Source organism: Aythya ferina (genome assembly GCF_964211825.1).
Source record: "Aythya ferina genome assembly, chromosome: 4".
NCBI lineage: Eukaryota > Metazoa > Chordata > Aves > Anseriformes > Anatidae > Aythya > Aythya ferina.
Window position 1 is genome coordinate 45,447,451 of NC_140300.1, and position 144,179 is coordinate 45,591,629.

The 144,179-nt window shown below is 42.8% G+C and overlaps 2 protein-coding genes and 1 long non-coding RNA gene across 12 annotated transcripts in view; 1 reads left to right on the top strand and 2 right to left on the bottom strand.

Annotated features, from left to right (window-relative positions):
* Window positions 1–16,446: 16,446 nt before the first annotated feature.
* On the bottom strand, window positions 16,447–20,984 carry SFRP2 (secreted frizzled related protein 2). The gene is made up of 3 exons (XM_084518671.1): window positions 20,354–20,984; window positions 19,751–19,831; window positions 16,447–18,323 (listed from the first exon to the last, which is right to left on the bottom strand). The coding sequence occupies exons 1-3, from the start codon at window positions 20,844–20,846 to the stop codon at window positions 18,019–18,021; spliced, it is 879 nt and encodes a 292-aa protein (XP_084374797.1). The 5' UTR covers window positions 20,847–20,984; the 3' UTR covers window positions 16,447–18,018.
* Window positions 20,985–23,294: 2,310 nt separating this feature from the next.
* On the top strand, window positions 23,295–104,143 carry LOC311436374 (uncharacterized protein). 10 transcript variants are annotated; one of them, XR_014692782.1, is made up of 8 exons: window positions 23,376–23,476; window positions 55,964–56,036; window positions 57,539–57,682; window positions 58,971–59,034; window positions 61,386–61,488; window positions 62,422–62,533; window positions 73,923–74,071; window positions 78,078–78,114. XR_014692782.1 is itself a non-coding variant. In XM_084518491.1 (7 exons), the coding sequence occupies exons 1-6, from the start codon at window positions 23,474–23,476 to the stop codon at window positions 62,509–62,511; spliced, it is 477 nt and encodes a 158-aa protein (XP_084374617.1). In that variant the 5' UTR covers window positions 23,376–23,473; the 3' UTR covers window positions 62,512–62,533; window positions 103,916–104,143. The 10 variants fall into 10 exon arrangements, 6 of the variants coding, with proteins under 6 accessions (XP_084374617.1, XP_084374616.1, XP_084374615.1 ...); XM_084518491.1 differs by lacking the exons at window positions 73,923–74,071; window positions 78,078–78,114 and adding an exon at window positions 103,916–104,143; XM_084518490.1 differs by lacking the exons at window positions 73,923–74,071; window positions 78,078–78,114 and adding an exon at window positions 84,360–85,150.
* Window positions 104,144–136,766: 32,623 nt separating this feature from the next.
* LOC311436633 overlaps window positions 136,767–144,179 on the bottom strand; it is a 14,254-nt gene continuing 6,841 nt past the window's right edge. The window contains exons 5-6 of the long non-coding RNA XR_014692981.1: window positions 138,277–138,472; window positions 136,767–137,812 (exon numbers count right to left, since the gene is read on the bottom strand). This is a non-coding gene — a long non-coding RNA (uncharacterized lncRNA). The remainder of the gene's footprint in view (window positions 137,813–138,276; window positions 138,473–144,179) is intronic.

Below are 144,179 nucleotides of genomic sequence, written 5' to 3' on the forward strand. Positions count from 1 at the left end.
ATGCACCTTTATAAATGTAGTGGACCATGTATCTGCAAACTCTGATCTCATTATAGGTGAATTAAACTGCAACGATTACATTACATAGCTCAGACTAGAAATGAATTGCAATTTACACTGCATTATTTATTTGTTTACCAGTTAACAAGTTGCTGAGAGTCTGAAAAAATATTTGTATCTTGATAATCAAATCTGATTTCTGCTGTCACTCTGTAATAAAACTGGAGATACACTTAGGATGCTTCATATCTCACTTTTCCCAACATTGCTCACAGTAACACTTAGCAGTGAGCTGTGCTGCACTTAAGAGGAAGGATAGTGGGACTTAAAATTAGTTTTATTTATTTATTTCAAAGATGGCAGACCATTTGCCAGTATTTCATCATACTGTATTAGCATACTTCTTTCCAACTTCTTAAAGTGGAAGAACATCCACAAAATACCGGTATATTTTTCCAAAACATGCTGATAATGGCACTTCAAGTATCAGCTTATCTGTGTTAGAATTTGTATATGGTAGCAGCTAAAAAGTGAAAACAAAATTACAGAGTAAAAAATGTTTTTAACTTCATTTTGGATAATGCCAAACAAATGTCATCTCCAGACTTCCCTTTTTAACCTCTGATCACTCTCATCCTACCCTACGCAGGTGTCAATGGCTTGGTGTTGGAGGCTGCCTGTATTATGAGTGAGAATGTGCTATGTGAGGGAAACACCAGAGCAGCAGGTGAAGGCTTGTCATAGCAGAGTGACTAGGAAGGTCCAAGGTCCATAGGGTGAAGGACTGGACAGGAGGGAGTAAGAAAAGTGCCATGAAATCCTGGGTTCAGTGACTTGTGGCACAGGTGTTGGGAGAACGAACAAAATGATGTATGTGAGGAAGCACAGTGTAATATTTTGATGGTGGCCATGGAGAAGTATTATGGGTACAGGCAAATGCTACACAGCATCATGGAGCACTGAAGACAGAGTGATGCTGTGTGTGCAGTTACCCTGTCTGTGAAGGCTGGGTGTGTGCCATGGGGGTGGCTGCATGGCAAGGGAGCGTATAGTGGATGATGGCAGCTGAGAAAGGTCAGTGAAGCCCTGTTCTGGTGTACAGACAGCTGAAAGTTTTATTTGGCCCCCAGGAAAAGGACAACTGAAGGTTTGTGGCCCAGATAGCAACTAAAAAGACAGGGAGGACAGAGAATCCAGTTTCTTATTATAGAGGAAATTATTACAATATTTTTAATGCCTCACATCTGGCTCTATGATGTTTGTTGTAATGCTTTCTGAACTTAGTGCTTGCAAACAGCTTCAAGGTCTTGGGACGTACTGTGATAACACAAACACACAAAACATACAAAGAGTAGGTGGATAGACTTTTTTTTTTTTTTCCTTCCCCCTCTTTTTCTTCCAAGTTACTGGAAGTGTGGAGGATCATGCCTTTATACATTGCTTTTCCCAACCTCCTCCATTACCAGATTTGTGCCTTTGGAGCAGTCCTCCTTGCTTGGCTCAGCACCACGTAGGTCCCCTCCGATGGCCTCTTCCTTTTCAGTTTGGTGGTGTGAGGTGCCTTAGGCTAGGAGGCAGGCAGCAGCAGTGTGTGGAGACTTGGGTTTGTCCTTCTCCCTTCCTGTGGAGATGTAGTGAGTTCCTGGGTGTCCCCCAAGGCCTGCATGCCCTCACAACCAGCAGTGTGACAGGGCTGAAGAGGCAGCTACTTGTCACACAGCCCACACCAACAGCACCTCTTACACACCTGTATCTATACAGTCTGTGTACGTACACACATGGCTGCAGCCAGCCGCCCCTCGCACAGCACTAGCCCCTCTCCAGCCACCTCTTCCTCCTGCCCCTGGCCCTGCTGCTGCTGAGCCTCCAGCACCCACACCATGGCCATGGCAACGGCCATGCCCTCAGCTATGGCTGTGATGGTTGCTGTGGACCCCCAGCAGCCATGCTGGTGAGCAGCCATTTGGTGGTGGCACAGCAGGGGCTGTGCAGAGCCCCAAGATGGAGGCGCTGGGGGTTGGTCTTGGATGGCTGGCAAAGTTGCTGGTCAGCAGAGGCTGCTTCCCTGGCAAAGGTCTGGGCAGGACAAGGATTTGCTTCCTTCCTGCCCTCTCACCCAGGGAGTTGATGGCCCTGGAGACAAGGGGGCACCTTGCTCCATCCACCCTCACCCTTGGCTGTGTGTGTGCAGTCTAGGCCACTGCTGTGGGTCATCTCCCATGAGATGACCTTTAAATATAAGGACATGTGTCTTTTATTGTCCTTCCTATTAGACCTCCCCAAGTGGCAGGCTGCATGAAGCCTTCCTGTGGCAGACTGAGCAGGGAATGGGAGCTGCTTAGGAAAAATGCAGTGGGAGAGGGATAGATGCAATAAAGTAGACATGTATTTTTCTCCCCTACACTTGCCCCACCAAAAGTCCAAGAACCAGAATTTTGGCAAGGTTTTTTAATAGTACCTAGGTTGGTACCTCCTCAGTGGCAGCTACCAGACCTTGGTGGTGGTCACAGCCATGGCTGGTGTGTGTTTGGCAGTGAGGACTGAAAAAGACTTCTCTCTCTCATCTAAACCTTGTTGTGCCAGGTGTATTTTTAAAACACATTTTTTAAAGTTTATAATAAGATCTTTGAGCTGTTGATGTAACTGTATAGCTGTTTGGTGGTACTAGATTATTTTCTGTGACAAGAGACTCCAAAATGGAGGTCGTCTGTGGTCTCCTGGCCCTTCCTGAGTCTGGTATCAAGGATCCTATAGAGATGGATCCATGCAAGTACCGAAATGGCTGTGAAGTGTTATTGTGTATCTATGTGATTCTGTGTGATTCTTAGCCAGAAAATTACAGGGGGCTTGCACGTGGTCCTTCCATTTTTGTGTGATGGGGGAGGAGGCTTTTTAGGACGGCTATGTTGTATGGGGAGAGAAATATGAGTAGTTATTTTGTACGTGCAGTTGACATCAGCCCTGATTTGAAGGGAAGCAGCAAGCTGAGTCTGGTCATGGGACATCCCCTGAAGACACCCAACATTGGCCCAATTATGTATTTGTACAAAGCAGTTTGGGTTTGAGCTTTCAGCTGAGCATTGTTCTGGCATGGCAGCCTAACAGATTGGTCCCTGATAGCTGGCTGCCGCCCCAGCTGGAGGGTAGAGCATAACCAAAAAATTGTGTGTTTGTCTCCTTGTGTTGTGATATTGGATGGGCTAAGTGTCAGTATACTGGTGACTCTGACCTTATGTAGTCACTTTACTCTGTTTAAAACTCATGTTTCAAGTGTGCCCTCATTGTTTTCACTTCATTCCTTCTTTAGGTTTTTGACCCCAGGGGCAAGTGCTGTTTGATACCCAAACTAAATCCTGCTAGTAAGACTTGTGCAATGTTTGCCACAAACTTCTCAGTACATTGCAGAGCTGTGCACCCCCTAGTATGTAAGAGCTACAATAATAAAAGTAATATCAGCCGCTGGTGGGAGGGAAAAGCCTTATCTGGGAAAGGTGGTGGTATCTGATTTTCCTATAAGTATATATGTGCATATATATAATTTTTATATATGTAAATACAGTGAGTTGTATATCGCAATAGTATGTAATTTCCTTGTATAGTTTCCATACTGGCCATTTAACCCAGAATATGCATCGAAACCCTCACAGTCAACCTAAGTCACTAAAAATTGTTCCCTTATAATAGTAGTAGCTTTGCATTTCTAAGTGCTCTTTAAAATGCACCAGTGGCATCTCTTTTTGCAAAAGTTGGAAGCCTAATCAGCATTTATTTCTGACAAAGCAGAAATATTCACATGAAAATGTGTATATATTTTCATCCTACTTTTTCCCTTTCTTTGTTTTAACAAGTGGGGCTAAGCAGCCAGAAATAAGAGTAGGTAACAGAAGAATGTTTCTGCAGGAACTAATAGTGCCCGTGTTCAATATTCACATACTATTCCTTTATAACATTTATCAGCAAAGAGGCTCAGAGTGCTTGACAGAAATCTAATGAAAGCCAAGCAGCTGTGTAAGATAACATAAACTGAATCATAGCAATTTACGTGACACGTCCAATTAACATTTGGGGCCCTGCCTTTCAATCTCAGTCTCCTGATGACCAGACAGCACTGTTGGTTGTTAGTTTTATCATACCATTCAACAGAACACAACGAACTCTTTAAATTTTATTCTTTGAGTTCCCCCCTAAAGACTGCTTTACTGGATTCGGCTGTGTTTTCATAAACTTGATATGCTTAAAAGACTTGCTTTGGCCTTAGAAAGAAACAACTCTTTCTGGCTGACTAGGCTGGATTCTGTGACTCCCGGGAACCAAAAAATAATGGATTTTTTTTTCTTTCTTTTAACTTTTGTGGGAATGTCAGAACTGCTGAAGCTCCAGAGCAGGTCTGTCAGATAACTTTGGCAAATTCTCAATGTGATAACTACAATACAATGCTGTACTGGAAAGGAAAAACCATTAGGAAAATAATAGTAACTAGCATACTTTTTTATATCTGATGATGCACGCAATTTACCAAGAAAGTAAAATAACATAAAAATATTGGAAACATTTATGATCAAAGAATAAAGCAAGATGGACATCAGCTGGTTTCACTAGAAGCTTGAATCACTGAAAATTGTTCCCCTATACAGGCAGTAAAATTTTGTATTTCTAAATACCCTGTAAAATGCAACGATGTGAACAATTCTTCAACTTCTTGCAGAAGTTGAAAGGCTATTGCTTTTAATTGTCATTTGAACTGAATAAAATTAAAAGTGCAAATTTCTATGCACTGAAATATGCATGCACATGCTGTGCTCTGTAGAGTGTCTATTTTATGTCCAGCCTCTGGATACTGTCATATAAAAGAGGAAAATTTTTATTTTGTGAGGGAGGTGCTCTTAAAAATCAGCAAAGCACAGCAGACAAGGGAGAAGTAGTAAGTTAATCTGCTGTAAAGCGAGATATGAAAATGTGTTTCTCCTCATATCTGCAAAAGTTAGTGCAGTAAACATCTTTACTTCAAATAATGGAAATTCAAGAGCTGATCCCCTACTTCTCTTAGTGACGTGACTCATTTATGAAAAGGAAATTTCAACAGTAACATTACATTTTTTCTTAGTCTCTTAATTTTTTAGCAATTAGCTTTCTCTTTTTCATTTTTTTTTCTCAAAAAAAAAAAAAAAAGTCTAAAAATATGCATTTTACAAAATGAAAGCAGTGAGACCTTTGTAATCCCAGGACTCCAGAATTTGGGGACCAATAAAAAGTTTTGAAAGACTTGCAGTGGAATTGTGGTAAAAGCAACACATGGAACTGTCACAGCAGTGATACATGGCAGTGGTATCTAGCATTGGTTCTACTGTAGAAGTGGGAAATAATTATTACAGAGAAAACAGCATTACTTTTTCCTCTGGTGGTGTTTATCTTGTCTAAGGTGTCACTGCTTCAGAGGATAGAACAGAGTGGGAAGGCTCTAGGAAGGCTGATGGGCACCATGTCCGGTGAGAGCAGAGTGCCACATATTTACAAATTTAAAATGTGGCAACCTAAGTAGCATGGAGGTGCCTTTCAGGGAAGCTCAGAAAGAGGTAGGGTAGCTGAGGGATGGAGATGAAGCTGAAGCTGAGACACAAGGTGCTGCACTAAGAAAAGATGATAATGTGGCAGGGGGATAACTGCTGTATTCCAGTAAGAGTGCAGCAAGATATAAGTGATGTTCATATATCCTTGGTGGAGTTCCTGTATGGGGTAGGAAGTCTGTCTGTGAATGGAGCAGAGTTCACTGAAGCCAAGCTCTTTATGCCTGCTCAGCTTGCAGTTCTACATATTGTGCCTTTCACTTTGTCATCTAAAGCCTTGGTCTTGCTAAAGCTCTCTGAAATGCAGGGTGCTACTTCCACTGAAGTCAGTGGGATGGATCACCAGAGCAAAGTGGTGAGACTGCAAAAGCCCTTGCAGCACCGGCAGGGAGCAGGCGGGCCCATGGTGTATGGAGAGGCAGCTGCTGCCAGCATGGTGCGTATGCAAAGCAGCTTCTGGGGCTAAAACCTGACAACTGAATTCACTGCAGGGCCCGCAGACCGCTGCCATACATTTTACGTCCTGGATCACACGCTGACATCCATACCCCAGAGCAGTTGCGCGTGTGCTTGAGCCTTGCTGGCCAAAAGGAATTAAACGAGTCTTCAAAGTTCTTCTTGTGCTCCGGTGTTTTACTGGGCATGGGTGAGCCACTGGGCTGGTGCTGGTGTCTGGGAGGCACATGGTCTTTGTGCTTTCCAGATGCAGGGAGGTGAATTTCTGTCTCAAAAAATAGCTTTGAGACAGAAGCAATTGAGTCAAATGCTCTCAACACTTGCTTTTGCATTTCAGCTATATTCAAAAGAGAGCACATTCCAACTTGGTGCTTGCTCGGTTCTGCGCCTCTGAGCAGACTGCCCCAAAGCTCCCAAATTTTCAAAGAGTTACATGGGGATTTATCCAGCCAAATCCCATTATAATCAATGGGAGCCGGGTGAATAATTACACTGCAGTTCTTTGTAAGTGACAGGGAAGGTTGCCGGTTGTTGCTGATTATGGTGCTGGCTTTTTGTAGATATAGATACACGTGTCTCTTGGGAACCGAACTTAGACCACCAGGTTACTTCACGTATCGGTGTAGTTTCCATGTTTACTGTGCGTATCACTTCAAAGAACAGAGGGCGATGACTTCTGGTCTACTGTGTTAGCGGTCCGTCTCCTCTCCATCTCCTGTTGTTTCCTTTCACAATCCGAGTAACAAAAAATGGTGGTGTAAATAGAGCTCCAACAAAGAGGTCTGTTGAGCCTGTAATGCTCCCCTGAAAGGAGGCTGTCTAGGGGATGAATGGGGCGGCCTCAGCCAAGCAGTAGCGGGGAAATAGATGACTTGGCATTGGACAGTAGCAGCCAGCAGGGTGCATATGCCTAGTGTAGGGACAAATAATGGTTAAGCTAGTCAGTTGAAGGACTAAATGAGAGTACATTGTCTAACCCTGTAACCGTAACTAAATTGTAACCTGAAAAGAGTTTATAAACATCTGGCTGCTGGCCCATCTCTAAAGCTTAATAGCTAAATCTGAGGTGCAGATTTTTTTTTTAAGGCTGCAATTTAAATTATTACTTGGAAGTATTACAGTCTTAAGCAGATTAATTGCATTTCAGAGTTAGAGTGTATTAAATTGTGGTTTGAGCACCTCTGCTGACCTTTCCTGTTAAATTAGTTTTCCTAAGATCAACATTTATGACTGACACTATTTCCATTTGGAAACAGACACTCATTTGGAAACTCGTTTTGGTTTCACAGCATCTTGCTGCTGATCTGATAGATCTGTTCATTATTTCACACAGAATTCTAGCTCAGTGATATTCCTTAACTTCACTAATTATTATATTCATGTCTTTATTCAGATGCTCACCTGTTTAAGCTCAAATGGACTGACACATCTGTACATTTTGATTTCTCACAAATTTAGCAGTGGAAGCACGCATCTCCCTGTTTGCTCGTATTTTATTTTAATCTTGTAGTTCAGTGACAATGAAAAGGATACATCAGATTAATAAGCATGTGACCTCCTCTGCAGACTAGCTTTTCAATCTTTTTATAGCTCCCATTATTAATAGGACAGCATCTATGCGCTCCGCATTTGTTTTGCAAATACTTACAATAGTTGGAATCATTTTCTAATTACTTAAACAATGCACTGTAGCAGCACCAATTGAAATTCCTGTAGGCTACAGGCTTGCTAATTGTTTCCTTTAGTAAACCTAATTTATAGGGCTGTGCAAATAGTTGCGGGGTTTAAAGTATTTTGGCAGCTGAACTGAAAAAAATTGTTATGGACTGAATGGAAACTTCATTTCTTTAGAATTGTCAGCACATCACCAAGGATTGGTTTGGGGTTATAGAAACATTTTTTAACACCTGGCAAACTGTTTCATTTGGTTTTCAGGTACGTTTAATAAAAGCAAAGGATTAGATCATAAACATGAGAGGGAAGTAGTCCCAGCTCTCCTGTTTTATCCACTAGTTGAGTGGCTAAGGCAATTTACCTGGGATGTTAATAACTTAAATTTAAGACTCTGAAGCACTTCAAGATTTTAGTTAGTTTCACCTAACACTCATGTGAAGGCCTTACCACTGGAAAGGAAGTATGCTGGAACAGAGCTCTGTTTCTTTCATAGGATGCCTAGATTAAAAAATATCCCCAACAGATCAACCAAGCAAAATCAGAACACATGGATCAAGTTTCTTATGCTGAATTTCCCCTGATTATGAGTCTGACATGGGGCCGTGGCACACGTCTACAGGGTCAAGAGAGGCTGAGGATCAGAGGTGGTCTCTAACCCCCCTACTTCACGCTCTCTCACTGCTGTGCGAGTTGAGTAACCTAGTCATTAGGCCATAGGCTTATTCTTTCTCTATCTGATTTCTTCTATAATTTCATACAATTTGGAAAAGCTTCAGTAGCAAAGGTCAAGAATAAAACACCCAGCATACTCTCCAGTAAAGTGTGTAGCTGGCAATTCCTCTGGTTAGTGGTTGAGCTCTTGATTTAAACTGGGACGCAGAGCACAAAAGGGAGGAGAGGACAGGTCTAAACCCAGTCCTCCCACAGCCTGGACAACTGTCTGCCATCTTATCCCGCGTATCTCTTTGAGCATGTATGAGTATAGGTAATGCCAGCGATTACTGTGCAAATCTGCTACCAAAATTGGAATTTTTAATTTCAGAAATGTCAACCCACAGCCTTGGAAGTGGAAAATAAATTTATTACACAAATTTCTTGAATTTATTTGTGTCATCCAAACCAATAAACAATTTAATGAAAATAAGTTCAGCAAGCTGTGCTTGGCTAAAGGAACTTTTCATAGTGTGAAGAATGACCAAGACAGACCTTGGGTTTTCAATTTACCTGAAACCCCTATCAATGCTATAACTCTTATAACATTTTTTTTTTTTTTTTTCCAAGAGATTCTTGCTCTGGGAAATCTCCAAGCAATATTGTACATTTGGGGAAACTTGTTCAGAAATAGAAAGTAGTCTTTTACAAGTTTTTATTTTATTTTATTTTATTTAGAATTTTTACTGACTCTGGAGTAAAAGCAGCTGCTAACAAGGTCTCATTTTTAACTTTTTCTGAAGACTATGCATTTTTTATAGCCCCCAGGTTTTCCTCCTGCATTTTAGAAATCTCAGCTAATAACTTCTATTTTTCCCCCTCTATTTTTTCCAGGACCAGATAGGACTGATGTAAAGACATATCTGCTGTCTTTGTTGTTGTACTCAGAATGCTTTGAGAGGCAAGTAGGATACAAGAAGAGGACACTTTGTCAGGTGCAGACCTAAGCACATGCAAACTTTTTGGTCACTCAGGTTCTCAAGGCCATGCCCAGCAAATCTGACTCTTCCCAAAGATATTTTCTTCTCCCCTATCTGCAACCTCCCTGCTAGCTGTAGTATTTATATCGTAACACAGAGAATGAACACGAAACATCAAACTAACGATTCCATTCTGGGGTTAAGGTGGCAGCAGATGACTTAAGGACTGTGCAAGCCGCTGCCTCAAACTGGGGGTTCAGCGTGACCTGTTGTATCCCTATCTCTAAAGATAAATGTGAAGAACCAGCCCTCCTCTGCAGTCCCAGAGATCTGCACTCTTATCTCTAGTCGTTGCTCACCAACACTTTTATCTGTCAAAACCCTCTCCGCTGCCCTAGCAACAAGCATCCAGGCTCTTTTCCAGCTGACATAAGCTTCCTGCCACCTCCTGATGACAAGTGCTTCCAACATTTCCAGCTGTCAGACTTTCAGCATCTGCTCCACATGTCACCAGGCTGACTTTGCCGAACCTCAGGCAGCGCTGCACTCAGACATTGCCTGATGCTATATGGTGACAGTGACCGCATCCTGACCACAGCCTGTTGTCTACCTCTGTGTGCTGAAGCAGTGACAGTCAGGGTTGCTCTTTTTTCTTCCCTATAGCTTCTGTTGTTTTATTTATGTGCAGGTACATGTTTTATTCAGTCGTAGTCAGCTATGGCATCAACACTATTTTATAACAGTGGCTTCAGTAGCGATCTATTCAAAATGTTTCTCTTCTCATTGGATTTTGAGCAGGAGTGCCTCTTCTAATTTGTTAATGTTCTTAATTTGTGTATAACATGACATTTGGAAATTAAATACTGTTCCTCTTGAAGAGTCAGACTCTTCAATAGTCAATACTGGACTTTACTTCTATTACCACGTGTAGGATTTTACCGCTGATTTCCAGCTCTAGGCCATCATTTCACACTTCATAAAGTCTACCTAGAAAGTGTGTTGGTACCAAATTCCCTGGCAAATCTTGTTCTCTTTCTTTGTTTCTTTGTTCTTTAAGCTTTGTTTCTGCACTGTCCTTTCAGTCGTGTGTCAGAAATGGAATACATCAGCCAGCTGAGAATCTCCCATTGAAGTAGATTATGCCATTATGGTATTCACCAACACCTTCTTCTTATCTCTTTTTCGAGTGCTGCTGTATGTAAAGTTTTCCACAAGCTCTCCTAGATCCTTTTTCTCCTTGAGAGGATCAAAGATAGAATGAGTGTGGGAGACAGGCAAGCAGGAGGAGCCCAGTTTGCAAATGCAGCAGGCTTGGGCCTCAGCGCTCGGCCTTATCAAGATTACCATAAAGCCAAAAAGGTATATTCTTCATGTCCAAGATACAAGCATACTGAGCCCTGCCCACGGATAGTCTGATAGTAAAATGTCATCAGAAGGCCTCCTGTTGAGTCCAGTTGTTAGGATGCTCTCGGTGCGACCTACCTGCATCTCATGGTGCAACCATGGGACTGCGTGGTGGCAGCTGCTGAAATGGCCACTCACCATATTTAGTTGCATTTATTCAGGGCTGACTTGGGGTTGGGTAAAAGAGCTGAGCTGACGCACAATCTGCATTGTCTGATCACTGCATCTGCCCTGAGGAAGGTAGGTGGAGCACGCAGTGGGAGGGGAGGGCAGCGAAATGGAGCCTGTATGGAGCAGCTCACAGTTAGGTGCAATATGTGCACATTAAGTGTAGTTACTGGTAGGTGAACTTCACCCTAAGCTAGGTTGTACCAGCACAGGAGACGTGCTGCATTGCAATCCATATTCTTGATGTCTCCCCTGATCCTTTGGAGTTTCATATGGGAGAAAATGCAGTGTCTGTTCCATCTTCCATTTTGAGAAATCTCACTAAATAACAGACCTTTTATTAATCATAGTAGTATTTCTGACTTCTATATTCCTTCTTCTTGCTGTATGCTAGTTAATTGCAGCTGTTACCAAACAAATCCCATCAATGAATGTAATTTCCTACTGTGTTGTGCTGTAGGAAGCAGCTTTTCAAACAAATCTTTTCTTGAACCTCTCCTTGATGATGAGGACCCAGTATGCAGTTGAGAAGGATAATAACCTTCCGGAAAGACTTCTAAAGCTCAGTTCTGGATCAAGGAAATGACTTCAATGCAGCATTTTCTCATGTGCTAGTTTTGGAATTCTGATCTTATGAATATCTGAAGCCTGCTTCCATGGAGCAGCCAGGGCATCCTATTTCAGCTCTCCCAGGGTGTCATACATTCTAGTGAAATGATGGAGCAGAAGCATTAAGGTAATTTTAACCTTCCACACTTGTGGATCAGATTATGATACTTCTATTTGCTCACATCTCCAACAGTCTAGACCCTGTTTCCAAAAACCCTGGTTGACATATACACTAAACTCTTTGGGGACATATGTGATGCAGCCAAGTTTTTAAATATATATGTATATGTCAAGCAGTGGATAAACATCTGTAAACACCTAATGGCATTTTACATAACATTTCTTATGCTGCTTCCAACAAAATTGATTTTTGGTCCTTTCATTGTCTAACTTACTTTAAAATCAAACCTAGGAATGCTTTGGAAATGGAGCTTATGCTTCAGTTTTGTAAACTCTATTTCAAAAATCCCCATTGTGTGAAAAAGCACAGTGAACACCACTGCGATGATTGCAGTGTCACAGATCACAGAATGTGAGAGTATTGAAAATCTTTCTCTATTGAAGAGTCCAGCACCTGAAGGAAACAAAGAGGCTGTGTGAGGCTATAAGATTCTCTCCAAAATCATTTGCTTCTCTTGTTCAAAGCAAATTAATACCGCTGCCACCCCCTTCTTAAATTACAGTGTGTTTTCTTCTCTTGCTGATTTTTTTTGGTTGCTCTAGTTCCTGAAACTCTGCCTCTCAAAAGTCTTTTGCTTTACCTATTACAATTAAGGTATTGTTTTGCTTAGTAAAGTGGCCTAACTTAATTCAGGTTTATGCCTCAGAGTAAACTGAAATGATTAATAGCTCAGTGTGTGCCTAATGATGTGAGCTCTACAGCCACTAAAGCACCTGTCTCAGTGTGTAACCAGCCAGGGTTCACTATTGTGCATGGCTGGAGATTCACATAACAAAAAAAGGCAATTAGACAGCACTAGGGATTTGAAGCAAGCTAACAATGCAGGGAAACTGTCAGGGACGGATTAGTTATCTCTTGCCTAATAAAAGCAGGTATCAATGGAAAACTCTAAATTGTCCTTCCACAGTGGTTCCATATGGAAAGTTTAATGTCTAATGAAGACTGCCAGGGGTTAACCTCTGGAAACAAAGACCTGGAAAGTTGAAAGCATTTGTGCTTAAATGAGCATTTCTGCTACCTTTTCAGATCTTTCCCAAGAGTTGTTGCAAGTTTTGGTTGTGACTCTAATGGAACCCTAAAAAATGTGTCCAAACAGAAAATACGCCATGGTTTTAGCATCACCTTTGTGGATTGAAAATTATTGCAAAATGATGATCTGAGTCATTTAGGTTTTGAAAGAGCTGCATTGATATCATTGTCCTATCATGGTTTTTAATAAGCACATGTGCTCTTCCTTGAGTCTGGTCTGCAAGACACGGAGCACGCCTCCTAACCTGTGCTGGTCTTTCTTACGGGACAGCTTTTCTGTGCATGCGGTAATCGAAGTTTGCTCCATCAGCTGCGTTGCTGTGCAGCTTTCTGTGTAGGTTGGTTATTTTGATCGGCCGTGAGAACGATGGGCTGGCTGGCTGATTGCTGAGGTGTTCCTCCTGGCTGGGTGACAGCCTTGCTGGCTGACCTCCGCCAACCACCTCTTACTCGGGGGGGAGGAGAGCTGCTAATATTTTCCGAGGCATCTAGGTGATTTAGGAGCCCACAGCTCACCCTGAAGGGGGTTGATGCATTTGGAAAATGTTACCCTATTAAACTTACCCCGGAGGGATACAGCGTGGTCTAATTTATGTTTGTGAGGCAGCTTGAGGTCTTGGATTCCTATGATGTGAATGTCTTGCACTCTTCTCTTCATCCGGAGGCAAACAAGATCCATTCCTGTGGTTGTTTCATCAGACAGTCAGGCAGTACTGAATCTACATTTGCTGATAAGAAGGCAACTCATAGATAAATCATAGAGGCATATCTCTGAAGCCTAGAAATGAGAGCTTCTGGCTCCAGAACCAAAAGCTTGGGCTGCCCGACCTGAAGGAGGCCGCCTACTGCTCTGGTAGCAATCAATCCATCGCTCTTCTCTGGTGTTGCCAGCAGTGGACACGTCACAGGGGTTCACAGGGCTGGTAGTGTGGTGAGGGTGGCAGCAGAAGAAGCAACCAAAGGGCTGCCCTGCCACTTTTAAGGAGGTATCTCGTGATCTAGCAGGCACTGGGGGACGATGTGGTGGGGTCATGGTGGCTCTGCTCTTGGCCGGTGCCTTGTATGACCACAGAGAGGTAGCGAGACATCAGGAAGAGGGCTGGGATAGGTGCACCGTGGTCCCGGTGAGACAACAAGGGTTATAACAGCAGGGCTGAGGTGTGGGAGACCTGGCTGCACAAGGGGAGGTGTACTTTATCTGTATGTTCTTTATGCAGTCTATATTATTTAAAAACCTGTTGCAGAATAAGGCTAGTGGCTGTGCCTGCGGTGACTGCTACATGTCTGTGGCGGTCCTTGTGGCATCTAACCGCCCTGCTGTCCTTGCAGAGAATCATTAATTAAATGTAAATGTCTCTTGCTGGATTTCCCACATGGGTCTTCTCATGGCTTAAGCTGGTCATTAGGATTTTTGTGGCTTGTGCGTAGTTATGCCGCATGAGTCCTTTAATAAAACATACTGGGGGAGAAAGTGTCTGCATGAAAGGGGGTGAGAGAGAGAGGCTGAGTGGCTTCTCTGTGGGTATCTGAAGTGAACGAGAAGTGGGGGAGAAAGGAAAGGACTAAAGTAATTAAAGGATAGAGAGGATGATAAATAAGGAAGAAAGGGAAAGACTGCAAGCAACATTGCTCATGGGTTTTAAATTCGGATTTAGGCAGTCATTTTTTTATACACTTGGGGGGCAGGAAGAAGTTGGAGGGAGCCTTGAATACTATTATGACTTCAAATTATGATCTTAGTGCAGCCTTGATTATATACCATTCTGATTGCTGTGGTCTAGTGATTAGAGCGTAAAACTTGGAATCAAAAAATACACTTCTTTTCATGACTGCAAAGGACTTGCTGGGTGGTTTTGAGTGAGTTGCTTCACCTCGATGTGCCTCATTTTCCTGATCTGCAAAATTGGGATATTAATGCCTATTTTTGTGAAGGCAGTCTGAGAAACTTAAATGGAAACTTCTGTATAAATGTCAAGTATCATTATTATTGTTCTTAAACTAATTCATTGTAGTCAACTGCTTTTATAGTTTTTATGAAAGCAAATACAATGGAGCTACATAATTGGCTGCCTAACAATGTTTTTTTAATTAGAGGAAGACAAAAAGTGTCTGAAAAATGCAACAGTGTGTTGCCTGTTTTCATCAATTGCAAACAAATTTCTGCTGAACCATACTGAACCATACCATACCAGGTAATGAAGCAACTCCAAAATAAGTGCCAAGCTCTGATCAGAAGTAACAGGTCTAGATAATTTTTTGTTTTGTGTTTTGTTCACTCTTTGCCTGACACAAAGATTTTCAGTTATTGTTGGGTGAATAAAAATATGAAAAATGTCTGGGTTTGTTTCTTTACCAGTAGATGTGAGATGAAGCTTCCTCAGGCTGTGACTTTGAATTTCTGATTTTTGGTTGAATAGTTTGCAGTGTCTGGTTTGTACAACTTTGGAAATGGATTGTATAACACCACCCCTGATACTCCCTCTCCTTGGCAAGGAGGAGTGTTACCCGTCTTTTACCACGATGCTGTTAGAACAATATAATGCAACTTAACTGGGAAAACGCGACTCCATTACTCCTGACATTTGCCTAAATCCTGCTTATCTGAAAGGTAATCCCACTGCTGCCAGTTCACCCTGGGGGCGGATAGTCCCAGTGAGTCAGTCCAGGGCCTCCGTGGAAGGCTTTATCAGCTGGGGTATGCTGCATGGGAGAATGCTCCTAATCCTGGACACTGATAGTACTCGTGAAATTGAACGTTTGCTGGTCTAGTGTATTCTTGTTCTCCTGAATTTGTCCTGACAGGAACAGGATTTTGCTGGTGTAGCGGTGTTTATTTTGTGGTGTAGGAAAGGGAATGTTTTTCTAAGATGGAGCGATGTTGGTCATAGATAATGTCTTTTCATACATCCAAGCCATTTGGCAAAATTCTGTTATGTAGACTTGGCCTCAGTATGACCCCAGAGTGAGTAACTTGTGACCTGTCTGTCCTCATCAGCGTCAGTACTGCTGCCTTCTAGGACAGCCCAATTAAGATAATTTTATGGTTGCTGCAGGAGGACTTAGTGCAGGGCAGGCTGAGTTGAGCAGTCCTGGTTGTTCATTTTCGGTCCCCAAAGTGTGCGTTGCAACTGCTGCCTCTTCAAAGTGCTTTCCTCTACCAGGCAGCACAATCTTATTTTCTGCAGGCTCGTCTTCAGACAGCTCCCCTTTCTCTGTGAGCTTGTTCCCTCTGAAATATCCAGGACCCATTCAGTGACAGATATTATGTGCCGAGTGAGGTGGGTAGAGCTATGTGACATCTGGATGACGATGAACATGGTACTGATATTAAAATTGTTACTCCCTGGTGTGAAAAGATTCAAATCTGTTTCCCAAGAGGCCAGGTCCATTCAGAAGAAAAGTTGTAAAGACATTTCAGCAACGCACTGGCCTTTAAATAGAGATAGCGTTTCACAAAAGAATAAAGAACCACTTTGGAATGGGGCTTTTTATTATTATTATTGTTGTTGGTACTTTATTTCTGAGGACATTTGTGAGGGCTGATCTTGTCTTGCTTGTTCACAGAGCCCTACCATTGTTTGTGTTGGGTGTAGTGACTGTATGAAGACATTGTAAAAGGGAAAATGAGACTTTTTTTCTAAAACAGATTTAACATGGTGTATCTTTAGATTTTATCTTCTTGTTCTAAAAAGTGGAAAAAAAAAAAACAAAAAACAACACACCAAATATATGAAATTAGTATGGCATTTTACTTTTAAAAAATCTAGGGTTGGATTTGCATTCAGTCTTCAGTTAGCATAAGACATTGTTCTTGGAAATACTGAGCTTCTCATTCTCTCAGTGAGGGTAAGAGGAATTTTACATGTGTGACAGCACTGGGAAGCAAGACTTTTCTAGGGTAAATACAATAACGTTCTAGCACATAATGCTCTTCCACAGACAACATGCTGAAAGACATTGCTCTGGTTACGGTATTAGGTAGTGCAAATGATGTTTTATTTTCTAAGAATAGTGAGTGTACATACACACAAAACATGCCTTGTTCCTACCATTTAAATTATTGTGAATTGTTAGTAGCAAATGAGATTTTTCACTCTACTCCTTAACTTCTCGATATGACTATTTCAAGTGTAAGGAACAGATAAATGGATTTGATTTGTAAACAACTGATCTCATTGTCATTCCTCTTCAGCAAAGAGCAGGGTCTTCTGAGAAGATGGGATGAAACTGCAGGCAGTCAAACAAAGAAACCACAGAAAACACTTAGTGTTGAAGAGCTCAACAGAAATACATTAAGATGAGGTAACTGAACCCCAAGTCCCATGTCTCAGGGGTTGGTCTTCAGGGAAATGAGGTCCAATTTTTTTTAATTTTTTTTTTTGATTGCAGCACTAGTGGTTTCACCGTGCTTCTCTGTTGGTGATTTGGGGTGGAAGGGCAAATAGTGCTTTGCCATGACAAAGCCCAGTTGGTCAGCTTTCTCCCAAAATATATTGAAGTGAACTCATTCCAAAACAGACCAAGACAATGGGTAAACTATGATGTAAAGTTTATATACAAGAATATAACATTTATCTGGAATATTTACAAGGTTAATTAAAGCAATATTTTACAACTCTTTCAGGTTAACCACTAGGTATATTACAGTTAGGCTACAGATGGTTTAATTTGCAAATAATAAGAAAAAAAAAAGTTGCATTCAGATGAACCAGCTCCAGAACCTGTTCATTTTTTTTTCCTCTGAGAGAAGGGCTCAGACTTGTGGAAAATAAAACATGAGAATGGTTAATATACTCTTATTGATGCCTATGTATCACATGCAAGAGTCATAACATGACCTTTATAGTGTTAATATAGATGGCAAGCCATTTCACTTCAGTGAAAGAGTCGTACCCCCTGTGACACGCCAGTTGCACACGTGACTGTCTTCTCTGCGTCTCCTACTTCTGCACAACAGATATGCTTGTATACAGAGAAGCAGCAATATAAACGAACCAGCATTACCAAAATGAAGAGGGAAAACCTCAGACCAAAGTCACATTTGCAACCATAAAAAAAAAAGCTTTAAGTGAGATACTTTAATACTTCCCAAAAATAGTCATGATATTATTATTTTTTTTTTTTTATTATTACACTTTAACCTATGTACAGAAACAGAGGGCTCCCTCCCCTCTCGGAGAACGGTCGCTGCATCTCCTGCCCAGGGCATCTCGAGGCTCAGAGGAGCCGAAGCAAGAAGGTGCGGGAGGCCCGGAGAGCTCGGGACAGAGGAGGCTGCTGGAGGCGGCCAGAGCCGAAGCCACTAACACTGCAGTTTGCGGATGCTGCGGGAGAAGCGCTTAAAAGCCCGCTGCCCTTTCTGCCACCGCTTCAGCGAGGTGATCACCAGTTCCCCAGCTTGCTTTTGCCCCATCACCAAGTAGGGGACGTTGATGTCGTTCATCTCGTCGCAGGTACACTGGAGGCCACCTTTGAGCCAGAGCACGATCTTCCTCAGATCCCTTTCCGTCAGCCCATTCAGCTTGTAGATGGTCTTGCTCTTTGTTTCGGGGGTGATCTTGGTATCCCCATTGATGTAGGCAATCTCCTTCACTTTTATCTTCAAGGCTAATGGAGTGAGGGGAGGGGGGAGTGGGATGAGGGAGAGAGATTGAGAGTTTTTTTCCCATTAGTGCACATAAAGAGGACCTGGGGAGGGAGGTGCTCTATTGCTAATTAAACTGTCAGGGCTGACAGAAGAGGCAGCAGGTGGCTCCATTTCTAAAGCCACAAAGGGCATGCAAGTCATTTCAGTTTGAATCAACCTTAGGACTGAGGGTTTTTGGGCTTCTTTTCTCCTCTTCCCCCTCCCCCTCTTTTTCCTTCCTTTCTAAATTAATATTTTCTACAGCTTTTCTCCTGTTTGCAAACAGAGAGAGGGCAGCTTTGTTACGTTGAGCAGCGCTCTGTTGTTTTTGGTTTTTTTTGCTAGGACGGGACCGTCTTCCTGAAACCCTAGAATATGAAGGGGAGGTGGGGAGGCGAGTACCTAAACCTAATCTGAAACCTGATCTCTGCTGTGGCTGAAAACTTCTAAACTTAATTTATTAGGTTGGAGAGGATTTTAGGCAAACCTGCAAGGAAATGATATTTCACATGCATTGTTTTTTTGAAAGAATAGATCCAGCGGAGGGCAAATTGGTCCAACAGCTGCATTCGATTTGGTGAAATAACTAGGAGGGGGATACAAGGTTCTTTAAGAATCTGTGGGGCATGTTTAGCTTTAGGAGGATTTATCTGAGTGCAATTTGCCAGGTCAAAGCTATTGGTTGTTTTAGCAATTATGTCCCACAAGCAGGGTTCCTTTTTTTTTTTTTTTTTTTTTTAATATTTAAGAAAATCTTTTGAGTTATTGCAGATATTTATAGTACAAGTCTGTCTCCAGGTATAAACACTGACCTCTTATAAAAGGATTCCCCTCCCTATTCCCCTTTTCTCTTGAAATGCTAATGTGTGGATAATGTGCTGTTCAGTTGTCTGCTTGAAGGGGCTTTCTTGTCCTCTTCTAACCCCAGATCTTCACATTAAGTTTATATCCCCAATTGTCTGTGCATTACCTTCTCTGTCAAATGATATATAGAGCTTCATTCTTAATCTGTGGATAAACTTTCTTTCTCGCTACACGGTGAGATTGGTCATGCAGCTCTTTCTGATGTGTCTAAGGGAAGCTTTGCTGTACCTCTCCCCAGGCAATAGTCTAGATGAAAGATTCCTTTTTTTCATTTCACTTTCTATTCGTCTTGCCTGCAACATCCACATAAAAGAGCACTGCTTCGAAGCAGCGCACAGAAAAGGACTCTGACGGGGCCACTTTTATTTGGAGACGCAATTTTGCGTTTCATGACCGGAATGGTCGGACGCAACGGGACGGACGGGTCCATCTGCAGACGAGACAAAGCCCTGTCTTTATTCAGGCACTTCTCTCTGATTCAGCCGGGAGTTTTACCTGCTCCTAATCCCTCAACTTTTAACCGAGGGGCTCTGCTTCCACTTACCAAAGTCATTTTTGCAGAGGTTTTCCACGATGTCGTTATCGTCCTCGTTTTTGTTCTTGCAGGCGTCGCAGACCTTGGGTGCTGGAAACGCAAGGGACAGTGCTCGTCAGGCTCGGGGAGAAAGGAACAGCAGGTGGCGTTGGGGACCCTTGGGGGAAACCCTGGCGGCTTTTCCATCCCTCGATGGACGGACAGGCAGACAGGCTGCGCGCCTTCTCCCACCCTGCGCTGCCTTTCCACTTGGCCGCCCCTCACCTCGGCGGCAAGCCGCTGGAGGGGGGCGCACGGGCTGCTTTTAGGGTCACACCTAACCCTAAACTTCTGTTGTTTTTTTAAATGGGGAAAGATCCCAGCAGGGCGCTTGAGCGCCGATCTTTGCGGGAAGAGGACGCCCCCGTTACCGGCTTGGGGAGCTCGAGTGCGGGGTGGCAGAGCCGCTCCCTGGTTTGGGGACAGGCTAGGGGCTGCGGAGCGGTGCCAGCCTCAGCCCCACAGCCCCAACTCGGGGGATGGGGGCTCGGGCACCGCGGCGGAGCTGAGCGGGGCTCTCCCGGACCCCCGAGCGTGTGGGGCAGCGCGGGGAGGGCAGCAGGGGGCTCTTACCTTCCCTGGTGACCGGCAGGATGTGGTCGCTGCTGGCCAGCGGGATGCAGAGGTCGTTGTCCTTGGGGAAGCGGCTGCAGTCCAGCATGTCGGGCCAGGGGAAGCCGAAGGCGGACATGACCGGGGCGCAGCTCTCCTTCACCTCCTCGCAGAGCGAGTGGCACGGCTGGATGATCTCGTCCAGGTCGTCGATGCAGACGGGGGCGAAGAGGGAGCAGAGGAACTTCCTGGTGTCGGGGTGGCACTGCTTCTGCACCAGCGGGATCCAGGTGGAGGCCTGCTCCAGCACCTCCTGCACCGTCTCGTGCCCCAGCAGGTTGGGCAGCCGCATGCTCTGGTACTCGATGCCCCGGCACAGCAGCATCGGGGCGGGGATGGGCTTGCAGTTGGAGCGCTTGTAGGAGAAGTCGGGCTCCCCGAAGGGGAAGAGCCCGGCGGCCGAGCCCAGGCAGTGGGAGGCCAGCAGGAGCAGGGCGCAGAGGCGGCGCTGCATCGCGGGGCGCTGCCGGGGCTGCTCGGGGTGCCGGGGTGGCGAGGGGTCGGGGTGCCCGGGTATCGGGGTGCCGAGCGGGCCCCAGCCGGGGCTGCTGCCTGGCAGACGGGGACGGAGGCTCTGAGCGAGATGCGGGGGCAAACGGGAGTTTGCTGGATTTTTTGTATGCAAATGGCAGGGGGAGCGGGGGCTGGGAGGAGCCTGGTGACAGCCATCCAGAAAGGATTGGTCACTACTTTCTTGCTCTGCTTTTGCTCAGGGGGATTGTCTTTTGGCAGGAAATCCTTGCGAGAAACGGTGCCGGGCGCGCACGGGGAAAGGGGGGAGAGAGCCCCGCGAACAAAGAGCCACCAAAGCCCTCGGAGCCCCTCGGCCGGGCAGGGGGGCTGCTTTCGGGTGCCGGGTGCTTGGAGGTGAGCTTTGCAGTTAACCAGCCTGCCCTGCAGCCGCAGGACCCTCCTCTGCCCCCCGGCCCGCCGTGCCCACGCTTGGTCCCTTCTCCGGCGGTGATGCCGCTGGGGCCGCTTCCCCAAACCTGGGGCCGCTTCCCCAAACCTGGGGCCGAGCCAGCAGCTCCCCGGACCCCCGGGGGTGCTCGCAGGGCGGGCAGCGGCTGCGGGATGCCGGCTCTCTCGGCACCCCCCCGCCGTCGCAGCGCCCCTCTCCGCAAGCTGAACCGAGCCCCGGCTCCCCCCTGCAAGGAGCAGAGGGGTGCTGCTGGCAGAGCCGGGCGATCCCTGGAGCTGCAGCCCCTGGGTGGCCTCCACCACAAAAGGAGGTTTCCCCTGGGTGTGTGTCCAAGGGCTTTTGACATCCCATCACCTGGCACGTTCTTCAGGGGCCAAGAGCGTGGGACTGGCCCCGCGCCCGCAGGCACGTCCCTGCCCCTTCGCTCCTGTCTTCACCTAGAAACTCCCTCCAAGAGTTATGTTGGTGTTGATTTGCCTAAAAGGGAGAAACAACAGGCTAGCCACTGGGATCACAAAGCAGCTCCAGCGCAGTTTGGGTATTTCTGGGATTTTTAGTAAAATTATTTATGGGATTATTATTGAAGAGAGTAGGCCTGTGTAGTATCATTTTGTGGTAAGCCACATTCATTAATCAGCTACTGAATAGATCTTCTTATAGAGATGTTTTATGGGAAGCCAGCCTTCCTGCTGTGACTTCTGTAAATTGCACAATCCCTGTACATCCAGTGTCCAGCCTGGTTTGGTCACTGCTGGCAGCACAGGAAAGGGATGGGACCCGTGGCGTCCCCAGGGAGGGCAAGGGGCAGCTGTGCTGAGTGGCCACAGCATTGCCCCAGGCTGGCTGTTGGCACACGCCAAGGCCAGTGCACGCTGTTTCGGGGAATATTTCAGCATGCTTTCCTGCAGGGTGTGCTTACGGGTGTGATCTCCCTGCAGGCCAGCCTCTCTGTTACTTGAAGTTGTTCCAAACCTGGAAAATAAATACCCTGAGTATCTAACATCCCTTGTGGAAGTGCTTCAGAGTAGTCCGTTTCCTACAGCTCCACATATTTTTGCCATTTATTGTCTGCATTCAGTTAGTTCCTTTAAACAACATACCTGTAGCTCTCAGCCTCAGTTAGCATCCACGGCACTGAGCCCTACAGATGACTTAGGGTGCCCAATTTAAGCCCATTTTGCCAAGTCCTGAGTGCTGCCAGAGCTTGCATCTGTTGCCACTTGCAGGAGATGTCACCTCCAGCTCCTAGCCTTAGTCCTCAAACTCTTCTTCAGTGAAAGGAGACCTACCAGCACATTTACTTTTACCCTGAGTCGGGTCTCTGTAAATGGACTTTTTTTTTTTTTTTTTTCTCTCTCTCTCTCACCCTCTCACCTTTTTTTCACTGCTTCTGTCATTTTCTGGCATCCTTGACAGCTCATCAACTGGAGCTCAGCATGATCAGAAGACAGCTTGAGCCCTGCACACAACTTTGCACAGACCCAGCTGGCTGTGCAATGTGCAAGCAAGAGCCTAAGATCTGAAGAAACTGTTTAGGCTACAATAATAATAACAACTGTTTTCTATGCTGGAGGATGAGACATTTCTGACAGAAATCTGCTCACTTTATTTTCACCAGAAATGTTTGCTTTCTTGTTTGTTTCCCATCCACAGGAAATAAAGAGGAAAAAACACATTGCTTTTCCTGGATTAAGCTTTGATTTGAGATAAGGCTTTACGAGACCTTGCTATTTCCATTTTTAATCACCCTTGGCGAACTCATTGGCTATAAATCTGAAATGACCTGAGATTGTGTAAACACCACCAGCCCAAGCCTGCAGACCCAAGCCATCATTATTGCCCTTGCAGGGGAAAGCACGGGAGCAGGAGGCTGGGCTCTCCCCGCCCGAGAAACAGCCGCAGCTTGATGCTTAATTGGGAAGGAACACAAGCAGCTGCTCCACCCCAGGTGCCGCACCTCGGGGTGGGACGAGGTTCCCCTGGGACCCCCGCCCAGTGCCTGCTGAGCCCAGTTCTGTCCCGGTCCTGCCAGCAGGAGCAGGTAAGGGCATGGTGTGGTCCCGGCGTCCTCCTGGGTGAAGCCCTGCAGCCCCCTGGCTTGACCCAGGAGTGGGAAACAGGGGCCAGCAAAAGAGGCATCGCTCCTGAAGCACAGCGGTATGGTAAAGCTGCCTTTTTATTGTTTTAAGTGTAAGCTTTTAAGCTCCTGCAAGTTCATCAGGTGGCATAGGTGGTTAAGCTGTGTTAAACCCTGAAAGCGGTGTAAGTGTTTAAGCCACCTTAGCTGCTTAAAGGAATGTAAGCCTTTAATCCTGAAGTGTTTAAATCACCTTAAATCTTGGGAGTGAGCTGAGAGAATAAGCTGCCCAGAAAAAGGAGATTGGGGGCCCCTGAAACTAGGTAGGGATGCTGAAGTGAGCCCCACTGAGCTGGCTGTTGTCTCCTGAGATCCCACAGGACAGGATAGAGGATGGGACTGGTGGAGGCTGTGTGTAATGACTGGGTAGCCTGGGGCCAGCACAAGGTTTCCTCCAGCCCCCTCAAAAAATCCGTAAAAATTATCTGATGGGCGATGGTGAAAATTAATCAGGTCTTTGGTGCTTGTGAGATGTAACTGCTGCCTAAGGAGCGTGCATGGTCTGTGCTATCTACATTGAAGCCATGGTGCTGCTTTCTTTTTGTCTGAAGCCTTGGTGTGAGCTCAGATCTGCTACACCTCTTCTGGCCTGTCCTGGAAGCTGAGCAGTTGGCAGGGGGAGATGCATTGGTGCTTGCCTGTGTGGTAAAGAATGGCCAAGAAAGACTTGATTCAACACAGGCAGCAGTAAATATTATCAATTTGTTAATCTGTCCTTTGCATATTTTTCTGAATCTGTTGCCTTACCTGGCTGCATACGGTATGTGGGGGCCTTTGTATCTCTGGGTGCCCTACGGTTTGGCTTCCCACCAAGATGGGAGAGCAGGGTGGATGTGCATCCACGGAGGGCAGCCAAGCCCTCGCTAGCAAGAAGCACCCATGTTTGCCAAGCACCTGGGTGCTGCTTTCTCCTCCAAGGGGTGTCTGGAGCCACCATGAGCCACTGCAGCTCGCTGCTGGGGTAGCTTGGTCAGGCACCTTAGCGAGATCCTGACCTCAGGGGCTCTGTAAGCACAAGGCGGGGGCTATACCAATTACTCTTTGGTTAGCAGCGTTGTAGAGGAGTGGAAAAACTGTGGCTTTTTAGCTTGTTCTAATCAACCCATGGAATGGCAGTGGTGAGGACAAAACTGGCTTTCACTCCATGATGAAAAAAAAACTGATGAAAATGTCTGCTTACCTTTAAAAATGGTCTCTAGCGTCCCACTATCAGATTATTATTATTACTTGAATCTCACAATTGTGTTGGGGGGGGGGGCAGGGAAATAGGATTGCACAGGTTTTGATGGGAGGCAGGTCGGCAGCAGATCCCTGCTGCCTGTTTAGGTGGCTGATAAGGTGGGATTTAACATTTTCCAGATCCAGGACTGGGCAGCGGCCTTGTTTTCTCGTACCGCAACATTTCAAAGCTCCATTGTCAAAACCTGCTTGTGCTGTAGATACATCTTCCCCTTCACACCCTGTTCTGAGAGAAACCTTAAAAAAAAAAATAATAATAATCTAGCTTGTTTTGCTTCCCATGTGCAGTGCTCCCTGAAGAGGCAGCAGCCAATGCTTGGTGTAAGTGAGCAGCTTGCCCACAGGGTGCTGGGCGTGTGCCCAAGGGGCACAGGTTGTTGTGCAGAGGGTTGCAGGGGGAAATAATATTTTGGAATATGAAAGAAGAACCTCGTGGTGGCGCTTGTGCACACCACGTAGTTTTTTCTTTGCCCGGTGACACCAGGCATCGATCTTCAGCACGCCGTGTTTCTGCCCGCCGCTCCTCTCCAGCACCGCCGTGCTCGGGGACTGAAACTCTAGACCGCGTTTAATCAGGGTTTGATGTCACGAAGGGTAAGGATCAGGCTGAGGCTGATTGCTTTCAAATGGAAACAAAACCAAGTCACGGCAAGTTTCCTAGCGTTTCTATCTTTATTTTAGTGGTCATTCCCTCAATAGTTTCCTTGCATTTATCTTAAAATCTTCGGGCAAGTTTTTCCAATTTGGAATGTTTTCCATAGGAACATTAAAAAAAACAGAGGATTTGAATAATATTTGATAATGTTGCATGCTACTTTCTTCATCTTATATTAAATGGTAATTAAAGGTACTTGGATGCTGTACTACACACACACATGTATATAAATCTAGGTTTATTTGTATGCTAGTGCTGTAGCAAGTTATGATCTTTCAGATTTATCTGACATACATCTATATCTGGCTACAGTTTTTGTCATGGTGAGCATTTTTGCTCATGCAGAAGGTCTGTTTGTGATTACTGTTCCCTTTGTTATCTACCTAATCTAAGTGCTGGATGACAATTAAAGATAGCGGAGACCATGCCCTGGAGGACAACAATTGCGTGGTACCTGGTGTTCCTAGTGTATTACATTTAAAAAGCTATAATGTAATATCTTTCCTTTCATCCTCCCATTGTTTTTCCACCCCCGTCCTCCTGCAGCCTGGCAGTAGCTAGCACCTTTGGCAGAGAGTGGGGCCCCGCTGCGTGAGCCATACAGAGAGAGAGACAGAATGTGTGCCAAAGGGCTTGGGCTCCAGGTAGGGGATGGGTGCTGCAGGAGGGAAGAAGAATCATTGATTCCCCATGGGAAGGGTGGCACAGGGCAGGAATACTGCCCCTATTGTCCACAGCAGGGTTTTGCTGTCATTGCAAGTCAAGAGGGATCTAGCTCCAAATCACACTCCCCAAATCAGGACTTAGGCAGCCTTCAGTCATCTGCACCCTATGTCGAGCAGCTCTCCACTAGGCAGGTGTTTGTCTCCATCCCCTGCTCAGGGAGCACCCATGGGTGCTGGTGTGCGGGCATTTTAACAGCAGACCCATTTTCAAACTCAGTGGTGTGTGCCAGGTGCAAGTTGACTTTTGCTGATCTCTGCCTGCCCCATGGACACATACTAAGCTCTGGCTTTGGTCTGTGTGCTGGGGGCTCTCATAGTGCTGCAGGTGCATGGGGGAGAAAGCCATCTCTCTGCCAGAGAAAGCAGCTACAAATGAGTTTTGGAGTGAGGCAGGCATAGAAACTCATTTTCAGAACCAGTCCCATTTAGGGAAATGGTCAGGTTTGCAGTTAGTTTAATGGCCTCAAGGTTTGGGCATGTATTAGTTGTCCAGAGAAATAATTTTTAAATAATAACTTGCAATAAAACATTCTTAAACGAGTAAAATCAAGAGAGGCTGTTGCCCAAAGCTGTGCTGTTTAAGAATATTATTAAACCCAATTTAAAATAAAGCAATTAGATCAGTTGGACACCATGATGAAAACAACAAATTAGTCTGTGTTGAATTGTAGTTAAATTATGAGGCGATTTAAATCATCAATCCAGTAGGCACATACATTGGTAATTAAAGTATATTTGCAGACTGTAAAGTTGGTGTTTCCATATATTAAAAATAAAAATAAAAATCCAAGTCTTCGAGGCCAGTTCTGGAGAAGCTGACACGGGACCTGTTTGGGTGAAATGGCTCAAGATATCAGTAGTTTTCAGGAACTTCAGAAGTGATTGAAAAATCAACAATAGTCACTTGGCAGGTAGCCACCAGCAAGGAATACATTCAGACTTTTGGTCATCATCTCCAATTTCTTCTTTCCTCTACTATTCTCCTTGCAAAGGACAAATCTAGTTTCACCTTTCTGAACTTAATAAAGAAAAGTAAACCTGAAGGAGCTTGTAGGAAAAGCCATCTGAAATGCATTTTAAACACACTCTTCTTCCCCTTTTCTTTCTCAGTACATGCAGAGGCGTACAGGTAACTTAGGTAGAAGTAAGTTTTAGAACCACCTGGTACATTCATTATTGTTTACATGTATTTATTAAATATATTTTACCTATTATTTTGTTTCTGTTGTGCTTATTTTCAATACTCTCAGCTCTAAGTTACCCATTTGATTGTTCTATATCTCATCTTTCCTCTGCCCAAATGCAGACTTACAGCCAGTAGAGTGCTGAGCCCTGATGACTGCCCAAATAGTTCATAAGCTAAAACATAAGCCACAGTGCCTGGGACCATGGCTTGGCTTTTCTGCCTGCAGAAGAGACCGCTGTCCCACCCCAAAGCTTGTCCTGGCCTTGCAGAGGTAGAAATCCTGCTCCTGGCCAAAGGGGCACATCTGCATGAGTTAGTGGGGCTGTTCACACGCAGCAATTGTGCAGCAAGGGTGGTATGAGGTAGATGTTGGGGGAAAAAGTAAAACCTTCCAAGAACTGTGCTTCCTTTCACTAAAACTAATGAGAGAATGCCCCAGGAGAGTGTTGTGCCTCCATCAGGGAGATATGGGAGAGGCTGTGTGCCCACCCTTTGCTATTCTGCAAACTGTTCCCAGCTGAGGGTTGCTTACTCATTTGGAGGTGCTGGGCTGCTCAGTGTAAGTTTTCTTTGATGATCTGTGTGTTTCCTAAGTGCTTCTCATAAACAAACATGGTACAAGTGTTGTGCTTTTCTCCGACCTCATTACCTTAATTTCCTTCTTGAGAAATTGCAGTATGCTAGAACAGCAGCTTTGCTAGACAGAAATCTCACTTGCCAGTTTTTTTTCTTTTTTTTTTTTTTTTTTCAAACCTTTATTCAGATATTCATGTTTTTATGTGATGTAAAAATGCTGCAGGCTGAAATTTGACAGTGAATTAAAGCTAGCCAGAGGATCTGACCTTGGGATTCAAGTTGATTCTTGGTTTTCCGGTCTGGTTGAAACCGTGCTAGTTTTGAGGGAAGCTGTGACTTGCAGCCCATGTGCCCAAAAAGTGTGTAGCTGGTTTGATTGAATGCCCCCAGGGAAAACTAAGTTTTGTGTTTGGGGAAAAAAGTGAGAATGTAATTCTCTGGTTTACTTGTTTAATATATTTTTTTTTCCCCCATAAGGTTCCAGGGCAAACACGGTTTGTGTATTCCCTGTGAGTTGAGTTGCAACAGAGAGTATATTAGGGTCAGGTTAGAATTAATGTTTACATCTGTGAGCAAATGCTGAAATTGCCTTGTTTAGAGCAATGCTATAAACACTGAAAATACAAGTACCTTGGTTTACACACACGTATCCTTAGCTACTTAATAGTTACACTTTTGGAGCTTGAAAATGTCCTCACTGGAAAAAGGTGAATGAAGCTGAAACAAATCTACATTAATTTGGTTTGGCACAAGTTGTGTTTAAAAAGATGATTCAAATATCGGAATAAAACCATAAGAATGGTAATACTAGGTCAGGTCAGAGTTCCTCTTTACCCTGGATTTCTGCTATCTATATTTTGTTCTTTCTTTCTTTCTCTAAGGGCAATATGCCTCTGTGGTTGTGTGGGTTTCACCTGGCACTGTATTGTGTGGCCATCCAGAGTGTCTGGTTAATAAAAGCAGCTGATTTTGGGGTTGGGTCACTAGCCAAGCTGATTTAGGGCATCCTCTGTGGTGCAGACAGCTGCTGATCCTTCCTCCTAGCCCAGAGCACCAGCGCACACTGAGACCCTCCCTGCCCAGCACCCCCAGAGCATTTTCTGACACAAGTCCCTTTGCTGGCTGGGATGGCCCCAGACCCGAGGAGAGCTGTCCTTGGGTTATCAGCCTTCTCCACCACAGGGAAGGGCCGGCAGTGCCCCCAGAGCCTCCCCCCAGGGTGGTGGAGATGTCACACACAGGGGATGCAGGCCCTGTTAGCTGCGCTCCAGGCCCACATCCCATCCTAATCATTCCTGGCGGCGGGGTCAGCGGCCTTGCCCTGCTGTTACATCATCCCGCTGCCTGGCTTAATAGGGATGTTTCTCTTCTGCCTCCATCAGAAAGGACCCACTGACAGTTCCCAGGAAACCTTTGTCCCCTCCTCGGCGGCTCTTGCCCGCTGGGGGCCTCAGCTCGGCGATTCCTCCCTCTGCTTTGTGTCACTGGCTAGGCCACGGGCACTTTACAGCACCATTAACCTCCCACTGAGCATGGGCAGGAAGGTTCAAGGCAGTTTGCTTTGTTTTTTGCATTATTTTATTTTATTTTTCTTTCCCCCCTTCCCCCTCCTTTTACTATAGAAATATCATCTTCCAGCCTTGGCTACTAAAAACTGGCATACTCCAGCCCACATGGAAAAAGTGAGGAAGGGAATCTTAGGATGAGGCGTGGTATCGGGTAATGTTAGCCTTGGCTCGGCCGCTGCACAGCGTGTGCTTCGGCCCCGAAGATTATCTCGTTGCGGTTCGCCTGAGGTGTAATTAACCCGCTAAGTGATCTGGGAGACTCCAGGAATGTGTGAGATGTGCGTATCTGCATCTGGAGCTGCAGTTCCCATGTCTGGGCTGCCCAGGTCTGGGGATTGAAACGCACTTCTATGTGGAGAGCGGGGAAGAGCCTAATTCAAACAGAACATTGCTTTTGTTCTTTGGCCACATGCTATGTACGGAGAACATTTGACCGGTATTTGGTTGTGTGTTCCTCAGAATGGCTTTTGCACTGGAGCTGTGACACGCGGTGCACTTGTGCTGGTTATTTTAATATCCTTACTCATGCTCCGGGTGGGACGGGCAAGACCGAAAGGAATCCATTTAGCTCTTCAGACTGCGAAGCCAAAATAGTTGGGCTTTAAAAAGTAATCTCATTGGACGTACTCCTCTGTGCTCTTGAACTGTTTTGACAACAGATTTCCACCCTTTGCTATCTCCCAGGGTTTCAGCCACAACTGAACTCACTTCGGCTCGCCTGAAACCAGAGCGGGGCTGCACTACATATTTCATTGGGGGGAAGTCAGGGACTAGGTAAAAAAAAAAAAAAAAAAAAAGGAGAAATAAATATGCATTTTGGTGTTCAAAGCATTCTTTTTTTTTTTTTTTCCCCTTGAAGTATTTCTTAGACCAGTTATGTGAGAAATTCATTATATGTGAGGATTTTGTAATAGCAAAGTGAATTAGCTGTTTGCAGACCTGCTCCCCTCTGTAAATGGGAACATGCCATATGACAGTGGGCCAGATTTTACTGTTCTAGGCATCACTGATATAGCTGTTTATTCTCTGGGCCTGGAAGAGATCCAGCAGGATTTAGTTTTATGAGGTTTAATGTAAAGGTGTTGTATTTCATGAGATGAAATCATAACACAGTGGGTTTGCAAGAATTCTGAAAGATTATTTTTTCAGAGTGTTGGCAAGCACGATTCTCCTGTGAATTACGTGTCTAAAAGAGAAATATAGATCTTCTTTCATTGGGTTGAAATGATAACTAATCCTTAATCCTTCCTAGATGGCCTGTGTCATTAATGGCCGTGCACTTAAATGTGTGCAGGTAACAGCTTTAATTCTGTAATGCTGTGCAACGCGCAGCTGTGCCTATAGCCATAGGAGCTATCCACATATTTGAAACGCCTGCTGTTATTTTTGGGATGTGTCTCTGAAATCAGATTTTTGCTAGACCCCTTGAGTTTGTGAAGAAGGGAGAAAAACATCTGGCATCTCTGACCTATTTACAGTTATAGAAGACTTATTAATATTATTAACTGTATCTGCAATATGCCCGTGAATACTTATATTGTGATCAATCAGAAGATTTTCCTTTGACGATGTGATTGTGGAGAATGACTATTGAACAGTTAGTTGAGGTTTCCCTTCTTATGTTGCCTCATATATTAAGCAGATGAGATCTCACTGATTTAATGGTGGCAAATCCCAGCTACTTTTCTCTGCTTTATAGCAGGGTATGCACATGCTCCCTCTAAAACTTGCTTTGTTCTGGGAAAGTTGAAGAGTGGCTCCATGGGAGACACATGGCTGGAAAAAAATCTGGATTCTGTCTTCAACTTTGCTTAATTTAGTGTGATTTTGAAGAAATCATTGCATCTCTCTGTTTTGTTTTCTGTTAAAGGGGCTTATGAAAATCTGCTTGCCCCAGAGGGGCATTGTTAGAGTCAATTCACTAATACCCATCCTCAAGGCCTTTGATTCTCCTGCAGTACTGAGCTCTGGAACTTACCTTATTATTTAGCCCAGCATGGGGACACATTCAGCACTGTTATCAGTCTAGGCAAAGCTCTGTTTTGGCTGGACAAATGTTCACAGGTAAAACAAAAACCCTTAGCTGTGTTATTTTAGTACACTGTATATTCTGCCTATGAGGGAAGTTTCCACCCTGCTGCTTACAAATCACTATTTTTAATCATACTTTAGCTTTTGTATGGAGTACATATTTCATAAGGAAGGAGTGGATGCATCTCTCTACACAGGTCTGATTTTAGGAACTACTTCAGGAACATTAACACCATAACATATGTTTGATTCTAGGTCACTTACTGCAATATCATGCTGTTGGTATCACAGATGGTGAGAAGAGGCAGTGCATCAGTTATTTCCTTGATACTCATCAGTTACGTTACCCTTTTGTTCAGACTTGACTTGGAGGTGATATAAACATGTAGCTGTGTGTTCCTTTTTGGTTTAGATGTGCATAAATGAAAAAGGAGACCGACTTCTTGTGATAGAATGGCTGGGGCATTAACAAGAAACAGCTTTTTCCCATCTGTGGGCACCAGCTCCGGACTGACTTTTCACGAGTTATTCTCTTCTGTAGGTTGGTAGTTCATGATGGGTGATACCGTTATGTCATATATTATGATGATAATATAAAACCTGATGAAGGAATTAATGAGAGGAGATGCTCTGCTGGGCCTCACTCTTGCAAACATGAAGATTTTTTTAGGGATGTGAAGGTCAGAGGCAGCTTTGGCTGCGATGACTCAGAGGTGGAGGAATTCAGTATCCTGAGGAGGTAACAAAGCAAATAGCAAGAACACAATCCTGGGCTTCAGGAAAGAAGACTTTGGCCTGTTTAGGGCCTTACTTGGAAGAACCCCGTGGGAGACAGTCCTAGAAAGAAGAGGGGTCCAGGAGAGCTGGTAATTTTTTCCAAGGATCGCCTTGTCTAAGTTCAAGAATGGCTCATCCTGTTGAGTGGGATATCAAGCAAATGCTCAGTTCAGAAGCTGTCTGAACATGGTCTTGGACAACTGGCTCTAGGTGATCCCACTTGATCAGGGGTTGGACCAGGGGTCCCTCCCACCCCTCCTCAGCCATTCTGTGGCTCTGTGCGTTTTTAAGGCCACAAGGAGGATGGCTGAACGGGGCAGTTCCAGCCAGCAGTACCTTAGGAGAAACTGGTTCTCAGAAATCTAGAGTCACCATTCTTGAGTTTTATAATTGACTGTGGTTTTTGAGGTTTTGGAGCACCATGAATACACAGACTTGTATTCTGAGAGCACATAAAGCATAGCACTGAGCATCCCCTGGTAAAAATAAAACAATCAAACACAAAAAAGCCTGCCTGTCTCATAACAACAACATGACGAAACATGAAATGTTCTTTTTCCTTGAAATTCCAATTTTCTATGATTTATTTTGCCAGTCTGTAATCAGAAATAGCTGCTCCATCAGAGTAGGGAATGCAAATAGAGATGAGGTCAGAGTTCGACACAGAAGTGATGTATGAGCTGGAGTCAAGGAGGAATTCTGAGCTCCCAGAATAGAAAACATGCTGTAAATATTATATTTGCTTCAAGACAAGAGGAGTTGCAAATACTTCAAATTATGGGTTCTAGGGGAAAGTGAAAAGATGAATTCCAGAAGGTAGCCAGTGTCAGAGCCATCATTTATCCCTAGTGGGCATCTAGAATAGCACGTTAAAGTGGTGTCTGATTAGGTTTTTCAATTTTCCTTTTCCAGTACAAGAACAGAATTAGTAATGAAAATAAATTCAAATGAAAGGTGTTTTTTTTTTTTTTTTTTTTTCTCCAGTGGGCCTAAGAGGATAATTTGACTCTCAAAATACTGGGAGGACATAAATGTTTTCAGAAATTGGATTCCTCTCAAAAAATAATAATAATAGTAATAAAAAAAAAAAAAATAACATGGAAAAACACTGCAGTTTCGTCTGCTCTGGGGATGAAATATATAGGGTTTCAGAGGAGATGAAGCCCCCTGACTGTGCTGAATCCAGTCCTTCCCCTAACAAATCTTCAGGCCATTTGTTCATACTGCATGCTCCAGCCAAATCCCCCGGCTCCCTGGGGTAATGGCACCCTTTGGACACAGTCTGCCATTGGTTAAGTGCTTTGCTGTGAGGAGCCCTTTTTTATTACACTGAATTGCTCAAGCTTTGCTGGAAAGCCAAGGTTTTGTCTGTGTGCATGTGCATGGATCTACTTGCAATAATTCCTATGTTTAACTGTTCCCCTGTGTGTGTGTGAACGTATCGGTGTATGTGTGTGCATATATGTATCCTGATTGTGTGCATGCACACACAGAGGACAGGTTGAATGCAGAAAGTGTTTTCTTCCCATTTTATGCAGCCAGAGAAACAGAGAAAAAGCATCTTGATCACAGTGTATCTCCACAATAGTTTCCCTTTTATTTGTGGAGGGGAGGCGGGGGGAAATATGTGTTTGTGCAAAAGTGCAGAGACATCTGCCTGTAAGCAGTGTAACCAACTTTCCTACCAAGCACTCTGTCTCCTGCAGCAATCCCAGGCCCTGGAATTGCTTGGTGAGGCAGGAAGGTGTGCTGGTGTAGAACGAAGCTCTACAGCTTGCATGAAATACAGAGAACAGAGCTGTGTTATTGTTTACATTTTTTTTTCCCTTTTTTCCTTTTTTATTTTTTATTTTAAGACTTGTGTGTTTGTCCTTGCAATGATTCAAAGAAAATCAGGAGGTTAAATAAGTGGCATGTGTTCTTCTCCTGTAATTCATTAGTGTTTCTATTGCAAGAACATCCCATATTTTTGGAATCTATCTGTTTGGTTACTGTGAACCTGGGTTTCTCCATAACAATTCTCCCTGCGTGAGCAATACGCGTTGGAGTGATTGATGAGATCTCATCTTAACCATTCTCGTTCAGCCCAGGAAGAGCACAGCGCTGGGATAATTGGCCCATCATTTCAGAGCAGTGTGTAGAATGTCCGGCAGATAAAAAGATATTTGCATCTGATTATAATCACTTACAGCAATTTTTCTGCACTGACTGGAAGCTAGGTTTGTATGGGAATGTCTGTGAATTCAAAATCAGGCTCCTTTATTTTAGCTGACACAGAAGGAAGGGGGAAGTTGCTATAGACAGTCGACTCCTCAGTTTGGTAATGTTATCTTGAATAGTTGCTGTGGAATAAGGGAAGAGCGATAAACAATTAGATACTGAGCAGGAACCTTTATGCCCAAGGTTTAATACAGAAATCTTGTTGACTGTAGTCAATAAAATACTTAATTCCTAGTGTAATAGTCACATCAGAGAGACAGTGGCCAAAATGTGGTGTTCTGGTTATACTCTGTGTAAAAGAAGATGATGAAGAGCCAGCCCTTTGTCATCACCTACACTTTCCTGGTTGTATTATGCGAAATGTATTATCTACAGCGTTACATAAAGAAGAGCTCCCAGTCTGCTGTGATCTCAGGCCTTCATTAGGACTATCAGCTAGTCTGTTCCTGGTCATTCCTCCACAAACACCAGCTAAGAAAGCCCTGTTACTGAAAGAAGGTGTTAACACTCTGTGTAGAAGTTTGAGAGGTCCGCTTGTCTAATGTCCCAAAACTTGCATGGTGCCACAGAGGCTCCAGGTCTGCTATGTAGTCTAGGCAGTATCTGTCACAGTAGAGTGTTGGGTCCTGAATTCCAATATGTGGTTTGAAGTATTATACAAATAACCAGCTGGTGTGTGAAAATGCAATGGGAAACAAAGCATTTGTTCCCCCCCACTCCCAATTTAAACTCCAGTAGGATGTCACCAGCTACAGTACCTTAGCTAGCTCTGGCATACCCTAGATGACGACTCATTTCTAAGGATTTCAGGATGGGGCTGGCCATCATCTCCATCAGTTCTGTCTCCCACTTCCCAGGAGAAGTGGCCCTTCTGCTTGTCCAGCCCTACTGGCCATCCAAACCCATTTTAGAGCCTATGAAGGTTCATATTAGCTCTCCAAATCTGCTTGGTGAGGATCCCATACCTCTGCAGACCTGCGGTAGCAGCCAGAGGGGCTGCCTGTATTGATTTACTTGCAGGGCCGGGAGAGAGCTGCGGGAGCCGGTGAGAACCTCCGTGCAGTAATTTCTTGGACTCTGCAGGGGAATGTGAGCAAGTATCTGCCTGGAGGGAGAGGGAAAACCAGGGTTTTAAGAAAGATCACAATCTGACTTCTCTTCGATCTGTGAAACTAATACACTTCTTATGCAGAGCACCTCTAGCTGCGGGGTTTTTGCTTTCCGATTGCTTCCAGTGAAGAGATGTCTGGAGTGTTTTCTTTATGGTACAGTCTGTACAAGGTTCTGTTGATGGATTAGGTAATGTTCGAATTTTATATGAAAATTTGTGCAATTATCTCTAGGAGCTAAGGGGAAGGCCAACACGTCCATCTTTGATCAAATGCACATGGTTTCATTTTCCACTCCTCTGTACGCGCAAGCTTTAGTACTTTTTAAGTTGTGCTCATGTAGAGGCTGCTGTATGTGCCATGTGAGCTTTTCAGTAAATGAAACTATGTGATCCGGTGTTAATGCGCCACTGAAAACTTCTGCAGTTCCTGATATGGAGTCCAAGTGCAGAGACTTTGGAAGCCTGGTACGGCTGCGTGATTTTAGATTATAATTTCCAGAATGTGCTAATGGAAGAAACTAGTTCTAAATATCGGAGAAAACATATTCGGCTAGCAGAAATTGTTGAAACTGATTTCCCTTTGCAAACCACACACTAGTGATTCAGACTGAAGAATGCTTTAAGTCTTTTGTCTGTAAGGTACACGTCTTATGTAGGCTTCTGTTTTAATTTACTGCACTTGTATGCAGGTTTTTCAAACTAGTCACAGTGGTCTCTTATAAATCACAAGAAATAGTCCACCCTCAATACCCTTTCCAGCCCTACACAATGAGTCAAGGCTTGTCAAAGACCATTTTAGAAATCTTGAATAAATCTGACATTATGTTGAGACAGCTGTTAAATATATTTCTTTTTTTCCCCCCAGGTTTCCTTTCCCTCACTATGAACAATGCAATTGGTTTAGTGCTATTTTTAGCCTGACTTTTCATTTCAGTCATATGTATTCCTACCTTCCATGCACACTTAAGTTAATTTATTCTAACATGAAAAATACTGGGAAAATCTCTACCCCCCACAACAAGATTTTACAAGCTGAACTGAAGGCTGGCTGTTGCGCATACACACTCCAGATGCCCAAGCCCACCATTAAAGGAGTAAAATCGGATTTCAGGGTGCAGTCTGACTTTTACTCACCTCTTCCCTCAAAACAAATGTCTCTTCTAAACAAAAATGTCAGCAGATGTGGGTAAACTAGCCTGTGTGTCTGACAGTTTGCTCCAGTGTGCGGAAGGGACGGTGAAAGTCTGCTGATTTTCCTGCTTGTTTAATAGGCTTTCATCTAGCATGAGAGGGTAGTGATGTTTTTTGTTGTTGTTTCATTTTGAGCTTGCTTTTAAAAGAAAGATAGTGAAAATCAGAGGTGTCCTTCTGTCTGTCATTGATAACCCAGGCATATCTCTGACATCAGTGGCAGCTTCGGTGTTCCTCAGTGAGAGCATGGCTGGACCATGCTTAGGTTGGCAATGAGTTTTACCTTTCCTTTTAGACGTGCTCGTTTCTTCTCCTGGTTTTCACCCGTAGGCTGGCTGTGAGGTGAGAATTTCATGTTGGCTTGGCTCAGGCTCTTCATGGGAGATCAGATCACTTCTGCTTGAGGGCAAGGATCCAGGTATCGAGCTCAGATATTTGGGCAAAACACCCAGTTCTCAAGTGATGCTCTGGGTAATGGTGGCCACTCGTGAGTCAGGAAAGGGACAAATGCGGTGGGTCAACGTAACCCATCTGTGCTAGTAGCTAAATGTATGGTACGCTCTGCTTTGTGCTTCTGAGTGAAGGAATAACATCACTAGCTTGGAAAAAAAAAAAAAAAGAAAAAAAAGAAAAAAAAAAAAGAGAGAGAACTATAACTAAAACCTCTATTGTTGCTTTTCCAAAGGGGATTAAATGAGACAATAACTAATAAATAATATACAGAGCTTATGGGTCTGTCTTCAATTGGAGTTTAAACAAAGAGGTCTGGGCTTTTTAAGTGCCTCCTCTAATGTGCAGCTCTCTGGAAATGTTCTTTGCCAGAACTTCCCTGGCATCGCAACAGAGGGTGCTTCCTCCTGGGGCAGCGGCAGCCAGGGCGAGCGAGGCACCCTGCGGGGTGGTGGTGACCAACTGCGCCATCCCCACTGCGGCTCCGCGTGTGGCCAGCCCCGCCAGCGGGCTGCGAGTCCACGTGCCAAATCGCTGGGGCACCTGTGTGCCTTACCATCCTGCTGTGCCTGGGTGCGATAGGATGGGGGCTCAGTCTTTGTTTTTGGACACCGTAGTGGGGAGCTCACGTGCTCTGTGTTGGCCGTCACCCTGCTCTACGCGTCGCGGTGTGTGCCTTCTGCAAGACAGAAGCGAGAGTGGGAGATGCAGACATCAGTCGTGTTGTGTCTGTGGCCCTCCTGATTATAAACGTCATGAGATCAGAGGGAATGAACCCTTGCCAATTATGAGACCTTTTAATGTCAAATGGTGACTAATAAACATATGAACCGCAGATGTGGTGGTGGTGCAGTTGTACCTGTTGCCTTAAACCTTTTTTAGTATTAATTACTCTGAGAATTGCTGGTTGTGGTTGTGTGTTTTAACTATTTATGATGATAAAATAATGCACCTTCTCTTTGTTCCTTGTCCATTAACGGAGTGCAGAGATGTCAGCCCAGTTTAAAAAAAAAAAAAAAAAAAGGCAAACTTTTGCCCCATTTTAAGCCGTATGTTTACAACTGCAGACCAATGCCATTTGCCTACTGTATGCTTTTAGAGGTGTGTTTCTGCAGCCAGGAATACCAGAACCTAACATTTTGACCAAGAAAAACCTTAATGTCTGGGGAAAATGAAAAATAGAGCCCTAACAATGCACAAAACATAGCTTATACAGAACTCAGATGTTTTTGGATGCCAGTAGGTATCAAGATCAAGCATCGGTGCTCCTATAATAAAGTTCAAATTCATTATTTCTACTTCTAGAAACAGCTTTGGACACAAATAGAAACTTTGCAATCTGAGACTATCTGGCATCAGCTCAAACTTTAATGACTTGACATGTCTTTGTTCACACCAATGTCCCAGGGCAAAGCAGCCCCATATGAAGCACTTTTCACTCCAAATTCATATCTTAGTTTCATGCCTATGGTAATGACTGAAGTAGCTGATTAGTAATGGCCATCCCCTTTCTGTTTCCCCTGACCTTCATTCTCTCTTGACTATAGTTCATACATTTCCACCCCCCACCCCCCCTCCTCTGTTTGGCTTTAGAGTAGTACTGCATCAAATGTAACTCATAATCTTTTGTCCTAAGCATTTCAAATGCCTTTCATGGAGCCAGGACCTCCATGCTGTGAAACTCTGACCCCACTATGGTCTCATCTGCAATGTGGTTTGAGCTCCAGCAGCCTCTTGCTCGCATTTCCCCACTGCCCAGGTTTCAGGGGAGAGGTAGGGTGGGAGGGGTGAATAGGGATAAGAAGAATTGCTTGAAACCTGGCCTTTTCTCACTCTCTCTCTCTTTTCTCCTCATCACCTCCAAGCCCTGTTCATGCTGACTCCTTATCTGCAAAATTACCCAAAGGAATCCAGCACAGTATAACACCGCTTGTGAATTAAAAACCTCTTTATTAACATTAAGTCTTTCTCTTACTATGCTAATATCTGGAAAGTATTCTGTAGATAGGCCACAAATTGCTTTAGTATATTTTTCTTTGTGCTATTTTGCTCCCTTCCCCTGGATCAGCAAGAATATGGTTCAAATATTAATTTTATGGTGTGTCTCTCAAGAGTGGAATATAATGTTCAATTATGCATTCCATCTGCAAGGCTCTGGATGCACAATCCTGCATTAAATAAAGAAAACAATGTGTTTTAAAGAAGAAACAGAAAGAAAGGATATGGCACATAAAAGCAATGGAAGAAGAGCCTTCCATTATGCTTTGTGTAAAATCAGAGGGCGTTGTGTAAACCAGACAGAAGTCAACTGTCTTAAAAATGGAGTCAATACATGTCTTAGATTATGTCATGCTATTAAAACCTTCCCGCGAGATACAAGTTTAGAAGTAGAGCGATGCCTCAGATAGCTATAGCTGAGACCTTAATAAGCACACTTTTCATACACCCATTCCACACACCCGCATGTATATGTATGGCTGTTTGTCCTGCTTTGCTCCATAACTCCTTTAAAATCCTGCCTCTGGAGGGCATCTTCATCACGGGCCATGAGAAGTGCTCCAGTGGCTATAAGCTGTAAAGCTCCAGCTTTCTCCTGGTGCTTTTCCTCGTGGGCTGTAAGAGCCTGGTGGCTGTGGCTCTCCTTGCTGTGGGAGCACCTGGGGCCAGGACTGGGGCTTTATCTTGGGTAAAGAGGAGACCTGGTGAAAGCCCTGTGCTGAGCACTGGGGCTCTGAAATGCTGCTAATTGAGGCAAGGCAAACACAGGGCATTAATTAGCTTTAAATTCAGAGTGTGAAAATGTCTTCAAAGTGGGCCTGAGCACAAAGAGAGATGGCTGTTCTTCAAGGCAGATGCCTTGAACATTACTGAGAATGGGTGGGCAAGCTCTGGAGCAGGAGAAACCAGGAAGAGCCAGTTCCCCGTTCTCCCTTGGGAGACACCCAAGGTATTAGCAACCCTAGGTGTTTTCCTGGAGGGGCGCTTTGCCATCCAGGTTTACTAGAAGGAGCATTTCGAGTATTCCTCCCCGGCGTGTTTGCTGCTTTCAGGAAAGTGCAGTGATTCTTTCTTTGGCACCTTACCAAGTGCTCTTGGCAAAGCTGTCAAATGTGTCATTGCAATGGGAGGCCTCCTCGCCGCAGCTTCGGCAGTGGGAACTGGCTGGGAAGCGCGGGGCCAGGCCTCGGAGGACCAGTTGCAGAGTGCTCTCAGCGGAAATCCTTTGACTCTGGAGCTTGTTTGCTCTGGCAAACTCCCTGTGCCTGTCTGGACACAATGAGGGTTCAAGACACATGGCTTTTGTTTGGTTTTCCTGGAGGGAAGGCTTTGCTTTTCATTTGGCTGAATTTCTGGGTGGTAGAAAGAGCAAGAGAGCACTTCAGGCTGTGTCGGTCTTTGCCTCATGTGAGGGTGCTTTTTGGTGACCTTTCTTGGGTTGGTGACCTTTCTTTGGGCTTTCTGGGTTGGATGTTGGTACCACAGAGACAGGCTCTTCATCCTCCTTTGTAACAGGCAAATAGGGGCTTGGGTGCTTAAGGAAAATGCAGATTTTCCTCTCTCTGTGGTTGATGGGGATCAGATATTCTCACTCCTTATCTCCCAGTAGCCTCTAGTGTTTTTTCCACTACTGCTAAATATACCTCCATTTTGCGGCGGGTGGCTTTGACGTCCTTCTAGAAAGCTTGATTATTTATTGGTGAAACATTCCCACATGAGGTGGTGCTTGTGGTTGTAGAATAGTCCCGGGAAGACAAGACACAACACTTCTTTATCCATGGATCTATGAGAGATCCTATTTAAAAAAAAAAAAAAAAAAAAAAAGCCTTGAAACAACACTGTGTGAAGAATGAGAAGGTGAACAAGCCAGAATGCAGTTTAGCATCAGGTCTGATCATTTTGTCCCCTCGAATCAGGTCTGCCAGATCCCAGATCATTTCAGTATGCCTTAAAGAACACAATGCGAGGAAGATATTTAGTCATTGTAGAGGGCACAATAAAGTGATCTAGCAAGTCATCACAACCTCTACCAGCCTGGGATGTTGCAGAACATATATCACAAAGTGTGATTTCAGGAGCATTTCACATGAAAATTGGCTGAAGCTTTTCTATTCCAAGAAGGCTGCAAATGCACAGCACCTCAACACTGAGGAGAAGCAGGAGGAGTCCTAGAATTTGAGATTTATTTCCCCCCCCCCAAACCACTTTTATTCTCTGGAAAATAACTTACAGGGAACATCAACCCTGAACACTGGTGGACCTCTGAAATCGGCAGGGGATCTTTCACTGATTTTGTTCTGCTTCTAGCAGCACTCCTCCAAATTCTCAAAAGTCAGATAACAGCGTGCAATAATTATAACTTCCTCCATGTGATAGCTGGAGTGATTTCTAGCAAATTGCACAAGCTGCTTTAAGCACGCTTCTGTTTCTCTGAGCTACGCTATGGTTTTATTGGAAATTTGGATGTGATATTACAGTCCCATCTGAACCAAGTGGGTGCTACCAGTATGTTAGCTCTTCATCAGAAAACACAGAAATAACAGAAAAGGAGGAAGAGATTAAATGACACCAGAGAAAGATGCAAAGGAGCACCATGCACCCTGTAAAAATCGACCCAGGGAAAAGATAACAGCCACAGTAGTGTTAATGGAAGTCAAGTCATTAAAAGGGATTGCAAGTTGGGTGGTATAATGCCTGTAATCAGGCTTTGAAAGTGTGCTGAACACAACCCTCTTGACAGAAAGGAAACTATGGGAACTACGGGCATGTTTTCAAATAGGCTGTGGTTTGCTTAACTGTCTTCCCACGAATATGTGTCTGGGAAGTGCATTAGGTGTCTCCCTGCTGCTGTAATTAACTCTTTTCTCCTCTCACTGTGCTACTTTGCTCAGGTCTTCTTGGGCCAATGCCTCTTGGAAGGGCTGAGGTTCCCAGTTTGGGCACACTCAATCACTGGGTGAGCTGTAGGTGCTGCAGACTGGCTTGCCCCTGGTAAGCAGTGGGAGGTTGTCTTGACTGCTTGAAGTTTACCTCCCAGAGGCATTTTTAATTGCTACAATTAATTGTGATCTCCCCTGGACCTATGACATACTCCAGCATCCTGGCTCAGTTCAAACTCAGGTAATTGCACTCGCTTTTTTGCAAGTTCATCCTGCAGAAGCATATTCCTCTTTGGGAGCATATTATTTATTTCAAACATTAAATTGATGCCTCATGTATTAGAGCAGCTGCATCATTTCAGATCATTGGAAGGAGAATGATTTTTGCACATAAAACCCACCACAACGATCCAAATTTGCAAGGCAAATGAGCGTTACTCATTCCAACAGCAGCATCTTTGTGCAGCAAGCATCTTATATCCAGGAACCTCATGAAGTTCAGAAAGAAGTGCAAAGTCCTGCACTTGGGGAGGTACAACCCCATGCAATAGTACAGGCTGGGGGCCAACCAGCTGGAAAGCACCTTGCCAGAAAAGGACCTGGGGTCCTAGTGGACACCACGTTGAACAAATGCCGTGGGTGCGCCCTTGTAGGAAAGAAGGCTAACAGTGTTCTGGGCTGCATCAGGAAGAGTGCTGCCAACAGGTCGAGGGAAGTGATCCTTCCCTTCTACTCAGCACTGGTGAGGTCACAGCTGGAGTGCTGGGTCCAGTTCTGGGATTTCCAGCATAAGAGAGGCATGGAGCTACTGGAAGGAGTCCAGCGAAGGTGGAAACAAAGATGAGGGAGGGACTGGAGCATTTCTTCTGCAAGGAGAGTCTGAGAGAGCTGGGAGAAGAGAAAGCTCAGGGGATTATCTCATCAATGCGTAAAAATACCTGAAGGGAAGGTGCAAAGAAGTTGGAGCCAGGCTGTTTTCATTGGCTCATTTTTACTCTGAGCATCACAGAGCACTGACGCAGACTGCCCAGAGAGGCTGTGGGGTCTCCTCCTTGGAGATCTCCAAAAGCCCCCTGGACGTGGTCCTGGGGACCTTGCTCTGGGTGGTCCTGCAGGGGTTTGGACCAGATGGCCTCCAGAGGTCCCTTCCCACCTCAGCCATTCTGTGGTTTAGGATAAATCCTGGTTTTTAATATTTTCCTGATGTGCTTTGAAACAAAGCCATGTGAAGAATGTATGTGAACCCAACGAGGAGAGTGGTTTGGCATCAAATCTTTTTGTCTTCCATGTTTTGCCTCCCCAGGTGAGATTTGCCAAATACACTGTTCAGTCTTGACTTTAAGATCTTCCATAGCATCAGAGCAACAAGAAAACGGGTGCCAAATAACTAAGTGTGTGAGTTTGGCTGGCCTCTCCCTGGCATACTGCATAGCGGAGGCTGCAATGGTCTGTTCAGCCTTTGATAGAAAGCTGGTGAGCCCTGCAGTCTGCCTGCTCTCTTCACATTCATCTCCTCTGCCCAAGGCTGCCTGAATGTGCTTGATGGCATGTTCAGTCACCTGAGTGTTGATTAGTACTATGTAATGCTGTTGGGTGTGCTGGATGTGTGGTGGCCTTCTTACTATTGACAGTCCCTGTTGGCTGTGCCCGGGTCTTCATTGTGGTCTATATGGACACCAGATCTGATTCGGCTGTGCCCTCAGAGCTTCTGTGAGGACATTAAGGATAGAGGCAGTGCGTCCTGCAGTCTGTCATTTGCAGGGAGTAAATAAGGAGGCAGCCGAACAACAGACCCCACTTCAGGGACCACCAGGGCTATTCCAGCCTTCTTTTGGTGTAGGGCACCTAAGCAAGGAAAATAACTTCCTTCGTAACTTGGAAGCAGTGAAGACAAAAGCTTTCTGGTGACATGATTCTTTCCTGAAGCAAAGTGCTTTCAGAGCTGTACTGGACATATGGAGCTCTGCGCACGCAGCTTTCCATGAATATTGCATTAATCCATATTCCAAGTTATGAATTGCAATCAATCCATTCTTGTGCTAACCGAGCTGCAGCTGCTCCCAGCTGAAAAGTCTTTTGAACTCTGCCAGACGAAATATTCCAAGCCTCGTTCCAAGGTGCAGTAATTGTCATTGTGGTTCTCAGACTCTCATACATATTTAATTTAGGATACATATCGAAATGTGCATTCTGCTGATGCTGAGGCTGGTGCCAATGCTTGCAGTGATGTTGTCTGAAGACTAGGAAAAAGCCAAAATTGTTTCAATACATGGTAATACGTTGATTTCAGCTTCAGTACAGTTAATCTGTATTTGTAGTAAATCATTCAAAACCCAAAGAGAATTCACTGCATGATAAATTAAAGGAAAAGCATCAGCTGCAAAGTTTCAGGGTGAATCTGGGCTTCCTCTGGCTTTGTGGTCTCAAGAGCTAGGAGACAGCTTTCCTCTATTGTAAAGACAGGAATCGTTTGGAAGTGTGGGCACAAGAACTGGGATCCAAGTTTTTTTCTGATTCCAGTGTAGTCCAGTGGTGTCTTGGCTTGTTACAAGGAGAGAACATCCTTGCACTTTAGATGTAGGCTCCAGTGATCTCACAGACTGGAGGGAGCTTAAAACACTTATTTTAGTATGAGATCTGGCTTTTTTTTTTTTTTTTTTCTTTTTCCCTATCTTTAATATTAGTGGATTATATTCCAACTCTTTAAATTAATAATAATAATAAAAAAAAGCCTATTGATGACATAATGTGGGAATTCATTTCAATGCATGCACACAGTGTTATGTTATTCATATTGAATCCTCTTTTATGTTGTCTGGGACAGAAGGACATGATTTGTTCACTTTATGAGCTAAGGACCTTCATGTTTAGTGCTAAAGGCTGAGTACCCGACCTTTCCATTTTTAGGTCACTTCCTGGCATTGTCTGAGTGCTAGTTTTTTAAAATTATTTTGAAAAGAAATTATTAATGCCTTATGGTTGGTTACTAGTGAAGTTGTTCAGATTGTATCAGGTTTGAATGCTATTAAGCCTCAGTCATGTTTTGCCAGTAGCTCTAATTTCTCAGAAAATGGGACTGCAAAACAGTTTTCTTCTTTTTAACAGAACACAATTATTTAAAAAGGAGCAAATGGTGAATTTTATAGGGATTCAAAATGGGATATTTTCTCTCTGGTTCCTTCTTGTGTTTACATCCCTGTGTAGGTAGAATTTGGGGGATGTGTACATAAAAACATAAAATCAAATGGATTTCATCCTCAAATTTACAAACTGAAAATGGCCTGACCAGGAATTTAGACGGTGTTATTTCTGCGAGGTGTTGTCCATCACTGGGGGACAGATGCTGAGCAGCTCCTGTGGCCATGCCATGGCCCTCCTCCTCGTTGTGTGCAGAGGAGATGGGAGATGAAGGATGGGCACTGAGGCAGGGCAGAGGTGTGGTTGGGCCCCTGCCCTCTTTGCTGGCCCCGTGCTTTTGTTGCTGGTGGATTAGATGCTTTGAGGTCTGGATGCCCAGAAGGAGCTGATGGAGAGGGCTACAAAGGGAGTGTGACCAGCCAAGGGATGGGCGACAGAGGAGGCTTACTGTTTATCAAAAAAAATAAGAGATGGGGTCATTGCTGCTGTGTTTGTGTGCCTTGAATTCCTGTGGCTGCTCCCAGGAAGGACAGTCCATTTGATCTGAAAGGCCGAGACAACAAGTATTTTATATTTGCACATAAAATGACATTTCTAACCATATATTTGCAATTAAACCATTGTTTTTATTAGTCACAAGGGATAATTGCATCCAGAAATTCCTGAAGAAAATGTTATATTGGGCAAACAACATTACACTGATGTTTCAATTATATGAGTAATTTTCTAGCATAGATCAGCAATAAACTTCCCTGAATGGCCTATTAAACAGGAAGCAAGAAAACAGAGATGGGGCAGTTGCCAAGTGTCTAGCACTTGTGTGTCTGGTCGTGCCCTTGCTTCTTTTGTCTTTACGCATGTCAAGCAGTCAGTGAAATCCAGCAATGCCTGCAGACAGCAGGCATGTATGGGAGGGCTTTCTTTTGGAGATGTGGGCTTCTTGAGGCTGGGGGCTGGAAGGGAAGGGTTGATGCACACCAGGCAAAACTGCTGAGGTCTCCTTGGCATGGAAGCAAAGACATCCTGGCTTTGAAAGGGTTTTGGTCAGTGTTTGGAGGAAGACCCAAAATATCTGATTAAAATGCCACGCTGGTGGCAGACTCTTGGTGATAACAGGCAAAAGGGAAGGGATCAGATCAGCCCCACTGAACAGGGCACCCATGCTCCTGCAGACCCAAACCCTCTGACATGCTATCAGAGGAAGCAGACAGGAGCCAAGAGCTGCCTCACATACTTGTCAGGTGTAGCAAATGTGTTTTTTCCATTGTAGTTCTACTCTCAGCCACATTGCCAAACAAGCAAAAGCCCTAGCATAAATTTCCCTTATCCTGCCATAAAAGTGCTTTTATTGGTAATAGCTTATTTCACACACTGAGCTGTTATATGGTGTTCTGGCAAAATAAATAAATAAATAAATAAATAAAAAATAAAAACCACCAACCCACTAGGAGGATTTTCTGAGGAGGTCATGCTGGAAAAAAATGTCTCCAAACAGTCCCTAATGCAGAGACCGTCTGGAAAAAGGTCCCCAGTTACCCATTCCCCATGAGGTCCTTGCTGGTGTTTTCATGTTTAAGTGTGCAGTGTCCCATCTTTGCTCTTTAGTAAAGATCAGTAGCAAACTTTTCTAAAGGGCTGTGCAAGAAATCCAGGGTTGATTTATACAGACACACTCTGATGAACTTCTAGCTCCCCTTCCACTTTCTCTTTGGTTCCTCTCAAATTAGCTTCTAATTATCTCAGTTGTAATCACCCGGTGTGATAAAGTTGAAGTAATAATGATTCTTTTTGATAGCACAATGTTTTCTCTATGACTGTTGTAGCTAATAAAGACAGAATGCCAAGCTGCTTATAGGAAACACATTTTTACAGTTCCTAAACAAATGCCCTGAATAGTTCATGTACAGATAATAAAAGAACAAAGCAATCGTTCTAAGGAAAATTTGTATCTTGATTAAAAAAAAAATAAAATCAAAAACATAGAAGAAAACAACAAAAAAACTCTATCTGTATATTTATTTTCCAAATTATTAGTTTTAAAGGCCCAGAACCTAATGTCAGTACTCCATGTCCAGATTCCAGGGGACTGGAGATGGCTGCTCAGTGCTGTCAATCTGCTTAGGTTTCTGCACCTCTGGGCAGCTCTTGATGCCATGTCCCTTTGACGCCCAGGTAAGGTAACTTTTTTCCCTGTGGCATGGAGTCCAGCAGGTTTTAGGCATGCCTCCCACGTCACATCTTCCCAGGAGCATGGTGCTCTCAGGAGGGATAGCGATGCTCCTGTTCATGTTGGAGCCAAACTCTGTGACCACAGGGAAAAGGGCTGCCAGGGCATTGAGTGGGGAGAATTTCTGCACTCCAGGTACGCTCGGATAACATCAGCAATGTGATTTAAAAGAAAGGCTTGGGATGTCGAGCAATCAAATCTAGTGTGTAGACTCTTTTCTTGGCTTAAAGAGCACTTTCTGTGCATGAAGCATTTCATCCCTGCTGTTTTTTCATAACCCTATGTAAAGAGAGGCTGGTGAAATCTACATTAATATTTGTCAAGTGTTGCATGACCCGCTTGCTGTAACAGCGCCAGCATATTACTGGAAGTCTTTGGACAAATTCATTGTTAGCATCAATGGCTGCGATTAGTAACTGTGACTGTGTGGAAGCTTTGGGCTAGGCATGTGCTATGTATGGGTTATTTTACCTCTGCTCTACGTGGCTGTGGGGAGTTTTGAGGGCTGCAGTGAAATACCGCACCAAGAAAAATATGGAAGAGTGGACTCGGAACATTGGGGTCCATACTATGTAATTAGTCATATCATCTTAGTGTTATTGTCTGGGGTTTCTCCTTCTAGACCTTTGAATTTCTTTAAACCAGTGGGTACAATTTTATTTCATTTTAGAGCTCCCAGTTTTACAAATAACTATGTGATCTCTAACTAAAGTACAATCACTGCTACTCTAATGTTACAACATCAGTGATTAGAATGAATTTGTTCCTGACCACCTTCACAAATAGAATAATAAGCACGTCTGGTATCTTTTATTCTAACTGAGAGAAAATCTTTCCAGCTTAGCATCTAGGCAGAAAAATGAACCTAAACAGACCAAGTTTTATCAAGAGCAGAGAAGAGGAAAAGAATATTCTCACTTTTTTTCTTTCTTTTTTAAAGCATACAGTAATATCAAACTTGTAAGTTTTACATAAAGCGTTTAGGAAAGAAACAGCCATTATAACAAATGTGCTATTAGTTCTGCACTAATGTAACTAATTAGGCCCTCAGTTCCATGTGAGAAAAATGAATAAAGCACTGCAGTGTGCAGCTTTGTATTAGGCAGTCTTTTTCTGCTCTTGAGCAAACTTTTTCTGCGCGCCAAAGGCAAGAGCATTAATTGAATACAGAACCTGTTTATAAATCTAGCACAGCTTGCAGCTTGACGGGTGCCACTGCTGTTCATTCTCACCTTTCTGCTGTCCGTAATTAACCTTGCATAGCTTGAAATTCTCCATGAAGTGAAGGATGGGCTCTGGTTTTGGCTGGGTTGCTGTGACCTGAATTAAAGCTGCCAAACTCCTGCTGTTTCTTGTTGGCCTTACCTGGCCATAAAGGCCAGTGGGGTGTGAGCCAAATGGTCCTTCTAGTGATGTTGAAGGCAAGTGGAAGATAAGAGTCTTGTTGGGACTCTCAGTAGTTAAGTGATGCTTTTTCTTATAACAAATGTAGTGTAAGCCTTATTTCTCCCTAACCAAGGCATACAATACACCACAAGAGAGGTGGCTGGCTGCCAGAAAGAGTTATGCACGTAGATGTGCACCTACAAACATAGAACAAAGATGGGCAAAGATGAACGTGTTCCTCCCTTTCAATATGGGACTATTCAAGTACCCATTTTAGTTAGTGGGACCATCTCTGTTTAGCCAAATTGAACCCAGTGTCAAGCTAGGGAGCCGGAGCAGGGACCCTTTCACCAGCACCTCCTTTATGCCACTTGTACCTGGTGCTGCCTCTGGTACTCTCTGCCACTCACCAAAATTGCTAAACATAGGTAAAAGAGAAAAACAACCCCAAAGCAGCTATCTTGCATTGGTTTCTGCCTTCTAGTGAGTGGTGGTGGTGGAGGCAAGGAGCAGCAGGGCAAGGCTGGGTCTGGGGTAGCCGCAGAGAAATTGCGGGAAGGAGAGCAGCAGCCCTGCTGTGGTCAGTGAGCTTCTAGACAGCCTCAGCTGCATGGGAAACCACAGCCGAATTCCTCATGTCAATGTCTTCATTTTGGTTATTGTTTGAAGGAATCTCCTTATATCCAGTTTCCAATCAAAACATCATGTACTCCCTAAAATCTGAGCTTGACTATGAACATGTTGCACTACAGGGACTGAAGTCTACCAGTCGTGTAATGTGGATGAATGCCTTTGAAAAACAGATCCTTAATCGAAGTTACACTTCATTTGTTTTTTAAATTTCCATTTTCCATTTAAGTGGCTGTTTCATTGCTATGAGAAGCATTAAGAGCTATTCATGTTTTTCTTCTTGTGGCTCTTTTAAAACTGAACTTCCCTTGTTGTTCATGTCCTGGCAGTGGATATTCTCTCTTATCTGCTCTGTACTCATAGGTTAGGTCCAAGATTACCTGTGAAGGGTTTTAGTTTCTTCATGCAGAAATGTGTGTGTTGTTATTTTAACTATTAGAATGTTTTCATTGTAAAGCACCGTTTCTTTCTCATTATGTTGTTGTAATTGTATATTAAGTTAACTTTAGGCAGAAAAATTCTTTTTCTTCTGTTATGTCTTCTTGTCAACCTGAAGTTAATTCAATATTAGCATGTAAATATAACATGGAGGTTAAAGGAAGCAATAGATGCAGCTGTGCTGTAACTGTTTTTTACCCAGCCACTGAAAGAAAGCAAAACAAAGGTGCAAAATATAGACGGATCTAAATGGCCAATTTCAACATGAGATAGGAGAAAGAAATGCTTGTTCTAAGATACAGTGTGGATATTAATGAGCCATCAGTTTCTACACAGGTATGGTCTTCGGTCAAAAAGACTGAAGAGGGGACTTTCCTGCTCTGACTTTTTCCTTTTGAACTTTTAACCAAGGGCTCTTGGTAGGAAAACCACTGCTGCAAATTACCTCTTTATTATTATTATTAGATAGCTCTTCTGATGGAATACATCTTTCTTGCACTAAAGAATCACCATCTCAAATAAAAATGAACCCCCAGAATTATCAGATGACTGTCTTAAAACTTTGTAAGAAAAATGTTTTCATTCCAGGATAGGCTTCTTCCAAAACAACAACAACAAAAAAAAAATACTTGTGGAAAATCTAGGCTTCTTCAACACTTAAACTCCTGAAAATGTCAGTGATAGTTTGTTCTGAAATGATTATTGAAACATATTCAAAGCATGTTATCAAAATGTTTTGTCTAAAGAAAAAATCCACAGCCACTTCAGATAAAAGATTATTTCAAAGCAGGACTTCTCAAACACACAAACCTCAGACTTCAGAAAACAGGAAAAAGTTAACATTCCATTTTTTCCCAGTAAAGCCATTTAAAGAAATTTATCATCACTACCTATCAGCTCATTAATCTGGCCAACGAGGCAGGAAAAGGGCTATCTGTGGAAAGAAGTCCACCTCAACTATGTCTCTGGATTTGCTGATTACCTCTTGATATCACAAGTTTGAGGGCAACTCTGCCCGTTTCTGCTCTTCTGCAGCATTCACAGCTCCAGTGCACTCTCTGGTGTAACTTGGTTTCAGTGTCTCCAGCATTCAGGTGTGGATGTGACAAGTTCCTTGTCATCGTCATACTTCTTTCAGCAAGCCAAATATCAATCACCCAAAGTCATTTTATACACTCCTAGTCAAGTTTCTTACACGAGATTATGCTAAGTTCCCATGACAAATCGCTGTGGAAGCACGTTGAGTTATTTTGTCTTTTCCATTTTTTAAATTTTCCTTCTACACAAGCAAGAATTCACTGGTAGTCTAGCCTGTTTTTTAGAAGTTTAAAAAACAGAACTTAAAAGAAATAATGTTTCATAGTGCTCAGTCCATCCTCCCCAGAACCTGCTGGCTGCGTGGCTGTGTGCAGGACAATATTGATGCGTCTTCTCAGACAGACATTAAAGCCTGTGTGGTGTGTGAAGTAATACAGAGTTTTAATGTCTTCTGAAAAGGCCTGAAGAAAGTAAGCAGACATTCATATGTCAGGATAGCACAGAGTCATGTTGTTGGTGTTTTTTTTCCTTTTTTTTTTTTTTTTTTTTCCAAAGAAAATGCTAATGTCTGTTTAAGCACTTCCAAGGCATCGCACAGGTCACTATTACATCATGGGTGATTTCCATTTTCTGCTCTGCATCATTTTGTTTTCCTGGTGTAGGAAAGCAAGCTAGTGCTAGATGAATGCTGTGTGTAAGTGGAGGGTGCACAGCCAGGCCCTAATAGCTTCATGCCTGCTTTCTTGTCCATCGTTTATCATCGTTATTATGTGTCTGCTAACAAGGAACTGTTTAGCAGAGTCACACAAGGGGCTGCCTAATGTTTTACTACCAGATTTGTGAAGAACAAAAAGGATGGAAGAGAGGAATAGTTATAAGAAATGGGGAATAAACAGAGGCTTTTAAATGTAATTCCTGGCTGTCATCATCCTAATTAGCAATGGGTCTACTTGATGTCTCTGTTCAGAGGGTGTGAATAGTACTGCTTCATGTCTGTCACGGTGATTAATGTCTTTTTTAGTAATAAACCAGTAAAATATACAGTCGTATCATAAATCTATACAGTACCCTGCTCAAGAACAAATATGTGACATTACCCAATTACATCAGTGGTGATGTCCTCTGTTTGGACTGCTGAAAAGTCAGACTGATGACATGTTGGGGGTGTCTGCTGAGCCAGAATATTCAAGGGACCAGATAGAAACAATAGCCTTATAAATATACATTGAATTTAATAACAGTTGTTTCACTCTTATTCTCTACTCATTTTGAACTGTTCTCCTCATCATGGAAACCAGCTTTTGCTGCATGATCCACTACAGAAATGGAGAGACAATAGAATTGCAGCTAAGTGAAGTGCATTCATCACGCAGTGTCCTTGATGCTCCCCTGGAACTAGTGAGAGAAATGGGTATATCCCACTGAATCCAAAATGTTGTTGTGCTCATATTACACATACAATGGCTATCAAAGGCAGCTCTTAAAGCAAACCAGTAAATTCATATTAGTTTTAGTGGGCTTTCAAACAGCCCTAAGCTGAAGCCTGTGGCTTTGAGGAATTTGATAGCTACATTTTTATTTCACTTTTAAGCAATTCCAAGACTCCCAGTGTTCATTTCTTATATTGCAGCAGCCTTTCTCAAAAGCACTTTCTCATGCCATGTAAGCTAGAAGGTGACTGGAATTGCAGAATCAGATGAAAGAGAGCATTATCTGCTGTCCTTCTTCCTAAAGGAGGTATTTCTTCAGCTGACCTAGTCTTAAGGAAACATTTGGCTCTGGATTGCAGTGTTTGTGGAGCAGTGCAATCCTAATTTACATGACAGCTGATGCTAAGATACTATGCAACATTTTAGTTTTTGCTTATTCACTAAATACTTTAATGTCAAGATAAATAAATAATCAACGCATGTTGCAAGGTCTAATAGCTAGTTCTCTGTCACACAAAATAGGATACCTTGCACTAATGAGCTGCACCTCACCAGACTTTTATGGTGTAACTTCATTTTGAGAAATGTGGTGCTCTGAAATGACTGGCAAGCAATGCTGAATATTAGTTGCAGTAAGAAGAAATGAAGAATTATCATTTATAAGAGATTCTTCTTCTTCTTCCAACAAATTCTTCTCTTTTGGCACAGCCTATAAGTTACAGAAATGTATGGTTCTTATGGGACTTTCACACCCAGACACTGACTGTAATTCCATGCCGTGCTAATGAAAGTCAGCGCTTGCAGGGAAGTGTGGTTACAGCCATGGCAATCAGTGCTTAAGGTTTGTGTTCTGCAGACAAACAGCTGTAATGCTCAGCTCCTATGCATCTCAGTGTGTAGTTTTTCAGAACCTGCAGAGAAATTGGGTACTCAAGATCACACAATCTATCTGCAGAAAAGTCAAATACAGGTTTTGAGTCAGCTGAGTCCTTGTGCGGTAACCACTGCAAAGCACTGTTTCTCATTGGGTTTAAGGAATGCATATGAACCTTATGGTTTTGCTCACTCAGGGATAATTGCTGAACTTTCTCTGCTTGGGTGAAGATGATATACATAAGAGGGAGCAGGACTGGACTCACAACGAGGATCTGTACTGTTTTCATTTACATGTACAGGAGGCATGCATAGATTTTTGTGTCCGTGCCACAGTGGTACTACTAATCCTCAGAAAAGATGCGGTATGGCTTTCTGCACAATCATTCTTAAACTCTGGTATGTGTAGTTTCACAAACTTGTGCCTAGGTGGTAGGTGAGGGTCATGATCTTTATCTGCTTTTGGCAATGGACATTCTGGAAGCTGGAGATGATGGCACTGGTGTAACAGCACTTGTTTGGGAGCAGAACTATGTCAGCTGTTAATGTTTTTCTGTGAGCCACAGGGGTGCTAGCTGTGAGATGTGTATCTCTGGTTGAAGGAGAAGAAAAGCCCCGTAATTGTCCTTTTTGTTTTTTGTTTGGAAATAGGGGTGCTGTGTACAGCTGTGGGTATCTTCACTGAAATGCTCTCCAGTGTATGTTCACAGAAAGGTACATTAGAGCAGTAGTTAACTCCAGAAGTTAGTAGCTGCTTATTTGAAGTCCCTGTTTTATCAGTTACTGTTCAGCAGAGCTGAGTTGGCAGACTGACCTCACACTTTTTAAGACCAATAATATGTGGTCTATCTTTTTTAATTATTTTAAAGCCCCCTCCCTCGTTACACTCCAACACTGCAAGATATTTTCTTATTGATTTTACTTGGATTTTTGCTGAATTCAGTCACCATGGCTCAGTCTCACTGTCTCTTTTCACGGGGCTGGGGCAAAGAGTCATTTGTCTGTATATCCCATACAGAGTCAAAGGAGCTAATGTGTTTTTGCATATTGTTTCACCGGTCCTATTAAGTAAATTGACTGTGATTGAAGATTCAGCAATGTGCACACAGAAAGCCTTCTCTGTGAAGTAATATAGCAAATTTGTTACTTGACATCTCACCTGATGTTAAGTTGTCTTCTTTTATCAACCAGTATTTTTTGAATATAAAGTAAATGCTGTAGACTAGGAAACCTATTTCATGTGTGCCACAGCAGCACTCTGTTTCAGACGGAGGGAATATAAAGTTCATAAAGCTTTCCATGTTCGATATGAAGGGCAGGAAGTAGCCAACATGAGTCATGAGCTGCACTACCTCAAGAATACTAGTTTTCATTTCTAAAAGTTTAACAAGAATATTAGTTTTCTGTGAATTTAGTGAATGATACAGCTTCCAGTCAGCATTCTGAACTTTTATCATGCATCTTTCTGACCTTCTTTTTGTGTATGCTAAGTTTTTATGCTAAACTCACCTGAAACTCTTGGGCTCCTAAACTCTTGGGCTCTGTACAACAATAATAATTTAACAAATCTTAGCATGTAATAAAACCAGCATATTTATTTGAAATACCTCAGTATCAACGTGTTTTACAAGGAATACTTACACAAAGTATTCCCTAAACAAGAAGTAGGGGAAATGTATAAAGATGGAAATTGTGGTGTCTTTTAAGACAGGGTAGAAAGCAGAAGGTTCTCAAGAGCTTTACCATTTCATGGGTTGTATTTTCTCTGTGAGCCAGAGGATGATCATTTGGTTTAAGGACAAAACAGTGTATAACCTCTGTTTTTGTTGGTGCTGTTTCATGGACTCGTTCCTGGATATTAATGTTCTTCCCTCATTCTGCTGGGTGCTTTTCCTAATAAATATTTATGGAACAAAACCAACAAACTGAATCTTCTTCTTGACTGCTGGTAGCCCTAAAAAGGAAGATATATTAACAAGCTGATGATATCACTGCCTTTGTGCTGATGAGTATAGCTAGCCACAGATTTTTATAGCTTGGTCGGGAACAGTTTAAAAACTGTTTTGGCAGATCTGTGGGTGCCATTATGAACTTACTTAACTCCTTTTCCCATTTCCAGACCATTTAGTTTTAAGTCTCTCATGTGATGTTTGCTAATCAGGTTATATATAGAATCAGAAGCAAATGAAAATTAGAATAACATTGAACAAAATGAGAATAGCATACAAAAATCTACAATTTTCTCTTCATACAATTTCATTTTTATTATGGTAATGAAATGCTTAAGTATGTACTCTTCAGCTAGTAAAATATATCTTGGTATGGTAGTATTAGCACATATTTTGTAAAACTCCAATGACAATAAAAGGATACATAGTTTTATGACTAGGTAGCAAATTGGCAATATCACCTGCAAGCTAAGTGAAGCTAAAATAACTCAACTAATGAGATAATAACACGTGGGACTAAAAAACAAATGGTGTTGTGTAGGTGAAGAAATGCTTTACATTAAATCCAAAATATGGGTATAGTTCAAATAACATTAAGGTTCTGACTCAGGCAAATGAAAGTATGGAAAGTGAGAGTTAAGGCTGCCTCTCTATACTTAATATGCCCTGGTGCCTTTCCAACAAATATTTTATTATGTGAGCTCTCCCGGTGATTTTGGAACATGAACAGCATTTTGGACCTCCATAGGGGTTTGACAGTGATTTTTTTAATTTTAATTTTAATTTTTTTTCTGAAGCCATTGAGCAAAAACAAAAGTGCAGAGAAGTGGAAGGGAGAAAATCTTCAGTTCCATTTTCAGTCTGTTAAAGGTAAATATAAACCTTTCTGTGCAGACTTCCCCTCCTGTCTCATATTAAGGTACAGCTAAAATATTTTCTTAAAAGATGTGGACTGTGGTTAGAACTTGGTCAGAAGATCTTCATTTTATGCCCCCTGCAAATGTTTCAGTTGCAGAGAAAGCTGCTTTCACCCCTTTTGTACAGGTAGTTAGGCAAACCTGCAGTCAGAGCTCTGCTCTTCTTGACTCAAATCAAAAGCTTCCTCTACTGCTGGTAAAATTGGAAGATGGACTAAAGTCTTCTATGCTGTACCTTGATGCTGAGCAATTTTGGCATGATGCCATGCCAAACTTTGTTTTCCTCTCCTGTGGAACAAAAGCATCATTCCAAGCCTTGAGAGCTGGCACAAAATAAAATGGCTGGTAGGTGCTTTAGGTGGTGATGGGAACAGAAGATGAGGATTTAAGTCTAGGTATCTACGTGCTCCTCCACAGAGCAGTATCTGAATTTCCTGCACACCTCACTAACTTATATTGTAGCTGCCCGTGTTACAAGTAGGAATATGAAAGGAAGGAAATGTGTTGCAGAGCTGGGAGTTGATTCCTCTCCATGTGAGTACCTCAACCAGTGCAATACTTCCAGGATCTTTCTTCTGATGGCTACAGATTTTCTGCATGCAGCCAAAATGGTTACTGATTCATCTGGCATTTCCGTAGGTTGTCATTTGTCCCTGCACACTTGTGTCCAGTATTCCCATTGATATGGATGGGAATAAGATTAAAAATCCAATTCATTGAGCTGAATGCTGAGTAAATTATATACAATATTCTCCCTGCTATTGCTGGCCATTCTGTGGAGATCAGTCGATACCTCCTTAGTTCAGCCATTAGTTGTACTCTGAAAGCAAATCCTTTTGTTTTTAATTTTCTTTTTCTTCTTCACTTGAAACAAAATAGCTTTATAGTTACCACCAATAGCTCCCAAGACTTATGGAAAATTAGCAAGGTTATAAAACCTACAGCGTGTGTGTGGTTTGCTGTTGCAGCTGCACTTTAAAAGAAAAGTAATATACTCACTTGTCCTCCTTAGAAAAGCATCTATAAATTAACACTCTTTGAAAAGTTCCTGATGCCTAGCACAGTTTTTATACATTGCAGCCAAGACGTGGCTCCTCCATTTTTAACACTTTGGTCCATTTAAGCTGTCGTGCTGAGATCCGAGGGGTCTCTGTTCTGGTCCTTTTCTTTATAACATTATCTGGCCACATCTCTTCCTTCTAACAGGTGTGGTGTGGGACCTACACAGCAGCTCAGCACCTGACTGCCGTGTTCTGCTTCCACCCAAGCTGAGGAGCATCCTAACCACCTTGTCTGGTGGGAAAGGGGAAGAGCCAAAGCCACCGCTCTGGGGATGAAACCTGGAGGAGGGCTCAGGCAACCCTGTCTCCTAAGGTCTTAAGGGCTGCCTTGCACCTTCTGCTGTCAGAGCCCTTCCTCTTCTTCCTCACACCCTTTTGTTCCTCTCTGCTGTAGACCTGGGACTGGGGTCTCCTCTGTGTGGCAAGTGGACACACGGAGCTGCCTTCAAAAGGAGTCACCACAAGGCCTCAGTCTGGCTCGCCTCCACAAAGGTCATGCCTGAGAAGAACCATGAGGCCACCTCTCCACGTGGAAACCGTGAGTGTGACCATGGCTGGTATAGTGTCCTCCCAGCTCCCCATGGGCTGTGGGGCTGGAGACCAGTGTGCTTTCAGCAATAGCAGGGTTGTCACCTTCCGAGCACGCTGGGAGGGCTCGTGCCCACGTTGTGAGGGCCTGCTGACATCTGTGTTCCCATCCACTCAGCACTGGGGTAGCTGTTTATCCACCACCCTTCAGCAATGAGGTTGAGGGGCATACCTCAGAAAGGCAGCACATCGTGCTTTCTGCAGCACTGAGAAACTTAAAACCAATGGGAAGGATTTGCATTAGCTCTGCTGCCAAGAAGTCTTCCCTAAACTCTCTCCTTCCATAATATCTGGGTCAAAATAATACCGACTCTACTAAATCTTCAATTTTCTTGCTTTTTGTGTATCAACACTAGGACAAAGCAATTACAGCCCCCAGAGACACACACGAGTGAAGTGAGTGAGGCAGAGATATTAGTGTTGCCGTTGTCCTTCCCTGCCCTGTCCTCTGCCTTTGTTAATCTGCATGTGCAAATTAAACTGAAATGAAACTCTTAATTTATCATCTTGTTGTGGTGACAGCAGGCAGGACCAGAATGCTTTACAAACACGTAGCACCACATTAACATCAGAAACAGATTCTTCCCCCGAGAGAGGGGAAGATTTCAAAGAATGCGGAAAGATACCACAGGGCTGTAATCCCTCTTGCTGTACAGAAAACAACCAGTTGTTGTTGAAACCCTTGGAGGGGGGAGGTGGGCCCAGGGATCTGCACAACACATGTAGGCTACGGCTTTTCCACCATCGACAGTGGATATGGGAAATTTGAAATAAACAACCTTGGGGGGTGGAAGGAAAAAAAAACCACACACACACACACACACACACACACACACACACACACAAAATGCATGGCAAAAGGGAAAAGATACCGCACGGTAATAACTCAATGTGACTGCCCACAGAAGTGAACTGCTCTGAGGACCAGCCCTCTGGATGCAGACCATCTCTGCTACAGCAGGCTGCGGGCTCTGCTCACGTCCCCACGCTGTCTTTACCTGCTGCCACCCGTCGCTGTAGGGCACCGAGCTGCCCCTCTTCCCCTTGTGGGGTGCTAGCAGATAGCCCAAGATAGCCAGGGCCATCCGTGTGGATGCCCTGCGGTCCTGATTTAGCAAAGCACTTAAACACATGCTTAAGGGATTTGCTGAGTTGGATGCTGCTTTCTCCTCTGGCTCCCTCCACGTCTCCTGGCTCCCTGACCACTTGGCTCCACCACTGCTTTCTTTACCCTTTAGGATGCTCCCACCATCCAAAGCTGGACCCTTCTCCTTCTCCACGGTGCCAGAGGTGCCTCACAAGGTAGGTCCTTTTTGGTTTATTTTGCAGCAGAAGTTGCACTTGCTCTGCCCATGCAGTTAGGAGCACATCCCGTCCGGCTGACAGCCCCATGGAGTGTGGTCCCCAGCACCACTGGTGTGTCTGGGAGCTGCCCCTCCTGCCATTTGGACTGTAGGGGTTTAAGGAATTTAAGACTGTACATCTGAGGGCTTTGGTAGGAATAAGCTTCAGAGCTCATAAGCCACTTCTCTGATAAATAAAGCTCCTCCATTGAACATCTAGGATCTCTTCAAAATGTTACCATTGCTCCTGTATTCAACTTCAGCTTACAAAATCTTCAGAAGTGTTTTGATTCCCACAGAGGCAAGTTTATTTATTCAGTCCTGCTCTGCTCCATCAAAGAGACCCCAGTCGGGAGTAGTCATCATTCATCAGCTTGGGAGGGACTCCCGCCTGCAGTAGCAATACTCTGCAGGGAAATGCAAACCTGCCAAGCTTTACTTACCTTAGCCCAGCATGAGGTGAGGCACGCTGATAGATGCACAGCTCTGACACGCTTTGGAGGGAGATCAGCATGGGGGAATGCATTGCCTGGCAGGCACAGGGCTTGCGTGCCCCCACCACTGCATGTTTTTTCATGAGTCCCAAGCCCCGTGGGATGATACGAGAGTGGGAGCAAAGAAAGTGTGCAAAGCAGTCCTGGGTGAAGTATGCACAGCTGGAGGCGTCTCGCGGTGTTCTCACAGGGGAAGAAGAACAGGGGAGAGCTGTGAGCGATGATTAACTATAGCCATTAAATGCAGAAAGCAGTGACATAATTTTGGGAACATGAATGTACCATTTGAACTATCCTAGAAGAATGTCAAGTGCCGTGAAAATAACACCATATGTTTAGAGAGCCTGTTCTGGAGGTTTCCAGACCACAAAGCTGGATTTTGCTGGGCTGGAGCGCCCCGGCGGGCTCCTTTGCAGACGCGGCTCCTGGGGTGGCAGACCCTGGGAACTTGTCCTTTGCATGGGACAGCTTGCCAAAGCCTCTCCAGAGCCACCTAGACTAACAGGCAGGTGCCAGCGTGGAACTGTGTGTTCTCCATACGAGGCCATGCGGCTTGTGAATCAATGGCTGGACTGTTTTGCTGTGCTGCCACGGGTCTGGATGGGATCCCAAGGCTTCCCCCAGGAGAACCTGGATTCAGGTTCTGGAGAAGGTGAGCCAGCAGGCTGATGCTGTGCCCCCCTCCCTGTAAACCAAAAATAATAATAAGTAAAAAAAAAAAAAAAAGAAACAACAACAAAACAAACAAACAAAAACAAAACAAAACAACAACAACAAAAAAAAAACACACAACAATACCTCTTTAAAAATTGTATTTCAGGTCTCCATAAAGAAGCCTATGAGGAAGTCTGAATTAGCAGGATTGTTTTGTTTGGAGGTTTTCCGCTAGGACTGAGGCACTATGTATAAGGCAGACTCAAGACTTTGGCATCTCTGTCAAAAGCAGCTTGCAGTTTGGGATTTTTGATCAAGCAGTGCTGGGGGGCAGACATGCGGAGCTGGGTGGCACAGCTGGGCACCAGTTCCCTGCACGGTACTGCCATTTGGAAGTGGGGGAGCAGAGGGAAAACCATGCCTGCCACCGCTGTTAAAATCAACATTTCTGCAAATTCACCTGCAAGAAGCAAACCCCTTCAAGTGCTGCATTTGAGAAATAAGTATTTTTCCCATAAGAGGCTTTAAAAGAAAGGGCCCTGTTGAAAGAAAAGAAAAGAAAAGAAAAGAAAAGAAAAGAAAAGAAAAGAAAAGAAAAGAAAAGAAAAGAAAAGAAAAGAAGTGAAGTTCTGGTGATTCAGCTGAGCAGAGCACAATGTACTCAGCAAAAAATAAGAAAGAAAGGAATGAAAGTGTTAGCAGAGACTTGGTTATTGGCAACAGAGGGGTATTAGCCAAGTTATAATGGATTGTCAAACTAGGTTCTTGTTTGTATAACCTCCCAAGTTCCTTGCACTGAGTCAACATCTAGCCATCTGGGATGGGGGGGAGGGAATAACTTTTTGTTAAAAAAAAAAAATAAAATCATGTAAAAATCAGTTAAATTTATGTTTCTATTCTAACGGAAGACATGTTTGAAAGGAAAACATACCTTTTGGAGTGAAGCATTTGTTTTTATTCTTTACAAGTTCTTGTTTGAGTTCATGTTTGTTAAATGGCTTGTAGTTATTAAATCACAGCAGTTTCCCCTGCTAACATAAAAATAGGTGTGATTGAAAAATTCATAGCAGGAAAATAAAACTGCCTTTCACCCACTTGGACTTCACTTGACTTGGTGAGATATTTGTAAACCCTGACTGACTTACAAGCGTATTTCTTTCAGAAAGGAGTGCAATTCAGACAGAAATTTGTCAAGAAGACCTGCAGAGGCTGCAGAAATAACATCACAAATCATGAGTCTACCCAAGGGCACGTCCGTTCCCAAGGTCTGGTGCTTCCTGACAAGGGAAACACAAAACACTTAAATAAGAAAGCAAGAAAAACTTGGTTAGCAAAAATGGATTTTCAATAGCAAATATAATTTCATTTTCCAACCAGTTTCCCTCCCATTTCAGTCCTATCTTATGGTTAAGACCCCTTGGTTTTGGTAGACACAGCAAGAGTGTCTTTAAAAGAGTTGTGACCTCTTGTCGGTGTACTGGTGTGTGAAGAATAATGGTGCTGTGTTTTGTGCTACTCTGTCTTCAGTCCCACTCAAAAGCCCAGGGAACTGAGTGGATGGATATCAGTTGGCTTGTGGTGACTTTGGGTTAGGTCCTGCTTATGTCTTGTGCTAACGAAAAACAAGGATGATGTGTCTGAGAGCAACTTCCCTGACTTTGTCCTGCTCTGCTCCATAAGGGAGCATAAAAGAACAATTATTTTCCTATGCAATTATACTGATGACTACAGAGGTGAGAGGAGGTGGCAGCCCTCTGGTCTCACCATGGTTTTCTGAGAGCCGGGGGTGACAGTGGAGTCCTCTGCAGCATGCCTGGCAGAAATCTTCCGCTGAAGGAGCATCTGGTGGTGTCTACAAATAATTGATTTATATGCTGTTGGTGTCATCCAGTTAGCCAACAAAAAATTTCCCTAGGAATCATTCTGCCATGGGATCTAAGTAATTTTGCACAAAAATCCTGGTGGTAGCAGTCCTAACACTTTGTTTTGTGGTCGTGCATGTGGGCAGATTTACTAACTTGCAAAATTCAGTACATCATAATCAGTTTCTGGGTCATTAAAGAGACTTGGCAAAATTTTACTGTACTTCGTAACAAGTTTATTATTATTATTTATTTATTTGTTTGTTTCAAGTCAAACCAGAGAGAGAGCCTTGAATTTAAGTGTTCTGAAATATTATTTATTTCTTCTGTTTTCAGAATTTATCTTTGGTTTTGCTACCCAGAAGAAAAAGAAGACCCTGGTGGCACTGTGTGCTCATAAAACAAAAGAGAAGAAATAAATTATGAAAAAGAAACTTTCAGAGACATGGTATGTCAGTCATTTATTTTCATTCATATGAAACCGCACTCAAAGAACTATATCCTATCTAATTCTGCCCTACTGATAAAAAATGTTTCCTCATCAAGAGTTAACTTTCTCTTGTGCACAAGGATTTAATTCATTTAAATCCCTGTTGAGCTTTTAGCACACAAATGAAGTGTTATACAGTTCTGCTGGAGCTCTTGGCATTGGGTGAACTTTTCCCATCATAATGTTGACTTATTAGACACGTGCAAAGTCTGTCCACCTCGTGGTGGCTGTGCCTATGAGGCAGAAGGCAGCACTGTGAGGAGTCCCAATGTGGACAGGGCAGCTCGAGTCCTGCTCCAGTGGGCCTCCTGCAAGAGGTTGTGTTTGGAGGGGATAATCCCATCCCATTGGGAGGGTAGTGCACATTGCTAGGTAGTTGTCCTGCTTCAGGGCACTCTGTGCTTTCTGGACTTCACAACGAGTCTGCAGATCTTGCAGAAAACGCCCATGAAATTTAAACTAATGTGAGCCTCTTTGCACCCTGTCGGTGGGGTCTTTGGTATGTTGGTAGCTGTGGGGATGTTACGCAGTGAAGTGGTTTAGAGTTGTGACCTTGAGACGAGGCTTGCAGTTCTGGTGTAGTAATTGTGGAGATCCAGAGAGTGATACTGAGCCCAGGCCAGTTTTTAAACATACATCCCTGTAACTGAGGATGTGAGGATGATGTCTGCATGTGAGATGTTGACTCTTACCCTTGTATATGTCATAATAATAGAAATGCAAACAACTATGTAGAGAAAGGCATGCGTGTGGGCTTTGTGTTATAAAAATGTGTCTTACGGTATTATTTATAAGCTTCATCCTGTTGACAAGAAGAAAGGAGATAGACTTCATATATAAATGCTGGGCTGCTTTTCATTTACCTGGTCTTCTTTGTACTCTTCTGGCAAAGTAAAGTGGTCTTTGTATGGATGGAAAGATAATTTGCACATCAGATTTTTAAATTCTTTGTGTTTTTTGTACAATACTAAATTACAATAAAAGAGACTTGATATAGATGAGGGTGAAACATACTGTTTGCCTTTCCTCAGCCCTTTCAGTGCTAAACCTGTTTGTTCTGAAACTTCATCTGGACTGGAATTATAATTTGTTCTGAGATATTCTTTATAGGAAGGAAATATTAATGTTTCCAGAACAGAGAGATTTTCAGGGGGTGATGGAGCAACACAATACTTGTCTTGTGTGAAGTTCTTTGTAAATATAGAACTGCATATTTATAATGGCTGTGTTTATCAAGTATCTGTGGGCAGGGAATTTTTTTTTTTACTGACAAGGGCTGATTACAGGCATGGCAAGTCTTCAGAGATGATGTTAAAGTTAACGTGTCTCCTGATTTATGAAATCAATAGAAACATTTCTTTTAGACAGGTTTTAGTTTCCGAAAAACACTGATAAGAAAATGATTGCTATAAGTTACTTATTTAAGATTAAATGGACTTTTTCTTTTTCTTTTTCTTTTTTTTTTTTTTTTTCTGAGATTTTTAGGGTAGGTAGGTCCCACGTTCATTACATATCATGCATTTGAATATCCAAAAAAGGTGAATTTAGTCTGAAAACCCTTCCACAAGCTTATCTGGAATTTAAGTCTCAGCAGTAACATATTATTTGCAGACAGAAAGGTAAATGCAAGGGAGTAATTTATTTTTTATTTTTTAGTAAGAGTTGCATGGGGTTTTGGCCAGACAGTCATAGGCTTACATCTAATTACCCGTCAAAACTTTGTTTTCAATTGTTTTGTCTTCAGTATTAACTTGAAAGAGTATGAATCAGCAGAGGCCAACAAGTCAGGCTGTTGTCCTGACATGGAATATTTTACTGGAGGACTTGTGAATCACTTCAGCAGTATAAAAATCTTCTCATTGCCCTTAGGTTGTTGTCTTGCCTTGTGCTGTGAATGGCTGCAATGTACCATATGCCTCCTGCTTCCTGATTTCTCTTTGCATTGGGCCATCTAAAATAACTTTCTAAAAGTCCTTGAAAATTTAGAATCTTCTCCTTTTATTGTCAGACTACTTTAGAGTCTGTCATCTGCCTCCTTAGTAAATCTGTGTTCCTCCTCCTTTATTGACAAATTATCAGTGTTTGGCATAAAAGGACAGCTTAACTCTTACCTTTAATATTAGGCTATGGGAAAGAAAAGAAGCAATGCTGTGGAGACAAAGTAAAAACTAAGGAATAGAAAATGGTTCAACTTTAGACATTAGCTATATTATATGGCAATATTCATGTATTTCAGCTGCTGGCTACACAAAGAGACCAAAGTTTCTGTTAACTTAATCAGACAAATGTTCTTGAGTTATGTAAAGTTAAAACCTTTTAGAAACAGAACTGGCAGCAAGCAGACTGACAGTAAATTATATTGTTGATGATGATGAGGAGGATGCATCTCGCTTTCCTGTTCTTGAAAACTAACTGATGCAAACTGATATTCTATTTTAGCCACCAAAGGTTTGCCTAGTCAAAGAGTTATCAGAGAATAATTTTGGTTCAAGCTCTAGCTTCTTCTGAAATAACTTTTATGTATAGATGAGTCTCATTGACCAGAAGCACATCTGACTTGTATGCTCCTAGCTCTAGGAACAGGATAAAGAAGTCCATCTTAGAGCCATAAGTTCATTACCCAGTGAATAGGCAGAACTCAGAGTACGAGAAAGGGCTAAATTATTGCAAAATCATGTCCATAAAAACAAGTAATGAATATTGCAAAGAACTACAAAGAACTATAAATACAAAATATGTAGTAGATGTAAAACAGAGATACTGTGTAGACGTATCCAGAAGGCTTAGATTTTGGAACAGGCTTTGTTGGGAAGTAGCCGAATTGCTGTCACTGAGGTCTTTCAAGAAGAGATTAGACAGAATCTATGAAGGACATGCTGGGCACATTGGAGCTTGATTCAGAACAAGGCAGCACATACTTGGTGGGATGAAATCATAGAAATGCAGTGCTGGAAAAGATTTCAGATGATTAACTGCTTTAGGCCTGTTATGGACATATTGACAACGCAATTATAGTACAGATTGGACTGAGCCATTTTTTGAACATGATATTAGAAATGTTAGATTGATTCATAATAATTATCATGTGCATAAAGCCAGGCTTTTGTCTTTGTCTTTATTCTGAGCTAAAAGACTCATACACTGTATGTGTCATCTACACTGGGTAGATACTTTACTATACCCAGCAGTGTGGCTTCTGCTGTCTCTAAACTGGGGAAGAGAATGCTGTCTCACTGAACAAATATGTAAACAAGAAATATTAATATGCATTAAAAATTTCCCAAACTTATGTCTACAAAAAATGTAATTGCAGGCTAGACTGTCCTCTGCAAGTTGCTTATGGGCCAAATGTCACATTGCATCACTTTTGAAATTAGTGTATTTATTTTGGGGCTCTAGGCTTCAGATGAGTTCCACATGTACTCCAGATTTAACAAATTCATCATTGGTGTCTTATTATCACTTGAAATTACTTCACAACTAGGTCAGATCCAGGGTTCTCATTTGTTTTTCATAGCATGAATCACATTTTAATACAGAGTGTCTTGTGTATATCTCCTCTTCCCATTTTGCAATTGTGAAACACACTTGTGGTGTGGATAGTTATTATATACATGGAAAAGTAAAGTTAGGAAAATATTTCATGCAATTTTAGCTTCAAAACAGCTCAATAGTCGGGACTAAGGAGAGCCAGCTCTGTATGACTAGCCAGTTCCCCACCATGGGCTATTTCTGAGGACATCTGTCAGTATCATTTTGTAGTAATTCATTTCTAAGTTGCCTGTGTGGATTCATTATTTGTTTTTTCTTTTTAAAGGGTTCTATTTTTCTGTCTACTCTCTCTCTTTGCATATCTGTGTTCCCCTCTGCTGACAAGACCAAAGCTAGAAAGCAGTGTGAGAGGTGGCTCCGAATCACTAGTCTCGGGCATATGTGAGTCCAGGGGCAATGAGAGAGAGACAGGCTTTCTGAGCAGGAAATTGGAAGAAGGTCTGGTCAAATGTTCTTCACTAAAGCCCACTTTTTGAAAAAATATTGTGTTTTTGACCAAAAAAACCTGTCTGCTTGCCCTGCAAATTACCAGTTTTTCACAAAATATAGACTGCCATGCCAGAAGGGGAAAAAAATAAAAAAAGGTTTTGTTTTGGGTTGTAGTACAACAACTCTTGTACTTGCCTGGTGGCATTTGTAGTTAGGTTGCCTCACCACAGGGTTGGTGTGTCTGACTGCCATCTGGGTCTGTCCCTCTAGCTGTACTGAAGCCCTGCCTGTCCCCCCAGAGGGGTGTTGGCGAGGGGAGGTGGGGAGCACTGTGGGAGGAGAAGCCCACTGGCATCCCTTTTCCAGGATGCCTGAGGCCACTGGGGGATGGCTGTGCTTGATAATGCATGTTAGCCAGGCTTAACACATTTTAATAAGACAGTTTAGCCTATGGCTTCTGTACGCTCATTTATGACTCCTCTGTCTTTTCCTAGTGAAGAGGTGCTGCCCTACTTATTGTTTGTAATCAGGAAGCCTGTCTGAGGAGAGCTCAAGGGATTAAACTGACCCAGTTTGGTTTGTTTGGTCATTAGGATTGTATAGCTTATGATCAGAAGGTATACCTTACCAATCCAAAAAAACATGCTCTGTTGCAATGGTTGCAACAACAGGAGAGAAGCAAGCTCTGACAAATGTATTAGCGCATTCACATTTGCACATGCTTATTTACAGCTACTTTACTTCACAAATCTGTTAAGTCAGCTCCCATTTTCGCTCTGACCAAATTCCCACTTGACGCTGCATCTCAAGTAGGCTGTGTAGCTCTCGTCAAAAGTACATCGTGAAGTTAGAAAAGATGCAGAGAGAGGCAATCAAAATCATTAGAGGGATGGAGCACTTGGAGGTGATTGTGCCAAGAAGGTCCTGACACAAAAGCCTGCTGCCAGCTCTGCTGTAGCATGTAGCACCTGGGAACACTGTCATGTAGCTGCCAAATTAGGCATCTGTCACGGGAATATGGCTCACAGACATAGTGATTAGTTTAAACATAAAATGTGCTGGGCACTGGCTAAAAATATGCCATTTTGACCAGTGTTACAGAGGTTGTCATGGGGACGTCTTGCTCTCTCAGTCTTTCATAAAATCCTTATGGAAGCTAAAAGCAATGGTTTCCTCAGAAGGGTGATGTGAGGAAAAAAGCATCCTGCATTTCAGCTGTTTTAAAATGAAATTTAATATATGGAAATTAGGAGCGGAGATGGTATCATAGGGCAGATGGTTCTTAGAGGGCCAAACCCACTGTGAAAATCTCTTTCAGTACTAATGCGGAGAAGTGAATCTGGTCTCTCAGTGGTTACTTGCCAGTTCTACAAAAAATAAAAATAATAATAAAAAAATATATAAGAAATTGTTTCCAGGTTCTAATTAGTCAAAACAATGTGCACTCTGTGACACACTGGACCTCAATTTAATGGCAAGAACCTCCAGTTTCTTTGGCAGTTCGGAGCTCTGCATTGCACTGAAAGCTATGTGGCAGCTTCACAAGCATTCCCAAACTTTGGAATATACTGAGTAGTGAGCTATTTGGTTACGCATATTAAGTGGATTGAAATTGCTCCTTGTATATTGCTTAAATGCAGCTTGATCTGGGGTTTTGGCATGGTGAAGATGGAAGGAGAATGAGACAGAGAAGGGAGGATCTTCCTTACATGTTCAAACAGAAAAATTTGGAAAACAGTTTTGGGGATTTAATGAATAGCTGTCTATGGCCCTTCCCATGAGAAACATAAAATGATCATTAAATTGTCTCTACTTTTCATATATTTTCTGTGTGTACTTTTCCTGTCTGCTAGGTGATGGGTGGGTTTGGGCTATACCGCTTGCACAGTGCTGTCTGCATAGGCTCCAGGTGAACTGGAAGAGGAAGAAGTGCTCTGCAGAAATACCAGGTTTGGCCCCAGGCATGTCAGCAAGCCAGGCTTTTCTACTCAGATGGAACTCTTCTGGGAATGCTACAGCAGGTTAGGTAGATAGTCACTGAAATGGTTTCTGGTCAGTCTATTGACATAAGAAGTCAAAATGACAGATATATTAATAGCTGAAATCAATGTTGGAATGATTCTAATTTCTCTGTTGGACCAAATGTTTTTTGATTATCATTCTGGGGCAATTCTAGGGGAAAAAAAAGCTTCAGATTGGAGCTTACGTATGTAGGACCTTCCTGCCACATAATGCAATGTAGAGTATGGTCATTGCCATCAGCGGCCAATCTGAACCCTTTGAAGACATGCGTGACCATTTGTCAAGACCATTTACAAAATGAGTGTATTTCTTGAGTCTGTTTAGAAGCTGGGGCAAAAGAAATCCCTTCTTCCCTCAGCTAAAGAAATAAAGATCAATGTAGTCCAAAGTATGACCTCAAACTAAAGAATAATTTTATGATGAGGCTATATGTTATAAGGTAGACTATGGAGACAAACATAGACAGGAGTAGCTATAGAAGTACAAATGAGCATGTTTGTGGTGGAAGAGCAGCTGGCTAATGTCCATGTCATAACGGTCTGAGATCTGTCACAGGAAATTGCAGGTCTGGTAGAAAGGATTTTCAATATTCAATTAATTAAAAGGTAGCAATTTATGACTTGGGGATAGTGCCTGTAACACACTCTACTGAAGTAAGGAAAAAATCATCTGGGCAGTTTATTAGTGTGACCTCAGTAGTATGCAAGGATTTGAAAAAAATAGAAAACAGAGATAGAAAGGCAAGTAGAAAATAGACTTAAAAGAACCCAACACACACACAAAAAAAACAGGAGTTTATCAAAGATGATTTTTCCAAGGTTAACTGATACTTCTTGACAAGACAATTCCTTTTTAGAGGAAGTAAAATGTAGAGATTTAGTCTAGCAGGGCTTCAGTACCACTGAGTTGTGTGGGAGACAGAAATAATCTGAGGGAGATGGGCATTTCTACACAAACTGTGAAGTGGTAAGGAACAGGTTAAAGAAGAAGCAGCAGATCTGCCTCCAGAAAGGGCAAGGGTTGAGCAGGAGGAAGAGAGCTGTGGCATTCCTTCTGCACCATCTGGAAAGTGTTCCTGTTTAGCTGTCCCATTGATAACTTTGTCATCAGAAGTCACAGCACGCTAAAAGCATGGGATGATGAAATGAGTTTGGAGGCATTGTCTGCAGACAGAAGGACTGAAATATTTTTCCTGGGGAAAATAGGTGGACCTTCTAGGTGGACCAGCAGAAAGGGGACCAAATATAGCAACAAAAAGATCAAGATCAAGGAAGTAGGCTCGGTAAGACAAATGGTTTTGATAAGTCATCCTAGTATAACCTCCTGTGCCGAGTGAAGGTTGCTTGCATGATTATACAGTATTTAATTAGGTGATCACAAGCTATTTTTTCCATAGCATGTCAACCAGGTTCCATGTATAGATCATATGTCAGATAGAGCAACTCCAAAGGTGCTTCAGGCAATTTGTTCTGAGGGACACCTGCTTTTTCCACTGTAGAAGTCAAACATATGGACTGAATGAAGGGCAATGAAGAAAGAAAATGGTTAACGTGTACGAGGACTATTAAATATCTCCCTCAGGAGCAGGACTTTCTCTGTCTGTAATGGCAGTGTTGTTTAAACCAAACTTTTCTATTTGGGGAAAAAAAAGAAAGAAAGATCATGAGGATTTTTCAAAAATATTTATGAAATTTTGGAAAAAATGGAATCAGTATTTGAGAATGTTTTGATTGGCAAGAAAGCTTTGGCTCTTCTACCGCTTGCTAAAAAGACTGTGTTGTTTTTTTTTAAAGAAAATTTCCAGATGTTTGGAGGGCAGTTTAAAAAATGATAAAAATACTTAAATAGAGTAAAAATTTACAATATTCTAATCTATGTCCATACATGCTGGATCTATATTGTATTCTTAATATTTTTAAATTCTGAAGAGAGTGATAAAGTATGGTATGTTTTCATATTCTCTGTATTCTCAGCTCTAGCACAGAGGGATTTTAGAAGGTACTTGATATAAATGGTTGCTCGGGAAATATCTTTAAATCTGCTTCTTTCTCCATTATTCTGCACTATTTTTGATATAGGAGTATCACAAATATTGAGAGCTACTTTGCAGTGACTGCCACAAGTTAGCAAAGGGGGCTAGGGAATGCATTTTCAGAACTGCCACAGTTTGCTGGGGCTTCAGAGTAGGTTTTGTGTTTGGGTGTTGTTTTGTTCAGAACATAGGAGCAGGGAGATTGAGGAAATAGAACTTTTTTTTTTTTTTTTTTTTTTTTTTTTTTTTTTTTTTTCCTTTTTTCTTCCCCTGTAATCACTGGTGAATTGTTTAGTGAAAGTTTTTTAACTTGGGTCACTCAAATTAAATTCATGACTCTAAATTAATGTGTCAGACTATGTGGCATACATTTCAGAGGCCCCAAGCAGCTAGTTTATTCTGGCACCAGGAGTATACACACAAGTTTCAAAAAACGTATTTAGGTGCCTAACATCAGGCATCTTGACTCTGAAAAAAAAAATCATTTTTAATCTGTCTTGCTTTAGTTTCTTGTTCATGTGAGATCCCAAGATGCAAACGAAGATTATCTTGACGTTTTCCTTTGCCTTTATTAAGGAAAAATTCTTGCTGGCTTCTACTCAGTGGAGATTTGGATGGGACAAGTCCTGAGAATAGAATGATTAAGCCTTTGTCAAAACCCCTCTTGCTTCCTCATGACTTCCAGAGCTCTTCTAAGTCACTCAGATGCACCTCCAGCACCAGGAATTAATCATCTGCTGACAGAGAGAGAGTGAAAAGCTATTAGTTTTATAGGAGCTTTTCCCCCGTGAAATTCCATTGCTGGTTGACTCTTTCTGAGAGATGATGTTGAAACTGAGAATAAATTCAGTTTCAACATTTTCATATTCTTCGCTGTCACTGCCAGGAAAACGCTTGACTCTTATGCAATAACAGTCTGGACTCCTTTCAGTGCTCTCCGCGGTAGGAATGACACTGTAATGATCTCAGCTCCATACGTCCTGGGTTCTGGACACAATCTGCTCACTTGGGCTCCCCATAGGTCTGAAACTTCAAAAGCAGCCTCCAGGTTGTGTTCTCGGAAAATTCCTCACTGTGGCACTAGACCAGATGGATGAGGTGCTCACACATACCCTTCAGTACAGCTCTCCCTGCACTGGCTAGGCTGGGTACCAGAGACAGCCTCATGGGTTGTGAAACCTAACCAGAAAGCAGACTCAATCTTGATCGGCCAGAAAAAGCTTGTTCACGTGCCTACCCAGTTTCTCTGTAGTCGCGGTGATCGTGCTTCAAACACAGGCTCTTCAGGCCAGCTGAGCCCCTAGGCACATCCTTCATGCGTCCTTCTTTTAGAACAAGTTCTAAACACCTTATTGTTTTCATTTTAATGTAGAAATACATGTACATAGCATGTGACTCATAAGGTGAATTTCCCAATTCACGTTTTATTTCCCAGTTCTTAGGGAAGAAGGCTGTGTCGCAACTGTTTTCAAGGAGTTGCAGTGATTTTATTTTATTTTTTCCCTGCATTGGACAACCATGTTGCTGACTTTCCTTTCCAGAAGGAGGTGGTGTTGTCTAGTGGCTGGAATGCTGCAGCTGTATCAGCTTCTTTGGGGTCCCTCTCTGTTGCTGCCTGTATGACCTACAGCACGATGGCTAAGCTGTTTCTGCATCTCTTACTGAAGGTTAAAAATACCAACCGCGTGAGACATTTTAAAGCTTTCGTGGCTCAGAAGTACTTGGAAATGATTAGGTGAACGATAGCAAATAGGCAGTTATCAGGGCTTGCTAATTCCCCTCTGACGCAAGATGGCCAGTCGGTCTGAATAGTCCCATCTACCTTTCTGTGAGTAGCCAAAGTGTGCTAGTGTGGAGAAACAGGAATGGTGCATGCAGACACAAAAAACCCTGGAAATGGAAAGAAACAGTACTTACATGACACGGGAATGGAATGACTCAGTAATTAGTTCTTGGAAGGGAACGTTTTACAGGGAAAGTGGATAAATTTAAAGGGCAGTCTCAGTTACAAAATAATCCATGAATTACTTAATGTATTACCAATTTCACTGTTATTTCAGATCTCTGAGGCAAAATGCTCCGAATTACTCAGGCAGCAGAATCTTCTTTTAAGAAATCATAGCAGTCTAAAACAAAATCACTCCTTCCCCATTGAAGGCTTACCTCCTTAGACTCTCACCTCTCTCCCTGACCTCAGGGTTACTACGCAGAGATTATAATGAGGACGAGAATGAAACCTGATCTCCTCTTTGTCTTCAGACCTGTAGAATTGTGGTACCCAAAGGATTCAGTACTTTGTGATTTATGACTTCTCTACTTTATTATGAAGAAATGTTAAACATCTTTATTTAATATGTTACATATCATGTTATCCAAGTTTGGCTGCTGATTGCAATACGCTCACCCTTTATTCCCTAGACGGGCAATACCTATCTGTAACTTCCTACATTGTTATCAGCTTTTCAGTGTTATGCCTTATTTGTGCAAATGCAAGTTTTTCCAGTTGTCTGGGTAATTGTACCATCTGAAGGACATTACCCTGCTTTGTAGACTGCAAATTCTTCCAAATCATTTCCTAAGTTAATAAAATATTTTATTTTTTGTTTAAAAAAACCACCCAAACCCTAATTTAGACTAACTCCTCTGTACTTCTCTTCTCAGAGGGGTCCTGTGCAGCCCTTGACTGCACTTCTATTAACACCAAGAGAAATTTCTCTTCTGGTTGAAAGGGAGTAAGTGATAAAGTGCTAAAGTGCTGTTGGGGTGTGGGTGATAGCATCAAGCTGCACAATACTTTTAACAGATAATACTGAGAAATGAGGCAAAACTACATACCCTCTCCCTCCAAAATCCAACAACATCAAAAAAAAAAATTAAACCAAAGCTTTTTTTTTTTTTTAAGCCAATGACAGAACATCAAGCCAGGAATCAAGTAGGTCTGTGTTCTGTTCTGCCTTTTGCCTGGAAATCACATTCCACTCTGAGTCAACAGTGTAGCCAAGAAGCAAAGTGACATATTTCTTAGGAGACAGTCAATGAAGCTGTAAGTAGTGCGTCTGATTGAGTGTGAGGACTCAGACTTACTTGATTACCTCAAGGTGCAAAATTCTTAAGTGTTATCCTTACTTTATCAGCTTTAATTAATAAAGCAAAGCTCATTCCTGAAAAGATTTGCTTGTCATTTCTTTTTCCATTTCTTTTCAATTTGCGTTTGGCTATTAGAACAAATATGACTGTTTTTGAAGCTTGGGGTGAAAACAAGAAGTCACCAGGACAGTACTATGGTACTGAATCACAACTTCTTTCTTTCAGGATAGTTGATTTGACTCTTGCAATGAGGAGGGGACAAATTACTGCAGGGAGCAGTGACTGAGAGCATGGAAATGATGATCAACCACTCTGGGGCATGTGTGGTCTCTCTCTGCTCCTTCATCTCATGGAAACATGTTTCTATGTGCATGGTAGGTGTCATTTTCTACAACAGAGTAAAAAGTCACCTGACTACAGAAAAAACGCAAAGTCTGGTCTGGGAGCATATTGTCTCTGGGCATTTTCTGCATCCATACAAAGCCTTACAAACATGTAAGTTTGAGCCTTCACAGTTGATCCTTCACAAATGCAAATCCTATCAGTCTAGAAAGTCAGCTTAATTTTGCTTACTGTGTATAAAGAGGCTCTTGCTTTGCAAGAGCATGATAGCCTGTTATGCCAATATGGTAAAACATGTGGTTACTTCTCTCTAGGGGATGTAAAAAGCTCAGTGATCTTAAAGGTCAGAGAGTAACAAGCACCATGAAATGAAAGGATAAAAGCAAATGAGTATTACAAAATCACCTTTTGTCTAATTAAGAAAAACTGTTTAGGAGCCAGAAGGTGTTGCAGTAGGACTGGAGGATTAGATTTCAGGAATAGACAGTTTTACAAATTTACAGTAAATTTCAGCATGTGCCTTTGTCCCATTGGAGCAGCAGTTGATATATGTGTGCTGTTGAACAGGGATAGGATTATACACATTCTTTAAATTAAGCACATCCTTAACTGCTTAGCTAAATCAGAGTCTTAGTGGTCTGGATACAATGAGAAGAAGTACCTCAAATCCAAGGGTGTGAAAACAAGCTGGAGATTTCTAATAAGAAATGAGAATTTAGGGTGCAACAGATTAAAATTCCTCTGAGAAAAAAAAAAAATATGCAAAGAACATGAAAAAACCCAATGTGGCTTCACAAGGGACTGCTCAAAAAATCTGAGGTTAACAAATGAACTGTTCTGGAAATGGAAAACAGAGGTGGCAGCTACACAAGAACATTCCCTAAGTTACTGCTAGCAGGAAAAAATGAGAGTTAAAAGCCATGATGAGTTAAAGCTAAGCAAGGCAAAACAATCTGGGGATGTGGAGCGGCATTTACAAGAAGATTAGTGGAATTGTGGGCAAATGTGGAATAGCCTGTTAATCACTGAGAGGATAGTAAGTTATAACCATAACCCCCAAACTCTAGATATTCAGTTGCTTTTCAAACTATGTTAACATGCACATAAGGGTTTCCGGTCATAATTATATCCAGTAAAGCATCTACTGATTAAGGCAGAAAAGATGTCTCAAAGCCAAGAGGGCTTAAAAATGTATATCTGGCAGTGTCCAGAGAGCGAACAAACAGGCAATGCAGAAAATTCAAGGTTTAAAAAAAAAAAAAAAAAAAAAAAAAAAGGACAAAGAATGATGGTACCCTCTTTAAGCTAGGGAATCCTGGCAATCTCATCCAAAAAAAAGTCACTCCTGCTACACAGTGGTCCTTACTCTGTGAGATACTTAACCCCTCACTGATGCTGCCTGAAATGCCTGAAATTGAGCTGGAGGACAACTCCCATGGCTGAGAACCTCTCTGAATGACATTCAGGCCAGTTCTTTTTTCTTACAATCACTGTTATTAATGGCTGGAGCAAAAGTGGAGTCTATAGGAGACATTAATAGGAAAGGTGACACTCACCAACCCAGAAGGCAGTGAGACTTTACATGGAATGTAGCTTATAGGTGTGGAGTAAAGTGAGACTTAGCAGCTCAGATGTCCAGAAGACACTCAGTAATTGTTATTAGAGCTTCAAAGGCCAAAAACAGCTCAGGGAGATGATGGAAATCTATCTATATGTGTTATCATACTTGGCATATATTCTTAAAGCACCAGATTTTAAAGACCTGAAATCAAAGGTAACACTGAGGAATGTATTGTATTGGGGTGTTTGTCAAAGTGTTTCTGGCTTAGTCAGTTATTTGACAGTCTGTGGTTAAAATGATCATACCCTCAAAAATGTGGCCAGTCCAATGTTATTTTCATCCTTTCCTTTTATTCATCACTTTCTCTCTCCCTTCTCGTCCTTTCATGTCACTTCTCTGGGCATGATCTATCCAGCATGGTCTATCTTATCCCTGGTAATGGCCTCTCTGCTCTCCAGCCATCCTCTCTGCACTGTGTGAGCCTTCTTGCAACATGAAAGTAGACACTCTGAACAGACCTCTACATTTTACTGGCATTTTTACCCTTACCACTAGGAAAAGAAAAAAAAGAGGATGTTTATACTATGGACAAGGGCCGAAGTTATTTAATTCCTAAAATATGTTTTGTTCTGAAGCAGTTTCACTCCCCTGCATTGCCGCAGTCCCAGGGGGCTTGTAGAGCCTTGCAAGAATGCTCTTCTGCCTACCATGGCTACAGCTAGGTAGTGAGTCACGAGCCACAATGGGGAAATCCTTTTTTGTTTCTACTTTGAATATGTTCTGGTGGACCACTTGCATTAACATTTATGGCTTTCATGACTCTGAACTCACAAAGTCTTCCAGAGTGTCCTCAAGATCCCACACTCAATTTCTATTGTGTTATATGCCTTTTTTCATGAGATGGTGCCTTCCAGATGAAATATATATATATATATATATATATATATATGGGAGAGTAAAACGTGGAATGTATATCCTACAGCCACCAAAGCAACAGAAAAACGTGGTTTCTTTATCTCTATCAAAGTGATGAGTATAAGAAGTATATATCTCCTAATATTTCTTCTCCATTCTACAAGAAATATTCAGCCACGGCCACACACAGAGAGCTAGGTTCCACTGGCCTAGGTAGGAGCTGGAAACTCTTGTGCAAGGAGGTGGATCAGAGGCAGGAGAGAACAGGAGTACTTGGGCAGGGAAACTGAGAGTAAGAGTAGGCTGGACAGGGGGAGAAGAGTGGAGGGTGGGTTGGTGTCCTGGTTTCAGAATTAACAGAATTAACAGAATTAATTTTCTTCCTAGTAGCTGGTGGAATGCTGTGTTTTGGCTTAGGATGAGAAGAGTGCTGATAACACCCCGATGTTTTAATTGTTGCAGAGCAGTGCTTATACCAAGCCAAGGACATCTCAGCTTTTTGCTCTGTCCTGCCAACAGGCAGGCTGGGGGTGCAGTAAGAGCTGGGAGGGGACAGACCCAGGACAGGTGACCCAAACTAGCCAAAGGGGTATTCCATACCATCTGACGTCATGCTAAACAATATATAGGGGTGGCTAGCCGGGGGAAGGGGGCCGGACTGCTCGGGGTTAGGCGGGGCATCGGTCAGCGGGTGGTGAGCAATTGCATTGTGCATCACTTGTTTGTACATATTATTATTACTTTCCTATTTCACCATTGTAACATTATTATTATTATTGTTATTATTATTTTGTTATTATTATTTTCCTGTCTTATTAAACTGTCTTTATCTCAACTCACGGGCTTCACTTTCCATTTCTCTCCCCTGTCCCAGAGAGGGAGGGGGGAGGGTGAGCGAACAGCTGCGTGGTATTTAGCTGCCAGCCGGGTTAAACCACAACAGTTGGGTGTCCAGCTCAGGCTGGGTTGGGAGCCAGGCCCCACCTGAAGGATGAGGGGCATGGCCATGGAGATGGAAGAGGCAGACTGGGATGAAAATGAGCTGAAGATCAGTGGGTATAGTCAGGACTAGGAGGAAAAACCCATAACTGCCCTGAGGATCTGCAAAACAGTGAGATTTGAGTTCAGCATTTATCCGTTGCCAGCAGATGCCTGGGGAAATGACTGTCAGTCAGCCTGTCCCTGTCCCTGAGAGTTCACATCACACAGCTCAGGAGTTGGAGGGCCAAGAGCTAATGAGTGTGGGGGCTGTCACCTGCACAGACCTCTGCTCGTGTCTCCTCATGCAGGAGCAGGAGCCCAGCAGTGCTGCCGACAGAAGAGATCAGGACATTTTGCTGTTGCTGCTCATTAAGTAGTGCCAGTCACTCTGCTCGTGGAGTCAGAGAAAAATGTGCTGTGCAGCAGTGGCATTCAAGACCATCCCTCCCTGCAAGATTTACCTGTAAGGGCTAAGTTTAAATAGCATGGATAATTTTTAATTTGACTTTCCCAGCAATGTGCCTGGGGAAACCTGAGCAGCATATTCCAGAGACTTCTGTGATGCCACCTTCTTCCCACAGGCTACTTGTCCAGAAATACCCCATCCTAGATCCCCACCTCCGTCTGTGCCCTTTTGCCATCAGACCAGTGGCTGCCTCCTCCTGCCACCCCAGCCCAGCAGCACCAGCATCACGGCAGGACATGGCTCTGAGCCCAGGGACCACTGCAGGCATCACTGGGCCAGCACAAGGTGAGCCTGGGGCAGAGGCACCGGCTGGACAGGTGCATGTTCTGGCTTTATGTTTATTTAATGAAGGAAACCGTAGCATCCATTTATAGCAACACTGGGAAATTTCTGAACCGATGAGTAAGCGAGTTGCTAGCTTCAGCTATGTACTTCTCTCTCTATTAAAACAGAAGAATCTCTTATACAAGTGAAATATTAGCAAAAACCTCAGGTCCACACTTCCCAGCCCCATGCCGCAGCATATGTCTTGTGGCCCTGTTTGCAATAATGTGTTGACATGTGGAAAGCTCTCCCTCCATCCCTTCCTCCCTCTCTCTCACATATATATGTTTTTTTTTATTATTTTTTATTTTTTCCAATTTAAAGTGATGTCTCACGGCATGAGATTAATTTTGATGTGCAAACGCAGCGCATTCCAGGTGTTGTTAAATAATCAAGGCCTTTCCAAAGCAGACAGAGGACAGAATGCTTATTGTGCCTGATTCACAAGGGCATAAGTGAAGTACCATATGGTAGCCATATTTATTTATACTTTGCCTTCTGCTATGCTTTTACGAATTGAAGCACTGGGGATGATAGCTTGTTTACAGATAGGTCCAAAATGTTGTGAAGCTGGAAAAGATTGATAATCATTTAGCATTGTATAGCTTGTCTGTCTCTTAAGATATGAGTCAACAGTTGTGGATACATCGACTGAAGCAAACAGGCTTCCCTTGAGATGTGCCAGTAAACGAGTATATGTCATATCAAGCCTGATGTTTGCAGTGCATAGGTTAATAATGGAGAAGGGAGGCATATAAATAGCTATACACCACTAGGTATATAAATTTGGGCTCTTCTGCTCAGTGTGCTTGAAGTGTGCAGCTTCTCTGAGCTGTGGTTTCAGCATCACCCCCTGGGTCCTTGTAGGTGAGGAAATACCGATGGAGTCACTTGCTGTTGCTCTTCACTTCAGTCTCATCCTATGTCATGCACAGGAGATGGGGCATTCAGCTCATGTCCCATAACCTTGTGGTGAATGGCCTCTGCTCCTCTGCTGCAGCACTCGGTCATGTGTGTGAAATGTGCTCCCTGGAACACTTCAAATACAACCTTAGCTTTTATACATCGCTGAGAGGTTTATGGGGCCATCTGTCTTGAGCCAGTGAGCTGGTACAAAATGTTTTCTCCAAAAATTAGACAGTATTTCCATATATATAACTTCTGGTATGGATTGCTGAGTTTTGCTATTTATCTGTTCCAGTGTACGATGGAAATGATTTGATAATGGCACTAAGGAAAAATTCAGCATAATGAATTAAGAATAACTTTGAGCCTGGTTCAGTGTGCACACTGTTAGCTGAGTTTTACAGATTATGGATTGCAATTTGGGGCTTTTAATAGTGTGTTTACATTTTATCTATCTGCCTGGCTATCTGTCTATCTATATCCAGGAGCCAAAGCAAAGCTCTTCTTGCAATTGGCAATCTCTGTCACTTAATTCCTCATTTCACTTTGGTCTGTCCAGGATATCTCTGTGCTCTCTCCTTGCCATCATATCTAAAAGATTTCAGAAGTCTTATTTAAAAACTCCATCAAACAATTCCTGAGAAGCAGAGAAGTACAGTTTTCCAAATTATGATTGAGGAACTGAGACATTTATGTGGAAATAAATGGGATTCAGGTGCTAAATAGTTTGCAGAGTTGGTCTGAGGCTCTGGCCTATTGGGACTGGCTGCTAGGCGTTTTGAAAAGCACTGCAGGAAACCTGTATGAGTCTGAAGGCGCCAATGTGTTTTGAAATCTGATAGCAACAAACTCATCCAAAAGCCAAGGTTCAACACTGCAAACATTATTCCATTCTTATTTTAACATTTCAGCAGACGTTGTGATTGTATTTGGATTTTTATTTGTTTGGCTTTTTTGTTGTTTTTATCTTGCTTTGTCTTAAAAACTATCAGCTTAGTGAGTAATTAATTCACTCAGCATGAGTGGATTTTATGGTGATATAAGTATCAGCAAGGACTTTTCTGCCAAGATTGTGCTGGTGCTGGTGGCTATGTTACTCTCAGGGTAAATGTTTGCGCTGTATCAAGCTTAAAAACTGGGGTCAAGAGGTAAGCTTTTAGGTTTGTAAGGAGTCATCTAGAAAGTCAATTTTTTTTCCAGACTTGCTGGGTGTTTGTCAAGTATACGTCACACAGAAAGAAATATTTATCCTTTGAGAGCCACGCACATGTTTCTGAGTTTACCAGCTTACGTGGTCATGCACTTGTGAGAAGAGGTTGATCTACGGGTTAATTATTCGCAGTTTCTATACGTTCGTTGTTAGCCCCACCAAGGTGCACAGCTCTTCCTAAAAGATCAGGAGAAAGGCAAAGTCTTGTACCCTAGGACAAGAGCACAAAGTGTGCATAAGAGAATCTGGAAGAAGCAGCAGCTTAGAAATAAAAGTAATGATGATGGTGATGATGATAATAATAAATCAATGCAGTAACACCTTGTGGGCAATATTAAGAAACGATTTAAAATGAGAAAAATATATTTTTTTCTATACAAGGCAATGCACATCATGAAGTTTTTCTCCTGTAATTCATTTTTACTGAGCAATTGAATTTGTCAGAGAAGAGCATTCAGAGATTTTGACATCATTATGGCCAATTTATTTCATCGATCCAGTTGCAAGCGCAGTGTAAAGCCAAGGTAAAAATCCATGGCTGAAGTGAATCTCAGCCACCCTTTCAGGCATTTTGCTGTTTCCTAGAGAGACAGCACAAGGTACAAGTCCAAGTCTACTTCCCCAGCTGTTTGCAAAGGCTGAGGGAAGCACTGGACCAAATTCCCAAATCTCTATGGGCATCATGTTGAGATTCCCCACACCTCTCCCTGCCTGAGGGCACCCTGATGCATGGTGCTTTTCAGATGTGTACCACCCATCCCATGCACGGGCTGTCCCTGGGAGCTTGGCAGCAGCCTGCTGGGGCTCCACATATGGTGGCTGCTTCTGGGTTTAGTGCTGCTTTTTGTCCAGGGGCTGGCTCATGGAAAATGCATGACTAGTCCCTCGAAAGGCTGCTTCTTCCCAGGCAGGACCCATGCGGCTCATAGGGATGTAAATGCGCGGCACAGAAATGTCAAAAGGTTATGGGATTCTTGACAGCAGCCCAGCTTTCAGCAATCTGGATATTTAAACAAGTAATCCAAAACTCTTGGGCTTGCAAAAGCTACTTTTTAAATTAGTCTCATTAAGTCTTTTTATTTGCATGCCTCAACAAATAGTTGTTTTACGTGAAGAAGATGTTAACAGAGGTTCTCTGCTTTGCTGATTACAGATTTATGATTTTGAATATCTGTTACAATATTTTGTGGTTTTCTATTTCTATTTATGGCTTTTTTGGCTTAACCCAGGCCAGTCAAACTCAGCCTCTTGAGTTAGTGGAGGAACTACAGAATATCGCTTAACAGCAAACAAAAGCAGCCCTGTAGAATAGCATTACGGGTGATTTTTGCAAGTCCTGATCTCTGAGTCCATCAGACTTCTTGGAAGGAAAGCAATTTTTTCCTGAAAATAAAAGATATGTGTCCACCAAGGGCATCAAACCTTCCTAATATGGACATTTCCATGTCATTTTTATATTTTTTAATAAATGTTCACAGGGTAATAGAGAGTGAGTTCTTGGACACTCTGGCCTATAAACTTCTCAGTCAGTCATTCCCTGGCGGTGTTACAGAAGGGTTTATGTTAATTTAAAGCCATGCTGGGAAGCGTGGAGTGTTTATATGCTCTGTTCAGATGTCCTGCCCGCGAGGAGCTGCTGTATCCTCAGCATAACCTTTTGCCTCCCTGTGGCTTCCCCTCCTCAGCCCTGTGTACAGCTGCTTCTGCTGCACCCAGGTTGTTTTTGCCCTCTTGGTCCACCAATGCCATGAGTGTGGGCAAAACCCAACTGTCCCATCCCTTAAGGACAGTGTCAATTTGTCATCTCCTTTGTCCCTGTGGCAGCATGGGGAGGGGTGGGTCAGGATGGGCTCAGCATGTCTCCTGAGGGGTTTCACTTGCCTAGAAAGCTCCCGGGTTGGAAAAAAAAATCAAAGTATAGGAAGGCAAACCATGGGGGAGCAATCCTGGGGGCTTCAGGTGTGAGCAGGAGGCTGCTGAGCACTGCTGCACTGCTGAGCACTGAGCGCTGGTCCTGGGTAACACCAGCCAAAGGAAGGAAGTGGCTCTCAGATGTTCATGCCCATGTGGAAGCCCTCAGTAGGGTGTGCCACCTTGAAAGCTTGCCTGGGTTCAGGTTTTCAGCAGCAGGGAGGTTTAATAAGCATTTTGCTCTTACCTCCAGTGGCACTGTTTGCATGGTACTGTTAAGAAACAACCTACAGTGGTTACAGAGATGAAAGTTAGCATGTACAGTCAGGAAACCCAACACACCATGCAGTGAGACAGAGGTGGTGATGACCAACCTGAGCTGTAATTCAAGCTGAATTTCTATTTCACAAAGGATTTTTAAGTTATGTAATAATTTGCCAAAGTGAGCAGCAAAAAGCTATGCATATCTTCTCAAGGGAAGATAGACAAATTTATGGAAAATGAGGAAACATGAAAGAGAGCCACTGGCTGGATTTATGTGGTTGGGAGTAGATGCTGAGATATCAAATTGTCTGTATGACTTGCAGTCGCAAATGTAGGTTTAGATGGACCATTGCTTCTGGCTGTGACATACCTAGGCTTTGGTAAAAAAAAACAATTGATTCCATAATACAGGAAGAAACAAGAATGATAAAATCTAACTGTGTTGGAAACAAGCTTTCTGTATGAAACTTGTGGTTTGCTGTCCGTTTTGTTAGACTTGATCTTCTCTCCACAGAGGGGCTTTTTTGGCAGCTCTGGTGATTCCACATTATGTTTGTGTATGTTTTGCCGTAGGGTATAACCTCATTTTGTTCCTAGTTTCGACACAAAGGACGGAATAAGTAAATATGAGTGTACGTAAAGTACACACACACGCACATAGACATCCCTAGCAGTAGGTATTTGCGAGATCAGGCAATAACAGACGCTTTTGAGGTGCTGTGAGCATCCTCTGGACTACCAACAGCAATTTCCCAGTGTAAATAAGTTTAAAGATTTTTAAAGGGCATTTTTTGAGACTGTAGCATGCTGTTTTCTGTTATATTAATTTTCTCGTGGGATTTCTGTGGCTTTTTGTTTGTTTTTCATGCAACCTGCCTAATTCTTTTCGTGTCAAGCTTTGCTCATGGGTGGGTATTAAGCAAGCAAGTAGGGGCTTGATTGGTCTGTACCCTCTTTGTTAGGGAAGTTCAAAGCCCTAACTTGGTTGCCCTTCAGACAAGGTCCTTCTGGTTCCAGGAGGACACGGATTATGTGGCCACAGGCCAGCAGCAAGCACCATGTGTACAAAACTCCCCCAGCAGCGCATCTAGATGTTATGCTCCAACACAGATTGCAGGGTCCATGTGGGACATCATTGTTGCGTCTTGAGAACGGAGGGGATTTGTGTTAGCAGGTCTTACTTCAGATAAAGCTGTACGCATTCAAGATAGCCTGAAGCTCCTTGTGGAGAATCAAATACACCCACGTGTGCTCTGAGTTGTCATGCAAAATATTATGGAAATAATGGGAATTTTCTTAGGGTGATTGTGTATTAGAGTTGAAGAGTTATCCCCAAGATATTAAATCTTTCCTGCCATAGTACCCCTTAGAGGGATGCTTACATCTACTCATCAGAATACATACACATTCAACACAGACATTAATTTTGATTCTTTTCTGTTAACCTTTTATTTTTCTGCTAGGATAAAGATTATGAAATCACATCAACCGATTTCTGAAGATTGCGATACATGTCTTTTTTCCATCCAAGACAATAAAATGTATTACAAGTGCCTTTTTAATGAAAGAGAAAGCAAGGCCTTCACGTCCTGCAACATCTGCTGGGAACATAATCTAAATTGAAAACGTATGCTGTTCTTGTGGGGAGGGAGAGGTCTTCCAGTGACAGGAAGTATCCAGAAAAGTTAATGCTGAAATCAGTAAAAAAATCATGCGTGACAGGAGGAGAATGAACGCATAACCTTTCTTTTTCTTTCCTTTTTTTTTCTTCATTTTTTTTAGGGAGTGGAGATGGCCAAAGACAAGAGAAGAAAGGGGGAAGCTGGGAAGCAGATTATCTGCGTATTGACAGAACTGTTTATTTGCTCCTGGCAAAAATAAACCCCAGCGTATATTCCCTCTAGCATTTTCATATTTATAAAAATGGAAAGCCTAATCTGTCGCCAAGACCCATTATCCCCTGACTTCAGTCAGACAGTATATCTTATGGAATCAGGGAATGTAGTATTTTTTATGAGGACAGAAGGGAAAAGAGATGTTTACTATTGTACCCTTCCTCTATTTATTAGTGTCTGTAACTACCACCAACATCCAAATGAGCTATCTTGTGTTTTAGCCCTAGTGGGACTAGGCAAATAAATAGCTCAATAATATCTATTGGAAAATAATGAGATTGCCTCCCCCTCACAGGTGGTGGTGAACAGGGCATAGCTCTGTGATGCGGTGCACAGTGTTTCCAAAACGCTTCTGGTTTTGATGTGTCATGCCATTTATCTTCATGTTCCTAGGTGGGAAGCATGCCTATTAGCTTGGTTGTACCTGCACTAAGTTTTGGAAACATTTCTCATGTGTGCTTTATGCCTTGCCTGAGCTCAAGCATCCTTAAGTACTTCCAGTCTCCTCATAAATACACCTTTGTATTCTGCCTAATATATAAACATCACGACCCATGTCTGAGAATGTTGGGAATTTTATTAGGTTCATAAAGTTTTAGTTGCGGTCTAGCCCAATGGGTCCAAAATAAATAAACACAGAGAGCAAAATGAGTAACAATTTCGTACCTATTTCTTCCCCTCCCCCTGGAGAGTTTCCCCAGGACCTGTGAAGTACTTGCTCCTGCGGTTTCTGTGGCTTGCTATCAAAGTATCTGCAAGGCAGCAAGCAGGAGGCAGTTGCCGAGGCAGAGATGAAAGCTGGGAAAAGCAACTGAAAGGCAGCTACTCAGACCTTTCCACTGATTTTCTTGGTCTCCTTCTTCCTTAAGGACGAAGGAAAAATTGTAAATAATTGTGAATGATTTGTGGCAGCTCCATTCCCTTATAGTGCTGCTCTTAACAAAGCTACTTCCTGGGAAAAGCACCCCCAGCCCTCCAGATGGAACGAGTAAACAACCAGCACTGCAGATGGAGACATCTCTCTTCGAGTATTGTGAAACCTAGCTCTTGGACTGAGGTCTTCAGCCTGGAGTTGCCCTTTCCCTGGCTCTGGACACAGGGCCACTAATGCTTCTCCCTGCAGCACAGTGCTTGCTTTGCCTACGGGATTCATCACTGGCAGCTGTGGTGGAAGCAAGGGTCCAGAAAAGAAGCCTTCAACGACACCAACAGTTTCAAGGAAGCAATGTGTGAGTGTGGTCTTTGCTTCAGAAGATTATGCTCCCTAGGTATTCTAGGCATCTCTCTCAGCAGAGCCACCATGCTCAGGACATAAGCAGTACATAGGGCAGAAGCTGCTGCTCTTGATCTCCTTGTGGAAAGATGTATTATCATGAGGCAATGCCAAGTACCATGAAGCCACCATGTCCTTTAAAACAATTCTGCTGTAAGCCTCAAACCTGTCAGAAAAATACAACTGAGCAGACTTTTTAAACCAAGGGATCAGCCAGCCAAAGCTCACACGGGAATCAAAACAATGACTTACAGCAGTTACAAAGTTAAATATGAGTTGTTTTCAAATCTGTTGCAGGAGTGCCAGTGCCAGAGGTACCAATTTTGCAGGAAGAACAGTGAGGTAAAGCTTTAAAGATCAAGCCCCGAAGAGCTCTCTGTTTGTTTATGTGTGCTGCACTCATTCTGCTTCAAGGCTATAGGAAAATTATTTCTGGAATGTGGCAAATGGCATAATACATGTTACAGATCCCATTCTTAGTCAGCTGCAAAGCTTGTGCTGCCTTTGGGGAAGAGGGATTAGAGACAACTTTTTATTGTTCAAGAACTTTTAGGACAGATAAAAAACTCAGCTGCAATTACAAACCAAGCAAGACTGTACTAATTTTTCTATCACCTTCTTGACTCACAGCTGTGCATCTGCCAATTAGAGGTTGCTGGAAAATTTCCATCAAATCAAAATATTTTTGGAAACCTCTCCACAGCTTGTAGGGTCCAAGATGCTAGGGTTCCTGAAATGTCTTGGATTTGACAGACTTCAGCAAGTTCAAAGGTGAATTCCTGGGAGCATAGAAGGAGCTGTGCAGCCCTTAACCCCCTGCATCTGCAGGGATCCACAGGGACGTTTCCATTTTGGCTGAGGAATAAGGAGCCCACTCAGGGGTAAACTCTTCTGGAAAAAAGTGGGTTGTATGAGTCCAGTGTATGGACCAGCTTCAAGAGGGGAATGGATGGACACAGATCCCAGGTGGAGGTAGGTGTTTTCTTTCATTATAGTGTAGATGTTTGTTGGACCTTAAGCATGCATCTGGTTGATTTCTGCTGTCTTCTGCTCCTTCTGCTGGTTCCTGGGATACTCGTGCTTGGGCACCTGGCTCCTCACAGGCATTAAAGAGGGAAGGCAAACTCTAAGGTCAGAGATGTGCAAACAGCACCCAAAGTGCTTCTGGTCATGTTGTCTTTGGATTTGGAGATTTTGCTGCTCGCAGCCTGGCTGGCTCCTGCCTGGCACCCAGGTTTCCACAGGAGGAAAACTGCCAGCCCCTCTTGGTGAGCCTCTGACTGTGGATCCCCACCTCTCACATAGACATTGCTAAAACCTTCTGTATCTCCCACACTTTTTTTTCCCTTTCTTTTTTTTTTTTTTTTTTTTTTTTAATGCAAGTGCAAAAGCCCAAAATGACTAACGTTTCTTCCAAGGCAATGACCACAAAACAGAGAATCAAAGCCACAGAAATGCTTTCTTTTAAAAATTACTCACATTTCATCAAACTTTGCTTATACCAAGGTGACAAGGCCAAACCCACTGATGGTTCAGCTATGTGGCCTGAGAAATGCAACGGCATTAACAAAGCCTACATCTACAGATGTAGAGCGACACTTTTCATCTTTGCTAAAATACCACATTGCTACTCCATTCCTAGGCTGTCAGCATCCCTTCTCACTGGCCCTTCTGCCTGTCCCACTGTAAATTAGGCACATGTTGCTGAGCTCCATACAGCTATATGAGCTAAATATTCACCCCAGAATGTCTCTGAGATGTGGGGAGAAATGCTTCTTTGCTCTTCCTTTTCCAGAAGGCTAGCTGAATTTCTCTATTGTGCAAGTCACTTTTTTCTTTCATTAATAACACCATATTTCATTTCATCTCACTGAGCAACAGTTGTAGGCAGCTTCCCAACACTTGTACTCTTAAAAAGGGAAAACAATGCAAAGAGAGGATGTCCCTGGAGGCAGACCATGCCCTGTCCCAGCTGCTCACACATGCAAGACAGATTTTTTGAGCACAACAGTCAGCCAGGATGTAGACTGCTCCTCTTTGCCTTGCAAGCATTTGGAAACTCAGCTTCTACTGCTGCAAAGGTGTTACTGGTTTTGAGCACTGGCATTTATGGACTGGGCTTTTGCCTGGATGAGTATACCAAGAGTCAGTGGTGTGACACACTCAGAGGTGTGATGCATGTCCATGCCTTCGTGGGGTAACATGGTTTGAGGAGAGAGGATGGTTTCTTTTGTCCTGTCCTGACTGGAGTTGGACAGTCTCCAGCTCGTGGAGGGGGACTAGTGCAGGGGGTGAGCAAGGTCTGGCCAGCAGTTTGTTGCTCTGATATTGGCAGTTTAGAAAACAAACAAACAAACAAAAAACCAACTCAGTAGACCAGGAAAGCTAAGCAGTTAGGTACTTGCTCAACATCTGTGTCTTCAGAGTATCCTCTGTCTGAAATGGATGACATTTCAGAACATATAGCTTGCACAACAGCTGGCAAAAGCAGCACTCAGGCTATTAGCAATGGCTGCAAGACACGAACAAAAATAATGACAGCCACAAAAAAAAAACAGAAAGACATTAAACTCTGCAGAGAAGTGCAGGTCACCAGGGTGTGTGTGGTGCAGGATGTGCCCCATGGGAGGCAGAAACCAAGCAGGGAGAGGCAGAAAAGGCATGAGATGCTTGGCACAGCAGTTCAGCTCTGCCCTGGGGATGTGCCAGTGCTGAGCATCCAGAAGCACAGCGGTTGCACAGGGGGTCCTTTGGCTCTGGCACGAGCATATGTCCGATGCTGTCTGTGTTTTCAGTGTCACCCTTCTCACTAACAGGCAGGAAATCTTGGTGATATTGGCTCTTCCAGAGGCTTGTAATGAAGCAGATCTTTCTCCTTCATGTACAAAGTCTTTAAAAAGCAACAACCAGAGTAAATGCCTACAGTTGTAAGCATTTCAAAAACATACTGCAAAAAATATGAATTACACCATGAATATGGAGCAGTTTGGATGAAACTTCGGTCTTTGCCATTGAATACTTTATATCAGCCATTATATCTACAAGAGGAAGCTCTAACAGACTGAAAGATGTTGCCCATAGGGTATATACAATGACCCAAGGGTGGATTTGTGTTTAAAGCCACAGACAAAGATTCAGGAGGAAAGGTTCAGCTGCTGACCTCTCTGCAGGCTTCCTTTATGCATCTTTCTCTACCTATGCAATAAGGAAAGCAGTACCCAGGGGGGATGCAGGGGTAGGTGTAGCCTTACAACTTATTGTAAGATTTAATTTGAAGTTCTGGTCAAACAAACATTTATCAGAATCACAGTGATAAAACCTGTTCAAATAGCACACATGATAAAATGATGGAAACAGCATTTTTACAGAGTAGAAATCACATTCTGTAAGCAAAACAGAATTGATCAATAGCTGTGATGTCGTTATCTCAATGTAGTGAAAACAGAGGTGCTGCTTATCACAGAAGTATGTCAGAACTCTTTCATTTATGGAATGATTATTCTTTTATTTAATGATTAAATTATTAAAGTAAAGAAAAACAACAACAACAACAACAGATTGGAATGGATTTCTGGATGTCATCTGGTCCAAACCCAGGCTGAAAGCCAAGCTGACTTCAGAATGAGATGAGGCTGCCCAAGGCTTTGCTTTGTTCAGCTTTGAGCATCTCTAAGCATGGGGATTCTGTAGCCTCTCTGGATGACCTCTTCTGGTGCTCAGCTACACCCATGAGAAGAATCCTTAGCCTTCCTTCTTTCAAGACACAGGTAAGACAAGACCTATTTCCCGATTTCCAGCAAAGCCCAGGTGTGAGTTGGACACTTCACTCTTCAGGCTTTTTAAAATTCAGGTTGGTGTGCACGTGCCTGGAGACAGACTTTTACTTTCTAGAGCTTGGCACGCTCTCATGTTGAGCAATTCCTGGAAAAGGCTGGGAGCAGTCTTTCTGCTCATTTTTCAAAAATGTGATGATTTTTTTCTTTCTGATTGTGTTGGTGGTTTTTTGTTTGTTTGTTTGCTGTTGTTGTTTTCCCAATAAAAATTCAATTGCAATTAGCCGCTTGGTTTGATTTGTTTGTTTGTTTGTTTATTGGTTTGTTTTTACTGTGATAGTTGATCAGAAAATTTACCTGATTTTGCTTAAACGTTGGCAATAGGAAAAAATCTCTTTCACCATAACATAAGACAAATTGTAGAGCTGTTACTCTGACAGTTGTAGGCCTGTGGATAAATTCTTCAAGTAGGAAGAACTATGAAGTGTAAGACAGTATGGGAGATCATATATAACAACCATTACAGAGTGGGTAGGGTAAGAGTAGAAGTAATACTAGTTTACTAGTTTTGAGCTGTTACTGGTATTGTGGGTCAACCTAGCTTTAGCAGGCTGAAGAGAAATTACAGGATCAGAAAATAATCAGGGATAAAGGATGCAAATGAAATGAGACCATTTATGAGCAAAACTTTAGCAGAATGGGTGTGATTGGTAAGTATCCAATAAAGATATTTTTTATCTTTTTTCAAGTAAGTGCAGATAGGTATGATCGTATCCAAATTCCTTCCTGTAATTAAGATATTTCATATTATCATATTATTGGTGAATATGGTAAAAGAGCATTCTGGTCCTTTGATCATGCTCCTTTGTACTGGAATCACACTTCTTTTATCTGTCTTGTAGTTTTCATCAGTCTTTCAAGGAGAGCTTTTGTGATGTGGTAAAAGAATGGTCAGAATCTGAGATGTAGTGATTGTTTTGTTTGTTTGTTTGTTTGTTCGTTTGTGTTGTGCCCTCCATCTCCCCCCCATTCAAAAGGGAACAGCATACACTATCTCTTTAAGGTCTACAGATGTAAACTCACTTTATCTTAAATACTGAGTAATCCTAGTAACTTGTTGACAAACTGCATCAATTCCTATTTTTGAGGGCATCAGTCATTAGCAAGTTTCTGGATGCTAGTCAAGCGGCAACAGCATGGGGCAAAGTAAAGTTCCTTGTGTCATTTTCATTGGCCTTCAATCACAGGTTGTGAGTGCATTACTTCTGGTCATGAATTTTGTTATGTAAAAGGTTGTCAGATATTTTGGGACTTGATGATGATTTATGTTTTCTGAAAAGCATAGAGCTTTTAGACGGCTTGGTTGTTTGGGGCTAGAGGAGCTAATGGAGCAGAGAAGACACAGATTTGGGGAACAAGCTGAGAGAGATATGGTCTGCATATGAAGAGGACAACCTACTGGCACAAGAATTATAATATTATGGATAGCTATATAAAATACCAGATGTGGAGAAGTGGGATGCCAAAAAAGCCAACAAGATCTCGGTGGGAAGCTTTTGGCATGTCAATGTTAATGATCGAGCAAGACACCATGAGAAAGGGGAATTTTTTCCAGGAATAAAAAAAAACAGGGTTGTGGTTGCTGAAAGCAAGAATTCCAGGAGAGGGAAGGGGGAGAGAATATGTCAGATAAAGATGTACAATGCAATTCTGGAAAGCTTAAGCCTTAAAGCATTTGACTGAGGGTGTTCCAGTTTAGAAGTCATTGTGTTAAGGATAATACCCTAATCAAGAGAATTCTGAATAAATGGGAAGTAATTGTGTTGTCACACGGCACACTCCAATACTATTGTCATAACGCAGCAGAGTACCTTTGGTCAAGAAACTGGGTCAGGAAGTTACTTGTGAGGACGTGTGTGCCAAACTTAGAGGGGGGATACATTTGTCAGCCATTAGCAGGAAATTGTGATAGTTCTTGTATTTTACAGGCAGCTACATATAGGCATAGCTAGAATAAGCAGAATTTCTTCTACCAGTAGCAAACCACTAAAAGGATATATTGGCTTATTTGTAATTTTCCCTAATGAAATACCATAGGGATATTTCTGCTGGGATAACATTGGCCCCATTGCACTCTGAAATGCTGCTTCTCTTTGGAATAAGAGTCCAGTTATTATTGGGTATGTTTCTAATGTATTTAAGCCAGTCACTCTTCCCACACTCAAGTATTGCAGCTCAACATTTTTGTTAGTAGTCAGTCAGATGTGTTATAATTATGAATCAGACATTGGTTTTAAGGCTTGCAGACCTTTCTCATAAAGCTTTAATTTCCCCAGCCATTTGCAATATTCATACATCTATCACTTTCACAAGGTATCGAGACAGGGTACCACCAACTACCAGGGCTGTGCCAGTCACAATGCAGTGCTATGTCTGTGAGCTGTACCTTATTAAACCCTAAGTAGTACTTGACAAGTCACTGGCACATGATCCAAGTCTTTCCTATTTATCAGGGGTACAAGCGGTTTGTGGTCAGTCGAAAGTTTAAATGGCTCTCTGGAAGAGCATTTTTATACATTTTTTACATGCTTCTTTTACAGTGAGACACTTCTCAGTCTGCAGAGAGTGATTTATACCATCAGCAAATGTCCAGAGTATCAGCAGTATGTAGCAGTCCCGCCAGTCAGACCTGGTTGCAATAATTCAGTAATCTTCAGCACAGTTATACATGTGCTTATGAGTGGTTACGGGAAGGGAGCATGGGTGTGCTTCAGGTAGGGCTTCCTTTCTGTTGAAAACATATTCTTGTATTATGTTCAAATATCAGGTACTTTCATTTTCCAGGAGTTCATTCCAAGGATATATTATTGCCATTCATAACCCAGCATTGATTTCACTTTGACATAGATTCAGGAGTTTGCATTAATTTATTACTTTCTTATGCCAATTTACCTTTTCTCACTCTGTCCTTATGCTTAGTTTTTTATGCACGCTGTCTCAATAGTTCAACTTCTTTTGATGTAGCCTCATGTTTATTGCATTTTAGACCTGAATACCAAGTGTCTTTAGAAATCTAGACAGGCTTTTATCATTCTTCTCTTCTTAATGGCAATATCCCAGGACTTTGTCTATACAAGCAACTATCCCTTTCCAGGTGCTGCAGTAGCCTTGTCATTTCCTTTGGAATATATTGGGTGCAGTAGTGATGCCAAAAGGAAGTCTGCGGAAAGATCACCATCCAAAAGGCATAATAAAAGTAGTTAACTTGGCGCCATCTGGGTGTAGAAGAATATGCCAAAAACCATTTGCGGCATCTAAAAGGGGAAAAAAACTCGGGCATTCATCTTGGAAAGATGTCGTCCACTGTGGATAGGATGGTGCTTCTCTCAAGCACTTTGTTTAGTTGATTTAGGTCAAAATATATGCTGACTCTTCCATTTTCGCTAAGGCCTTATAACCACTGGTAAACACCATTCAGCAGGTTTGGCTATTTCTTCTGTAACACTGACAGCCTTGGACTGCCTGCTCCTGCTCTTTGCCTAGGAAGCGCTGAACTGAACTCATTGTGACTCTCTAGGCACTGTCAGTAACTGCATAGCATTGTGTCTTTGGGAGATGAGCTTAATGGTCCTGTTTCCTGCAGCGCTTTTGTATTGTTTTCTTTTGGCTGATACAGAAATGCCATTGCTGTGTCTTATTGAACAATTAGTTTTTGAGCCCCTGGAAAGAAACACAGTGCTCTGAATGTCCTGTAACATTGGAAATTACTACAGCTCTTACTGGCACTTATATTCACCCATGAGTTCAAGTGAACCAGTCCCTCATTATTTGATTTTAACCAGTTCTTTCCCATGTCTCATTTCTAAATGCTATCACTGTGCTTCCCCTCAGGGACTTTCTTCTTGTTTCTCCATTGCCTTCAGACACTGAAGACTGCTTTCTACCTATTTATTGTCCTATTCCAATCTCTAAAAGTCTGAGAGGACATTAATCAGCTTTTACTGCCCTATCTACTTCCCTTCATTCCTGCTTTAGCAGACACCACTGGTGCTGGTCTCAAGGTCTCTGTTGACCGAAGCTCTCCTGTATCCCCCTAGGATGTCCTTCTTCTAGTAGAAATCTGTTCCACCATAGCAGAAAATGGAGGCTCATGGGCCTTTCAGACAGAGGGACACAGTAGGTGTGATGTTGATTGTGTATTTTCATCTCTGTCAGATGATAGCTAACCAGGGAACAAGGTCCTCAAATATGTGTACATTTTCTCATCATTTTCCCTGGTAAAGAATTAATTCATGTTGCAAAGAATTACTCTAAAATTCCTCCCTTTCCCTCCTGTATTCCTGCTCCATCAACTCATCTGCAGTCTTTTTTGAGGAGGGTTTAGAGCAACCTCAGTAGCCAGGTGACTCTGTGCATGCACAGGCTCTTCATTCTTTGTCTCAGCTGAGCAGGTGAAAACATTTAAACAACGGCAACAAGAGAAGGGCCATGACTGGGAAATTTACCCTGCACAGGAAGGTGAGCAAATTGTCAGTGTGCATGCTTTTGGCTGAAACTTCACAGCCAATAGGACAGCCAAAAGCCAAGAGTTTTCACAGCCAAAATGTGGCGTTTTTCAAAAGTGAGAGTTGATACTGCTTGCCCAGAGCAAGGGGTTTGGTTTTAAGAAATCATCACACTCCTTTAAAAACATCAGGCCTCACTCTCATTTACAGACATTTAGAATTGAAAATCATTCTTAAAAATGCTAACTTAAACTGCTGATGTTATACAAAAGATGTAACAAATTCATTTGACTTTTGGAACTGAAATTTTCTTAAATCTCCAAGTCACAGATTCGCATTCTGCACACTTCATATACCTCTTTTAAGCACTTTCAGCTGGACATGTCAATGAGTAAGGAGAGTAAGACTTGAACCTATTTATGCACATCTATTTCCTACCCATATCCACGATTAAGAATTACATGGGCTAGTATATACAAGTATATTATTGTTAATTCTGCCTGTGTGAGCCTGCAAACTAAGATGCTACTGTAGCCAAGTAGAAAATGTAAGCACAAGAGATAAAGGAACTTCCTTGCAAGAGTAATACACATAGGAAAAAAAGGAAAACTAGGAAATCTTAGCTAACAAACATTGAGATCTTTTCCTTCTCCTCCTTCCTTCTTTTGTTACTTAAATGTGAGAAAAAGAAACAAGAAAAAGGTTTTAGTGACCTGTTTTCATTCCCGAATCTCATGCCTCTCAGTAGATCATGGGGCTCTGTACACCACAATAAGCTACTCTGAGAGCAGTGTGCTGTAAGTAATTTAATATAAAAGCTGATTTAAAGGAAGTGCATACTTTTCATGTTTTATACCTTTCCAAAAACATCAGTTGTTCATTTGTAACTATTTGCCTGCTCTGCACAATTAAAATTGCAAATGAAATGAATGGAAAGGAATAAAGTGTCCTCTCCCTCTCCCTTTCCCTCCCTCTTTCATTCTTTCTCTCTCTTTCTCTCCTCCTCAGTTTCTCTTCCTTCCTCTCTTTCCTCCTTCTTCTGCCTTTCCTGTGAATGTAAGTCATGTCACTCTTATTATGCTATCAGCTGAATCTGTGCATGTGGACACAGAGCTCAATGTTCAGACAACATGCTTGATGCACAATGAAATCTAACTGTCCAAATCCTATAAAACACATGGCTGTTAGACGCATAGCCAGAGGGTGACTTGGGCTGTCATTTGATGATATTGCCCAGGTACATCTACCTGGCCTGCCCTGCTGCTTTTCATGGGAATTGCACAAGCAAAGGGCTTATCTTTGTTGGAAATCCTCTTGGTGCTCTCTCCTTCAGGACGTGGGGCTCTGAGTGCCTCTGAGACAAGGGATTGGCTAAAAAAAAAAAAAAAAAGACCACAGGACACTATGGAATATGGTTTCATCTTGACTGAACTACTGAGCGTTAAAAATCTTTAAATGTGTGGTAGACCCTCTTGGTAGAACCTAGCTGTATAGTGAACTTTCACATCACCAAAATGCAGTGTGTTGCTCTTAGAAACCCTCTGGGGATAGGAGATGGGATTAGTTTGCTCTCAGGTCCCCTCTGATTGATATTTATGATTCAAATGAGGAGTGCTTTTAAAGGATGTCTCTCAGATGACATTTGCTCACAGTGACAGTTAATCTTGGTATTGATAGTTGTCTAGGCATTTGTATTTGCCATCTGTTTCTCTCTTTAGCACTAATGTTAAAGTTTTGAGGGGTCACTGATTCTGGCACACATGCTTTTTCGCTTGATTATGTCTCTGACTTACAGGTTAATAAGTGTTTCTAAATCCTAAAACATTTTAAAGAGGTACAGGTAGGTTCAGATAGTTATCTGGAAGTATTGGAACAATAAGAGAACAACCAGTAAATCCTTTTTTTCTCACTATGGTTTTCCAGTTAGTGCCTGGCTTTGCAGGAGGCATCGTCTAGTCCTCACCCCTAGATAGGAGCAGCGGCGGTGTCGGTCCCATGCAGTTTGAGGTTTTCACCAAGAGGTGGTGCTAACAATTACCACATTCAAACTGAAATGCTTGTAAAATCTCTATAATCTATTTGCGACCTAAATTAAAGGTTTTATGTGGGCATGTGCACTTATGTAGTAGTATGATGTCCTTGTATTTATGAGCTGTGTAATTGTACGTTTAGTCCTTTTTAAGCATAGGAAAGCCACACTATAATGTGTAATTATAACCTTGGTAAGTATAACACCATTAAAGTCAGAGTAAGTAGAGTGCGCAGCAGAGCGGTGATAGGGTGATGACAGAGTGACATGCTATAACCAGTACAGTATAATAAGAAGAATCTTGTTGTTCCTGCTATTAAACACACTGCTCTCTGTACCAGCTAGCTTTCAGTTCCACAGGAGGAGGGAAAAGACGCCTAGCCTCAGAAAAGCGCTGGCCATGTCTGTATGGGCAGCATGTGCTGGACGTTCACCCAGGTGCTGGCATGAACCAGAGGCATCAGGGTGCTGGAGGGGGCAGAGCCTCAGGAGGTCCCTGCAGCCCTTTGGACAACTGCAGTGACCAGCAGCACCACGGGGGGACCTTGCTGGGGTGCTTACCTCAGGGTGCTGCTCCAAAACAAGCCTTCCTCTGTGCGCCGAGCACCCTGCCTCGCTTCAGTGGGAAGGAGGATGTGCCAGCGGGAGGGAGCAAAGCTTTACCCTAGGGAACCCAAACTTTGCCCGACTTCTTCAATATCGCCACCAGCAGCAGATCCCAGGCTCACCTCTGTCCTGTGGAGCTTCCACTTGTCTGGTACCAGTGGGAAGCTGGTTGCTGAATGAGAAGTGAGTACCAATTAGCATCACTGAGGAAAGTAATAATCTCGGTGTGGGTACGTGGCATAAACTGCACTGCAAATTGAAATAAACCCTCAAAAACAAACAAACAAACAAACAAACAAACAAACAAACAAAAAACAAACAACAAAAACTGCCAGAGAGCTCTGGACAGCCTTTTACCAATTAAATCCCACCTTGCAAGTGCTTTTATGTAGGATCACAGAAGAAGCCTTTAAAAAGGTCCTTATGGCATTTCTGATGGAGACAAGTCCCAGGGCTGGTTTGGGGTAGCTGGTCCAGTGGTTCTGTTGTTGCTTTGGCAGGAGCACATTACTAATCTGAAAGCTGTTGACAGTTTTCTCAATGATGCTTTTTTTCCATGTTTGTGTTTTGTATTTTCTGGCTGAGTTAGCCCATATCCTGTAAACTTTCTTATTGTGCTTCATACTCATTGCAATGACATCTACTGTGGAAGGGAGAGAGAAAGCTTATTAACCACAGGCTCGCCTCCTGCTGACTGCAGTCAGTGATGGCCTGTGACAGCACTTCCAGCAGATGTTTCTGCTTTATAGATCAATGGAAACTTTACACAGATATTTCCCTCTTTGGTCCAAAAGCAAATGCCAGCAAATCCGAGATCCAGTAACTTTGTGCTGGACACCAAGAATTTTATTTGCTTTATTATATTTTTTATACACACACAAACTAGCTACCAGACGGTTTTCTTTAACCTTGTTTTTAATGGCATCTCTGGCAGGAATGAAGCTGCTGTCCACTTCTGGAGAGCAGCCTGGCTGCCTTTGCCCGCATATGGAGCGTCAGTGGAGACTGGAGCCCGGCAGAGATGGGCACACGCAAGTTGCAAACCATCAGCCCTCATCCCAGGGTGGTATTTTCTGGTTCTGAGTCTCCACGGACTCTATGGCACAGATCTGTATTTCAATGGGTAAAAGAGAAATGTGCTATTATATCCAAACAAAGGGGGAAAATGCATCTTTCTTTCTCCAGATTATCTTCTGGCTTTGTCTAGAGGGGGCTGGCTGGAGAAGAAGAGAGATGGGGAGGAAGGGAAAGAGAAGGGCTAACATCACTGTGCATGCAGGCGGGAGCACACGACCCCTGTCTCAGCACAGTACTGTTTTTTGGTGACGCTTTTTGATGTAGCAAATGTCTGTAGGAAACTGGAAATTCAGAGAGCTATCCTTCAGTGATAGAAACCTTCACATCAACTGTCCTGTCAAACAAAAGCTAAGTTAGTAGGAGTTTGTTGGTTTTTTTTTGTATCAGCAAGCAACAAAAAAAGGTTTCCATGGACTAACTCCCATAAAGAAGCTGGACTTTTTCTTCCACTTGGTCGGGCCAGATAGGCCAGATCTGGAGACACAGGTCCCTTATTGTTTAGAGATCTGCATGTTTGGTGGGATATCTGCATGAGGAAATGGCTGTGCTCTCTCTGGGCATCATCTATTCTCAAAGGGTGTCTCTCTTTTGAATGTATTGCTACCTTCCACTTTTGGGAGAATGATGAGAAGCAAGTGGACCCTGGAAGTACAAGTCCTGGCTGGGCAGTAAGCCAGGTCTCGTATAATTCAGTTGGCATTCCTGTGCTGGTCAGAAAGCCTGTGAGGCCATGGAGTTCAGGAGACGCTGATTTCTTTCAGTGCCGGGCTTTTAAATGCCTGCTATTGTGTCAAGCAGCAGTCAGTCCAACTAGGTCATGCCAGAGACTCGTAAATGAACAGTTCTCTACCTTGTCCTTTCCCAGCTAAGCTTCGTTACAGTAATGACTTTGAGGTTAGCACTGAGATTAGAAAGGATATGAAATGCCTATAAATTGCTTGTTAATCAAAGTAACTACAATCATCCAAATTACTTCTGAGGTGCCTTGTCCTTAGCTGGCCGCTGCTGTCTTCAGTGAGCAGCCCCATGGCACTGGGCAGTAGCAAAACCATTCATTTCTGGCTGGTTTGTGTTGCGGGGAGCTCTGATTCAGGCTGCTGTGGATGTCTTTGCTGGTCAGAAATACTGTGGGCACACTCATCTTCCCTTGTGCCTGAGGTTTGGATGAGATGCTGGTTCTTCTGGATTCATGTCCAGACAGAATGATTGTTTCACATGCTTGCTGACCCACCTCTGTTTTCCTGCATGGACAGGTATACACAGCATTGCTTCCAGGACATGGGAGCAGCTCTCAGGATGCCCCACTGTGTTTTATACCTGGCTTCTCCCTAAATATTTCTTCATGCACCAGCAAGTCCCTGATGCCTCTGAGATCACTTTCTAATAGCAGAGGCATTCTCAGTTTCTCATTTCTTTTCAATAAGATGTCTGCAGCTGACAACCCATATGCTCCTCTTGGTATTCTGTAATGTAGAAGTACTAAATGCAGATCTGATTATCCCTCTGCCTCCTTTTTCAATAGGTGCTTTATTGTGTTGACAGCATCACTCACTGCCCATTGCGTTGGTGTAAAGGGGGCCTGCAGCTGTGTGTCTGGGGCATCACTGCAATGTGTTTAAAACTCCAGATCATCTGTGCTCTTACACTAAGTGTACCACACTTAGTGCACCTAGAGCTCAGATGAGTCCCTTGTTTAGTGGTGCTGTCACCCGCTAAGGCTCTCTTAAGAATAAAAAAATGTCACCTGTTCCCAGGGCAAGTCTGCCGAGCTCTGTTAGCAGAAGCAGTAGGTGGCAAAATATCCTTTCCAGCTGTGACGAGCCACCAGTAGGTGAAGACATGAAACCTTTGACACTCAAATACCATAGGCAAAACCTCATTCACTATTGCGACACACTTTTGTTAGCATCTGTGAGACTAGTGCTCTTGGGATGACCTCACCATCAAGGAAAAGTCCAAGGGCTTCTCAGTTTTTTTTACTCATTGTCTTGGTACCTCTGGGCCGAACTTCTCCAATCCATTGATTAACTACCTCTGACCCCTTAGTGAGACCAGCACGCTATGGTCCTATCTGCACAGACACACTTTCAAGTCTAGTAGGTGGATTAAGCATGAGTGTACTTCCCCTGTTCTAGATTTTGAGAGATATTTGTCCTGTCATACCCATCTGTGCTGGAGTAACCAGAGTGACGTTAGGCTCTAGTCCCGGTATCTCTCTACTCATTTTGCTGTGTTCACTTTAATCCTAGTCATGTTATTTCTATTAGACAGAATGTGTATTTTTATTTGTTCAGCTTTAGGCCAGCACTGTTTTGTTATTGTTGTTGTTGTTTGTTTGTTTTTCAGTCTTCTGCAGAGCCGTACTGTTTTTCTTCTGACCAACACTTCAATTACACCATCAAAAATGTAATGCATTGATTCAAATCACCAATGCCATCAGACTTCCAATCCTCACGAGTAAGAGGTGTCTTCTCCTTTGTCAAATGAACGCATATGTGCACTCCTTTTGTGCTGTAGTGCCTGCCAAAGCCTTGTATCAAGCACAGGAAAGCATTTGGCATCCACCACCTCCCCAGAGGCTTCTCCCCTCAGAGGGGAAAATTCCGCTTTCCCATATTACGTTATTTCAATAATGTACGTAAATGAGGCTATTTAAGGTTTCGCTGGTAATTTTTTTGTTCTTTTTTATTTTTATTTTTCCCTTCTGCAAAGCCTATGCACTCACAGCTTCTTCATCTTTCTCTCTGTTTCCTTGCTTCTCCTTCCTTCATTTGGTAAGACCTGCCTTTTAGCCATTAACACCCTGTTTCCTGTGGTTTTCCTCATAATGTTAGCGTTACTCTTTCTGGCACTCGTCTAGTACTTGAACAGTCCAAGGCGAGCTTATGATGGATGTGGCTGCTTTTTCCAAATGCCAGCTGTCTGCTTGGTTTATGTTAAATGCCACAGCAGGGGTATGTGCATATGTAGTTTCTCCTGGATTCAGGCTCAGAGAAACAGTCTGAGCTGAACCTCTTCAGATGAGGTCTGGGGATTTCTGGGTGGCCAGAGCATCATCAGCTTCAGTCCTGGAATCTGCTGGGATCCCCAGGCATTCTCCTCCAGGACTCCAGTCCCAACCCCACAGCTCAGCAGCAGCTCAGCCCCCTGAAAATGTAAGGGGCGTTTGCCAAAGGGTCAGAGCTAGCCTCAGAGTTTCAGTGGGACAGGTTGCCCTAATATGGACTGATGCCTGAGTGCTCTGTTCATCTCCCACGAGTGCTGTGGGTGCCTGCCTGTGAGGCTGGCCTTGGGATTGAATCTGGGGTTGAAAAAATGAGTTAGTTTCTGCATCTGTTCTTGGGCTAACTCTGCAGTGGATGAAATGTTTAGTGCTGTTATAAAAAGGTCCTGCTATCACTCAGCCACTGTTGATACCCTTGAGAAGTAGTCCTGACTAAATTTTTGTCTAAATGACAGTAATAGCTGTTAGCTTCCCACACTTACCTTTTTTTTTTTTTTTTAGCCAGTTAGGGAATGAGCACTTCTGGATTATTAAATGCTGCAGAGACACCTCTCTGGTTATTCACTCATGTAGCACGCACAAAGCAGAGATGAAGGCTGCCCTTACAAATTTCTTTCAACCACATGCCAGCATTTCATCCCATGCTGTTCTCATTTTGGCACTGATCTTGTGGCTCCAGTGGACATTAGAGAGGAGACCTTGGTCTGCCATGCTGCTTGGTGGCTCTCCTGGTAGCTAGGCCTTGAAATAGGCTAGCCCCAGCCTCTCATTGTTCAGCAGTTCATCGGAGATGTTCAGCTATGTGAGGAAGGCAGGCACCGGGGAACCTGGAGAGGTGAGACAAATACCAGAAAATGGACAGAGAGGCGAGACTGACTTTGAAAGAGGATACTGGGGCTCTGTGCTGCTAAATTGGCTGTATCTAGAAGGGAAAGAGTGGGACAGTCAAATTCACATCTTAAATAAAACTGTGGTTTTCAGTACAGGACAAAACACTTCTGACCCAAATTGTGCTCCTGCCTCTGTCACTGGCCACTGTTTGTCTCTGGATAGGAGGCCCCCTTTTGCCATGCCTCTGCTGCCTGATCTGTAAAATGAAGATATCAATCCTAATCCTCCTTATAAAGCACTCTGAGACTCACTGGCAAAGGAGCTGCGGAACTGCAGAGTTAAGTGGACTGAAATGGCTGTGTAATTTTTGCTGAAGTTTAGAGCTTCTTAAAAGCCTGAGCTAACTGAAGCAGTAGTTAGACAACAGGAGAAATAACTGGGTCAGGAGCTATATTTATGAACAACGGCAGGGTCATATTACTCACTGTGAATAATTTATCTGACAAAGACATATAGTTTGCATAATTTTCTTAAAACAATGTACTGTAAATATTGCAGTCTGCTGAATAATTTGGGAGATGAGTCAATGGGATTTGGTTAAGGTCCAACAACTTTTTGAGTTATGGAATTCCTTATTCCCAGATACTTTAACAGCACCAGCTGCAACGCGAGTAGGTTCCCACTCACTCCAGCTGGAAGTTCCCTTCGTGAACTGAATTTAAGAACAGGCTCAACGGGGTTGGCCCTTCAGGGATCATGGGCTACTTGGCTGCTGTTGCAGACAGTGCCCCACCAGGTCTTGCTTGACACAGTAAAGCTTGTTTTGAAGAATGGAGGCTTGTGGTAAAACCTTGCCTTTTGCTCTAGATAGCTAAGTGGCTCTTGGACTGGCCTTTTTTGTCACACTGAAGCTCAAACATTGCACAGTAGCATTTGCTTACATGAAAATTTCTGCTCACAATGGACTTTTGTGAACAGCACAACAATTAGCATTCTTGGGGCATTATTCTGAGTTTAACTTAGTACCCTTGAAAACAATCAAATTCCGTGTTTGTTAGCTCTTGGACCCCTCACTGTCTTCTAGCTAAATAAACCGTTGTGGCAGAAGTAGTGCTCAATGGTATCTGTTTGAATGAAGAGCCTTGCTAGTTTCTGAATGCTTTTCTTTCATTCAGAGTCAGAAAAAAAGCTCCTGTATCTCGTGGGGCTGATGACAGCCACTCCCTTCTGTCAGCTCCTCTTTCACCGTCTGGGTTCACAAGATGAAACGGGTCAGTGCACTGAACGGCCATCTGGTTTCTGTGGGACCTGCTGGAAGTGGCTCTGCAGAGCACAGCCATGCTGAGCCAGCTGTCCTGCAGCACCCCTGGAGGTGTAACCTTGCTGAGTGCTGCTGCAAGACATGGCTCTGCATCCTATCTTGCTGCTTTGGGAAGGTCATGTTCCCATGAGAGTTACTACATCTTCGCCACCAATATAGGGCTGGTCTTTCATCATGATCTGATCCAACCCATGCTCTCCTCTGGCAAAACAGATTAGAGCTGCTCTTTTGCCTCCATGCTCCAGCTGCATGACATGACTTAGAGACAGCCCACCAAGCCTTTTCCTTCACATCCATCTTGCTATTATTAACTTATTTGCCCTTCTTCCCCAGGCAGCAGGAGAGGCAGAGAGGCCTTGGCTGGGGAAATGAGGCTGAGGAGATACTGCAGAAGGAGAAAGGGCTCAGGAGCATGGGGTGAGGAGGAGACTGAACCTCCAAGGGCAAAACAAAGCAGTCAGCTGAGAAAGACAGAGAGACTGAAAAAAAAAAAAAAATGTAGAAGTTAAACTTAGGACAAAGAGAGAGGGGAAAAGCAATTTCTATTTTGCAGAAACAGCTTCTTAAATGTAAGTACAAAAAACTAAAGTTTGGTTCCTTCCCCCATCCCAAATGTCCCACCGGCTATGTGTATGCCCTGGAAAAATTTGCTTCATGGCCCTGGGCTTCAGTTTTGCTGATCCAGATTTAGTTTTTTCTACTGGCTTTTCCATTTCCAAGGTAAATAATGGGACATGGTGTATTATCAGGCATTTAGAAGTAGAGAGGACAGCACCCATGGGGTATTGTAGAGTGCATGCACATTTAATGAGCTGCCCCCTCACTTACTCACAGACTCACAGTGAAAATATTGATGCTCAGCCCTGCCCTGGGCATGAAATATGGGGTTTTAATTCAGCACTGAACTGTCTGCCCTTTAGTGAATGCTAACCGTGTGCCCAGACAAGAGGAATGCATTTGCTTGGTCAGTAAACATCTTTTTATGGACCTTAAAATAATTCGGTTTCCATTTTCTCCTCACCAGGCAAATCTTATTTTGTCAGGATGGAGCTGTCACAGGCAGCACCATTTCGTTCTTTGCCATGCCCAACACTCTGTGGTACTGAACCGAAGCTCTGCTGCTTGAGGACAAACCCGGACAGAGGGCATGAAGAAAGCTCAGCTGTGCACGGCTGCTGCCTTCCTGGCACTGGAGCACCCTCAGCAATCTGCTCAGAAAGCTTAGAGCTGACTTTGCATCTTTTGGCCTTGATCTCTGGCTCTAAAGTTAATTGGGATAATTCAGAGTTCACACCCCTATCCCTGAGGGGTTGGTTTAAAAATACATGTAATGTGAGTTTGAAAATTATTTCTTTTGATTGGAAGTATTTGGAAATGTTCCTCTCCACTGGTTTTAAAAGGTGTCATTTTTTTATGAATGCTGAGACGTTGATTAATAAAATTCCGAAACCATTAACTCAATTGAGCCAACTCCAATTTTTTTTTTTCTTATTATGATTCGTGAAAATAAATGCAATAAAAAAAAATCCCAGCAGCTCTGTTAAACTGTATCCTCAGCAGTCTCCCTCCTGATAGCCCTACCAGATGTTTTACAATGCTAGAGGCAGCGCTGTTTGCACTTTCCTCCAGGGATGGCCAAGTGAAGCCTTGGCTCAGCACCACGAGCCCTCAGCGTGTGACCCCACATCTCAGACATGCCGTAAGCTAGCTGTACCCCGGGAAGGGGCATGGGGGATTTGGTCTCCCCAGCTGTAAGACACCTCGGGGAGGAGTAGGTTTTTGCCTGACTGCTGCATCCCCTCTTCCAGACTACCAATGCGGTCAGGGGATGACGTAGGAGAGGTGATGCTCAGGTCCTTCTTCCCCATGGTTCAGGGTTGTTGGGTGCAGGCTCTGGCTCTCCCCATGTGGGAAGGACAATGTCCATCAGACACCAGAGCCCACCCGCCCAGAGCCTCTCCCTGGAGGCCGCTCAGCCACTTCTGGTTACGCTCTTCCCAGGGCCGCAATGAAATATGCCCATGGAGCAGAGCAGGAGACACTGCAGCCCTTTGTGCTGCTGAGGGGCCGAGAAGCGGGGGAGGCGGAGGTGGGGACCGCTCTGGGTCCCAGAGCACCGTCCAGGGAAGGATTTATTGCCCTGGCTGTGTTTGGGACACAGACTGCTTGGGATAATCATCCATCCTCCACGTCTGAGTAAGCTGCCACAGGAGATTCATTTGTAAGCTGGCCTACCTTCTTCCTGAGGTTTCTTTCTCCTTTATGCTGCGAAGGCTAATATATTGTTCAAATTAAAGCGGGCCTGGGGACTGAAGACAGAGCTGGTTATTGAGTGGAATGGACTGATGAGGAGTGGGTAATATATTTAAAGACTGTGTAGGAGCCGCTAGGGACAATATAGTCTGATTTATTTGATTTAGTATAATTTATAGTACACTAGACTATGTTGTGATTCTCCGGGATTTTATCAGGAAATTTGCATTCAATATTTAAGGATCTCTGGGCAGAAACACTCTCCTTCTTTTATTATTTTGGCCTTAAAAATAGTATGTACCACAGAAGAATTTATAAGTGTATAAAAGGTTTTAATAAGTTCAGATGGTAAAAAAAAAAAAAAAAAAAAAAAAGAGCTTGAAAACCAAGATCGGCAAGGGAGGCGGATTTCTGCTTCACCCTTTCCCAAGAGCATAGGTGGACTTCTTTTAAGAGGGTATGCTGCCTTTGCATTTATTTTCCTCTTTTTGTCCTGGGGACAGAGTAAGCCTCAGTAGACCCTCCTGTATCTGGAGGCCAGTGGCTCAACTGATGTAAACCAGCAGTCAGTCTTTCTCCTTGTGTCTACTAAAAACTGTAGATGTTGAACATCTCCTGAGATGGTCCCTAATTTTAAGGCTAGAAATTTGTTTAGTAGAATAGATGGCAGTCCATTGTTTGATGCTCTAATCATGACTTCTACATCATAAAAATCTTCTGTTTCATAAGTTAGTCCTCTAATAATTTCATCCTCCCCAGAAAGCCTCCCTAAAGGGAGAGACCTCAGGTGAAACTGGGCTTTCATGAGAGCAGAAGCAGCTTGAGCACAAGATTGGGTCTCTCAGCACAGTATCAGGGAGACTAAATTTTTTGTCCTACAAGATGAATCCTATTCCATACACAAAGCAGAAGAGGCAGGGTTGTCCGCTGCCTATGCCATACCGAAGTAGCTCTTGATGCACTGGAGAACTCAGCAAGATGCCATGTCCAAACCATGTTAACTGTTCGTAGAGGGTTCTCCATCTTAAATCTCTGAAATGTCATAGATTTGTCCTCTCTCTGGACCTTCCCATTATGTGATTGATTTGTAGGTACATTCCATCCTGTTGAGGTTTGCATCCTGTTAAAGCACAGTGGGCTGCAGCCCTTGAGTCCTCCGCCTAATGGTGTTCAGTTGGGAAAGTCTGAATCCCTGGTGATCTGCAAACTGCAACACACTATTTAAAACCTTTGTTGACAGTCAAGCACATAGAGTGTTTAAAGTTTTAATAGGCTTAGAGTTAATTCTGGAGTCCACCAACATCTGCGTACATCCGTAATTTACGAGCACCTCTTACTTGGTTGGTTTAGTAAATTGTACCTAAGAGTGTTTTTGAAACTTTGGCAGCTCCACCTAGAGTTTCATGATTCATCTGTGCTTTTGCCAACTGCTTCGGTTCTTTTTCTTTCTTTCTTTCTTTTTTTCTTCACCCCTTTTCCCTGTTGGAAGATGTTCTTAAATACTTAATTCAGGGTTTTGGTTTGGAATGCACTTTGTCACACACATTTTCTGTGCCAAAACCCTTTACACACTCTATCAGGGACAACTTTCCACATGCTAATATATTTATTTGTAAAATGGCTTTTAAAGCCAGTGCAGATTCTGAAGTGTGATGGGCTGAGTCCGCTTGTGGAGGAGCCCTGCCCATCGCTCACGGCTTGCACCCTGGCTGCGCAGAGCCTGCTGTGTGCAAATAGGCGTCACTCTCCTGCGAACTCTCTTTCCTTTCTTTCCTCACCTTTTGCTCTCCCAGGCCCCACCTGTTGAAGTTGTATACTGAAAGATGAGTACAGATGTTTCGTAGTGATTTCTGCAGCTGTTTCTCTGTATTTTTGAGGGAGTCTAGTGAAACACGGCCCAGTCACGTGGAAGTTCCCAACCTTGCACCCCCAGCTACAATCCTGTGTGTGCAAGTCCATTTCATCACACTCCTCATCTTCTGACCACCTGTCTTCCTGCTGCCATGATGAGCAGAAGGGACAGTGTCCCCCAGGAGAGTGCTTGGCCATAAGCACAGGCAGTGAAGCTGCAGGCCATTTTGAGAAGAAAAGCAATGGGCTGGGAGCTGCAGGTGGAGCTGTGAAGTGGAAGGCATGGATGGGCCTACACCTTCAGCAGAGGGTCCCCGAGGTACCACCGGATGCCTGACTTCTGGCCAAGGACATTTGCTTCAGCTGTGAGGGTCCTATCAAGAAAATATAGGACAGCTGCCTGAAGGCAGACGGAGAACATGGAGTCTTCCAAAAAACCTCTTTGTGCCTTTGCCCTGGACAGCCCTTAGGAGCTGGGCTGGGAAACACTAGGCCCGTTTATTGTAAATAGAGGAGTCAGTGTTCCTCACATGTATAAACCTTTTAGTTTCTGGCAGCCCATGTCAAAATAATCCTGTTTTCCTCAAAACATGTGAGTGTTTCTGGGCTCTCAAGAAAGCTTAGTGCCTGACAAACTCAGCGCTTGTCTCTTCAGGCAGCTGGAGGTGGCGGGGGCACAACTGTGACGTTGGCTGCATTAGCAGCTCTCATAACTTTCCTTGTTATTTTTATTGTCTCAGCCTCCAGAGTGCTTTGATTAGGCTGGAATCCTAGCTTTCATATTTATTTATTTTTTTAGAGCAAGTTTCGAGCCCTTGTGACTGTGGAAAAAAGTAGCTTGAAAACATGCAATGTGCTTTGGATGTGCTAAAATCAGAAAGTGAACAAAGAGCCCAGCTGGGACTGCGGGAATGGTGGGATGCTGTATTTATTTATTTATTTTTCTTAAAAAGAAAAAAGAAGGGAAAAAAAAAAAAAAAAAAAGAGCTCTGAATTTATCCTTGCCTTGCAATACCTCAACTCTTGTTCTCACTCTTTTATTAGCAGCATGAGGCAGTGGCACAGCTTGCCTGGGGTGGCACAGCAGGGCAGCAAGCCAAGAATATGCTCTAGGTGTCTTCACCACACACCACAAGGGCATTTCCCAAGAGCTAGGCTGGGGCAGGCAGTACTCGTGCCGGTACCAATTGGCAGCATAAGACCAAAAAGTTGGGAAGGGAGTTGTTCACATCTCACAGCAAGCCAGCTTGCTGTCATGCCGTGTTTCTTGGTGTACTACCCCAGACCTCATAACGCTGCATTTCCAGCATCAGGCCGTACCAGCTGCGATACCTCAAGCCTTGCTGTCAGAATCACACACTTACAAGACTGGGTGCCCCACCAATCTTTTACTACTTTTTTATTAATGGGAAAAGACTACATCGGGCAGTTAACATGAACCAAGACATTCCTGCCTATGACAAATTAAGGTCTAAGATGTACACTGCGAAAAAATGTCAGATGTGAGCTGTAGAGCCATTAATTGTCAACAGCTTGGGCTCTGTTGACACGTGGGTTTGTTTTACATTATTCCTATAGGGAAATAGAGTGGCTGATGCTCTCGTACTTAGGCCAGCTGATTTGTCTCAGGCAGACAGCTCTTCTGCAAAGAAGAGGGGTCTGAAAAAAGAGGGTTTGGACTGAAAGGAGACAGGGTAGAAAAAGAATGAAATAAAGCTAGTCCTATCTTTAAAAAATTGCTAACTCACAAAGAGCTACTTTGATCAAGTTTATATTTATGTCTGACACATGGATGATAGGAAGAGCTGGCATCAACTCTGTCAGTAAAAATATCTTATTGTTATTAATAACTTTGTTAACTCTGGCATCCATTGTATGCCAGGCACTGTGCAAAACCCAAGGAAAGCATGCTGTCTCCCTAAAGAGTTTGTACTAATCCAGACTATTGAAACAATATTTTTTTAATACTGTGTATAAATCATTCTTCTAGCAGTATTTAGTACAGAGGTTTATGCTTCCCCATGCATGTTTTCAAGACAAACAAATTTGCTACAGTGAAAACACTACACAGTTCAATCCAGCTACCTTTAATGGAGTTTCTTCCAGGCAAACCCTTGGAAACTGCAGAAAAGCCCTTAACATAAAGTTAACTTTGAAATCTGCCTAAGCATCATTAACTTTAGCGGTCTCAAATACATGCTTTGCATCAAGCATGTGCTGAAGTGCTCTTCCCACTGTGTACAGAATTGGACCCATGCAAAGGGTTTTGGTGATATATAGTGTAATATCAGAGAGATTAAAATCCCCAGGGATTCACTATGGAGGAGGGAATTACATCATCTGTCACCGGGGCAGTGCTCTGAGTTCTCATCAGACACTGTGAGCTCTCTGAGATGTGAGACCAACAGATCATCCCATTTTACCTTGTGTCCAGAGCATCTGCAACAGCAGCATCCCTATTTTGCCACCTAATTTTTTGTCATTTTCTACTGCAATAGGAAACAACAATAACATTAACAATTGTAGGGCAGGGTTTCCTCTTAAGCATCTTGATGCTTAAGTTTATGTCTTCTATTTTCCCTATTCATTCATCACAGTATCCTCTTTCACAGTCAAAAATGTGGTTTATTTATTTATTTATTAACAAAATGAAGGAAAGATCTTAGGCCAATGATCATGTAGGAGAAGTAGCTATTAAGAAAGCAGATGAAATCATGAGGGGCCAATAGTATAAGATAAAGATTAAAAAAAGACCTTAATTAAGCCTGGGTAGAACCAAACCTGTTGTTAAATAAATAGTGATATAGTGAAATAAAAACAGCAACAACAGCAAAAAGCAAAATAATAAAAAAAGGTTAAAAAATGAATTTATATGAACTAAACAACATTATCATGTAGTCTCCAGGGGAGGATAACTGAAAAAAAAAAAAAAAAAAAAAAAAAAAAAAAAAAAAAAAAAGATAATATTGGAATAACTGAAAAAAGATAATAATGCCTAATGAGGTCCTGAGGGGACTATTTAACTAGACTACACAGACAGCTAGATTCAAAAGGGAGCTTTGCCCACATAAAATCTTCAGACTTGTGTCCAATTTAGTCTTATATGTTTAAGGCCTGCAGCCAGCTCGTGCCCGCTGATGCTGGCAGTGCCTGCTGCTGCACTCCTGCCTGATCAGCAGGGGCCAAAGCAGCAGATCCCTGATCACACGAGGGATGGCAAAGGCCTGTTGTTTCCCCTATGGTTTGCTGCCCCAGAATTAATTCCTAGATCTGGACCTTTTCTAAGCCTATAGAGATCAGAGGCAGAAATACTTCATAATGCACCGAGACATCTGAGTTAATCGTTTTCACCACTTTTTAAGGGAAGCATCACTGGTTTGGAGGTAGGATGCGAGCAGAAAATCACTCCCTGCCTCTCCTCCCACTTTTTCCCCTCTTTCCCACCCCTCATGGCAGTGCTTTTTCTATTCCAGTGAAGTTTCAGGCCTCATACCTTTACTTTTCAGAGTAAGTTCGAATGGGCTTTGACAGTTCAATATAGGGAGAACAGGCAGAAACGCACTGATCCTTAGGAAACGAGCTGTGCTGTGCTGGAAGTTACTGAGAAACAACATACAAAAACCAAGCCACAGCAGAGAGTCTCTTTAGAGTTTTTGAATGACTATTATTTTTCTGGCTGATGCTTGTGAAATAAGTCAGGTTGGCACAAGCAGTTCAATGAAGACTTCTTTGGACATGTGAAAGCCCTGAGAGCAGAAAGGCTGTTGCAAGGCTGTGGGTACTGCATGTGGGTAAAAAAAATTTTTTTTCCCCCTCAAATCTGATTGTTTTTATGTAAGTATGCGCAGGCTTATAATTATAGGTAAGACCACTTGGAGGGAATAGATACACAAGGGCAACTGCATTCATTTCTTGTGAGTCTCTCTTGAGGCAGCAGACTTCAACACTTGAAGGTCTAGAATCCCAGACTGGTTACACTATGAGCACTCTGTTTTTATTGTTGTTTCTAAGAAATCCCAGTGAAAGTCAACTCATTTTTTCTTTTTATAATACATTAAAAATAAAAAAAATATTATCAAATCTAGTATAAAAAGGAAATCTTAACAAACATTTGTCAACCATAGCTTGAAGAGACTCTTTAAAGTATTTTAACTTGTGTGACCTGAAGAGGAGGATTGTGATACATGTCCTCAAACAGTTCTTTTTGTAAAATTATTTAGCAAACAAGAAAGAAGAATGGTTTATTTAGAAGTACTAAATGAAAAGATTGAGAACTGTAAACCAATAAGAAAGAAATAAGAAATAAGGAGCAAATATTAGGCAGCCAAATGACTGTGGCTTGATATATCTTGTCTCAGCTTTTCTTTCATTTTCCCAAAAAGAAGTTGGCAATGACAATAGAAAGACTGTGAACTATGTAACAATATGATGTACTTGTGCCAAAATGTAAATACAAAAGAAATGTTCTAAAACACCATGTATCAAATTATCTGCAAGAAGCAGAAAAAATGAATTATATGTTCATTTTTATGGAAACAGAGAAAGATTATATGCAGAGCTAAGGGGTTTATCTTCAGATAGGTACAAATTCCTCATTAAAAATTTGATCCTGATTAGAGAGGACCAAATGAATACCGTGATGATGATGTGATGGATGTGGTGAGTTATGCATTTCATCATGATCCTAGTAAACAGAATAAAAGCAAAGCAAAACAAAAATTAAAGAACAAAATCAGGAAAAAGCAACAACAAAACAGACTCAGAATGGGCCTCACACATCTCTTTTTTATCAACTAACAATATGAATGAGGTTGTATTGACCTTTTCATTAATTTCAAATTACATAAATAGGAATTTTTGGGGATCAATATAGTAGGTTACATGCAATATAACATTTTTGTAAGGCTCTCAGGTATGGGTCTTAATTCGATGGGTTCCAACCCCCTCAGGATAATAGCTCTTTGTTAACCCTGGATTAACACAGGCACTAAAGACAATGTGTAGGGAGGAGAAAATAATTTCAAGCCAAAGGCCTTCCCTATGTGCTTACATGTAAAGCACAAGAGACAGAAAGAGAAAAGTCAAATGCTCTGCTTTCTGCTCAGTGTGTACTACATCTGAGATCATTAGGAGTTTGCTTTTAGGAGTTGTTAGTATTTTTTTTCTAAGGTAACTCAGTGGCCTTCAGTGTGTTAATGAAAAACAGACAAAGTAATGTAAGAAGAATACTGTGACAGCACTCTTTTCCATCTCTAGCCCTTATTTTTTTTCAGCCTGACCTTAGCTTCTAGTGGCTGCAGTTGTAACAGCAATATGCACAGATCAGTTCATAAGATTATTAAAACATTGCACATAAAACCTTTACCTGAGTTATTTTTATTAGTTTTTCAGCTCGACAGAAACAATTAGATTTTGTGCAGTGTACTCCCACAGCAAAAGGATATCACAGTATGCTCTGACAGGCAAGTGTAGGAGGCTGTAAACTAAATGAACTACAGTTATTGGGATCATCCAGTTTTACTTTATGAGAAGGCTGGTTGTCTCAAAATAAACCTTGACACCCTTTCTTTTCTTAAGGTCATATAGACAGGACACCTGGCAGAGGCTCACTCCCACTGAAGCCAATAACATCAACCCTGACCAGCACAAACCAAGACTGGGTCAGCTTGTTCTCTGTAAGAACAGAAATCAAGCGCATTTTCCTTGTTGCCAATATTCCAAGAAGTACATGAATAAAAACACTATTTTTGGTAAATGTCACAGCCAGGTTGATTGTGAGGTCTCCACTCCTTTGTGCTATGAGAGCACATTATTTTTGTAACATTAGTCACTGTTTCACTGTGAACAAGGGCATGGCAATCTGCCCCTACATTAAAAATTGAAGACAAATCCCATTTGTTCTGCATTCCCCCCTGGGGATTATTGCTATAATCCTTAATTGACAATGATTGCATTTTATGACACATATTAATTTCATTTACAGCATGTCCAGTTTTGTTAAACATCAATGATGCTAATTTATGAATGACATCAGCAATAACTCTGCCTTCATTCAGGGCCATTTCTGCTGCCAATCCGGGCTCAGGCTCAGTGCTGCAGCAGCAGCAGCAGGCACCGAGTGACATCCATGTGTCTGTCTTTCAGCAAAAGGGATGTTTCTTGTTTCTGAGCAAGGGGCACCTCCCTGCCCACACACCTGGGAGGAAGGCTGCCTTCTCCCCAAGAGGGGCAGCCTCGGAGGCACCCACCCCATGCCAGCTTGACCAATGTGGTCGTCCCGAAGGAGAAATTTCTCAGGGAGCAGGGGAGAATGAGTACAACGGATTAGTAGTTTTAAATCAGTGTATCACAACTGAGATTTCAAAAACTTAAGTCTTTTGCTGAGGCTCTACAACACTTCTAAAACCAAAGGCAGATGTGGATCTCCTTGAAATCTCATGTCATAGCCCCTCGCTCCATTGTTGCCAGGCTCCTTGCTGACAGCCTTTTCTGCGAGTCACAACTACTCCCACTACTGCTTGAGTTTTGTTTTTCATTTCCACTTCTTCTCCAAGAAAAAAAAAAATACAATGCCATAGAGGAGTACATTTCATCTTGGCATCTGTCAGAAAAAACTTTTTTATATTTCCTCCCACAAGCTTCACACAGGGACAGAACAAGACGGCACTCAGCATTACTGGGAGAAGTGTGGGAATGAAACAGCCCTGTATGGTATTGAGGTAGGAGGCAAGGGGAGTCTTGCCAGCAAGTTCTGCCCCACAGTAATGTCATGGTCATGTGCAGGTGCCAACAGAGACATGTCTTGCTGTCAACTTTAGTGTCACATCACATCAGCGTGTATCCACACCCCTAATGCTGCCTACACCCAGTGAGAACTGGCTCTGTAAATGTCCCCCGCTACACCCAGAGGCTCCAAGTGCAGGAAACACACTGTCAAAATATAATGGTCCAGCTTATGGCTTGGTTGGATATTTTATCGTCTTGGAAAGGCGTTACAGCTGGTGTGAACTTTTGTATCAGATATCAGCGTTCCCTGGTCCAAATTCTTTCATGTGACTGGCTTTGGTTAAAGAAGGCACTCTTGCTGAATTTAATTAGATAGAAACACAATTTAAGAGTAGATACCACCCCTTCCCATTACCAAGGAAGATGGCCTGGAGCATTGCTCAGTGCCCAAGGGTCTCCCTAGCGTGGTTTTTTGGCTGAGAAAACAATGTGCTACATCCAGGAAAAATATGAAGCTTATATCTGTGCCTAGAAACTGTCAAACTGGTATCATTATAAATTGTACTGATATAAAAACAAAAAGTGCCTTAATTTAATTACGGGTGTTTTCCTTGGTTGGTGTAACACAGGTTCTCTGGGACCTTTTTCCTATCAGACCGTCTTGAAAGACAGAGGCCTCAAAGCAGGCCTTGTCTGCGCTGCAGACATGATACAGGCCCCACCGCGGGGCCACGGGCTCACCCTCCTCTTTGCAGGACGGGGCTAGCTTTTCTCTCACACACCATACCCACAGCTTCGCCAGTGACATTTTGGTTACAGCAGTAAATTCTGGGTGGGAGAAGGTTATGGCTGGGGCTGGGAGAACCATATGAGTGGAAGGCTTTATCTGGCAATTTCCTTTCTTTCCCTTCTTTCCTTGTGAGCTTTCCAAGTCGAATTTCCTTCACTCCCTGAGGAGGCAGATGAGGCTTTAATGCAAGCAAAACAGTGGTTTCTAACCCTCCTGCAATCACAAGGAGGAGGAAGGCTCTTTGCAGCCGTACATCTTAGCAGAAGGTGCACCCAGTGCAGAACTGCGTTTTGAAGGAAAACAAGTGCTTTCATTTGGCATTTCCAAGAAATGCGTGCGCTTCATATTACCAACTGACAATCCACCCCCGCTCACTGTCTGCAAGCAGTTTGTGGTCTGTGGAAAGCTGGTGAACAGCTTGCTAAGAGCCTGCTGGTCAAACCTGCTTGGTTGTGATCAGCCACGTGGCATATTCTGTGGCCTTGGGGAACAAACCCTGTGCTCTCCTCAAACAGCCTGCAACGTTCCCTCCCAGCTTGCAGCTTTAGCAAACGCCCTTGCCAGCAAACATGTCCACTCTAGTCATTATGGAAGGGGAACAAAAAAAGGACACGGACAAAAACGAGGTCTAAGAATGGGAGGAAGGGCTGCAGGACTGGCCCTGCTCTCACCACAAGCTCTGCTTTTACACCAGCTTTCCCCCAGAAATCAGCAACCTGTTAAGGAGGTGGTTCATTGCTCCCTTCGTTCTTCCTTCCCCTGGAAGCCGGAGGGCTCATTTTTGTGTTGATCCACTCTGAGCAGGAGACATGGCTTGGATTGCTCTCCTTACCATTTTGACATGCCAGCAAATATTCAAGCTGCCATTGGCAGGTAGGGATGGCTCCGTACAGGCTCCCAGCCCCTCGGTGAAAGCTCCTGATTCTTCTTCCTTCTCCCAACGATTTGTTGTTTCAGCACAGAAAAAAATGTACATATACTTCCTGTGCAGGCTGGGAATTCAAGCCATGTTTTCTGGGGAAAATAATCTGTTGTCCCTTTTTTAGAGAAAACCAAAGAGCCTGCGCAGTTAGGGAAAGGTAATGCTGCTGGTGCTCCTGACTGGGACACATGTGCAGTTAAGGTAGGTATATGAAGCTTATAACCATCCCAAAATGCCTCTGGTAAGATTCTGGCCTGACCACGTTGAAAAAGAGGTGGGAGAGATCCCTGTTATCATATTGAGCATCCTGTGCAATTGGAGTTGCACCTAAGAACACGCACCCAAAGCAGCAATATTTGTGCAGGGTGACAGACACCGAACTCCCAGACAGAACTGAGACAAATGGCTGGAGACTACTGGACAAGAAAACACACAGCTGGAAAGACAGATAGCCATCAAATTCTTCTTATTCCCTTCTCTGGCACTTTGTTCTCTCTGCAAAATGTTGTCTAAGTTTCTAACACAGACAGAGACTAGAAATGGAAAAAGTAAGTGGCCAGGCTGTGGTTATGTCCTATTTTCTTTCCCCAATAGGGGAGTATTGTATAACAGAATTCTGTTCAAGTATCAGTTTTATTCCTAAAATAGTTATTATTCTTCATACTGCATATGAAACAAGAGACATGTTTTGGTCTAGCACACTTCTTGATAGCAGTTTTGAGTGAGCTTTTAAAAAAAGTAATAAATAGAAAAATAAAATTAAATTATTCTAATTAAATTAATTTTAAATGAATTTAAACTAAATTATAAATAAATAAAATGTAAAAGGAGATATGAACAATTCCTTTTTCATGTGTATTTGGGCAAAATAGACATCTTTGGACACACTGATCCTTGAGCATAAAATCTTCCATCTATTCTCTGATAAATGAATCACAAAACTAGAAACAAAGACAGGTCTATTTTGAAGACAGTGAGCAGATTCTAATATCTGGGGTAACGTAAGGCTGTTGGAGTGCCATGTTATCCAGAATCTGAATGAAATCCACTGGGAAACTGAGGATCTCTGTAAATGACATGTCTATGAGCTGATATAAGATCAGTAACAGAAATATATATGTGTTTGAGTGCTCCTGTATAAGAACAAGGCCGGTTTCAAGAAATCTGAAAGTCCTGATAGAAGAGAAATCTTGTTTGGTTGTAGTTCAGGAAATTGTAAGAACTCCATGTGTAAAGCTGAAAACTAAGCAGTAAAATTCCCAGATTAATCTTACTCAATTTCTTTCCCACTTTTTTTTTTTTTTTTTTTTTTTTTCCCTCCCTGTATAGGAACAGAAATATTATCAAAAAAACATCCCTCACAGTGATTTCATATCTTTCATATCTGCACTTTATGCAGTCCTGGGAAAAGATATATAAACCTGAAAAAAAAAATGCTGGAGGCAAGAAACAAAGCAGCTTTGGAAGACAGTTGTTATTCATGGGCAGGTTGTGTAGCAGCGGCAATGCGCTTCATTCTCTGCAAGACAAAAGGTTTAAATAGTCCTTTCTCAAAATATATCACCCATATAAAAGTCAAGATGTTGGATCTAATTCAGTTTTCATTCATTCTAGCCCAGTTTAAACAGCTTTTGGAAATTTAGTGTGAGAACAGATTCCAAAAATAGGTATGAAGTTAAAGGATTGATGATGGAGAAGACAGCATCCATGGGAAAAAGGTCAGGTGGCCACAGTGCTCTCCCATCTCTTCTATGCTTCAGAAAAGTTTGTCTGGTTTTCGCAGAGTTTTGAGTGAAAATGGAATTCTCTTGAATTATTCATTATGTTTTCTTTGGGTCGCCTTTCCCTATATATTAGACCAGCAAAATAAACAAGTACAAGGAACCATAGCTTTGATTTTAGTATGGATATGTGTGAAATACACTGAGTCAGGACTGCTATGATAACCATATGTACTGCTGTGTGTATGTCACACAGACAGATGACCATGAACAGAAAAACGCAATCAATCATGCTGGTGCTTTCTTCCTAGCCCTACGCCTCTCATGTGCCTACACCAGAAAACCATTGATGTGTACACATGTGTAAACAAAAGATGGCATACTTCTATTGCTTTTTTTTTTCTTTCTTTCTTCCAGTCATTCTGTAACACGAGGGATAATGCTTGTTCTCATTGTTTTAAGTGGCAATAATCCACTTGCTAAGTGGAAAAATTACAAGGCAAAAGGTTTTAATTTAAAATCCCAACACAAAAAAAGTGATTACTGATGAAAAAAGAAAAAAAAAGACCTCTGATATCCTATTATAAGAAAAAGCACTTTTCAAAGAAATAATTTGCCTGACAAAATAAGAGGCTAATAACAGTGGTCTTAACTCAGGTATAATTTAGGCACAGCTTGTGTAAATTTCCCTGAAGAAATTTGCCAGGGTGTCCACCTGTGTCACTCCTTGCTAATTCAGGTGGCTACACCACCTGTTGTGATGTGGAGCTCCAGGTAAAGTCACCAACTCACCCTCTGTAGTGGTTTAGCATAAGATCCTGAAAAAAAAATAATAATAAAAAAAAAATTTACCTGCCTAAGGAAACACATAAACTCTAACAAACAGGACTAATCATGTATCTTAATGCTTCCAAGGCAGAGATCTGCTTCAGCTGTCTCAAACTTCCTGATGCATCCATCACCCACATGATGGTCCAAGTAAGCTGCATTAAACAAAAGCCATTGACATATACCCTACAACCACTGCTAGAATACAATGGTCTTGAACCTAGTTTACTTGGCAAGCTACAGAAATTACTTGTTTTTCAGGCATTGTGAATACATGGCTTTTGGATCTGAGAGGCCATTCAGTTTGTTGGCACAGCAGGATGGGAACTGTGGAGATCTGAGAGCACCACTGGAGTGCTGGTTACACAGATGTCCTAAGCAGGGCTGCTAAGTGGTTTAAATGAAACCAACACTGTACCACGTGAGAGATCAAACCAGTACTTGTGACAATTCTCTTCCATCAGGAAAATAAGTGAAATTCTTCCCAGAGACCTCGAAGGAAAAGGAAACAGTGGGCCCCCTTGTAAGGCCTCCCTCCTTAACTTCGTTACTGGTTTCTGCGGTGACTGGGCCTAGCTCTCTGGAGCAGTGCTTTGTTTCCCACATGCTAAGTTGCAATGGCACAGGACAGGACAGAGGGACCTTTGAGCAGCTCCCCTGTTATTAAATGACAGTGAAATTCCTTTACTGGCCATGGGGTCAGCATTCAGTCAAAGTTAGGCCCTTTCTTGCTCAGGAGGGATCATCCAGCTGCAGCAAGCAACCTGTGGGTATAAGGCTGAGGCATACAGCCATGGCAGCATTAGCAAGGTCAGTTCAGAAATGCATTTACCTGCGGGTTGTGCACAGTTCTGTGGGAGGTGTGTTTAGGGGGGTATTTCACTGTGAACTCTGTCCACCTCTGGCCCATCCCTGTGCATGCCAAGCAGCACCATCACAGGGCCACAGCAGGAACATCTTGACTGATGGATTCACATGCGTACAAGGCAAGTGCCTTTCTCAAATACACAATTGCTTAGGAAATGAGTGGGGTTTGGGTTTACACCCAAAGCTAGAGTGCTGACTCTTTACCATCTGGTGACTTCTTAACTACAACCATACAGCACAGCTCAAGTCCTCTGAGCGAAGAAGTGACTAATACGCTGCAGAGAGATCCCGACCTGGTAGGAAGTAATATTAGCCTTCTGCTGTCTTCACTAGTTAACGTGATACGTAAATGAGTAACACATGATACGATTTGAAACCCTTGCTGTCTGTAGGAAACATAACCCAGGGTTAGTGCTTCGGAGGAGATGGTTTTCCTAATGAATATGTTCTTTGTTTGAGAATGGCAGCGAAGTCCCAGTTTTCTTCTAGCATCTTGTGCAACATGTCCAAAACAACACTTGTTCCAGGGGATGGCAAATACTTGAAGTTTGAATGGGATCGGCTCTGTTAGCCTGAGTTTGTACTGCCACACCCTGACATCCACACTGCAAGGAGCCCTAACCCCTTCCTCGGCTGCTGGAAATGAGCTTTGCAGTGTGTCTCAAGCCTGTAAGAAAGCCCTGAGTCTGTTCATTTGTACTAAAGCTAGAATTAACATAGCAGATGTTTGAAAGCAAATTTAAAGCAGAAATTTCAAACAGAGCCATAATGAGTTAGGTTTCCCTATTAGATGGAGGTACCTAGTCAAGGGTGCTTTTTATCCCTGCTCAGCTCCTGTGGATTTCTGTGAAGACCGCAAAACTGTCAGCATCTTTGCAAATCAGACCAGCAGTAAAGTACTGAGCAGAGGATGATACTTCATAGACATCAAGTTATCAGACTGCTTTATTTATGCTTTCTGTTGCGTGTCATCTCAGTGCAGTAAAAGCTACTTAAACCTTGAAGTAGCAAAGCTAGGAGGTTCTAACCACATGTTCCTGCTGAATCCCTGTTTCAATTTTTCATATAGTACATGTCCATGTGCACAGTCTTCCTGTGCTTCTTTTCTGTGAGGCCTTTGAGGAGTGGCTTTTCTTGTCAAACCTGGCAGAAGGGAGAAATGCCAAAAGACATAACACAGCTTCCTGCAGTGTCTATCTTAAAGAGGATCCACTCAATTTTATCCTGAATGAGCAAACTTTAAACAAATTTTGAATTTTCTGGTAATTTTCTCCAGCAACTTAATCCTTAAAGTCATACTCAGGTAGCAAAGAGACAGAAACATACCACATATCCTGGGGGTCCAGTCAAAACAGCAGATTTCTAATGATAAAATATTTCAACAAACTATTTCTATGAGAGCTTCAGAGCAAGAATTCTTTGTAAAGATATTTTTGTAACTCAAAAATAAATAAAAGAAAATTGTAGACTGTGGAAAAACGATTGTTGTTTGTATTTTATATATGAAAATTTCATTTCAAATTCATTTCAATCAGGTGTACTCCTGGGAACTATAATAACGATAATAGCACACGCACGCACACACACATATATATATGTGCAATAGTAATAATAGCACATCCATGGATTCTCACGTGTTTTTCAATGTGCTGTGAAAACATCTGCTAGTACTCATCAAACTCCTTTGTGGTTGGTTGTCCCCATTTTACAGGTTGAAGAAATTAGACAAGCAGGTTAAAGGACTTGCCCAAGACCACACAGGGAATCAGATGACAGAATACATATTAGAATCATAATTTCCTGGCTCTACTTCCAATTACTTTGTGCCAAGGAAAAGGCTACTTTTTCTAATGTAACACCTTGCTTATTTGACTTTCTTCTTTCTCTCTCTCTCACCCTGCACCATCTCACCTAAAATATAGCTGAACAAAATTTTTCTCCTTTAATGCACACTTTTGTATTTAATCTGTGGTGCCAAAGAGATCAAATAAATGCAGTCACCACTCCAGAAAGAGCAAGGAGAGTTTATTTAGCTGATGTGATGGCATAGGTAGATTATAAAAACTTTCCAGATTTTTGGCAGGGAGGCGACCTCCTAAGCCCTGAATAAACTTGCCTGTGTGGATCAAGCAGGTCTGCACAGCCTCCCAGGTAGGACAGGTGCAAAGCTGACAAAACCAGCACACTGAAACTACAGTACCCCACTGTGGATGTCATCCAAAACACACACCTTGATTCCTCATTTTTCTTTTCCTGCAGCTCTCCAGCTGAGCATGTCTCCATATCTCCATATCTGATTTTGGTGAAAGTAAAACGTTGTGATGGAAGAGGAAAAAATTCTCAATGCCCTCCTCAGATAAATCTCCAGAGATTTCTTTAGAGTATTTCTTTACAGTTCCCCTTTGTGCTGAGGAATTTTTCCCCCTTATTTTAAAGGCTATGTTACATCATTTGCTTTAAGGGTTGGAGGGATTTGATACTAATGAATCTTCAAAATCACTGTTATCTTTTTTTTTTTTTTTTTAAATTAGTTTTACCACAGGGAATTCAACTCATGTGACCAGAAACATGCATAGATTCATTCCTGATTGTAATGGTGCAATCCATTTACCCTAATGAAAACAGCTCAACTGATTGCAGGAACACCTCCGAGGAGGCTGCAGAGATGACGTCTCTTGCACTGGATTAACCATGTTGTACAATTACAGCAGGATCTGGAAAGCTTTGATTGAGTTATCTGTAAGTTAAACACATTAGCCTATTCTTAAGCTGCCTTAAACTCTCGTAACTGCTTTTCATCCAAATCATGAGCAACCTTGACACAGCTTAGTGGTTAACATGGCACTCCTCATCTGCCTCTGTGGTTGTTCTCACATGAAAATGGGTTTCTGATAATGCAGAACTCCTTATTACTATGTTATTTTTGACCATGAAGGAAAACTGTATCCCTTCTATCAAATATAGAAATATAATATTGGTGGTATTGTGTTTATTTTTTTCTCTCTTCTTTTCATTTTGTGTTGTTTTAAACTAAACTTCCCAGCAATTTCTTACTTTAAAATAGCTTACTGACTCTTTAAAGTGTCACAAATACAGTGTAATCATCAGATCACCAACACTACAGGAATTTTTATGTTGTTCTGTGTTACTGAATAAAAATGGTGATTGAAAGTTACCACATAAGCTTAAGACAATTTTTCTGTGACCCGATGTGATGTTCCCATGATGACAGTGTGGTGTCCTTTATCTGTGCTTGGTCCTGTGAGGCACTGCTCGGTGTGGCTGCATGTGCTAGGACTTTCTCTTCCCCACGTACCCAAAATCATCTGGGCACTTGGTCTGTGCCCACAAATGCTGCTCCCTCGAGTTAACTGGAGTTAAACTCACAAACAGCTGTAGCAGGAGCAGAGTACACTGAAATGGAAGAGAGTATTTCCAACAGCCAACTCTCTCTAGGCTCTCTCTGTGGTCAACAGAGAGATGGATAAGGAGAAAGAGAGCCGCATCACCTTTCAGAGGATGCAGCTGGGTGAGGGCTGGACAAGCAGCCTCTGCAGACTGGTTTCTGAGCCAGAGATCACCCTGGAGTGAGGGTGATCCTCCTGAGGGCGTGGGCTCCATGGACTGAGGTTAGTCACTGCTGCATCCAGATGAGCAAAGAAACTGCACATAAGTAACACACTGTAAAAAAAATGTGTAAAATGGAGTAGCTTGGCAATACAGCTTGGCAATACATGTTCAGCAGTGGAAAAAATCAGGTTTTTATCTAAGTAAACAAATGGTTACTTATCTTCTGTGTTACCAGGTGGTAAGACGTCTCTTGCTCTTCTGCTGCCATATCATAATCCCCTATACAAATATCAAACAAATGCAGATCAAGCTGTTTTGGTTTCTAATCATGTTTTTTAAGAGAAGTTGCTGGGCATAATGGTCTGTTTACAGAATACTTTCACATTTTATACTTGCCAGAGGTGTACGCAGGCAGCAGCAGGGGTATAGTTTGTCTAGATGCCAACTTTTCACAAAAGAAAAGCTTCATAAATCACTTCCCTGAACTGTCAGTGCTGTTAGCAACTCCCTCTGGCTTTGTACAGCCGAGGGGGTTATGTTGAGCACAGTACTCCTCTGCAGCCAGAGGAGCCCTGCGTTCGTTTATTTTTCTTTCCTAATTACCTATAGTGAGGGAAAGCTGGTCCAAGCTGAGGAACCTTTTCAAAGCACATCAGATGATCAAAAAGCTGCAATGGGCCTCTTCAGTGCCTAACAACTAATTGTGCACAGTAGTCTGCATCTCTGCTAGAGCTGGCTTGGCATCACTTGCTCCTTCCTTAGCATCTCAGTAATGAGCATGCCTTGCTGATCTGCTGATTAAAAAAAAAAAAAAAAAAAAAAAAAAAAGTGTTTTTGAAAAAGAAACAGGGTGGGTGTCTGGACCCAAAGCCATATAGCTAATGCAGACGTATAGACAATGCACACAAAAGCTTCCCGGTGTTGGATGGGAAGAACATGGGCCATAAATTCTCTGTCCTGAATGTGTAGCCACACAGACGGTTTTGATTACAGCAGATGTTGTGTGAAAATTAGCTTCAGCTTGTGGCTAAGTGGAGGAACATTTGTAGAAAAAGGTTCAGGAGGTGAAGGCTATTTTTAAGACTCCTGTACTTAAAACAAAATCTTTGTCTGTGGCATAGCTGACTCAAGGTGCAGATTGCACTCATGGAGAGGTAAGGAAAACATTTAGCTTTGCACAGCTGCCTTGTGGTAGGTTACTTGTAGATGTGGCATTTCCCAGAGCTTCTGCTTAGTGTTTTCATCTGCTTCAGCCTGTGTTTGTGCCACTTGTCACATGGCATGAAGAGTAAATGCTGATGAATATATTAGGGCAAGGAAATGAACTGGAGCAAGAATGCTTGCCTTACCTTACATGCTGCTGTTCGTTCCTGCACTGGTGTGCAAATGAAAGATGGTGTTGACTGGTTCTGTCTCCCAACACTTGTGGAGAAAGCCAGGAGAGGCCCCTCCTGCAGGCACAGACAGGGGTGGCATCTGCACCCAGCCGATGATGGCATTCTAGATCTCTCCGGACCTATAAGGCCATATTTAGGTGCATAAAGGGACTTGCATGCTCCAGGTGGTATCTGAGGGAGCTGGAGCCACCAGGAGCTCCAAACACAGTTCTCAGAGGACAAAGGGCAGGCACAGCTGTCCCCTCTCAGCAAAACATCTCTTGGAAGCTTTCTGTGTTCCCATATAGACTGATGCTCAGCATACATCTCTAGCTCTTGGAAGGAAGCCTTGCATAAAACCAGATATGTTGAGGAGAGAGAAAAGCATTTCACAAGAGCTTTATCCATGTAGCATAGCCAGAATTCCATAAAACAGCCCCAAAAAAGAAGTGGGGAGTTTCATTTTTCAAAGTGCATCTTTTTGCAGACATCAAAGTTTAATTCTGCCTTTTTTTTTTTTTTTTTTTTAAACTTATTTCTATTTTCCCCAGGATCTTCTCCAGGATATGCAGACAGAGCTATCTTCCTTTTAAGATTTGGTATATATATGCAGATTTATACGGATTTATTTTCTGCTTTTTGAAACTCCTCAGTTAGCTGGTTCATATTCACTGCACTTGAACATTTGCTTTCAATAAGAAAAAATGTTGATTAAATCAATGTCCTGGCCAAATCTAGTAAGTTTTTTCTGGCAATACCTTTAATGAGTCCCATTTATTAATTTTTTCCCCCTACCTTACTTGTGTAACAAATTTCCAGATATTAATGTCAAGAAAGGCAATATTTGGCCTGTCATATGAGAAAAGTAAAAACAAACCATCACACTTCCTTTTGTAGTTCTGGAGCTCATGCTCTCTTAATACCTATGAAAGGATCATTTTGTAAAGTATAAATTTGGAGCTAAGTGTTAAAGCATGCTGGTTTAGAAACGATTATGTACAAGCATGTATGTGCTTATATATACACACACATATTGTAATGTGTACATTGTAATCAAGAGACCACTGACCCATGCAGTCTTTTTATTTTTGGCAAATCCTTTCTCACTCTCTTTTTCTTTTCTTTTCTTTTTTTTTTTTTTTTTTTTTTTTTCTCTCTCAGGGGATTGTTCTTTAATGCAATTATGCTAAATTGACATTCTCCTTGTGGTGTTTAAAAAAAGAGTCATCATTTTTTGAGCTTTCATATAGTACGAGTCTGTATTTTTTGGCTTCAAATTAAAATGACATTTGATTGTGTTTCTAAAATATTATGGCTAGATAAATTAATTACACCAGAAAATCCAGAAGAAGCAAACAATTAAAATAATAATAAACATCAGCTGCCAGCTCAGTCCAGGCTCACGCATTACACTTTACAATTTTATTACTTCAAGTGGACGTGTAATTAAAGGAAGGTGGGCGAAGAGGACACTGCTTGTGCAAATACCCTTGAAGGTCGGTCAGGCACGGGTGTTGTTGGGATGCATGCAATTCCTTGGGAAGGCCAGGGCAGAGGAGATGTCCTTGCCCTGCCAGGAGGAGGTCGCTTGTTTCAGCATCTCTGCTGGGCTCCTGCAGGACATGGGATGCCTTGGCACTGTGACAGCACAAAGAGTGGCTCGTGTGTTGCCACCTGAGCTCCGCCAGGACCACCCGCTGCGCCGAGAGCCGGAGGTCCGGTTTCCACCGCGGCTCTGTCCTCAGCTTCCCGGGTAGAGCCAACAGTGGTGTCAATTAGTTCCACTTCTGGTTCTCTTTCTGTGATATTTGCCTCCGTTAATGGAAACCGGCTATCAATTTATTTCTCGTTCTGTGGGCCACCAGCTGGTAACGATAGGATTCTTGTTTACTGCTGACCTTGGCTGGATGTGAAGGAGTGACTTAGACGTAAACGGTTCCATCTCCCATTCCCAGACCCTTGAGCCATTATTTCCTTCTGCCCTACCAAGCAATGCACTGTTTTTAATAAAATATATTGCCATTGCTTTGAGTATGCTCGAGCTGTTTAAAAAATCTATTTGCAGTAGTCTGGTTAGGCAAAAATAGCCCAAAGACAGCACCCACAGCCAACATTTTCTTTGGTAACTGCTACCGAAATTCCCCGTTTCATTCTATGGCTGCACTGCAAGATAGTTCTTCCTTATTAGTTGTAAGCGTGGTGCCATTAAGACTGCCAAGTAGCAGTATAGCCAATATAACTCCTACTCGCTTTATAAAGACAAACATTAAAGTCATCACTCACTTTGTGGCAAAAAAGGGAAAAATGCAGGAACATACCAGATGAACCTCAGACGTCGTGCCCTCCAGCACTTGCCCCAAAATGCAGCTTCGTCGTAAATATGGTCAGCTGCCACATCTACCTGCTCACTGTGGATCCTGTAATGGAGGCAGTGGCTGCACATGCATCTGAAGATACACGTAAAGCCATATCAGGGCCATCTTCTCTTGTGGACCAGACTGTAATAGTGTCATCGGTCACTCTGACCATTTTTTAATCATGTTTTTCTTGAAATTTCCCCACTCTGTGGGAAATGGACATTTAGAGAACTTGTTGCAATTGCAGATGAAACCAAATGTTGCACTGGAATTTCCTGCGGGACACAGTTTTCAAGAGGCTCCAGGCAGTATGCAACACTACATGGTACTTAAAGGGGAACGGGCATGTTTCCTCCAGAACTCTTTTCCAGGGTATGGTAGTTGGGCTATGGGGCCCTGGCAGATGGTAGCTCATCATTATGATGCTGGTTTGCAAAAACAGAGTAAGCTGGAATATTTCCCCCACCCCACCCACAGATTTCCCGGAGAAGGATGGGGACTCTGTAGTGATTTACTGAGGTTAGTTTTGAATTTAATAGGCTGGGAAAGCAATTCAATGTTTCAAGTGCTCTTCTGCTCAGCACAACCTTTCTAGCAGGATGGTTAACAGACTGTTTAGCAGCACACAGTGGAGAAGCATATTCCACTGATTGCTCTGCCTTGGAAAAATGATTCTGCCTAGAAACAGGGCCTCAGGCTGGGGCTTAGGGCATCGAGACAAGCCATTCCTTTAACTGCATGCATTTTCACACATTCAACGTACTCAGCCTAAAAAGTTTTCTGCCCTATCCCATATTAATTAAAGGAAACTTTTTTTTTCTCATTTATCGCATTATAAACTTTCACAAAATGACCGCCAGTGAATTACAGACCATACGTTTTTTGTTCTTTGGCACATACTTCCTCTAAGTTTCAGCAAAACCTCCCTATGTACACTACCAGTATACCCACAGGCATGAATCACTACTAATCCTTGCTCAGGGGAAGGAGTTTATGGGGTCCCAGTTGTACAGGGATTGATGTGAAGACACAAGGTCTTGTTTTTGTGGAGCCACCTGCGAGTTTCCTGACCCAAAGGACCACCTTTGCTCATCAAGGCAATAAAATACACTCTTGTTCTCACTGATGTGAGGAGTTTTGAGAATTGCAGTCCCAATGACCTAGTGGGTTGTGGCAGAGAGAGAACAACACTATCATTAGCATCCCCTGCAGTGAGCATAGTCAAAATGTGTCTGCTGACTCCACGTGAGCCAGGCATTGGAACAAGCCCTTGGGACAGGATATCTTCCTCATGAAAAAAGATCTTCGTTTCTGTACAGAAAGGGTGGTTAGGCATTGGAACAGGCTGCCCAGATAAGTGGTGGAGTCACCATTCCTGGTGTTATTTAAGAGATGTGTCGACTTGGCACTTAGGGACATGGTGTAGAGGTGGACTTGGTAGTGCTAGATTGAAGGTTGGGCTAATCTTAAGGGTCTTTTCCAACCTAAATTATTCTGCAAGTCTACAATTCAAATATATAAAGCTCAATATTTTACCTGACAGTGCTTGAGCTGAAAATAAATTCAGAGCATCTACTCCTAAAACATGAAGATGTGGGGTTGGAGATGTGTGGTTGAAGTGGTGCAGCTGGTTCCTCCAACTCCCCTAGGAGGAGGCATGGAGAGCTGGAAGCAGTCACTTCCATGCTTCTACTCTTCTTTTCCCTCAGCACTGAGCTGCCCCTTAATGCTTCTCTGGTAGCGCAAAAGGCTGTAAAAAAGTCTCTAAAAAGGGCAACTGAGAAATTCCCTGGACTTGGGGGACACTGATGTCTAAATGCCAGCATTAGCCCAACAGGAATCCTGTGCACATAAATGTCTCCTCAGTAGACTGGTGCAGTGGGCTGCTTTGCTTGGACAGGCAAGGATCTATGTTATACCACTGGTAAAATGGGATCCACAGTTGGTTTTTAAAACACATTTAATAACATGCTACATGATGAGAAAGTAACAGTTATGTGAAATACTCAGCTTGCCAGTACTAAATGAATACTTCCACTAGGCTTTAATAATGTTCTATGGGACAATAATACCACAGCTGCCTTTTCAAAGTGTTGATAGAAAAAAAAATAAAAATAAAAGGCAAGCAAAGGTCATAAATTGGCACTGACCCGCATTAAGTGTTGCTGCTCTAGAAGCAGCCCATGGGCTTGCTTCTCCTTTTCTGCAACCCACTGATGGGCTGAAATTCAGAAATTGCCTTCCAACCACCTACAAGCCCCAAAACAAGGGAAGCACTGGTGCGGCCAAGCACTGGCTCCACAAGCTCCCCATGTACATGCCAAAGGAGCCTCAGTGGGAAAATAAGTGGCTCGCACAGAAAAGGGTCCAGTTGCAATTATTCTGCTGCACTGGATGAAGAAATCTGGGAGGCTTTGTAGCAGACAGTCCATCTGGGGCTGGGCTGCTCCTCCTGGGGACAAGCCAACAAAGCCCCCTTGTGCCCTAAGTGATTGAGCAGAGACAAAGCTGAGCGTCTGCTGACACAGGCCACCTCTCCGGAGGGATCGACTTCACTTAGTTTTGAAAGGTTCTTCAGCACAAGCATAAGGATTTTTAAAATATGGGCCATGTATAAATATCTGTATGGAGCTGTGTAACGGGTACAATAAAAGCCTTTTTTTTTTTTTTTTTCCAGTGGGTATCTGAAAATGAATCTGCAGTTCATGTAATTTGCAAGCCCTATCCATGTTAAATGTTTTGGGCCTTTTTTGTGTGTACAGAGACTCCTAAGATGGACTATTAAAAATAAGAGATATTAGTGACAAAAACATGCTATTTTCAAAGACAAATCCTGATTAAATAAGTGAAAGAAAATTCTGAATCCAGCTCCCTAGGCTGGAAAATGGAAAATGGAGATGTACTCACAGTATAGTTGGTGCTGCTATTTCCATATCCAAAACAGAAGGTTCCTCTTCATCAAATCCATTAAAACCAGGCCCATTTGCTTAATGAATCTTGTCTGCTGCCTGGGTAAAAAAAGAAAAAAAAAAAAGCAGATGGGAAGAACTCTTGAGGAAGCACTCAGTGGAGCTCAGCAGAGGCTAATAAAATTTCTACAGAGGTGGCGGAGTTTGTGGGGAGACACAAAACTAAATTTTAAAGAAATGCATCCTTTCAAATTTTGCTGTATCCTTAGGTCATCAAGGCCAAAGCAATCTCAGGGGGTTTAGCTGTAAAGTGTTACATACACTCAGGAAGTATACAAGTAGAAAATTACATAAAATTACTTCAAACACCCACGCTAAATTTGTTCTCCATTTTGGAATAATGTATATAAAACCTTAGCACTTCAGTCTTTATCCCATCCTGTGGCTGTCTTCCAGATACGGAGAGAGGAGGGAGAGGAAAGATGAAGTGGACATCACTGGAGGATGTTTTCTTGTAGTCAGCCTCATCCTTAAAGGAGAGAGGTACCTTCAAGGACTCCAGTGGAGAAATGTGGTTTATGAACCTCCATGAGGATTTGGTTTGTTTAATGTGCTAGCATGATGTTGAAATAATGAGACGATTCTGCAAGAATTTTCCTGGTGTGAGATGTCACCAAAATTGATCTTATTTTGAGCATTCCACTGTTATCATTTTCCACTGTGGATGATGAGAAATGCTTGTGAAACTATCTGCTGCTCAAGAGAGCTTCTCTTTCACAATCCTTTCATCAAACAAAACAAAATATTTGGACTCTGTTTTTTTGTTTTGTTTTGTTTTTGTTTTTGTTTTTTTTTTTTTGTTTTTTTTTTTTTGTTTGTTTTTTGTTTTTGTTTTTTTTTTTTTCTTTTTTCTTTTCTTTTTCTTTTTCTTTTTCCACAAGGCATCTCTGGTGTACAAAAGCATGCTCGTTGTGACACCAGCCCCATTGCTCCCCAAAGGACTCAGCCTCCTAAATCCAGACCATGGCACACACCTCTGAATGGCATTACCATTCTGAGAAGTGCAGTGAGACTGCTCTTCACCCCTACTGTGAGGTGGTAATTATACTTCAAAAGCACTTTGGTGCGCCTCTCCCTCACAAGGAAAGCATAACTCAGAAGTGACAGAAGGGATGTTGCAGAGAAGTTGTTCATCGCTCATTAACGTCTCAGCTGTGGTGGGTGCAATGATAGTGAGAAATGCCAGCTGTCGTGGGGTTTAATAGTAGTTCTTCCATGGACAGTTAATTGTACTAAATCATATCATAAGTGTTTTCTGACAAGCAACTCTTTATCACAAAGCTAAGACTTTTAAGTGAATGTTTAAGTCACTTCATAACTGTTTCAGGATGATATCAGAAAGTGGAATATGCATCTGGGAAAGTTATTCTTGCACATTAAAAGTCTACAGAGTGTGTGGTTAATGTACAAACCCCAACAAAGATGCGTTCAGGTTAAGGACTCGTCCAAGAGTCACTGAAGTCAAATATGCAGTGCTTGGGGATATTCTGGGAAATTATATTTACATTCACTGACTGTCATTAATTTCTGAAATGTGTTGTCCTCTTTTTTCCCTTGTGGTCACAACATTTCAGAAGCAAGTGTGAAACAACAGACAATTACATTTTGCCACTAAAAATCTAAGACTTCTGTCTTAGCAATCATGGCTAATCAGAATTCTGGCCTGGAAGGCTGGAAAGGAAGGGAGATAAACACTTGCAGAGGCATTCATTTCTGAGCATGAGAAGGGACAGACCCTGAGGCTAGTGGAAATGCTTGGGGTCACACAGGGAATGTTATTTAGATCCCAGCACACACCTTACTTACTCTGCAGTGGGAGTATAGGTGACCGCAGTGATTAGTGTGGGTTGGAGGCTTGTGGAAGTCTCCCACCTTTACCTGCATTGCCAAGTAGGGAGGAGGATGTTCACACCTGGATGGCGCACACAAATTGAGGGTGCAGCAGCAGAGCTGTAGATGGAGGCTTGCTTGCAAACTGCTGTGGCAAGATGCAGGGTCTGTCTGTGCTGATGGTGGCCCCACAAAGGTATCCTTGCACCTTCACTCATGATGCATCTCTCATTGTGACCTGAGACAGCAACTGAAGTCCCAGTCTGTGGAATCAGGGGTTGCTTTCTCTTTGCTGGTCCATCTGGAGACCTCTCAGGCTGCCTAGAGGCAGGCTGGTGTTTGGAGTAGCAAGAAGAAGAGAAGAATAAGTCACATCTGTCAGTCAGTAGTAATGGAAAAAGTGCTTTTATCCATGATTTTTTCAAGAATCACAGTAAAAGTATAGACAAATAGCTGACTTCTAATAACTAAGTGCTACAAGCTAAAATGAAATACAAATTTGAAGGGATGATTTGCACTTAATTTCCTTGTAAGTATCATGCTATATAACATTGCTTGAAGGCCTTATATATGACTGAATTTCATTCTAACTGCAATATGTAAGGCACGATTTAGTGTCTGGCTTACAAGAACTAATAAGCATCTAAAGAAAGCTATCTTAAAACGTCAATATGAGCCTGGCTGAACAGAAATTACTTGTCTGTAGCCATCTGTTATGCACTAGAGTTAAACAGACACAAGTGCTTTTTCCTGGAAGCCATCTGCACAAATATTGATTGAGTAATTTCATAAAATTTCGATTTAGTAATTTACCAGTTGACGAGGTGATAGAATAGGTCTGAGTTCCCTGGCATTTCTGCTGCAGCTAAAACAACATTGATGTGCATTTCTTTTGCCATTAGCATTATTGCTAAAGGAGACACTGGAATGAAATCCAACATAACCTATTGAGAGAGTCTGTAAAATATTTTCCTATTAACATCAGAATAAAAAAATAATGTGGTATTCCAGAAAATTGAATGGCACTTATATTCCATAATCTTCATCAGATCAGCCTGCATGGGGTTTTGTTTTTCCTTTGCCTGGTTTGAGGCTATATTTATATTAATTCCATCCAGTTCTATTTTAATTAGCTTAAAATCCTAGGGACTCGAGATCATCACTGTGTTTAAAAGACTGGGTTTCAGCACTCTTCATCAGTGGCTTTTTCATCCCCAAACTATTTAAGAGTGGCAAGCTTCTTTTCATTTTCCCTCCCTCCAGACACTGACCCTGCCACAGTGATGAATGCCTTGGTGACCCCCAGTGATCAGAGGGCTGCCCACAGCAAACCACTGCTGGGGTTTCCTGCCGGAGCAGCTGCAGAGCTTGCACCCACAACATTTTCCAGTTTCACCCCTCACAGCCTCAGAGGAGCACCATCTCTCCAGGGGAGTATTGGAGATATTTTTTGTTCCACCCTCGTTACTGGTTTTTGCCTGAATCCCATGAGACTGGAGTGATTAGAAAATGGATTCATCAAAAAGTAGAAGCCATTTAGGACTCCATAACATCACACTCCATTAGACACCAAGACAGAGGCTGAGGCAGGCAGAGAAGCAGCATTCCCCCCTCCACCAAGAGCCAGAGTTCAACAGAAGTGGTCCCATCCATGCTGCTGCTCCTGCACTTCAGCATCTCCCCATCCTCTCACTACATTTTGGAAAGATGTAGTTCTCACCCATGGCTGCATGGTGTATTTGAAACCCAGCTAGACACCTGCAGACCTTCCCTAGGTATTGGCACCCCGAGACTCCTTTGGCTCAGTCTGTAGTGTTAGGAGATGGGGATATGTCAGCCTCACAGCTGCAGTGGGAAAGCAGGGGTTTGCTTTGCAGCACTGCTTTCCCGGTCAGTGTTTGGGGTCTGTAGTCCTAAATACTGAACCCCCCCCCCAAAATGAAATCTTGAGGAACAAAATTTCAGAGAGGTATGAAACCCCAAGCAGAGGGCACAGAGGGGAGGCCTGTAAAAACTCACTGCCCAGAGGGGTGGGATCAACTCCCTTCTCTGTGGGACACCAAAGAGCAGGCTGTCACTTCAGCAGCAGTGACTTAAGCTATTCACTAAGGAAAGTATTTTAACAGAAAGGGTAGAGAGTCATGCAATAAATTGCTCAGGAAACTTTTTCAGGCCCCAGTGCCAGAGAGTTTAGAGTAAAGCCAGGTGAACAAAAAAAAAACAAAAAAAACACATCAGTTACAGGTGATCCTGCCTGGGATGGGGAAAGGGCCTGCAGAGGCTTTTTCCAGCCCTCGTCCCAGAGGGTTTTTGTTGCTGTATGTAACCCCACTGTGTCTGAGCCTGCAACCCATTTTGCACAGCAATAGAAACACGTGTTATTTTGTCACCATTAGACCTCTGCATGAGGGACATGCTCTCTACCAAGCCGTCAGAGATGGACATGGCCTCTGGCTTGTGAAATATCCATGAACGCATATGTGTACATGTATCTATGTAGGTTGGTTGTAAGGCAGTCTTCCAGCTTAAAGCTCCCAAACGGTTCGCAAAGGAAACCTCTTAAAGCATAACGTGGGGGGGAAAAAAAAAAAAAAAAAAAGAAAGCTGCATTCACATGCTATGACTCTTAGACTCTCAGCTGGAATAGCACTGATTTTTTAGATTGTAAGTTATAAGGTTTATTATGCTTATGTCACACTATGACTTTGTTTAATAGGAAATAAAATGATGTGAGGAATAAAGTGGGGGGAAAAAAATACCAAAAGATAAATTCGAGTGAAGGCTTGGGAAAACACTGTCATTTTGTGAATTACTCCAGTGGCACACTCAGAGCAGAATCCTAGCTGACTGTGAGAAACAGAATCTGCTCTTTATACACACACCAGAGGAAGCTGAAATCTGACCTCTGCTCAGACCTATTTCACTATTCACCTTCTTTTGGAATTTCAGATTAGCCAAATGTTATCTGTTGAACAATGCTCCTGTGTCAGCCCCCAGACCTGGGGACCTGAATGGAGCTTCTCAGAATAGGGAAGAATGAGGAGCTTATTTTGAGGAGAAGTGAGCTGCTCCAAGGACAAACATCCACCCAAATTGAATTAGCTCTTAACCTAGAAATAGGACCGCACAGTTCTTAGCTGAAATGCAATCCTGTAGTCATTAATGATCACATTGATTTCCTGCAAACCCTTCCTGATGCTGCAGAACATTTTCTCAGAATGAACTTGGAGCTCCAGGGGTTCAGCAGCAGCACCAGGAGTAGGAGGTTTGGGGAAGGAACCTGAACTCCTGGCGTCTGAATCCCAGGGAGCACATGAGGACGTGGTATAATTAACCATAATATGAAGCAGAAACCCAGCTGCCCAGAGAGAAACCTTCTGGGTCCTCCTTATCCCAGGAACCCTATGCAGGGCCCAAAGGCAGCTTTTCCAAACTAGCAGAGCCCTTCTAGGACCAGAATCCCATTTCCACTTACAATTAGAGCATCACACTGTTCTTCAGGAGAACTATTTTAATCCGTGTGTCTTGGTTCAGTGGTGCTCTAAATTCATATTGCTAACAACTGTATTTCTATACACTGAAAAATGAAATGATAAACATCTGAGGTCCACCACACCATGAGAAGGTAAATGCTCAGCTACACTGCTTGACTGTAAAATATTTTGCATAATGCATCTTCACTAAAATATTTGTAAATGGAAACATATTTTGGGGGGTTAGTAGGTGTAGTGAAATGTTCCGTTAACCTACCTTTGCAGGTTTCTTTTCAGGAAATCTCTCTAGATGATTGCATTAGGAAAGCTTTCTCTTTAGTTAAAGTTACAAGAGAAAAAAACACAATTACCTGTATCATCATAAAAAAATAATAATAATAATAATAAAAATTAATAAATATCAAAACCAGCCCATTTTGTGGTAATAACCTCAAAATGTGATCCAAATGACACTAATCAAGCAACTCTGAGTCTTGATTAAATTATGTATTCAGTCCATATCATATGCCTAATATTAGCCAAGAGCAAACACAGAGAAAGGACAGTGTCTTATTTCCAAGAAGACAAATAAAAAAACATAGAGACAAGGATACTAATTTTGTTCTCATTACCTCAGCTTTCATCTTCTGTGCCACTGCACCCCTGAAACACACAGAGTTACCACCAGAAGAGCCAGACCATCAGGATTTCCAGCCAAACACAGGGCACTTGGGAGTACGTAACATCAGAGGGTAGTGCAAAATTCGTGCAGTTATCCTGAAGACAGACCTCTGCCAAGATCAGGAAGGCAACCAGGGCCCTCAACAGCCTTTGGTCAATTGTAACCAGCACTGATGGTACAACCTGAGAGGTGGTCTGCTGGCAGTGGAATTGGAACTGAGACACCTTCTCATTTCACCCAAACGGTTAAATGCCGGCAGTCGCTTACCTAGCTGTTACAGAATCACAGGCTGTTTACAGTTGATATGGACCTCTAGGTCCATCTGGTCCAACCCCTGCTCCAGCAGGGCCACCCAGAGCAGGGTGCCCAAGACATGTCTAGGTGGCTTCTGAAGACCTCCAAGGAGGACACTCCACAGCCTCTCTGGGCAACCTGTGCCAGGGCTGCAGTTACTGAATGAGCAGCTTAAGGTGCATTTTCCAACAATCCAGGGTGAACCTGATTTCACAAGAAATAGTCTTTTGGAAAAGCATGTAAACAGTAGGACTCAGAATCTGTGGCATTTTGCTGATGGTTTGTCCTGTTTAGCATGTGGAAATGTCAGGTTTGGGACCATGTACTCAGCTGTGCATTTCCAAACCCTGGTAAATGTTCACAGTCCTCAAAGGATATGCAATAATAAACCATGGTGAGCACTGGTCCGAGATGTTGGTTTTCTCCAATCTCACCCTTCCCCGCTCCCTCTCCAGTGAGGATATTTTTGGATGCCAGAGTGCTCAAGAGGAAGACCACTGACTTACACAACCACGCCAGCAGGGCTTTCCAAGCCTTACTCCCACTTGTACTAATGCAGCTGTGGTCCCTCCACATCAAAGCCTCCTTCAGCCCCCTGTGATTTTTCTATGTCCCATGGAGACCCCCACCAGTCACCCATGCTTCCAGTGCCCCTCCAGAAGAGCTCACCTGGTGCTCCAGGGACATGTCTGCTGGTCCGTGGTGCAGCCGTGTGTTCATCCCTTTCATCCAGTAAGAAGTACTTGCTTGTCACAGAGGAGTCCACCTCTGATCAGAGGGTTTTTTTTTTGCATGCAAAGAACATTGAATCAACAAAGCAGTAGCTAAAGGCAACTCTCTAATAACTACCATAACTGCCTTTTAACAGGCCTCAAGTCACCAGGGAACGTGGGCTAATTTGCTGTAATTCATTTAATATGTTTAGTCTGAGCAACATAATTTCAGCCCAATAGATGTCTGAGATATCCCTCATCAGCGTTAACTGGGAGTGGGACAGGGCAGCCCTGAGGTGCCTTGGCTGGGGGCTGTGATGTTTTGCTGGCTTCCCCTGCTGTGGGGCAGCCCTGGGGGACCCGTGGGTGGCTGCGCCCCAGGCCCCTTCCCCACCTGTACTGAAAGTCAATGGCAACTTCCAGGCAACCAGGCCAGATCGCTGGAGGTCTTACAAACCCCTACAGGGGGTCCGTGCAAGCCACGCACCGATTTGCACATGAGTAGTTGCTGCTTGTCATCTTCCTGTGCACGTAGTGGATGCTTGCTGGCTTCACATGCTGCTGTTGCTGCTTCTGGGCAGCCAGAAGGATCTGGACCCCAGGAGTGGGGAATTTCCTTCTGCAGAGACAGATGAGTTAAGACAGATACAAGATACCGTATCCCTGTCTAATTTATTTTGAAGTATGTACATTCCTGAACAAGGATATTAGATGGCAAAAGCAATGAGTGCTTAATAGCTCACAGATGATGCACACACATACTTCTCGGACCTCAACAGACAGCTGTAGCCCAGTCCCCAGCTTATGCCCCTCACTCTTTCCTCTCCTCAAACATTGCTCCAAGTGTGTAAAGATGCTAAATCTTACAGCCATTCCCCTCTCCCCATGGCCTTGGCAACTTTGCAACATGAAGTATGAAGAAGCATCAGCAAACTTTTTTTTTTCCCTTTTTTTTTCCCCTACTAATTCTGAGGCTCAGATGTCTGTTGACAACAGATGGTCAAGTTATAAGGCATCGGTTGTCTCTATCAGTTAAAGGAATATACCGCTGGGTGGGATCAAAAATAACCTATTACTACTTTTGTAGCTATTACTTTGGGTACATCACATAAAGCCAGACCTTAGTCTTTGTGCCTCAGACATACAAAATTGCAAGCAAAGAGAGCCCAATCCCAGAGTTTTACCTGCACAGGATTTACAGAACCAGGGAGGTTTTGAAACACTTCTATTGTCTTATAAAGCAACCCAAGGCCTGATTTGATAAGTATTTATATTGGTTTGACATGTGCTTACCTCCACTGAATTCAGTGATGCCCTTTCATTAATTCCAGCCTTGCTGGGAGAGCTCAGCACAGCCCATAGGTTTGCAGGCACACATGTAAATCTGACAGGCAGCATGTAAGCATGCCAAGGCTTTTCACAACAGCAATCATGAAGTCTACAAGCAATCATGACCCCATTCAGTGTCGATGGTTAGCTCACTTACAGATGCCTGGTAACATCAAACAGAGCACTACATCTGCCTCCTCGAGAGCAGTCACAATGCATGGCTATAATCCTTCCTTGGATGTCCACCCAGCATAGAGGAATCCAATCTCCACGTTCTCCAGAAGAGCCAGTAGTTTCCCACAGCTCCCAGGTGTATGACATTGGTGAGAAGGAACATGCACGAGCCTCTCCCCAGCTCTATTTGTGACTCCTGTGAGACCAACTCTGCTAATACAGAAACAATGAAGCAACCCTCTTTCCCTCTCAACATGCTGGGAGGGAAATCACTTCTAACGATCACTTGAATTATGCCTCATATAGCATGCAACTCTTATTCTTGGTCTGCAAAAGTGGTAGACCAATAATACCTCCAGGAAATAAAACCATCCAAAACCTCAAAACTAGGTCCTACTGACACTGATCAGGCTGATGGGGTTGAGCATTAAAAACAAACAAACCAATCAACCCACAACCACTGAAAGTTGCAGTGAGATACAAAGAGAATTGTAAAATAGCACCTCCAGACAGCTGTACTTCATGTCACTCCCCACTACAGCAATTAACCTACTTTTTTTTTAAAAAAAAAAAAAAAAAAAAAAAAAAAAAAGAGCTGTGTCTTATGAGGTGTAAACAGTGTTTAAACCCTCAACAATGCCTCCAGAAGGGTCAGCTTACCCCCCTCTTCAGCACGTCCTTCAAGCTTTGGATTTGATTCTTGAAAAACATCTCCACTCCTGGCATCCTTTGCTGCCAGCAGAACTCCAAGAGAAGAACTCCGGGGGAAATCCAAATTTCAACCACAAGTATGCCCTATTTTTCCTCTCTTCTTTTGCTTCTTCTTCTTCTTTCAGAGTACCTTCTGAGAGGACACCTGGAATATTTTCACAGGAGACATTTCAAAAGTTTGAAAAATCAGCCTTTTTGCTCAGAGCGTTCAATAGTTAATGGGGAAAGGGTCTGTGCAGCAATGTTTTGTAGTAGCTGGTTTTATTCTGAGCCTGGATATAATTAGTTTTATAGGAAGAATATACATGGTTCACACGCTTTCAGCATCTTTGTAAGCTTCATTCATAGTCTATAAAGAAATACAAATCTCACAAGAAGTCTCTGCACACTTTTCCATCAATCACAGAATCACAGAATTTCTAGGTTGGAAGAGACCTCAAGATCATCGAGTCCAACCTCTGACCTAACGCTAACAGTCCCCACTAAACCATATCCCTAAGCTCTACATCTAAATGTCTTTTGAAGACTTCCAGGGATGGTGACTCCACCACTTCCCTGGGCAGCCCGTTCCAATGTCTAACAACCCTTTCTGTAAAGAAGTTCTTCCTAATATCCAACCTAAAACTCCCCTGGCGCAACTTAAGCCCATTCCCCCTTGTCCTGTCACCAGGCACGTGGGAGAACAGACCAACCCCCACCTCACTACAGCCTCCTTTAAGGTACCTGAAAGAACCAGAGATCAATACTTCCATTTCCACCCTGATTTCTACCAAAAAGTAGAAGTATGTTTTGAAAGGGCGAGATTTGCCATCCTTAGTGAGCAAAAAATTAAGCTATTAAAAAGATATCTATAATTCCTTGCTTCAGAAACAGTAGACAAGGCATGAAATATTTTCCTGTGCTATTTCTTTTGATTCAGCATTCACTCTGGACACAACCTGTACGTGAGAGGTGCACGCCAATTAATACAGAGTCTGCGGGCTGTGTTTTCAGCCAGTCTCCACCACTGCCACCTGAAAACTGCTTCTGGGTGCAAAGCTCACTGACCCGAAATGCACAAGTCTGGGAAGGATGCTCCAGAAAGCCAGAGAGCGAGCAAATGGGGGTCCACAGGCAGAGGTTTTCTGGGTCAAAGCATAAAACAGTGTGGCTGGAAATTTGACCAGGAAAAAGCGGTATCATCACTAAACTTGAAATGCAATAGTAAGAGTCTGACACTGTTGTGCAGCACACTTTTACAAAATTCTTCATTTTGTGACTATCTGGCGGGCTGAAGAGAAACGTGGGGATTCTGACTGTGGTTTCTGTTCATTTAGTAAGTGCCTTTGCTCAGGTAATGCCTAGGGCTGGATCATTTCTTATGTCCTCGAGAATGGATGGAACTTACTTGTTGCCAGTAATAATAAATGGGTGGGTTTGGTAGCTCATAAAAATACAGTCAAGCCTGAAGAGGAATGGTGAAGCAGCCTGACAAATATTCTGAATAGCAAAACGAATATCAGCTCAAGTACTGGGGAGGTGGCTGCGCTGGATGCTAAAAATGCTGACTTTCTCTTTCATTTGACAGTGACATACGACCAAGATGTTTTCCTGAGACAGCAAAAAAATAAAGGTAATTTTAGGCAGAATATTAGGAAAAATGTCCTAACGGTGAGGTCTGTAAGTCTGTGGAATATCCACCCCAGGGAAATGGTAGTGGGAAGCCTAATTTCTTGAATCACTTAAAGCTGGATTGGACAATGCACTGGAAAATATGCTGTGAATGAAGAGCTATCTTCCACTGGCAGATCTCTGATTCCTGTAGTTCCTTGAAAAGCCACCACCAATGTCCTTTTGGAATTGATGGATTGCTGTGGTTTGGGTGCCAAGACTCCACAATGCCAGACCAGTCACATCCCAGGGTGACTGCGAATGCAGGCGGGCCACGTTTAGTATGGGTCTAGAGCAGGTATGCGTGGCACTCACCCTGCTGAGATCAGCCCAGCACCCAGGAGCCTCATTAACAGATGGGGTAGAGGGTACATCAGCCTCAACAAACAGGGCCTACCCCCACCTCACCCAGGTGGCTACCAGGTACTGGCACGACAGCATGTGTTCAGAGCCTTTGGAGGATTGAGATGGCTTTTGCTCTTGAATTACATAATTTTTGGCTGATTTTTTTTTTAAATCTATCTGAAGCTGAAGGTCCTGTATAACTCTTCACCTAATGCACTAGATGAGGACACCTTTCCCATGTTGGTAATTAAAACACGCTGAGAGATGATTCTTCAAGACTAGAGGACCTCCACTGAAAATGCCCTGCTAGAGCTGCCCTGAAGAGACTGTCATGGCCCCAGAGGAAGGAAGATTCCTGCCTAGCAGAGACAAAGCTCCCTGGGAACACCAGGAAAGAGCAAAGAGGTAATGTGGTTCCTGATGGAAAATGTAAGGCTGTGTGAAGACACTCAGAGTGAGAAGAAAGCAAACAGTCTGGATAAACCATGGGTACTGCCATGACTATCCTATACTAACCTGACAGTACAGGCAATGGTAATGCTGGGGGGAACACAAGGGAGGAGAGGGGGAAAAATTGAGGAAGTTAAGAAACTATACTACCCTGTTCATTAAAAATAAAAATAAAATATAAAAAAAGCATGTTAAAAACTGTGACACCCAATCACACAATCACATTATTGCTTTTACAGACAACCTCCATAGCTCATGCAAACCTGGTCCTGTCTATTCCCCTGTGGAATAAAAATAAAGAATGAGAAAGACAGACACTTTTTGTTCCGAAGATTTCAAGACTGACAATCGGTTTGGGGACTCTGCTGGTTTCAAGTCTGCTAGTTAGTTCTCCACACCATTTCTGTGACCCATCACTGTCACCCCAAATAACGGCGCCTTCAGCCTGCAGAAAGTGCCTTGGGGTTTTCACTGGCAAAAATGAAGGAAGCACAAAAATATTTTCAATCAGTACTGGAACAAACTTCACATTGCACAGCTGCAGTGAAAGTGCTGTCCCCCAGAGACCCTCCAGAATTTGATTAAGGTATATGGAAACTTGACTCATATTTTACGAACATTCATTTTTATGATACATTTTTAAAGGGACAGCATATATTTCCATCATGTGGAAGAAATGAAGGCAGTTATTTTGACAGAAATAGCATGTTTCGATCATGAAGCCATTTTTGACAGCAGTTGAAGAAGTAGAGCAGGAGCGGTGGAATTAGCTGTGGTGGGGGGGCTCTGTTGGGCAGGGGGTCATTCAGAGAGTTAGAAGCACCATAAACCAAGGTGGAAATTGCAGTATTATTTATTTTCTTAAAGGAGAGTAATCAGGAGAAGCTGAAAAGTTTCAAATCCTGCACAATGAGCCTCATACACAAGCTGAAGACCGTTCAGTGTCATCTGCATTGAAGTATCAGCACCTTGATGTTCTTGTGTTAAATCCATGGCCAGCATGGTTTGTTCTAACTTATCTAGCCTTTTCAAATACCCATCAAATATATCTTAGTTACGTGGCGATCTGTTCTTTGATTTGATATACCTTCCAAACAGTTCCCAAAGTCAGTAGAAACAGGATTTCCATTATTACCTGGTTACCCATGAACCTTTTTTTTTTTCTTACCAGGTTAAAAGAGTGATAGGAAAAGGCAGCGTGAAAAAAAAAAAAAAAAAAAAAAAAAAAAAAAAAAAAAGAAAAGGGAACACAGGACATGCAAGTTTGCAAGCTGGTTAGCCTGTGCTGCATCTTGGCACAGACGGTGCCAAGGGCCCTTTGGCGGGTCAGGGAAGCTTTACCCCATTGGCCTGGTATTGGGAAGCTCCTGCCAAGAGGAGGAGGTGGCTTCCCAAGCCACCATGGGATGAGGTCCCCAGGATGGTGGGAACAGCAGCAGGCAGGGAGAAAGGCAGGGACATAAAGTATCATCTAAGGGGTACATGGTCCTACTGGTCTGCCCACAAAAGCCTTTGGTCTGGCAGGAGAGGGAAACAAAACAATAAATGGAAAAATGTATAAAAACACACTGGGCTAATTAATAGCAAAGCTGGGTAATGCTCAGCAGCATGCATGGTGCTGTGAAAACAGACAGCATGTGCTGCACCAGCCCCCAAAAGTGGGGAGCAGGCAAAACCTGTGTTTCTGTGCAGCCTGATGTTTCTGCAGGCTGTAACCACAAAACCGGCAGGATGCTCCAGCAGTGGGAGCAGGCACTGCCCTGCCTTGTACCTGAGCCTCCACAGAAGTCAGGGAAGCTATGAGAGATTTACACCCCTGACGAAAGCAGAATAAATTCCATTGTTTGCAGAAAGTTGGTTGATCTGTGGAAGACATACTTTGCTAAAACATCATTATCACAGTAGGAACTCTCTCCATCTGTTTTTATGTAAATAATTTCAAGTGTATGATTTATGTAATGGATTTTGTTTGAATTAGTTTTCACCAGTGAGATGAGGATAAAGATTTTCTTTTATATTACACAGCTGGTTTCACTTCTTCTTACCATCCGATACTTTTATTATTTCTATACAAATTCCTTTTCTACAGGAGATTTATTACTTATAGTAATGCTGCATGGTGTGAATTTCTTATAGCTCATTCATTTTGTCTTTCATGTGACTACTCAAGACTGGAGATACTATGAAAATGAGGAGATCTAAATCTGGTAAATATTATGGGGTGGTTCCTCAGGAGTCATGCCTGCTGCCTCTTTCACAGTATCCAATGTTTTACTCACATCACTCAAAGAATTAACTAACTAGCTAATTCAAAGAGAGTACCAGAACTGAATTTTTTCATGCATTGAAATCCCTTGGAGATGCTGAAAATTATGGGGTTTCAGAGACAAAGACTGTATTTTTAGGATATCTCCAGACAGACCCCTAACCCCGCAGGTGCTAATGTAAATAATAAATAAGAATAAAAGTTGCAGAGGCAGTTTTGAAAAATGCATTGATGCTGAACACAAAGCTGTATGTGAAAAAGATGAGAAATTTTTTTCAGAGTGCAGCAAAATTTTGTTAGGTGGTAGAACCAGTATCATATTTGGCTTGATTTCCTGAGTAATTTGTACCCAAAGAAGAGAATATGGGAGGAAGGAAATTATGTACATTCAGATCATTTTCTTTTCAATCATTTCAGATTGAAACATTTTGATGGTTTTGTTTTGAAACATTACTTTTAGAAATATCATTTGATTTAAAGAATAAAAGTAGAAACAATCAGAAAAACAAATCAAATATTTTTGACAATTTATACAGTGTTTCATATATCCCCAACCATGTGCATACAGAATGTGATGGCCATTTCATACCTCGGCTGAGCATTTCTCTGCATGGTACCGATGTGGATAGAAAGTTTATGGGTAGAAGTTGCACAGATTCAGGTTGTGTACACTGAAGCTTCTTTGTATTATGATAAATTACTGCCCCTCCATTTGGAGGCATACTTCACAAGATTTTATTGCCTGTTTCTACAGTCTATTTTGTATGGATAGAAATAATAGCATTGTAAATGAAGTGTGTGAGAGGCAAGGGGGAAAATGTTAAATAAGCATCACCAAGCTACAGCAGTAGGGCAGAAGCATTCAAAAAACACCTTAGAGATTAAGGAGTGTAAGCAATTTCTAGGTGTCACCTGCATTGATCTCTTTATAAATAAGCAAGAGCAGCAAGGGAGACAATGGGGGAGAGGAGCGTGTGATGTAGAATGAGTCTGTTTTCATTCAAATCCCAGCCCTAACAGCACAGGAGGTGGAATAAACCATGGGAAAGAGAGAGGCTGAAGGTGACAAGCTAATGCTCTCCTGCTGAAAGACAGAGCCCACGCTGGAGTGAGAGCTTTGCAGTGGGGCAGCCCCAGAAGA

Coding starts and splice junctions, on each gene's coding strand:
- LOC311436374 (XM_084518491.1), top strand. Junction 59,035..61,385: donor TGCCAGAGGTGCCTCACAAG/GTAGGTCCTTTT, acceptor TATTTCTTTCAG/AAAGGAGTGCAATTCAGACA. Junction 61,489..62,421: donor AGGGCACGTCCGTTCCCAAG/GTCTGGTGCTTC, acceptor TTCTGTTTTCAG/AATTTATCTTTGGTTTTGCT.
- SFRP2 (XM_084518671.1), bottom strand. CDS start 20,846: ATGCAGCGCCGCCTCTGCGCCCTGCTCCTGCTGGCCTCCCACTGCCTG. Junction 19,832..20,353: donor CCTGCCGGTCACCAGGGAAG/GTAAGAGCCCCC, acceptor TTGCGTTTCCAG/CACCCAAGGTCTGCGACGCC. Junction 18,324..19,750: donor CCTCTGCAAAAATGACTTTG/GTAAGTGGAAGC, acceptor TCACTCCATTAG/CCTTGAAGATAAAAGTGAAG.